The 142,175-nt window shown below is 50.1% G+C and overlaps 3 protein-coding genes across 12 annotated transcripts; 1 reads left to right on the top strand and 2 right to left on the bottom strand.

The window, feature by feature from the left end:
• Positions 1-18,152: 18,152 nt before the first annotated feature.
• Positions 18,153-22,108, bottom strand: LOC100599044 (PNMA family member 3). The gene is made up of 2 exons (XM_003271875.3): positions 21,885-22,108; positions 18,153-21,657 (listed from the first exon to the last, which is right to left on the bottom strand). Exon 2 carries the CDS (start codon positions 21,549-21,551, stop codon positions 20,160-20,162), a length of 1,392 nt encoding a protein of 463 aa, XP_003271923.1. The 5' UTR covers positions 21,552-21,657; positions 21,885-22,108; the 3' UTR covers positions 18,153-20,159.
• Positions 22,109-62,076: 39,968 nt separating this feature from the next.
• Positions 62,077-65,436, top strand: LOC100598491 (PNMA family member 5). 2 transcript variants are annotated; one of them, XM_030806777.1, is made up of 2 exons: positions 62,077-62,392; positions 62,573-65,436. In XM_030806777.1, the coding sequence occupies exon 2, from the start codon at positions 62,695-62,697 to the stop codon at positions 64,039-64,041; it is 1,347 nt and encodes a 448-aa protein (XP_030662637.1). In that variant the 5' UTR covers positions 62,077-62,392; positions 62,573-62,694; the 3' UTR covers positions 64,042-65,436. The 2 variants fall into 2 exon arrangements, with proteins under 2 accessions (XP_030662637.1, XP_003271921.1); XM_003271873.2 differs by having other exon boundaries at positions 62,080-62,378.
• A 14,203-nt stretch (positions 65,437-79,639) lies between these two features.
• Positions 79,640-141,343, bottom strand: ZNF185 (zinc finger protein 185 with LIM domain). Of its 9 annotated transcripts, XM_003271868.3 has the most exons (24): positions 141,262-141,343; positions 140,952-141,075; positions 140,582-140,647; positions 138,619-138,657; positions 138,427-138,504; positions 137,640-137,729; positions 136,718-136,810; positions 135,366-135,449; positions 135,029-135,067; positions 133,570-133,653; positions 133,035-133,124; positions 127,253-127,339; positions 124,148-124,252; positions 123,013-123,111; positions 119,491-119,586; positions 117,871-117,960; positions 110,481-110,678; positions 93,218-93,415; positions 89,181-89,291; positions 87,603-87,683; positions 85,893-85,964; positions 83,645-83,747; positions 82,590-82,688; positions 79,640-81,865 (listed from the first exon to the last, which is right to left on the bottom strand). In XM_003271868.3, exons 1-23 carry the CDS (start codon positions 141,293-141,295, stop codon positions 82,590-82,592), a joined length of 2,160 nt encoding a protein of 719 aa, XP_003271916.2. In that variant the 5' UTR covers positions 141,296-141,343; the 3' UTR covers positions 79,640-81,865. The 9 variants fall into 9 exon arrangements, with proteins under 9 accessions (XP_003271916.2, XP_003271917.2, XP_012354583.2 ...); XM_003271869.3 differs by lacking the exon at positions 119,491-119,586 and having other exon boundaries at positions 135,029-135,070; XM_012499129.2 differs by lacking the exon at positions 119,491-119,586.
• Positions 141,344-142,175: the final 832 nt, after the last annotated feature.

Here is a 142,175-nt window from a genome sequence, read left to right as displayed (position 1 = left end):
AACTAATTTTTTAATAATTAAAAAGGACAGGGCAGGCGCAGTGCCTCACGCCTGTAATTGCAGCACTTTGGAAGGCCGAGGCAGGTGGATCACCTGAGGTCAGGAGTTCAAGATCAGCCTGGCCAACATGGTGAAACTCTGTCTCTACTAAAAATACATAGATTAGCCAGGCATAATGATGGGTGCCTGTAATCCCAGCTACTTGGGAGGCTGAGGCAGGAGAGTCATTGCTTGAACCCAGGAGGCGGAGGTTGCAGTGAGCCGAGATTGCGCCATTGCACTACAGCCTGGGCAAGTGAAACTCCATCTCAAAAAAAAGGAAAAAAAGAAAGAAAAAGGATAACAAGCACAACAAGCAATGACATACCAAATGAGAGCAAGGACTTAAGTAAAGAGTCCACTTTCAGGAAAAGTATTCAAGTGAAAGAACAAAGTAGATTGGATTGACCACAGACACCCTCACAGAAGAGAAGAGTCGTGAGTAAGCAGTGGGATTCAGAGGCAGGGGACAGGGGGTCTTAGCTAGCAGATGGCCTGAACCACGTCACAAAGGATGGAATGAGTGGCTGGCAGACAGACAATCAAGACTGCTGCCTATAAAAAGTGAATCAAGGCCCAGAACAGGCTGGCCCTAGGAGTATAGGCAAATGCATGGAAGTCAGACATCTCCTAGACAAGAGATGATCTGATCATACTTGGTATCTGGAATTGCCACCTGTGTGGTTGGTACCTGAGAATACACCTCAGGTGCTAGAGCCTTGGAGCTTCTAAAGGAGCTCACCTTTTCAGAGCTGCACTCTGGAGTCCCAGTCATTTCTACAGGAGCAGACAAGTAGTCCCGAGTTCAGCAGCGCCGTTCCCAACAAGCAAACAGAGGAGGTCTCAGTCCCTGTGTCCCCAAAGGCCAATAAGTAAAAGTGAACAAACCAGTCCCCAAGAAGAAGGACTAAAGCTAGTGCTGTGAGGCTAATATTGGTCAACATGTTTACACTACACAGCTGAATTTTCTCATGGTATTATAAAAGCAATTGAAAACACAATTTTATACATGGGGATATTAAAAACTAAGGAGGCGTATCCTCTCTAGTCCATAAAATGCAACTTAACTCCATTTGTTCTAATGTCTGTGAAAGAACTGATTCCTTTACGCTACATCTCTCTCAATTTCTGTGTTTCGGGTGTGTAAGTCATGCTTAACAAATGAGCATCAATGATGTAAACCAATAATCTGTCTTATTCAGATGTCAGGGCCTCTTAAGTCCTTGCACCAGTTCATACCTCCAAACACAAGCAATGAAGATGAAGGAAACCTGAAACCTACTCATTTATTTTCTGTTCTAAATCCACTTACCTGGTTTTGAAAAACATCTCCTTACAGTGACATTATTAGGTTTGTAGATCTTATATACAATATGATATTTTTAAGTTTGCTACTTTGAAAATTTACCTGAATTTCTTCATTTGAAAACTTACCTAAAATCTCTGGAACTAAATGCTTTCTTTATTGTGACTAATACAACAGTAAAAGATGAAAATCTCTCCTGCCTGTTTTCCTGATATTTGGTGAAAACAAGTAGCTGGCACCACAGAGTAACCAACCGTTTCCTTGGGGTCTCTGTACAGGCCTGAGCAGGCTGCAGCCCATTACTGGACTACAGAAAACCCTCCGGGAATCCAGGAGTAACTACCTGCGCTAACTGACCAGAAAAAAGTGGGGGCTTTTTGTCTTTTTTCTTTTACATATTGGCATGGTTCAGGTAATTCAATCTTTGAAACCTTTCCAATATGCTAAATAATGGATTATTGGAGGGCTTTCTAAGGCCCATTAATGGTTTCTCACTTAAGTCACATGGGGACTATCATTCTGCTAGCCTTCCAAGTAAAAACAAAACATCAGGTCACTTTAGATCTTCCCTCCTCCACACACCCTATAGTCTTACCCTAAATTACCATCTGCAAATTTTCCCCACTTCTCAATGCCTACACTATTGTCCAGTGATACTGGTAGCCAAGGGTGTGGACACCAACTTTGAGGACATTGTACTCAGGACAAATAGTGTAGGATTCCACTCACAGGAGGTCCCTAGAGTGGTCAAATCCACAGAGACAGAGAGTAGACTTGTGGGTGCCAGAGGATGGGGGAGAGGTTGGGGAGTTGGTGTTGAATGGGGACAGTGTCTCCGTTTGGGGAGATGAACAAGTTCTATGGCTGGATGGTGGTGATGGCTGCACAACACTGTGAATGTGCTGATGTTATTGGACTGTACACTTAAAAAGAGTTAAGATGGTACATTTTATGTTATGTGTATTTTACCAAAATACAAACATTTTTTCAAAGGGTATAGACAGCACCTAGGTTCACTCTGTGCATGAAACCTGGACCTTTGCCCCAACACACCTTTGACCCTAGCCTGTCTTCTCACTAGTCCCTGAAAAGGCTGTGCTCATTTCTGTCCCTAAGCCTTTGCTCTCCTCTAGCCTGGAATGCCACTGCCTCTCACTTCCAAGTCTCCAAATGCAGCATGAATTTCTCCTTCTTTTGTCCCTGATATCACTTCGTGTTTAAACTTCTGATATGGGCAGTTAATTTTGCAGTTTCTTCTCATTTCATCATTTTATGCTCATGGCTTTTCCCACACCCCCTGCCTGGAAACACCCTAAGTTCCCTGATGGCCCAGGCTGGGTCTCACACTTCGCATAATAGAAAACTTTGAAGCACAGAGCAGCTCTCAAAGGTGTGATGAATGATCAAATGGCAGGTGGAAAGGAGAAAATTTCAGCCAGATGTTCTATTGTGCCCACCTTCCTCTGAGATGGGCAGTTGATGGAAGTGAGGGACTTGAGGCTTAAGCTCCTGGGGAGAAACTATAATAGCTCAGCAGACACTCCAGGGCAGGGGAGGACAGTGCATCCCCTAAGAGTTGAAGGAGTCCTTCAGGAGGAAAACCAAACCCCAGCTCAGCCCCGAACAGACTGTCAGCCCATCAGCCTTCCCTCTTCTGGGGAATGGTGGAATCCTTTTGGGGAATGCTGGGACACTGGGAAGGCAGTGCTGGAAGAGGAGGAAGAAACCATGAGCGATGAGTTATTGCAGAAAAAGAAGGTAAACTATCGAATCGGTAACTGTTTATACTGATCAGTCATTGAAATGATAACACTTTTGGATATGTCGAGTTAAATAAAACACATCGTTAAAATTAATTTCGCCAGTTGCTTTTAAATAAGGCAAAATTCTTCTAAATAAAGCTACTAAAAGATTTTGAAAACACATAACTATCTCGCACAATGTTTCTACTGGACAGTGCAGCCCCTGAGCGGACACTGCCCAGTACAACACAGTGTGGCAGCCTGACATCCCCAAAGCAACCAACGCCTTCTTCTCCCCAACACACACTCCTCCAGAGGGACTTCAGTGAGTTGAAGACTGTGCCACAGGCAACCAGCTGTGTCAAGGACCAACGGAGAACAAGCTCACACTTATTCAGCCCAGCAGGACCCTGAGTCTGGGAAGCATGGAGTGCCACATCAGGTTGTCCCTCAGAAAAACTCTGCTAGCTGGGAAGGAGCCACCTGCACCTGTGAGGCTGCAGAGGGCAGGCTAGGGGCAGGGCAGGTTGTACGTATGCGTGCATGCGTGCGTGTGTGCGTGCGTGCGTGTGTGTGTTTTGGTGTGTGGGGGGTGGGGCACAGCCAGACAGAAGCTGAGGAAGTACTGCTCCCCTCGCCCCAGGTAGGGGCAGCCAGCCAGGGAATGGCAGGGTCATATGGCAGGAGGCAGGTGCTAGCCTGGCGGCCCAAGGGCCTGTCGTGGGCTCTGGGCAGGGCAGAGAGCCGTCAGGAGCAGAATCAAAGAGGGCACTGGAGGAAGAAGCTTCTGAGCAGTCAGAGCAGGCCGAGGCCGGTGGGAGCTGGCCCGAAGCCACAGATTGGGAAGCTTTGGCCCTGCCTGAGGTAGGACGGTAGGGAGGAGCCCCAGGCTCTCCCCGGAGGACACAAGAGGCCCCCGTTGGCCGTGCAGAGCCTGGGCCCTCGGACATTGTGGTGCACAGCAAAGAAGCCCTTCCTGGTTCAAGAGCAGACAATGCTCCCACTCAACCTGTGGAGGTTGTAAGGGACTCGTCCGAGGTCAGCCAGCTGGGAGGCAACCAGGTGGGGAGAAACACACACGGAGACCTCCTCTGCGTCCAGGCCTGTTTTGGAGGCACTCAGCAAGGCTAGCTGTCCTTGGGACTTGTTTCTCAAGAGCCAGTACTACAGCAGGTGCTCTACGGAGGCGTCTGGTCACCAAGCAACTCAGAGCCTTCTGTGAATCTTGATTGCAGCATCTCCAGTCAAGTGCCACCTCACAGTACAGTGCTTCTGTGTTTATCCCTTCAGGTGTCCAACATCTGCTGGGCACGCTGGCTCTGTGCAGTGCCTTCTGCTGGCAATCAGGGGGACCAAGCCAAAAAGATGGTATCAAATGTGGCCATCTGGGTCACCAGGAAGGTGTCACCAGGAAGGTGGTGGTGGGCAGGGCCCCTTGGGGAGAAGTGGGGGGCCCCTGATCCCGATGTGGGATCCAGAGCGCTGCTGCCTGAGAGGAAGAGAGGTGGCCCCGGGGCCCTCGGAGCCTATTTGCCTGGGAAGGACTCGCGCTGGGTTGCCTCCCCAGCCCCAACCTAGTTATCACATTCCTCCAGGACCGGCTTGAGCCCCTCCTGGAGGAGCTCCTCAGCCTTCTGGCCTCCTGCCTGGAGGAGGCCCTCCGGCTCCCGGCCAGGACCTCCTGGGACCGCCTCTACTTTAGTGCTGGCTCTGGCAACAGCCTGGGCACCAGCCCGGGCACCGGTCCCTTCCTGTGTCTGGGCTCTCACGCTCCTGGTTAGACTGGCCTCCCATGCCTCAGACTCCCGAACGAGCCCCAGCATCTCCAGGAAACTTGGAGACCTCCTGGCCATTCTCAGCTTCCTCAGTGCTTCATCCAGAGGCTCAGTAAAGGTGGGCCCTGGTGAGCATCTGCCTCAGGCGCACGCGGTCCGCGGATGCTCTGGCTAGGGCCTCCTTCTCCATGGCCTTCTGCAGCAGCACTTCCAGCCGCAACACGAAAGCTGAGAGATGCTCACCTGACTGCTGCTGAGCGGTCAAACACTTCACCCGGATGGTCGCCTGGGACTCGTTGTCTCCAAACACCTGGACCAGGGCCGCAGACAGTCCTGTGCCGTCCTGGCGGGGTTCTCCGCCAGGAGCGCGTGCACGAGCTGCAGGGCGGTCCCACGCAAGCCTTCCAGCAGCCTCCTCCTCCTCTCCCTTTCCAAGACCCCCTGCCACACATGCAGCATGTCGGTGGTGTGGTCTAGCCAGACCTCAAAGAACTCCTCCCCTGGGGCTGGCTGGTCCCTCCCGGAAAACACGCCCACGCTCTGGTATTTCACGGTCTCCACCCAGGGCTGGACCGCCTGACCGATGGATCGGAGCCAGCACACCCGGCGCAGCCCCACGCCCAGGGCGCCGGCCACGCTCTCCACCATCTGCCCCTCTTGCTCCGGGAAGTGGAACACACGACCGAGACCGAGAAACTCCTCACCTGAGCAACGGGGCACAAAGACCACGTTCCATGGGCCCCCAGTGCCGGGGATTTCCCTGGGGACCAAAGCATAGTTGACTTCCCGGTCAAGCTCGACCAAGGCCACGGTGGCATGATTCTCCTCTTGAAACACTTGCCTAGCACTGTAAAGTGTCCCATAGGCCACAGGGCAGCCTCGAGGGACTCTTGGAATTCGGCATCATCACAGTCCTCCGGGATGCCCAGGATGAGCAGGGCCCTGCGAGCGTTGACCCCCGTCCACCTGCACCAGTCCTGCAGCATCGTCACCGCCATGCCCGCAATTCTGGCCAGTGCCGGGCTGACACGACGGGCAGGATAGAGTTCCCAGCGCGGACCAGGGTGGCACGGGGCGGCGGGGGTGTGGGGGGATGAATTGGGGTAGCAGCCCAGGTCTCCACAGCCTGTGAATGCGAGCGCGCGAGAGCAAGGTTAATGCCCGCCCCCTCCCCACGCCCACGTCCACGTCCAGTCCTACCCCCAGCCGCCCTCCTCCCCTGGCCGCGCCTCTGCAGCCAGGCCCCGCCCCTGTCTCGCCCCGCCCCCCCCGGGGGGTGGTGGTCCCTGCGGGTCTTGGCCTCATCCCCGCGCCGCCCCCGGACCCCGGACCCCGGACCCCTGCCCCGCAGGCTGCTTCAGTTCTGTTAGGGCGGACAGGCGAGGGGCGGCAGAGTCCCCCTCCCCGGGTGGGTCTGATACCTTTTCCCGGGGCAGGGTCCCTCCTGGTCGGGGTCCCCACAGGGCGCGTCGGCGGCGGGGTCGGGCGCCCTTGGCTCCCCGCGCGGGCGTTCCCTCTGACTGTGCCTCTCCCTCGCTCGCTCGGCGCTTGGGCCAGTGCGCCGGCGCCTGCTCGCAGCCGCTCTTTGCAGTGCTGACACGCGGCGGCGGTGCAGCGCGGACCCCTCCGCGTCGCCTGCCCGGGAGAGCGCAGGGCCGTTGCCGCGAGCGGGTCACGTGGCCTGGCTCTCGCCGCCTTTCGGAGCGCCCCAGGACCCCGGGTGACGTCACCTGCTCCTATCCCCTAGCCCCACCCCCATTCCCCTCGCGCCAGCGCCACAGGTCCCGGGAACACAGGCGCCAGCCCACCCCCACCCCCACCGGGGTGACCAAAGTTCTGTGGGCCGCAGGTCCCCGCGCCTTTGGCTCTCACCACAGCGGTTCCTGGTCCAGGCCTCTGCCCCTCCCGCACGTGCCCCGGAGGCGCCAGCGGGGCGAGGGGTCTGCACCCCTGCGTGCCCACCAGAGCGCCAGGGAGTGGTCTGAGGTGCACCCGGCAGCTCTGCGTTCTGGCCAGGGTCAGGGAACCGGGTACTGGGGCCTGTTCACCTGCTCTTGTCCTCCCCCTCCCCGTCCAGGACTGGTCCTCTGGCTGGCAAGGCCAGGCGAGGCCAGGGGCACCTGGTGCGGGTGCCATTCGGTGGAGGAGATGCCCCAGGCGCTCACGCAGCTCACGCACACCATCCTACGGAGGGTCTGCCATCTCCCCGCTGCCCATCCCGCTCCAGGGACCCGCAGCCCTCCTGCCGAAGCACTTTGCTGCCCTGGTGCCAGGAGCCAGCACCGAGGAGGGTGACCCAGCACCCAAGTATGCCCGGGCCTTGTCCGTTTTGCAGCCGCAAGTCCGGAGTCTGGGTCTCTGCCTGAGTGTGTGCCTGGAAAGGTAGTCCGCGGGGAGTGGGCTACTCCATTTGTCCCCTGCCCCCTGTGCCCTCACCAGCCTGATGGGCTCTGGGACATTGCTCTCTTGGCCCTGAGGGCAGCATGGGTGTTGTACCTCCCTGGAGACTCCGTCTGTCAGGGCCTGAGTCAGCCTTCCATAGGTCCTTCCCCAGTCCTCTGCTGCCGGGGCTAGACACTGCACCAAGGCAGAGCAGCCTCCGCTCAAAACAGAGATTCTGCGCCTGTGGATCTGACCACCCTGCACCTGACCCATCACGGGAGGCTGAGGCCATGTGAACAGCATCTCCACCAGGCAGGTGGCAAACAGGTTCCCACGGGGTCACACCTCTGGGTGTCGTTCCCTCATCCCCTTCTCTTTCCTTGTCTGACCTCCTGTTTGGCAACTTGCTGGCCAAGGTTTCCCCCAAGCGTCCAGCTTGCCCAAGCTCCTTGCTGAATCACAGCCGCAGAGTATTTGTCTATGACCCTGTGGATGGACATTCCGGTCCTTCCCACTGTTTGGCTGTTGCAGACACTGCTGCCAGTGGCATCCTGCATGCCTATCTGAACCACCACCGTCAGCCAGAAAGAGTGGGGTGCACAGCAGGCAGTGGCTCTGCTGGGACTTGAGCTGTGCCCATCAACGCCACAACCGAGCATTGCTCATCTGTGACCTCCGGTGCGTGGCTGAACCCATGTTCCCTCGCACTGGCAGCGTGGGAGTGGTCCTGGGTTCCTACAGCCCGAGCAGCCTTTGGTCTTGTCCAGCCTCGCCCGCTTGCCCATCTCACGGGGAGAGACACCACCTCATCGCTGTGTGCCTTGCGTTTCCCCGATCGGTGGCGAGGTCGTGCATCCTCTCACTGGCCGTTCTTGGTTCCTCTTCTGTGAATCTCCTTTGCTCCTTTCCTCCTCATCTCACAGATGACAGGCGTCATCGGCCCGTTTCCAGGAGAAAGTTCCTAGCGTCAAGATTGAAGGCTTTCTCCTTTTGTGATATAAGCCATGGCCAGTCTATCACGTTGCCCAGAAGCAGGTCGCATTGGAGTGGGCCTCACGATTACACTTTGGCTTGCCCGTATGGTAGTGAAAGGTTTCAGAATCAAGATGGAGTCACTTGTTGTTCAAGCAAACAAAAATCCAAAAACCTGACAAATAGAGCTGTGGAGGGCCACCTAGGCAGGGTTCCCATGCATGAATGCCTGATAACAAAAGCTATCACAGAAGACTGCAAAACCCACAAATTCACACAAAGGCTGTTGCAACCTGACACAAATAATACTTCTGCGAGGACACCTGCCCAGCAACTTCCTGTCCAAGCCCCTGACCAATGCTACCCTTGTTACTCATCCTTGTAGCCAAAGACCATGATCTCAAAACAATCATGTAATCCTCTTCACTTTTCCTGAAAAACCTTTGTCTGCCTTCCCCTGCCTGAATATGCACATAGTTCACTAGGGCGCACGCGTCCCCACTGCAATGCCTATTTCTGAATAGATACCATTTTCTTATAGGGAGCCTCCCTCTCTGTGTGGTAGTTACGTTGGCATGGTCTTGCTCCCCAGGCTTTTCTACCTCCCAGGTAGTAAACGTGGGGTCAGTGAAGAAACGCATGTCTTCTGTCACAAACCAGCCTCCCCGGTTGGCCTCGTGTCTCCAGTCCTCCCCGCCCCCCGCCCCCCACCGCTTCTCCCCCTTGAAGGCCAAGACTTGTCACGGCTTATACCACATATTGTTCTCTCTCTTGTTTTCAGCCGTGATTTTTCTGGAGTCCTTCTTCAGAAAGGGCACCGACACCCCCTCCCCCCGCCCCGCCTCAGCCGCCCCCGACCCTGGGAACATCTGTGGGTCTGGTGTCTCCAACTGGCCCAGTCGGCCCACAGGCCGGCTCGCAACTAATTTCCTCTGTTTTCGGCCTTGTCTCTTCCCACTCTCCTTCCTCCTGCACCTGCTGACTCCAAGTCCAGGACGCTCCAGGACGCCCATTGCCCCCCCGCCAACCCTGGCCAAGGCTGGGCTGTGACACCTCAACTGTCTTTCTTTTGTCAGTCCTCTGTCCCCATTGTCTCCACCTCTCAACACAGTTGACTCTCCTTCCTTCTCAAAACCATTTCCTTTCTCAGCTTCTTCGTCTCCCCCACCCCACTTTTGGGCTGACCTCCTCTCTCTCTACCTGCCTCTCTGCCCTTGGACCTTCCTCCCCCTCCTCCTACTTTGCTGGATCTAAGCGTGGTGGGGGCGGGCTCCCAGCCTCAACCTTGGGACATACGGCACCTCCAATGAATGCTCTGTCTCTGGACCAGACCTCTCTTCCAAGCTCCGCATGTACCCATTCATCTGCCCACGTGGATGCCCCGCAGACATTTCAGAGCTAAGATGTTCAAACCGGAGGGCTTTGTCCCCTTCACCATGCCTACACTGTCCCCAGGCTTTCCCCTCTGTGCAAAAGGCTCTGCCTTCTACCTGGTGACTCAAACAAAGCAGCCAGGATTCTCTCCCCTCTCCTTTGTTCTTCACTCCCAAATCTAACCCATCATTGGATTTTGTTGACTCTGGTCCAAGACTGCTACCCTTCTCATCTCCGTGGTCCTTGGCCCGCCCTGTCTCCTGTTCTTCCTGCCTCCACTCCACTTCCTCCCTGCTCCACCAACATCCCCTCAGCAGCCAGGGTGATCTTTTTGCAACACCACCAGACCCTGCTCCTCCCTGTGGCACCCCATCTCCTTAGGGTAATCTCAAAGTCCCCATCCTGGTCAAGAGCACCCCCACGCCGCTCCTGGGGATCTGGCTTCCTCTGATGCTCTCCTTCCCTCCCCGAAAACCACCCCATGTTGCCATGCCCCCAGCTCCTCTCACCACACTCCTGCCGATCTGGCCTGTTCAGCTGGCCCCGCAGCACAGGGCTTGTTCCCACCTTCGGCCTTTGCCATCCCTCCTTCCTCTGTGTGAGCCATCCAGGCCCAAGAACCTTCTGTGGCAGCAGCTTCTTCCTGCTCTTCCTCTCCCTCCTCCTCCTCCTCCTCCTCTTATTCCTCCTCCGCCTCCTCCGCCTCCTCCTCCTTCATGTCTCAGCTGAACTGTCGTCCCCTCCTCCCATAGGCCCCCTCTGCTGGGACACACAAATCACATGCCCTCCATTTATATTCTTATTGGCAGCATCAGTACATGTGTCAGCACCTGAGAAATGCTGGTCTGAGTCTTTGCTTTTGGGTATCAGGGGCTCCGTCCCCAGATGGCAAGCTAGAGCCCCAGAAGGTGGGGTGGACTTGCCTGTGTGTCTAGCCCATTTGCACTGCTATAGCAAGATACCTGAGACTGGGTAACTTGCAAAGAACAGAAATGTATTGCTCCCAATTCTGGGGCCTGGGAAGCTCAAAGTCAAGGTACTGGAGACTGGGAAACTTACAAAAGAACGGAAATTTCTTGTTCCCAATTCTGGAGGCTGGGAAGCCCAAGATCAAGGCACCAGTAGGTTCAGCATCTGGTGGGGGCTCAGTCTCTCCTTCCAAGATGGTGTCTTATGCCTGCGTCCTCACATGGTCCTGGGGAGGGAAGGGCAAAAAGGGGGCTTACCTAGTGCTTTCCAGCCTTTTACAAGAGACTCCTCTCATCCCCGACGGCTCTGCCCCCATGGTCTCATTGCCTCCTAAAGGTCTCACCCCTTAACACTGCTGTGTTAGGGACTAACTTTCAACATGAATTTTGGCAGGGACACAACGTTCAAACCGTAGTACAGCATTTCCTACCCTGAGATCCCCAGCACTTAGAACAGAGTGAGGCCCAGAGGAGGCTCTCGGTGCCTTCTTTCCAGCAAGTGCCTGAATCTGTCAGCCTGCTCCAGCCTGCCAGGGTACCGGGACCTTACCCTGAGGGCTGTGGGGAGCCCCGATGGGTTTGAAGCCAGGAAGTGGTGATGCTGAGACCGGCCGGCCAGCCGTGTGGGGGAACTAATCAGCAGGAAGGGAAGCCTGGAGCAGCGAGGGGGCTGCAGCCCAAGTCCAGGCCCCCCCCACCCCCCGGGGCTGGGCAAGGAGGGTCTAAGGGAAAGCAGAAGATACAGGCTCTAGAGAGGCAGAAGGCCCAGGGAGGGCTCAGGCAGGGTCCCGGGTTCCTTGTTGTGTGTGGACCGGGTGGAAGGCAGGACCCTTGTCTGACATGGGGATCACGCTGGCAGTTGTCTTTCCTCTTGCCTTTTGTGGAAAGAGGGGTGACAGGCATGGGGATGAGTTCCTGTGGCCGTGGTCACATTCGAGTGGCCTGTGTGACACCCAGGTAGACATTCGCTCTGCCCTCTTCCTCCCTCCTGCCAGCCTGCCACTCTCCATCTTCCCATCCCTCCCAACCCTGCCCCGCAGCCCCTAGCCCTGCCCTGTGGGCAGGCAGACTCCCTGGTAAAGGTAAAGGAATTGTATAGGTGGCCCCTGCTTGGTTTGGCTCCCAGAGGCTTCCATCTTTTTGGCTTGGTCCCCCTGATTGCCAGCAGAAGGCACTGCACAGAGCCAGCGTGCCCAGCAGATGTTGGACACCTGAAGGGATAAACACAGAAGCACTGTACTGTGAGGTGGCACTTGACTGGAGATGCTGCAATCAAGATTCACAGAAGGCTCTGAGTTGCTTGGTGACCAGACGCCTCCGTAGAGCACCTGCTGTAGTACTGGCTCTTGAGAAACAAGTCCCAAGGACAGCTAGCCTTGCTGAGTGCCTCCAAAACAGGCCTGGACGCAGAGGAGGTCTCCGTGTGTGTTTCTCCCCACCTGGTTGCCTCCCAGCTGGCTGACCTCGGACGAGTCCCTTACAACCTCCACAGGTTGAGTGGGAGCATTGTCTGCTCTTGAACCAGGAAGGGCTTCTTTGCTGTGCACCACAATGTCCGAGGGCCCAGGCTCTGCACGGCCAACGGGGGCCTCTTGTGTCCTCCGGGGAGAGCCTGGGGCTCCTCCCTACCGTCCTACCTCAGGCAGGGCCAAAGCTTCCCAATCTGTGGCTTCGGGCCAGCTCCCCACCGGCCTCGGCCTGCTCTGACTGCTCAGAAGCTTCTTCCTCCAGTGCCCTCTTTGATTCTGCTCCTGACGGCTCTCTGCCCTGCCCAGAGCCCACGACAGGCCCTTGGGCCGCCAGGCTAGCACCTGCCTCCTGCCATATGACCCTGCCATTCCCTGGCTGGCTGCCCCTACCTGGGGCGAGGGGAGCAGTACTTCCTCAGCTTCTGTCTGGCTGTGCCCCACCCCCCCACACACCAAAACACACACACGCACGCACGCACACACACGCACGCATGCACGCATACGTACAACCTGCCCTGCCCCTAGCCTGCCCTCTGCAGCCTCACAGGTGCAGGTGGCTCCTTCCCAGCTAGCAGAGTTTTTCTGAGGGACAACCTGATGTGGCACTCCATGCTTCCCAGACTCAGGGTCCTGCTGGGCTGAATAAGTGTGAGCTTGTTCTCCGTTGGTCCTTGACACAGCTGGTTGCCTGTGGCACAGTCTTCAACTCACTGAAGTCAAGTCCCTCTGGAGGAGCGTCGGTGGGGCGTTGGTTGTGGAGGCCAGTGGCAGTGGGCTGGGTGGTGCCATGGGGCTCAGGGCACGACTGCATTGGTGGTCAGTCCTCTCTGCCTTGGTTCGGGATTGAAATGGCCTTCATAGCAAGCTCAGCCCCGTGCTTGCTCCCAGTGAACTTGCCTGCAGCTAGATGCCATCAGCATCTTTCCTCCCACAGCTGCCTTCCAGCTCCCTTCCTTCCCGTGTGTGCCACTGGCTCTCCCAACCCATGGGGCACACTCACTCTCCTCCTGAGGAGACAGTGTCATCTGGGCATGGCTGGCCCTTTCTGCCAGGAGTCCAGGGATTCCTGTCAGAGGCCCCTGCTCCCGCTCTTTCTGCCCTGGAGCCTGCCGGGCCTCCTCACTTTGACTTTGGAGTTTGGATGGTGACTCAGCAGTCAACCAGCATTCAGGGGCAGGGCCACGGTTTCCGGGAGAGAAGCCCGCAGATGGCTGCAACCTGGTCCCAGGGAGTTGTGTCCCTGTCCTCTCCTGGAGGACTCTGGGGTCCTGGCTTCCCAGGTGCTATGTGTGTTGAACGGTGTCTCATATCACATATCAGAGTGAATTTTGGGACCATGGTTGCCAAGGAAATATCATGGTTTGGCTGGAGTTGGCCCCGTAAGTGTTCTGTGCTGTGTTTTTCTGTTGCCTGCCTCAAAATTGCTCTGTGAAGTTCAGGCCATTCGTCTATGTCCTTTTGGTTGGTTCCGTGGAAGATAGTTTCCTCGTTGGTCTAGTTAGCCACAATAAAAAGATGCCCATGGTTTTCTCAAATCATGAGTTTGTGAGCACTGGGCAGTGATCAAGTTCCCTGGGGGATGCCACAATAAATTTTCCCTGTAGGCAAGACTTTAGGAGCAAACCAATAGGATAGCTCACAGTCATAGCTCACAGCAAGCAAGTTGCCTGCTTGAAGGATGGGCCTATGCTGTGAAAGTCTGTTGGAGCTGAGCATATCAGGGTTCTCTAAAGGGATAGAACTAATGGGATATATATATATGAGTTTATTAAGTATATACATATATATATGTATATATGTGGGAGTTTATTAAGTATTAACTTACACGATCACAAGATCCCACAATAGGCTGTCTGTAAGCTTGAGGAGCAAGGAGAGCCTGAGTCTCAAAACTGAAGAACTTAAGAGTCCGATGTTTAAGGGCAGGAAGCATCCAGCATGGGAGAAAGATGCAGGCTGGAAGGCTAGGCCAGTGTCTCTTTTCACATTTTTCTGCCTGCTTTATATTCTAACTTCGATGGCAGCTGATTAGATTGTGCCCACCCAGTTTTAAGGGTGAGTCTGCCTTTCCCAGCCCACTGACTCAAATGTGAATCTCCTTTGGCAACACCCTCACAGACACACCCAGGAACCATACTTTGTATCCTTCAATCCAATCAAGTTGACAGTATTAACCATCACACTGAGCTGGGCTGAACTGTGCCTCCTTGAGGACATACCACACTTTCTGGTAGAAATAAGGCTTTTAAGGGGTGTCAGCTCAGAGGAGAGAAGGTAGCCAGCAGCACATGGCCTCCAGAAGATCCCAGGCCCTCCCTCTTGTGACATAATGTGACCCCGTGGCCTGGAGTTTTGGATGGGGGGGGACGGGAAGAAGGTGAGTAGTGCTAGCTGACAAGAGCTACCTCTAGGGACTTTTTGATGATCAGTCAAAACTCTAGTTTCCCATGGGGAAGTGTGGCTCAAGACTGGAAAGAGACCCTGTCCATCAGAAATCTCTTTGTCTCCTGGCTCTGGTGTCTCTCCAACCTCAGCAGATGAGAGCACTCAGTAGTCCCCGGATTTAGCCAACAGCTCGACCTCTGTAGCCACCTCTGGTGTATACAAATGCCCCCTCCAAGCTATCTCTACCACTGCTTCCTCACTGACTTTTCTAGTTCACAGACATGAGCAGGTCATTCCTATCCTTCACAAATCTCAGGGCAGTGGTCATTCCCTGAAGACCCAGGTGCCTTGCTGCACTTCTAGGGCAGAAGTCCAAAGTCGTTAGCAAAGTACTTAGCATTACAGACCCTTCGTGGCCCAGTCTGACCTCCCTATGGAGCTACTATCTTCTCCTTGCCTCTCTGTCCATCACCCTGGGACCCAGCCACACTAACTTTCACTACAGCCTCCAAATATCTACAGATCATTCAACCCCATTCATCAAAGAGTGAGTGCCTTGGCTGTGGAGAGCTCACCAGGACTGCAAGTTTTGAGAGAAGGGAAACCAGTGATGTAGGGCCAAAGATCAGCCCAGATATTGCCTTAGAAGCACTTATAGTCTATGGCAAAGCAAAGGAAGAATGCAAACAGCATGTGGCACTTTCACTGAGTTGTGGGATTGAATGCCACTGAGGTTTCTAGAATTTGCAGTCACTATACAGAAGAGAAGGGAAATGAGCAAAGAAAGAGCTCCAGAGCACCTCACAAAGTTCCCACTGAGTCTTTGGCTGCATGCTAAGCTCTGCTCAGATACAGACACCACAAGGTTGAGCACAGAACACCTCCAAAGCTGTGAGCTGGACAACTGTCAAAGCTCACACAGTGTTCAGAGATGTTCAACTTCCCACCAGCCACAGTGGAGAGACCACATTGAAATAGCTGGGCATTCAGTACAGAGCCTAGAAATGCCACACCTCAGGAGCAAGTCTAAGGTAGAATGAGAACCCACATTAACAAAGTTTAAAAACAAGGCTTCAAAGGCTTATGCTGGTCTGTAAGTAAACAAACTGCCTGCTGGAACAACTCAACACAGAATTAATGGAAACAAGAAGAACAAGATATTTTACATCCTAACCTAAAATATCCAGCTTTTACACAAAAACTTCTAGACATGGGAAGGAGAAAAATGTGACCCACACCAAGGAGAAAATGTTTCAATAGGCCCAGAAATGGCAAGGACAATGGGATTAGCAGATGAGAACTTAAAGACAGTTATTAGAAGTAAATGTATTGTTCCAGAATTGAAAGAGAAACATGAAAATGATGAAGAAATTATTAAGGAAGGATCTCAACAGAAAAACGACACCTATAATGGAGAATCAAATGGAAGCTTTAGAAGTGAAACATGTAGAAGAGAGGAGCCCTGTGATAGACCCACAGGTACAAAGTCAAACATTTTTTGACCAACACTCTAAATAAAATCAATGTCAAAAGGAAAGTCTTTTCAAATGCATCTTGACCCCACACCAAAAACTAATTTAGGTACTTTTTTTTTTGAGACAGGAGCTGACTCTGTCGCCCAGGCTAGAGCACAGGCTCAATCTCCTGGGCTCAAGAGATCCGCTCACCTCAGCCTCCCAAGTAGCTGGGATAATAGGCATGCACCACCACACCCAGCTAATTTTTGAGGTTGTTTGTTTGTTTGTTTGTTTAGGCTAAGGCTGGTCTCAAACTCCTGGGTTCAGGCAATCCTCCCACCTTGGCCTCCCAAAGTGCTGGGATTACAGGTGTGAGCCACAGCATCCAGCCAATATAGGTATATTCTAAGACCTAAATGCAAAAGCTGCAACTACAGAGGTTCTAGAAGAAAACATAGATCAATATGTTTGCAAATGTGGGCCAATGAAAGAGATCTTAGGCAGGACCCAGGCAGTGGTCATTGTAAAAAGAAACAAATGATGCAATGGACTTCATTACAATTAAACCCATCTGCTTATGAACAGACACCATTAAGAATATGCATAAGAAAGACACAACTGGTAAAAAGTGTTCCCAGCACATATATCAAAGTACTTGTATCCAGAGTATTTTAACAACTTGCACAACTCTAATAAAAAATAAAAAATTTTAAGAACCCAGGTAAAAACCAGGCAAGGGACTTGAACAGGCACTTCACTAAGGAAGACAGATAGCTAATAAGCACACAAAAAAAAGTGCTCAATATTATTAGTCATCACAGAAATGCAAACTAATGCCACAGTGAGATACCACAATGAGTCACCCAACAGAATTGTTAAAAGTTTAAAGCTGGCAATACAAGATTTTTTGGAGTACCCTAAGAAACGGGCACTGCTCATTGGAGTATAAATTGTCACAATAGCTTTGGAAATCTGTGTGAAGTTTCTTATAAAGTTAAATATACCACTACACTGTGGCCCAGCCATTCCGTTCCTAGGTATTTACTCGGGAGAAAGGAAAACAAAAGTCCACAGAGATTCATACGAGGATGTTTCTATCAGCTTTAATCACACAATAACTGTAACACATATCTATTTTTAGATTAGGGACCTTAAAATAGATACTGCACTTGATCGTAGCCAAAAGGCCAAGAAGCCATGTGAACCTTAGAAATAGGAATGTGCCAGGGGTCAGAAATGGATGATTAGCTAGTAGGCCCAGCTCTAGGGCCATCAGCCTAGAGGCAACAAAAGTCTCACTGCTGTTTTGTGGCAAAGAAACTTCTACCTCTCTCTGCCTTCTTTCCAACTCTCTTGATCCCTTAAAGAAAAAAAAAAATCAATCACCCAACATTTGCACTCACACGAAAATTCACACACCCTCTCATAAACTGTCTCATACACACTAACACACATACTCACACATACACTCACCCTTTCCACACATTCACGCATATGCACACACACTCAAACTCATAAACATTAACACACTCTGAAACACATATTCACTCATGTACACACTCAACAACACAGTCACCCACACATTCACACACCGTCTCACTCTCACATATTCACATACTTTTACTAACACACATACACGTTAAACACATAAACATACATTTGAGCACTAACACACACTCACACACAAAAACTGATGCATACTTACACTCAAATACACACATTGACATATTCACACACCATCTCACACACTCACGTATTCACACATTCGCTGACACATGTCACACACAAACTCACTCTCCTACACTCACTCTCACAAAATCACTAGTACACATACTCACACATATTCACCATCTCACACACACTCACAGAGATGGGCCTGGTTTTGATGCTCCAGGTGTGGAAGTCCTGAGCCCCCAGTAGTGATACAAGGGATCCTGGGGCCACCGGTCCAGCCTGCTGTCCCTCACCCTTCCTTAAATGTGTTATTCATTTCTGAGAAGCTCAACCAGTGCCCTGAGGACCCAACCAGCCACTGCCTGGGCCTACCAGTATCCTGTCTACCGGGACTATCCAGCCTGCTCAGCTGGGTTTCTTTGCCTGGGTCTGTGGGCAGTGAACCCTAGCTCATGACCAACATGCGCAGATAGGGCATTCCACAATGCCTTGTAGACCGAGCCCCAAGTATACGCCAGTGTTAACAAAGCCACTGTGGCCCTCACTCCACCCCAACCCCATCCCCAGCCAACCTCATCCCCAGTTTCCCACAGCAGAGGCGAGGCCGGCTGGAACACTGAATGAAATTTATTGAAGAGAAACATGTACTGAAACCGTTGAAGAGAAGGGAATCACAACACAGAGAGAAACTGCAAAAGGCCACTACAGGACACAGGTCCCACACAGGTCCCGGGCCCCCTCCCCCTGAGGTTCCTGGCAAGACGCCTCATCTGCTCCTACTCCCGCTGCAGCCCCCGCTGCCACCTCCCTCCTTCCTGAGGGCCCCAGGGTCTGCCTCTTGCCAGGACGGTGGACTCTGGCAGTGTCCACTGGCTTTAGGGAGCCCCCTCCCAAGCCCATCTGCTAGGGCAGGGCCCTGCCCTATGGCCCTCACAGGACAGGCACAGGACACTGGAAAACACAGCAGGGAACACCCCAGCAGGTCAAGGAAACTGAGTCACGAGTAACAACAGGGGTGGAACACCAAAGCACAAAGCTCCTCGGGAGCCTCAGGCAGGGCAGCCCCACTCCGTCCTGGGCCCAGTTCTTCCTCCCACAGTCACGGTCACCATCGTGGTCACAGGGTGAGCATCCGCCTTGCCCTGGCACTTCCTTCCCGCCATCTCCTGGGACTGCGCTGGGGGCCTCCGGGGAGGAGCTGCTCAGAGAAGAACACACGCAGCTCCACAACAACAAGCAGCCACTGGCCTAGATCTACACGGGGAAAGCAGAGGTGGTGCCAGGATGCGGGACAGCAGCCAGCAGAGCCTGGGCTCACAGGAAGCTCACAGCATGTGCCCCGGGCCCAGGGGCGGCCACCTGGGTGGGTGCATAGCACACTACTTTGCGCGGGAACAACGGCAGTGGGTGGGCATCTGCTGGATGCGTGGGTCACTACAGGGGCCTACACAGGTGAGGATGAGCTTCCTGGAACAGGGGGCAGCCTGTCCCGGGAACCGTGAGTTGGGGGACCCCTCTTGGGAGACCCAGGCATCTGGCACCCTTGAGAGGGCCTCTTTCTCCCTGTCATCTCCCAGCTCAGGGCTGGGGGAGTTTGGGACAGACATCTTCAGGTGCCTCCACCCAGGCCACAGCTGGCTGCTTAGGGGATGCCTCCAGGCTGGATTCCCCAAGGTGGCAGGGTTGGGGCTGGCCTTGGCATCGGCATCTGTTGAGTTGCTTTGGCCATGGCAGCCCCAGGTTCTCCTTGCCTGATCTCTCCAGGAGTCTGGTGGCCCTGTACAGAAACAAGCAGAAGAAACAAAACCCCACCAAGTCCTCCCTTTTCCTCCTCCTCCTTTGCAACAAAGACTTCCCTTCACAGCCACCCTGGTCCAAGCCAACTGTGAGGGCACTGGCCTGCCGGGTACCCAGTACCCCTGCTGGGGGTCTCCTCATCAATCTTTGGTCTCCTTGCCTGCACAACCTCTGGCTGGCACTGGGCTCCCAGGGCCTTAGGGTCTCCTGTCCTCACTGGCACAGGGCCTCCAGGGTGCTGCCTTCCTGGGGCTCCCCTAGTGCAGTGTAGATGATCCTGAAGACGGGATGGACCCTGTGGCCTCCCCTGCAGGGCTTTACCTCTGCCCCCCAGCTCTTCCTCACCAGCCCTGGCACCTTCTGGCAAGGGCAGGCCCCAGGTAGGCTCCTCCAGGTCCCATGTGGCCTGGGGGCCAGTGGGCATGTTCAGCTCAAAGTCCACAGGGTGGGTATTTAGGGGTGGTTGGATGAGCAGGACAGAACCCCCGGCCCCACCTTCTTCAGCATCTGCTTCGTTGGGGTCCCCATCTGAGGCCCAGGCACCCCATGTGCTGGATGCAGTGGCTCCCTGCTTTCCTCTCCAGCACCTCTTTGGGGACCTGGACCTGACCCCCACTGAGCCTGTTGCCAGTTGGTCTTGGTTGCTGAAGTCCCTTCCAGCTGGCAGAGAGTGAGAAGGCTTGGCCTTGGTCTGGCTGCCCTGTCCCTCTGCCCCACTCAACTCATCTGCTGTTTGTCTAGGCTTCTCTTTCCCCTCCTCCCAATATCTCTTTTGTCTCCTTGGCCTGTAGTAGGAAATGTTGCCCTGTTCTCCCGAGCCTACTTGGCCTTGGACTTGGGATGGCTCTTGTCCCAAGCCCAGTTCCCGTTTCCCGACTCAATTGCAGCCTGTTTCTTCTGCTTTACCAAGAGCAGGTTGGAGGGGTTGATGCACTGTACCCTGATGTGGCCGTCTTCCCCACAGCTATAGCAGAATGTGTGGCGTTTCCGTTTTCTTGAGCCTCGAGAGCCAGCCCTTGCCACACCACCCCTTCGGTGTTGGCCTCTGCCCCTCCGGCGCCGGTAGCCCTGGGAAGGCCTCGCATCAAAACTGTTGCCAGAGGCAGGGAGAGGTACTGCCCCAACCTCAGTGATCCTGGCAGGTGGCCTCGGGGCTACTTCCAGCCCCTCCAGGCTCTCCCTATCTGGACCTAAAGTGGCCTCCCATTCCTCCTCCTCACGCAGGAGCTTCACCAGGGCCAGGAAACCAGGAGGCTTCCTTCGCTGTTTCATCAGCTTAAGCTTATCTCGGAGTTTGTCAGGAAGGGTGGCCCCACTTAAGACTCGTTTCAGGCGAGTCTGATTCACGTTTCTACGTGATACCACATTGTTTTCTACAGCTCTTTGGAGCAGGGGTTCCAAACGTAACACAAAGCTAGATACTTTCTCTCCTGCCTCCTGATAGGCCTTACACAACTTCACCTGGGCAATTTTATGGCTCTCCACAGGTCCGAACACCTGCTGCAAGGCAGCCAGGCACTCCTCCACAGTTATGGAAGCATTGCTGGCCCGGAGCCCACTGACCACCTGGAGAGCAGGGCCCCGTAAGCATTCCATCAGCCTCCGCCTCTTTTCCCCCTCAGGCACCTGCCACATCTGCAGCATCTCAGTGGTGTGCTCAAGCCAGGCATCAAAGGCCAGTGCACCTGGGATGGATATGGTGTTCCCAGAAAACACTCTGAGTTCTCGGTACAACATTTGTTCTAGCAGAGGCTGCACCGCTGCCCCCAGAGTCTGGGCCCAGGTCCAGAACTCTGGTGATATAGTCACTCTTGGAGCCGAACAATTGGTGTCCGACCCGAGGACTCGATTCATATCTGACACGGTCCGCCTCTCCTCCTCTAAGAAGCGGTTCAGTCTGTTGAGAAATTCCCCATCTGAGTTACGGGGTTTTACAATCACTTCCCAGGGCCCCCCCTTTCCTGGTATTTCCCTTGGGAGCAAAGCATAGTCGATATCTCGTGCCAGCTCCAGTAGAATCGCCTGGGCGTTCTCCTCCCTCCTAAACATCCTGCCAATCACCCTGTATCTGCCCAGGTGCCTGCAAGCCTCCTGGAGTGTCTCCTCAAACTCATCCTCGCCACAGTCCTCGGGGATCCCCAGGATGAGCATGCACCTCTGGGTGTTCAGGTGCTCCCCCCGACACCAGTCCTGTAACAAGGTCAACGGCATGTCCTCGAATCTCTGCAGATACTAATTTGGGGGCAGTGATCAGGGCGTGAGGCACATATCTGGATCAACTCCTAGGGTGATCGCAGAAGGCCCAGGTCTCCACAGCCTGTGAATGCGAGCAGGGCGACAGCGAGGTTAATGCCTACCTCTCCGCACCCCCACCCCCAGCCGCCCTCCTCCCCTGGGGGCGCCTCTGCAGCCAGGCCCCGCCCCTGCCCAGCCCCCCACCCCCACCCCCCGTGGGGTCTCTGCGGGCCTCAGCCCCCTCCGCGCGCCGCCCCAGGACCCTGGACCCCTGCGCCCAGCGTCTCCCTCCCCAGGTGGGTCTGTTACCTTCTCCTGGGGCAAGGTCCCTTCTGGTCGGGGTCCCCACAGGGCTCTCCGGGGGCTATGCGCGGCGGCGGCGGCGGCGGCGGACGGGGGTCGGGCGCCCCTGGCTCCCAGCGCGAACGTTCGCTCAGACTGTGGCTCTCCCTCGCTCGCGCAGCACGTGGGCCAGTGCGCCGGCGCCTGCTCGCCGCGGCTCTCTGCAGTGCGGACACGGGGCGGGGGCGCGGCGGCGCGGCGGCGGTGCAGCGCGGACCCCTCCGCGTCGTCCGGGAGACCGCAGGGCCATTGGCGCGGGCGGGTCACGAGGCCGGGCTCTCGCCGCCGCCCCTGGGGGCCCCAGGTCCCCGGGTGACGTCACCTGCTCCTCTCCCCAGCCCCCCCGCCACGGGGGCCCCCGGGCCCCCAGGCACACAAGCGCCCGCCCACCCCCACCCCCACTGCGGTGTCCAAAGGTCTGTGGCGGCCAGTCCCCGTGCCTTTGGCTCTCACCACAGCGGTTCCTGGTCCCGGCTCCTGCCCCTCCCGCACGTGCCACAGAGGTGCCAGCGGGGCGAGGGGTCTGCACCCCAGCGTGCCCACCATAGGGCCAGGGGGTGGTCTGAGGCGCGCCAGGCAGCTCTGCAGTATGGCCAGGGTCAGGGAGCCGGGTTCTGGGGCCTGTTCACCTGCTCTTGTCCTCCCGCTCCCCGTCCAGGACTGGTCCTCTGGCTGGCGAGGCCAGGCGAGGCCGGGGCACCTGGTGCGGGTGCCATTCCGTGCAGGAGATGCCCCAGGCACTCATGCAGGTCACGCACACCACCCCAAGGAGGGTCCGCCATCTTCCCGCTGTCCCTCCCGCTGCTGGGACCTGCAGCCCTCCGGCCAAAGCGCTTCGCTGCCCAGGTACCAGCGGACAGGTTTACCGGGACCTTTCCGGTTTTGCGCGCTGCAAATCTAGTGACTCGGGAAACCACTTCCAGGACTTGGAGCCCAATCCCTTGGGCCTGCCCTTCCTTGGCAGCCGTGCACCGTGGGTTCTATTGTATCCGTTTGATCCCAGGGCAGCAGCCAAATGAAGAAGGGAGTGACTGCCCCTCAGGCAATGGGCCCAGGTGTTCTGTGGGTCCTGCCTGCTCTGCCAGCCGCATGCTCAACTCTTATTCACACAGCTTCAGCTCCTCTCCAAACACACGAAGAGGGGCTTGTGGTTGATTTTCAGGCCAGGTTCACCCATCCAGCCAAGTCTGGGAGGCCACCTTGCTGTGAGTGGGGCACAAAACTGTCCACTGACTTCCTGCCCCACCCTGAGTTGGTCAATGTTCTGCTCGTCAGCCTGGCACTTGTCAGGGACCAAGAAGAAATGGCCCCAAGGGCTTTTTCCTGGTCAGACAGAATTCCTAAAACATCTTTACAGGAGTTATTTCATTTGCTCCTCATCAGAACTCTGAGGCAGGTATTAACATTATCCTGATTTGACTCATGAGGCTCAGAGAGACTAAGAGACATTTTCAAGGTCACACACCGTATTGAAGGTAGAATTGAGACTGGATTCTAAATTAGTGCCCATCGGTCTTTGGGTAGAATTGGGACTATTTCTCCTCTGGTTGCTTTATGCCTATTAGAATTGATTTCTCTCATTTTTGTCCATTCACAGTCCCTTGCTTTGTCACTCCAAGGGCTCAACCAGCTTCAGACTGAACCTTCATCTGCCCAACTTGCAGGGGTGGAAACAGAGGTTCAGAGAAGGGACACTACTGGCCCAAGGTCACACAGTGAGTAAATGACAAAGCTTGAGATGTCAAGGGGAGATGCCAAGTATTAGTGCCAAGGCAGAGGGGCATGTCTGGAATGTCTCCGGAAAGAAGCCTGTGAAGTTCCCAGACAGATGCAGTGATCTGTGGATGTTCTGGGCATTGGGAAAAAAGGATTTGGAAACACTGGTATCAAGACAATAGATGTGAATATGTCCAATTTGAAAAGTTTTAGAACTCCTTTATATTGGAGTTAACCTTTGCCCTTGAAACCAGTGGAAATGTCTTAATTACTTTTGCTTCCCCATCTCCTTGCATGGTAGATAACACAGCAGCACCAAAGTTGGGGAACTGATGGATAACCATTATTACTTGTAAAGTGAAAAACGTAATAGAGCATGAAGGAAGCAACCTCCACCGGGGTGGCCTTGCCCTGGCTTAGACCAGTAGTGACTATCAGGGTCACAAAAGGGGCAGATTCATGGGCCCCACCTCTGCAATCTGATCTGCTGAGTCTGAAACAGGCCTGGGAATTTTTTAAAGAGTTTCTGGTAATTAAATACTCTATAAAATACATTCTGCAATATTTAACATACAAAACGTACTTAAAAAGTACATCCAGTACTCCTGAAGGTAGTAACTGGATGAAGACATAAAACACTGCCAGTGAGGGTAAGCGCCTGCAGATTCCTTCCCTGTTGTCTCCCACTCTTGTCCTCCATGTGCATTTCTTTGTGCTTTTTCTGCAAATGACTATATCCCTAAAAAATCGTCTTTGTCTCTTTTACACTTGGTAGAAATGATATCATACTATTCATATTCATCACTGTATTAACTACTTATTGTTTGTGAGAATCACCATTTTGATATAAGCAAATTTTATTCCTCAATTTTCACTTCTGTATAGTATTCCATTGTGTGTGTGTGTACCAAAATTTATCAATCCCATTGACAGATATTTAAGTTGTTTCCCATTTTTACTATCAGAAACAATGCTGCTTTAAATATGATTGGAGAGTTCCTCTAAGTTGTGTACCTAGCCATGGCATTGCTGAGTCAAAGACTATCTTTAGTATTCAGAGACATTGCCAAATTGTCTTCTGGGTTGCTGTACAAATTTATGTTTACATCAAGCTCTATATCATCACTATCATTTCATATTGTGTGACTTAAATGTTGTTAATCCTAAAGAATGTCAATTGTTGTTGTGCTTTTATGTAGAATTTCTGTGATTATGAATTAGATTTAATACCTTGGTTGGGGGGGCATTTTTTATTCCTCTTACTTGAAATTCCTATTTTTGTCTCAATTCTCAACTGGGGTGCTTCTCTTTTTTCATTCTTTCATAGGAGTTATTTATTTACTTTGGACATTTCTTCCCATTAAGTTACTATTCCTGCACAACCAGTTACCCAAAACATACTGGCTTAAAACAACCATTTTATTCTGCTCACAATTTTGTAAGTGAGAAATTGAGAGAAGGTTTAGCTGGGCAGTTCACTCATGGGATCTCTCATGTGGTTGCAGTGAGATATGAGTTGAGAATCAAGTCTAAAGACTCAACAGGGCTGGGCACCCAAGATGGTTCATTCGTATGGCTGGCATTGAGTCACACTTTTGGTACTTGCAGCCCAACGCATGCTAATTTTTATAGAAGCTCAGATAACAGTAGCTCCTCTGAATCATCATTATTGGATCAATTAAGTTTTTTATTTGGACTTTAAGAAATTTCTCTGGGAAAATACACAAATGGACAGAAATTACTCCTCTTAATTTAAGACTGTTAGGGATTGAATTATGTCTCCCCACACCTCAATTCATATGGTGAAGTCCTAATCCTTAGTACCTCAGAATGTGACCTTATTTGAAAATAGGGTCATTGTAGATGTACTTAGTTAACATGAAATCATGCTGGAGTAGTGTGGGCCCCTAATCCAATGTGACAAGTGTCCTTATAGCAAGGAAATTTGAACACAGAAACATGAAGATGCTCAGGGAGAACACCATGTGAAGATGAAGGCAGAGATTGGGGTGATGCTTCCACAAACCAGTGAATGCCAAAGATTGGCAGTAAAGCCCCAGAAGCTAGGAGAAAGGTCCCTGAGCAGATTCTCCCTCACCACTCTCAGAAGGAACCAACACTGACAATGCTTTGATGGTCTTCTGGCCTCTAGAAATGTGAGACATTCCGTTTCTATTGCTTTAGCCACCTAGTGTGGTACTTTGGTACAGTAACCCTAGAAAACTAATAAAAAGATTAAACTGCAAATCTTCTAATGGTGAAAAATGCTGAAAGGTTTCTGAAATGGAATCTGGAATAGATGGCGTGACTATTTAATAATGAGGATACATGAGAGCCAGAGGAGAGCAAAGGAATGACTTATAAGATTTAAAAAAAAAAAAAAAGAATCTGGAAATAAAGAGACAAGAACGACTCCTGGGAGTGGCCAAAGCCCGTTCACCACTGCATCCCACCCCCAGAGCCTATGTCCCACCACTATCGCCACCGTCCCCAAGAGAAAGGCTGAAGAGGATGCTAAAGGAGATAAATCCAACATGAAAGACAAACCACAGAAAAGATCCAAGAGGTTGTCTGCTAAACCTGCCTCTCCAAAGCCAGAGTCTAAGCCTAAAGAGGCCCCTGCAAAAAAGTGAGTGAAGGTACCCATAGGGAAAAGGGTAAATGCTGATGCTGGCAAGGAGGGGAATAACCCTGCAGAAAATGGAGATGACAAAACAGAACAGGCACAGAAAGCTGAAGGTCCTGGAGATGCCACGTGAAGTGTCTGCATTTTTGATAACTGTGTACTTCTGGTGACTGAAGAATTTGAAATACTGTTTTTTATCGAGTTTTATAAAAATTCAGAATTTTGTTTTACCTTTTTTAAGCTATGTTGTTAGCACACAGAGCACTTCATTGTTGTTTGGGGGGAAAGGGGCATAGGTCACTAATAGAATGTCTATGAAGCTGGATTGATGTGGGGAAAACACATTTCCCTTCTAGGTTTGAGAGACTTCCTTTTGGTTCCCAAGAGGAGGGATTCCCTGACTTTGACACACATGGCCACCTTGGCACAAAAGCCTTGGTATGGAAAAACAAATTGTTTTTATGTCCTTTTCTCCCTTTCCACCTTTCATCATAGACTTAACTCACTTAAACCCAGACACCTGTTGGGACCTGAACCCAAATAATTGGTTACCAGTGTGTCAGGCAATCTGGACTTTCCAGTGATGCCACTGAGATGGTGCCCCTCAAAAGAGCAGCGGTTCTGTTTCTAGATTGTGGATCATCAGATAAATTCTGCCATTTTCATTTCACTTCCTGAAAGTCAGGGTCAACTCATGAAAGGTTGTTAAACAACATGCTAAATGAGAAATGTCAAACTTCACTCTAAACTTTCCCTGTTCAGAGCATCAGATGAAGTCTTCATTGGGTTTTATAGTGGCTTTCTGATTTTTGGTAGTCCACTGAAGTAGGGAATTTGAAATGTTTTATACTGTGAATGATTGTCTGCCCATGTCCTGCCTGAAATACCATGATTGTTTCTGGAAAGTATCTTTAATAAAGCTGGATACAGTTTGGCTTGGGGAAAAAAAAAAAGAATCTTTCTTTTACAGGTTAGATTTAAGTAACAGTCGGTCACTATCTGTTCCCTTTTCATTTGCCTCATTGTGCTTTAAATAAGAACTTTTACATTGTTCTTGACCAACAGAAGGCCAGGGCCCCCACAAGAACAGGCCGTCCTTGATCGTAGGATGATGTAAAGTTACAATTACCAATTCTTTTTAATCATAAAATTCCCACACAGATAGTGATTATGGGTCAAAGTTTTATTTAACTCATTAGTGAGGGAGGAGCAGAATGAAGAGCTGGTTCGAAAAGATTTGAAGGACTTATAGTTTTGGGGGAAAGAAATGATGAGGTAAATTGATGAAGTAAATTGCTAAGTTAAAACTGATTTACGCCTTGAGACAATAAGGCCATGGCACTTATTTCCCATTCAGGAAAAAAAAATCACACCTTTGTTACTTTACAGAATTGTAAAACATTTGGGCTAAAATGAATTTTAGTCAATCAAAGTTAAATTTCTGGGAACAATCAAGTGAGTCCAGAATTAGAAAATTATCTAGCCCAATATTAAAAAGTCAGAGTCATCATTTTGCAGCATTTTAAATTTAAAAACTTTAGAGCTGTTTTAGGTTACCAGCAACACTGAATAGAAGGTAGAGAGTTCCCATGTACCTCCTCTACACTGCTAACACACAACCCCTGCCACTACTGACGTCCTGCACCAGAGTGGTACATTTGTTACAACTGATGAAAATACATGGACAAAGCATTGTCACTCACAGTCCATAGTTTAATTAGGATTCTGCATTAGTCCGTTCTCACACTTCTATGAAGAAATACCTGAGACTGGGTAATTTATAAAAAAAAGAGGCTTAACTGACTCACAGTTTTGTATGGCTAGGGAGGACTCAGGAAAGTTACAATCATGGTGGAAGGGGAAGCAAACACATCCTTCTTCACACAGTGGCAGGAGACAGAATGAGAGAAGGGGGAAGCCCCTTACAAAACCATCAGATCTCATGAGAACTTACTATCACAAGAACAGTATGGGGGAAATTGCCCCCATAATTCAGTTATCTCCACCTAGTCCCACCCTTGACACGTGGGGATTATTACAATTCAAGGTGAAATTTGAGTGAAGACACAGAACCAAACCATATTATTCCACCCCTAGTACCTCCCAAATGTTATGTCCTCACATTTCAAAACACAATCATGCCCTTCCAACAGTCCCCCAAAGTCTTAACTCATTCCAGCATTAACCCAAAAGTCCAAGTTCAAAGTCTCATCTGAGACAAGGCAAGTCTCTTTCACCTATGAGCCTATAAAATCAAAAGTAATTTAGTTACTTCCTAGATACAATGGGGATATAGGCATTAGGAAAACACACCTGCTCAAAATGGGAGAAATTGGCCAAAGCAAAGGGTCTACAGGCCCCATGGAAGTCCAGAAATCTAATAGAGCAGTCATTAAACCTTAAAGTTACAAAATGATCTCCTTTGCCTCCATGTCTCACATCCAAGTCACACTGATGCAAGAGGTGGGCTCCCATGGTCTTGGGCAGCTCTGCCCCTGCAGCTTTGCAGGGTATAGCCCCCTTCCCAGCTGCTTTCATGGGCTGGTGTCGAGTATCTGTGGCTTTTCCTGGTGCCATGGTGAAAGCTGTCACTGGATCTACCATTCTGTGGTCTGGAGGATGGTGGCCTTCTTCTCACAGCTCCACTAGGCAGTGCCCCAGTGGGAACTCTGTGTTGGGGCTCCCACCCAACCCCACATTCCCCTTCTGCACTGCCTGAGCAGAGGTTCTCCATGAGGGCCCCACCCCTGCAGAAAACTCCTCCCTGGACATCCAGGAGTTTCCATACATCTTCTGAAATCTAGGTGAAGTTTCCCAAACCTCAATTCTTGACTCTCTGCACCCGCAGGTGCAACACCATGTGTAAGCCTCCAAGGCTTGGGGCTTGCACCCTCTGAAGCAATGGCCTGAGCTCTACATTGGCCCCTTTTAGCCATGGCTGTGATTCAGGGCACCAAATCCCGAGACTGCACAAAACAGCAATGGTTCCTTGGGCCTGGCCCACAAAACCATTTTTTTCCTCCTAGGCCTCTGGGCCTGTGATGGGAGAGGCTGCCATGAAGACCTCTGACATGCCCTGGAGACAATGAGGAGGAGCACATAACCTGTAATATTCCAGTGCTGGTAACTGGAGCCTGGAACGGAATGGTGCTTTGAATGGGGATACTATTGAAAATTATAAACAGTCACAAGGAGAAATAAGTGGAAGATAATAGTGAGCAATGGAACTTGCTTGCTTCTAAGTAGGAAGAAAGTGGGCAATAGTTTCATGGAAGAGAAACATGGCAGAAGAGGACATGGCTTTATTTATTAGATATTTAGGCCCTCTTGAAAATCACAAACTAGAAATGTTGTATAATATTCATGTTCCATTGCATTTCAATTTGTAGGGTTACCTTTTTATATGGTAAGCTTTTGGACATTGGAGCCCCCTTGGTGTTTGTCCTGGGGGAAGATGAGCTTTTCCTCATTTCTGGCTGACGCATTTACTTGACTTGCCCAGTCGGGGTCACCATAATGCCACTGTAGACTACATGATAATAGGAGGGTCTCCATGAATGAGGTTGAATTTGACACTTCTGGGGAAGACACAGGAGACACAGACATGGTGTAGGCTTCAGAGTGTTGTCTAGCTTGCTTTTAGGATGGCAAAGAGGATTGGTCTGTGGAGGCAAAATGTCAGATGCTGCCCCCTTGAAATCAATAACGTTAGGCCTGGATTATGACCAGCTGGGTTATCTTCATATTGGCCATCAGTTTATATAGGTAATCACTATATTGGAAACCCCAGTCAACTCATGGAGACATGAGGTTCTGTCCATGCCTACACGGTATTGTCATGAGTCCCAGCCCTATGCAATGATCTTATGTATGTGTGCATGTGGGCAGGGTGGGCAGGGTGGTGGCGATGTGTTAGTAGCTGGTACCTGACTTTTTGTTTTTAGTTCTCTGGTGTAGTACTCCTGGAAATTTCAGAAATACCAGGTTTCTTACCAGTCACTAAGGAAGGCCTTCCATTTCACACTTTATAGATGTCAGGTGTCAAAGAGTGCAAATTCACGGACCAGTATAGTTTTCTCACCAAATGTCCTTTGGGAGCTTAGCATCTCCATTCTAAACCTTCCTGTCTTTCACTTTTTTTTTTTTTTTTGAGACATGGTTTTGCTGTGTTGCCCAGGCTGGAGTACAGTGGTGTGATCATGGCTCACTGTAGCCTTGTCCTCCTGAGCTCAGGCAATCCTCCCACCTCAGCCTCCTGAGTAGCTAGGACTGCAGGTGTGTGCCACCATGCCCAGCTAATTTTTTTGTATTTTTTATAGAGATGGGGTTTCACCATGTTGCCCAGGCTCGTCTCAAATTCCTGGGCTCAAGCAATCTAACTGCCTTGGCCTCCCGAAGTGCTGGGATTACAGGCATGAGCCACCATGCCTGGCCCTGTCTTTCACGTCTAATATCAACAGTGGTTGTTAGCAACTAAGGGGGCTGGAGAAAGAAACACACCCAGGGAGATTGGTCATCCCAGCATACAACCTCTTGATTGCCCCAGCACAATTTTCAGTATACAAGGTTTCCTTACTCCTATAAAGGAATGATTCACAAAACCTAAACTCCATACTTCAGTGCTAGCTTAAAATTACCAATTTGTGCCTAGTGTTCCATTATTGGAATGCTAAGCATGTGGAAGTTATTTATATCCTACTGCTCAAGGTCATCACCAAGGTCTGATTGCAAAAATTCAAAAAATTGCAACCTCAGGCATAAATGGGTTAAATCAATATCCCATAAAGAAAATGAAAATAACTTTTGTAACCAATAGTCCATAACAGGAATCTAAAGCATCCTTCCCCTAATAATTTACAATAATTATATCTAAAACCTCAGTCCCAGTGACATGAGGGTGGAGCTAAGGGATGATTGGAAGCATAAGGGGCATTTTTCTGGGTGACTGAATGGTGGTTCAGGAATTCACCAGGGTGTGGGTATGGGTGGCCTTTGCCAAAACTACAATATTTCCTGAAATGCAGGGTTTGGAAATGTGAGGAATCTAGTTGACCTCCAAAAGACTATACTTTCAGCATTTTTTATAGTAATTTTGCAATTTATGTGCCAGGATTCTATGGCCACATATACTTGGGTCCACGAAGCCACTAGGGAACCAGGCAGAGAGCTTCTGGTTCCTGGGTGGAATAGTTAAAGAGCTGAAATATTAAATGCAACAGCACCATTAGCTGCCAATCCTCTGCAGTGGCAGCTTCAGTGCCTTATCCCTACATGGGATCGAATGTCAAATCACAGAGTCTCTTCTAGGTAGACAGCAAACCAATGATCAGATCAGAGAGCCTTTTGGGTGTAGTATCTTTGTTAAACCCTTACAACAGACTAGGGTTAGATCTACTTACGTAAACCTGTAAAATACTAGAAGCTGGTTTCAAAATTAAGTAATGGGAATTCTTGAAATTCTTAAACTGCATTGCCCAAAATAAGAAAAAGTTCAATAGTAGGGCTGATGACAGTTGACTAAATCACAGATCTGAAAGTTAAAGATCAAGGAACTCTCCCAGAAAATGCAAAAAGACAAGGAAGTGGAAATGAACATAAGGAAAAGAGCACTAACAGAATTTCCCAAAAGAGATTACAGAGGAAAAAGGAAGCCACTTTTCCCCCTTCCCATTAGGGGGCCCCAGGGACAGCACCCTTCCTCCACACATTCCCAGCCACACACTGCTTTAGTGGACCACACAGCCTTGTTTCTACTTCTTTGTCTTCCTTCTGTGTTCTCCAGCAGGTAAAAACTTATTGCAGAATGTTGTAACTTGGCTGAACCCCCTTAAACTCTGATTAGGACATCAGGATGGGCTGTGATCTGATCATAGTTGGACTGTATATGTACCATGCACACATACTCCTGGCATAAATCTAGGAATCCCTTTCTGTTTCTTAGCATTCTCTGGGGAGAGCAGTTCCTGAACCATCCAGGCTTGGGGGCTGCAAAAAGAACAGCAGCATGCCCAACACCTCTGAACCCTCCTCCCCATACCCCCCTCCACCAACTGCAAGTCTAGCTGCTCAGCTATCTTGAGGACCATCCACTGCTGGTGGGAAATCCTAGCATGGGCACATGCCTTGGGGTCTAGGCCCAGGCCACTGTGAGCCTGACAGGTTAAACCTCCCCTCTGCTGCCACCTGTGAGATCACCACCACACCTGAGATGCCACCTTGGTCTGCTTCTGAAGGTGTTTGAAACACTAAAGAGTGTCTCATATGATAGGCAGGTAATTTTCATTAAATGTTTGGAAGTGTTTGGCTGATAAGGCCAACATTTGAAGGTCTGTGGGAAGTTGATGTGGGCAAATCTCCAAAGGGGCTCAGCCTAGGAGGGTTCTTGGCTTCATGCATGAACAAATTCAAAAGAAAGCTGACAGAGTAAAGTGAAAGCAAAACAAGTTTATCAGAGCAACAGAGTACAGGAAAATGGTTGCTCCATAGAGCAGGGCTACCCCATAAGCACAGTAGCCCTCGTGGATTGCTGGCTAGCTATATTTATAGCTACTCCTTAATTATATTCTAAATAAGGCATAAGTGATTCATGAATTTTCTAGAAAAGGGGTGGAATCAAGAGTTCCTCCCCTTTTAAACCATATAAGGTAACTTCCAGGCATTGTCATGGCATTTGTAAACTGCCATGGCACTGGTGGGAGTGTCTTTTAGCATGCAAATATATGACAATTAGCCTGTAATGAGCAGTGGGGGCAACCAGAGGTCCCTTTCATCCCCATCTTGGTTTTAGCTGTTATGACCAGTTTCTTTACTATAACATATTTTGACCAGATCTTGTTTTTATCAGTGGGGTCATGACCAGTGCTCAGAAAACAAGTCCTGCTGATCTCCTACCTCAAAATTACTTTGTTAAATGCATAGAATATGCATTCAGATGAATCTTGGCAATTTGTCTTCTATTATTATTGTTATTAATTGGCTGCTTTCAAATTTATGAGATTAATGATAAACAAAAATTAAACAAAGTACAAATAGCAACTGATACTTCTCTGCCCACCTTCTCCCCTTCCCCTGAGCCATACATATAGCCCCAGGCGGCCTCCAGGGTGATCTAGGATGTCTTGCTCCCCAGCCAGTCTCTGCCTCCATTTATCCAGCATCTTTCCATACACAGCCACCCCACCTCCCCTGAATTTCTCTTGCACTACTGTGAAGGCAGATGCACTCCAACTCTAAGATTCAGCTAGAGTGCCATTAATTAAGAGTTTCTTAATATTGTTCCTGGGATCATGGACCTCTGGCTGAGCTTTCCCCCTAGAGTGCTCCCTAAAACGTGAGGGCCATGTAAACTGTATTCTCTGTTGCCCCCTTTTTGCTTAGCTCACAAACCACTCACAGGGGGAGTAAACATTGATCCAGGCACTCAGCTTCCTCCTCATGTTCTCTTTCCATTCCTCAGTAACAGGAAGACTCCCCAACGTCAAAATCTCCATGCTTCCATCCACAGGCTATGGGAGGAAGGAGCTGGGGGAACTACGTGTATGCGGTTAACACCTGAAGAGTTCGATTAGGTCCTGTATGAGTTTCCTGTGGATGCTTTAACAAATTATTACACACTGGGTGGCTTAAAACAAGAGAATTTTATTCTCTCACAGTTGTGGAGGTTGGAAGTCTAAGATCAGTATCACTGGGCTGAAACAAGATGTCAGCAGGGCCCCACTTTCTCTGGAGGCTCCAGGGGAGGATCCATTCCTAGCTCTTTCAATATCTGGTGGCTGCCTGCATTCCTTGGTCTTAAGGCCAGCATTTTCAAACCTCTCTCTCTTGCCTCATCATATCACCTCCTCCTGTATGTGGGTGTGTGTGCAGACAATCTGCCTTTACCTCCTTATAGGACAAGTGTGATTGGATTTAGAACCCACCAAGATAATCCAGGATAATCTCCCCACCTCAAGATCTTTAGCTTAATCACACTGTAAAGACCCTTTTCCCAAATAAGGTAATATATACAGATTCCAGGAATTTGGACCTGCTATCCTTGGGGGCCATTATTCAACCTACCACAGGTCCCAATTTGTGCCCTGGCCCTGGTCCAACCCACGATGCCCACCCCCACCCATAGGGTAGCAGTGGACCCTATCAGCTTACAGAGTCCTTTCCACAGCCTCCCTTCCCCTGATCCCTTCCTTTGGAAAGTTCCTGCAGATACTTATCTAAGAAACTCTCACAATAAAACACAGTCTTGGCTTTCTGGTTGAAAAATTCTTTTTGACCCTTATATGTCTCTCCAACCTAAGAACTGATAGTTCCTGGCTCCAGCCTGGATGAAAAGGTTGGATTTTACAGCTGTCTGTTGCTAACAGCCCTCCATAGGAATAGGCTCAGATTTTCACATGCCTCATAGTGGCACACTTGAAAGACAAACAAGCTTCTCTCTTATTAATATAGATCATGTCACATGATATAAGTTCACTGTTACAGCATGACATTCTTGATACAAGTTATGCAGGGGTGAGAACAGAGACGAAAAGAGGACATGAAGGAAATACAGAGACCACCCTGCCATCTTCACCTCTTTATGTAATATTGTGTCTAATTAGATAGATGTACACCAAACTTATCAAAGTACTCACTGGCCAGGCATTGTGGCTTATGCCAGTAATCTCAGCAATTTGGGAGGCTTAGATAGGAGGAGGGCTTGAGCCCAGGAGTTCAAGACCAGCCTGGGCAAAATGGAAAGATCCCATCTCTTCAAGAAATAAAAAATTAGCTGGGTGTGGTGGCACGTGCCTGTGCCCCCAGCTACTTGGGAGATTGAAGTGGGAGGATCACTTAAGCCTGGGAGTTCGAGGCTGCAGTAAGCTGTGACCACACCACTGCACTCCAGCCTTGGCAACAGAGTGAGACTCTGTCTCAAAAAAATAATATATTTTTTTAAACCACTTACTGCTGAGAAGGAGAGTGAGGTTTAGGAAGTGATCAAAGAGAACTTTTTATTTTTACTTGATTTAATTTTGTAAACATTGAATGAATGTTTTGTTTGTCCAACTGAAAAAACAAGATAAATATGTATGAACTAACACAGAATGATTTCCGTGAGTTACCATTTGAGACAAAAAAACAAGACACTAGACAGCACTTACAGGATAATCTCATTTAAGTAAAATAAAACCAAATTATATATGCATATATTTACATGTATGAGTGTTAAAGGAATAGGCAGAGTTCTGGAAGGATGCTGACTGAGGAACTCACAGTGTTCACCTCTGGGGAAGGAAAGGGATGGGGTGGAAATGTGACTTTCAGTATTTCTTCTATATATCTCCCTGTTGTTTGAATTCTTTACCATGAAAATATAGTGAGGAAGTATGATGGCTGTTTTTATGTGTCAACATGGCTAGGCTATAGTTCCCAGTTGCTTGGTCAAACTATCTAGATGTGGCTGTGATGCTATTTTTTAAGATATTATTAACATTTAAATCAACAGACTTTGAGTAAAGCAGATTGCCCTCTTCCACAATGTGGATGGGTCTCATCCAGTCAGTTGAAGGCCTTAAGAGAAAAGACCGAGGTCCCTTGAAGAGAAAGGAATTCTGTGTTCAGACAGCCTTTGGACTCAAGCTGCAACATTAACTCTTCCCAGGGTCTCCAGCCTGCTGCCCTACCCTACAGATTTCAGACTTGCCAGCCCCCAACTCACAATCATGTGAGCCAGTTCCTTAATGTCTCTCTCTCTCTCTCTCTCTCTCTGTCTCTCTCTGCCTCAACAGGAGATACATCTATCTCTCCTATTGATTCTGTTTCTCTGGACAGCCCTAACTGATACCAAGATGAGAACATAGAAAAGGAGTCATTTTTCCATTTCAGGACTCTGCTTCAAAGACATGCTCTTGAGCTGAAGAGACCTGGCTTGAAACTCTGCCTTTAGTGACCCTATCTGTGTCCTTGACCGATTAAGTTGAACTTGATGAATGTCTGCTTACTTCTCTGTATTAACGAGAGGAGTCACAGGAAAGACCATTTGCATTACTGATGCACATTGAGCATGACCACAGTTCAGCAAGTACCATTTACTGTTATTAATAATATTTATTTTTCATTTTATGCTAAGAAAACTATCGAAAACAATTTAAGGGTTTTGAGCAGTGAAGTGATATAATCTTATCTGTTTTTTAAAAAAGAATTCTTACTGCTATATGGGGAATGCCTAAGTGGGAGGCCAGAGTGGATGCAAGGAGAGCAATGAAGGAGGTCGTTGCACTAACACAGAGGAGTGATTTGGACTAGGATGGTGGTGGAAGAGATAAAGAGAAGTGGAAGTGTTTGAGAACATTTAAGGAGTAAGAATTTTATTGATTTGACTTCTGCTTAGGGGTATGAAAGAGTAGCTTTTGGCAGACAAACTCTCCTATAGAGAACAACAAGAAAAGCCCGATGAAACATGACAAAATGATCAGTTTAAGGGCACTGGAGACCTATTAAAATGATGAATACTTGAGGGGCCAACATGCAGGAAAGAAGAGAACCATGAGAGGGTGAGGTGGCACTGCAGACACTTCCAGGTGCAGGGAAGGAGGCTGAGAATTGAGGCTTTACCTAGACGGCCACGGCTAGGGGTCAAACACCCAGCAGAGATTTCCACGGTCTCACAGGGCTGGAAAGACAAACTTCGTGACCTAAGGAGCCGAGATTCCAATGAGAAGTGAGAGATGGAAGACTGTGTCTGTCACACTGTTGGCTTGCCACGCAAGACCAATATTGAATTATGAAGCTGTATGTAGTAAGAAGCTAAGGAGCCAAGAAGAAAGCCTTTTGAAAATAGGACAAGCAAAATAAATAAAAGCATTCATATCAGAAAGGAAGAAGTACAACTGTCTTTATTTGCAGGTAACATTTTCTGTGTAGGAAATCTGATAGAATCTACCCAAAAGATCTATTAGAACTAAGGGAGTTTAGAGTTTAGCAAGGCTGTAGGATACAGGGATAGGAGAGATTACAAAGGGGAATTAGGAACTTTCTGAGAGTGATGAATACACTCGCTAATCTTGACTGTGGTGATGGGTTCACAGGTGTATGCCTATACCAACATCTATCAAATGTTACGCTTTAAATATATGTGTGTGAATTGTGTCTGAGTAAAGCTCTTCAAACAACAAGAAACTAGGAGGGAAAGAAGAGGGCTGGTAGGTTGGAAGAAACAGAGGAGTCAACATCTGAAGGCCCCAAAGAGGTTGAAAAAGGATCACAGAAAAAGGTCAGAAAGTGGCATACTTGAGTCATTGATTCTCAAGATGGGACAATTTTAGGAGATGACAAAGCCTAGGGTGTGACTGACTGGGAGGAGGTAGCTCAGGTAGAGGAAGCTTCAAGGCCCGCTGCATATTCTGTCTCTGTTGCCTGAGCATGGTTCCACCCCCACCTCTACTCTTTGCCTGGCTAAATCCTACTTATCCTCCATGTCCCAGCATTCATGTCCCTTCATCAAGGATGCTTCCTCTGGCACCCGCACCCTCTTCTGAGGTCACTCTTTAACACATTCTTATAGCACTCTTGTACTACTTGCCTTCCTTAGCACTTAACCCAGTGATCACATATGCATTTGTGCAATTCTTTCAACACTTCAAAGCTCTGTGACAGCAGGAACCCTAGACCATTTTGTCCCTAGCATCTGCCACAAGGCACAGCAGGGCATAGTTGCTGAGTATTGAATGTATAACAGGATGGCAAATGAAATGTTGCCTATTTTCACAGAACTTTAGCCCAAGTCTGAGGACAAGAGGTGCTAAGTCCCTGTACGATCTACATTCTCAATGGAAACATCACACATTGTTTGTTATATAAATGAACCAAAGATGGCCTCTGTGTATTGGCCCCTATGTTGTTTATTTCTTCACTGCAGGCTGAGACCTGTTAGCTGAAAAGCTCACTGGTGCCCAACTCATATAATTACACGTCTGATTATTATGATTATTATTTGAGACGAAGTCTCACTCTGTCGCCCAAGCTGGAGTGCAGTGGCACGGTCTCAGCTCACTTCAACCTCCGCCTCCTGGGCTCAAGCGATTCTACTGCCTCATTCTCCCAAGTAGCTGGGATTACAGGCACACACCACCATGCCCAGCTTATTTTTTGTATTTTAGTAGAGACGGGGTTTCTCCATGTTGCCCGGGGTGGTCTTGAACTCCTGAGCTCAGGCAATCCGCCGGCCTCGGCCTCCCAGAATACTGGGATTACAGGCATGAGCCACCGCACCCAGCCTGATTATTTTTAAAACATCCCAAATAAGCAGTTTTTTTAGCCATTTAAAGCCTGCTTGCTTTGCATATGCAGAGACTCTCCAACGTGGTACCGATTGACCTCACCCAGACACATAAGCTCCCTCTTTGCTCCTCCTCTGCCCTGTGAGTCCCTTTGCCTTCCTTCCCTTCCAGGTGGTGGCCTCTTAGCCCATCCATAAACCTCTGGATAGTCTTGTGCTGTGAGGACTTTCCCTCTTAAGCAACCCTGTCCAAGTGCCACCGAATAAAGCTTGTTGTGTTACTGCCCCTTGCGGTCATATCTTTTTCCTTGATCAGCCCTCAAATTCCTTCAACAAACTCCCTGAATTTACTAAATGATGGCAAAGCCCATTCGGCAAACACCATTCCATCAAGGCTATTGAAGAGATTAAACATGTCAGAGTTATTTTTAAAGGAAATTTTTAGGAGCAAAGAGTGCTTTGGCTTTTCTCCTACCCTCCCCAGGAGGGAGGATAAGGAGGCGCTGTCTCTAAAACCAAATCAAATGCATCAGTTCAGGTCCTCCAGGAAGTCAAGATGGAGTTAAAAGTGCAAAAAAATTATCACAGAATATAAAGGGGAGAGGACACAGAAAGAGGCAGGAAGAACCTTCAGACCACAGGCAGGTCTAACACAAGTGGAAAGAGAGGGAGAAGGAAGGATTGGAAGGAAGAGTCTCAGACAGTGGTGCAGCTTTCAAAAAGTCTTGGCCAGCCCAACGGGGAGCTCTGATGCAAAGATGGCCCTTAGAGGAGTCCCACACTGAGCAAAAATGACCCTAGTACCCTGCTGTGCTAAGCCTCTGATAGGGAGCTGCCTGGAACTAGCATGGTCTCACCTCAAATGCTGCCTTGGACCCTGAAGACATTCCACCTGAATGCTGTCAACTAATTGCACTCCTCATAACAGGCCCTCTCTTAAAGTGACATCCAAGCAGTGCACTTCCATAGCTGCCACAGGCCATCCTTTGTGCTACACAGATCCACTACTCCATAGCTGCTTGGCAAGCAGTTCCTCCTTGGCTCCTGTGGGCCACTCTTTCTGAAGGTAAACTTGGAAGTTGGGGGTCGGATGCGGTGGCTCACGCCTGTAATCCCAGCACTTTGGGAGGCCGAGGTGGGCAGATCACGAGGTCAGGAGATCAAGACCATCCTGGCTAACATGGTGAAATCCCATCTCTACTAAAAATACAAAAAAAAAAAAAAATTTAGCTGGGCGTGGTGGCGGGCCTGTAGTCCCAGCTACTCGGGAGGCTGAGGCAGGAGAATGGCGTGAACCTGAGAGGCAGAGCTTGCAGTGAGCAGAGATCGCACCACTGCACTCCAGCCTGGGTGACAGAGCGAGACTCTGTCTCAAAAAAGAAAAAAAAAAAGAAGAAGAGGAAGAGAGAAGTTGGCGGGACAAAGTACAAGCCCCATCAGTGCAGTTCGTCCTGCAACTGCAACAGGTATTTATGATTACCCTCTTCCACTATCCATTCTAGGTTTCCCTCACCCTCAACTATAACCTCTGCAGTTTTGGCAGCTTCCTTCATCCCTGAATGGTCTGAATCCCTTGTATCTATACCCTTCTTAGGCCACTCACACTGTACTTGATCACTTACAGCCAATGAGGCAAAGGAGTACCAAAAGTCACTAGAAAAGATCATCTGAGTCCCAAGCATATTCCTCTCTGCCTCTGTTACATAATAACAGCAGTCTTACCTCTTCCTTGATAATTCTCTATTACTCCCACCACCATGATGATTCTTCCTGCTTGCTGGTGTCTGGAATCAAGGAACCCCAAAATACCAGGCAGCAGTGGTGGCTGTAAGTACAACTGGAACCCAGGCTGTATTTCCTGATAAGAGTGCAAAGAACCAGAACCTCTACCCTGCAGAGCCTAGAATTGAGGAGATGGGAAGCACAGTGCTGGTCCCTGAGTAGGTCACTGGGAAAGATGGAAAGTGAGGCCACTTTGGCCTCCACACTATGGCTTCCAGACCCATGTATTCTTCCTACTGGAGACACAGTGCCACATGGACATCTCTGAGACAGTGCATATACTGCATCCTGGAGGATGGTGCCTCATCCTTGTAGGGTATTGCCTCTAAGCCTGTGCTCCAGCTACACCTCCAGAAGGCCATTCCAACACTCTGTCAAGCTAGCAGCTTCTGGGTGGCACAGTGTGATACCAGACTATCCCACGCTCATGGGCTCATGCACATACCTCCTTCACTCTGAACTGTGTCCCTTGGTAGGATACCTTCTTGTGTGGGATTCCAGGTCTGCAGGTCATGCACTCTGAAAGCCCCTGGATAGTGATGTTAGCTGCAGTTCTGCCAGGAGGAAAGGAAAACCCATACTCAGAATAGGTTTCTGTCCTTGTAAGAAAGAATGGATGTCTCTTCTAAGAGATAACGGACCCAACATGGAGAAATGGTACCATATTGGGGTCTCAGCATTGGTCTCTTTCGCTGGAAGACTGGACCTTCAGAGCTAGTAGCAGCAATAAAGGCCTTGTTAAGTAGGATTCCATGCTTCTGGGCCCATGAGCAATCTCCATTTCTCACACTGTGGCCCATTTGTTTATGTGCCCATTGTGTCAGTTCTGGACTGGCTGATGGTGAAGGGTGGCTAATATCCAACTTGCTGAGTCATTTTGTGCACTTGACAGTTCAGCTCCTCTTCCACTGTTGATGCTTTCTGGTGGGCACTTGTATGTGATGTGAACTTTTCCTTCATGCTCACTCCCATGTTTATCCATATGCCTCTACCCCAGACCTCCTTGTCTCCAGTTTTCCAGTCCTTTCCTTTTTAGACCTTTGGCTAGCCCATTGGCCACTGCTCAGAAATCTGTGCATATTCCCACCCTGGGCCACTTCTTCCACACAAAGTGGATGACAAGGTGCATACCTTAAAGCTCCACCCATCAGGAAGATCTTCCCTCCCCACTGTCTTTCAGGGCCGTCCCTAGGTGGGTGTGGCTGGAATATAGCTGCTGTCCATTTCAGAGACTGAGCCAAACCATTCATAAGCAATATTCAGACCCTTTCCTCCTCCTTCATCTAGCCACATGAGATTGCACAGCCATAGGTGTGAGCTAAGGGAGGGGCACTGGTGTAACTGTGATGGGTCACACAAGTGTCTTGGCTGCTACTTCTATAGCTCACTCACACTTCTGTTCCTGACTAGATGAACTATTTCTATCGTGCAGTGGATTGCTGGAGGGTCATCTGACTTTCACTTTGTGGTCTGAACAGACCCAGCTTATAAGGGGAAATTCCAACTTATAAGTGACACACAGTCACTTGGTGTCCCACGGTCAAGCGTTGTCTCTTCCAGGGCCCAGAAGCACACCAGAAGCTATTTTCTAAAAAGGTGTATGATTCTCTGATGTGGGTGGCATGGCCCTGCTCCAGAACCCTAGGAGCCTGTGTGGCGATCCTCCCATGGGGACTGGCCTTAAACCCTACCCTGCCTCCATTCTTACCACTGACACCTCTGACACTGCAGGGTCTGTCAGAAGTGATGGTTCAAGAGTTGCTTGCACTGCAGCCTGGACCTGCTGCAGATCCCTTTCCTGCTCCCAGCCTCTCTCAAATCTCCCAGCCTTCTGTGTCAACCAGTGTGTGAACCGCAGAAGTTATCTTATGGGTGGAATGTTTTCTCCCCAAAACCCAAAGAGGTCCACCAGGTGCACTACTTTCTTTGTGGTGGAGGATTCAAGAGGCAGTAATTTGTCTTTTCCTTTGGAGGGGACATCCTGGCATGCCTCTGAACACTGGACCCCTAAAAATTTCATTGATGTAGCAGATCTCTGAATCCCCATAGGGCTTATTGCCCACCCTCTGGAGTGCATGTGTCTTACCAAGGCCTCCCAGTGTGTAGGCTGCCTCTTACTTGTCCTGTCCAATCAGAATGATGATGTCAGTGTAACAGATCCACGTGCCATTCTATGCACTGTCTAAATGATCCACATCTCTTTAGACTATATTATGCCAGAGGATAGGTATGACACAGGGCAGAAGAGTTAACATGGTCCTGAGACAAATTGTAAATAAATATTTTTGTTTGTCCACGTGATCATGAAATGCTTCCTTGTCAGGCCATTTTCCATTGCTTATAATCAAACACCTGAAACTGGGTAATTATAAAGAAAAAAACAGGTCTTACAGTTATGGAGGCTGAGGAGTCCAAGGTAAAGGGGCAGCATCTGGTGAGGGCCTTCTTGATGGTGGGGACTCTCTGAAGAGTCCTGAGGTGCCACAACACATCACATGGTGAGATGGCTGCGTGTGCTCTCTGTCTCTCTTCTTCTTCCTATAAAGCCACCAGTATCACTCCCACGATAACCCATTAATCCATTAACCCATTAATCAATGATTGGATTAATCTACTCATGAGGGCCTTGCCAATGAGTAAGAGAGTAAGGTAAGGGATTTAGTGGCCCAATACCAGAAAGGAGCAGTGTGTTTTTAGAAGGCATTCTCCCAAATCCTGCCTTGCTGAGAAAGGGAAGACTTGGCATTTTGGGGACAATTCAAAAGTAGAATGAATACTTTTTGTTAGTTTTAAAACAAGTAAAAAAAAAGCCGATGACTAAGGAACTTCATCTGCTTCCCTTACACTTGAAAAGTGTAAGGCTTAAAGCCACACCTCTCAATACTGTCACACTGGGGATTAAATTTCAACATAGTGAGGCAGAAATTTAAAAACAAATATGCATTCATTCACTCCAAAAAAAAGTAACAGGCAAGGCAAGGGTTAAAAAGAAAAAAACAAGTTTTCCTCTGCCTAGCAAGCTCACTTCAAGCACAGTTATAAGATAACGCTGTTTAAGAAGCCAAGGCCAAAGGAATGGGCTCCAGACACCCCTCCCCTCCAAAATAAGGTTAAAGGAGAAAAAAAGAGAGAAACACACATTCCTTTACTGTTACTCCTTTCCCTGGCTTCTTAAGCATAACTATGTTTTACAAATATCTGTATTTAGCCAGTTCTTATTTTTCTTTCAACGCAGCTACAAGGCCACTGGCTATGCAAGGCCACAAGTTATGCTATGCTATAAATTATATAACCTATCATATAATTAGCTACTTTTATTTTACTTCTGTAAATCCACTTATAAAAACCCCGCTCTGTCTTTGTTTAATGCTCAGCTTCTTGAATACAAATCCACTAAGCTGGTGTGTACCTAAAATAAACAATCCTCCTGTTCTCCATATTGGTCTCTCTGATCCTCAATTTCCCACAACAATAGGTTTAGGAGAGGACAAACATTCAAACCACAGCAGCTTCTTATCCTCTTTCCTTGACTGGCTGAAATGGAAAGGAGTGCCTTCATCAAACCAATGGCCACATACTATGCACCTGAGGCCTTATAAATCTATTTGAGCAATGATACTGTGTCTGGTACACAGCATCTGCAACTGGGATTACTACTTGATAAAGCATGAGGTAGTGTACACTCATTCTCCAGAATTCATCCAATTTCTACAGGGGACAGAACTGGTGGATGAAATGGAGATATGATGGGGACCACCACACCTGTTAATACATCCTAGAGGTCTTTAAAGTGGCTCTAATCTCCATTATGCCTCCTGCAAAATTGTTTTTAAGGTCACCTTCAGAGGCAGATAGATCCCCACTCAAAAATCGGCTAGGATGTTAAGACTGATGACACCACATACACACCAAGAGGACAAGAAAAGTTTCACTACTTATGTAATTGAGGGTTTTCAGGAGAGGGGAGCAGTCATCTCCAGCAATTCCAAAATGGCTTCTGGAAGCGAAGGAAGGAGAGTGGCCTAGGTTTTCACTGAGGTTAGAAGTGGGAGGCCAAGATGAGAATTCCCACATGGAGACAGGAACTTGCATGGTTTGAATTTCCTTCATGCAGCAAATAAGGGAGCAGGCAGGCTTTTTTGCCAGCTTGCTCAGAGGTAGGTTACAATGGGAAAAGGAAAGGTCAGTTTCTAGGGAGAATAAAGACTGAGGCAGGTGCTTCTCCAAGCACTGCTGCTGCTCTGGGAAAGGGAGGATCTTAGTTACTTGGAAGTTAAACCGTAAAGTGGCCTGTGCTCTGCCTGGCCTTCAGTCAGGAAGGGGTTATATGCTAGAAGGAATATAAAGTACGGCCAAAAGACAAAACCACTGTGAAAAGAGATGACATTGGGCTTTCTCAGGTGCTTGGAAGCCAGCACAGAAATTGCTTGACTCAGTATAAGCAGACCAGGAAGATACTGTGGACATAGACCATACTGGGCAACAGAGCAAGACTGTGTCAAAAAAAAAAAAAAATGACAATGGGAAAGTCACGACTGTGCTGTCACTCCCTGTGTAATAATTAAGTTTTCGTTGAATGATACTGAGGGCCTGTCCATGCAGGAGTAAGAATGTTAGATTTCCAAATATACTGTTTGGGGTGCCATCACAAGCATCAAGGAGGCAGGAGATGGTATACCATACTGGACAGTTTAGGAGACATTTTGAGTATCAAAATGCATCAGCCCCCCCATCCTTCACCTTTGGACTCACTGCCAGAGCAACAGAGCTAGCAGGCTTGCTAACTGTTGACAGAAGGAGCACATCACAAACTGGAAGCGGTAGAGTGTAATGAAAGCCGCACAGGTCCCAGAATTAAGAAGTCTGGTTCTACAATTTTGTAATCAGAGCAATTCCCACCAATCTCTTGTCCTTGGTTTCTACCTTTAAACAAAGAGAGGCTTCATGATCTCTGGGGCTAGGGAAAGTAAGGCTCCACTGTCCTGCAGGATGTCAGGATGACGCCACCCCCATGGCGCTCCCTCATCAGACTCCTAGGGAACGAAGCCCCTCCTCACTGAGCCCCACAGACCAGCCCCGGTCAGCCCGAGGGCCCAGCATGGTTGGAGGGTCCAGCTGCCCTCCCTGTCTGCACGTCCACACCCCCTTCCCCTGGGCAGCCCTGACGACCCGTGTCTGGTGTCCCAGAGGCCATGGCCGCCAGGGCTCCTTGCGAAACAAGCTCAGGCCACAGGAGCCCCGTTCGGCCCCCGCGGGACCGCGCTCCCTCCCGCCGGCGACGGTCCACGCGCGGTCACCCCAAGGCCACTCTGGCCACGGCTGCAGACCTTGAGCGTGGGAAGGGGCAGCCAGCTCCTCGGGCCCATTCGTGATCCTCGGGCGTCCTCTGGCGGCCAGAGTGGGCGTGGCCTCAGGAGAATCCCCGCCGAGGCCGAACTCGCCCCGGAAGGCCGTTTCGTTTTGTGGACGGTCGCATTTTCCCAGCGGGCACTGCGACCGACTGTGACTGTGGTTCCGGGTATGGTGGTGCACGCCTGTGGTCCCAGCTACTCGGGAGGCTGAGGCGGGAGAATCGCTTGAGCCCAGGAGGTCTAGATTGCAGTGAGCTATGATAGCGCCACTACACTCCACCCTGGGCAACAGAGCGATACCATTTCTCAAAAAGAATAAAATGACAACCGGAAACATACGACCGTGCTGTCGCGGCTGCAGGAAATGGCGGCGTGCCCAGGCGCACTCATGACGGCTGCGCGCTCGCCAAGGTGCACAGGCGCGCACGCGTCGCGTAATTGGTGAAGGTTGCGCATTTGGACAGGCGACACGTCCTGCGCCCGCTACCCAGACCCTGGGGAAGGCAAGGGGTGCCGCTCTGTTCTGCTCCTTTTCCTTATCCGTCTCTTCTGTCTTTCCAAAGAGATGGTGAAAGCTCTAGCACTGTAGTCCACACACAGGATAAAGATGAGAAACTGAGGAACAACTAAAAAGATGTCTACGCTAGAGCTTCAACCCAGGCCTCCGCCCCAGCCTGCTGTCCCCTGCCTGCCCTTCCACGTCTGGGAGCCTCCATGCATGCCCTGGGGAGCAAGCCACACATTGCCCTCGCACGGCAGTGTTCCGTCAACTGGCACCATCCAGCATGTTCAGCTTGGTTTCTTTCCTCATCCCCATAAGCCGCTGACTCTGGGTTGGAACCACCATCGCAGTTAGGTCATTCTCTACAATCGCTGGCCTACTATGCCCTGACCGTATCCCAGTGACCACAATAGGGTCAGAATTCCAGGCCACTGTTGTCCCCCAACTTCCATTTTATCCCAAAGAGACCTTTCCCACTAGTTTCCCACAGCAGAGGCGAGACCGGCTGGAACATGGAATGAAATTTATTGAAGAGAAACATGTACTGAAATCATTGAAGAGAAGGGAACCACACACAGAGAGAAACTGCAAAGAGCCACTACAGGACACAGGTCCTGGGATCCCTCCTCCTGGGGTTCCTGGCAAGGCACCTCGTCTACCCCCCTACTGCTGCCGACCCCGCTGCCACCTCCCTCCTTCCCGAGGGCCCCGGGGCCTGCCTCTTGCCAGGACGGTGGACTCTGGCAGTGTCCACTGGCTTCAGGGAGCCCCCTCCTGAGCCCATCTGCCGGGGCAGGGCCCTGCCCTATGGCCATCACAGACAGTCACAGGACACCAGTAAACACAGCAGGGAACAGCCCACCAGGTCGAGGAAACAGTCACAAGTAACAACAGGGGTGGAACGCCAAAGCATAAAGCTCTTCCGGGAGCCTCAGGCAGGGCAGCCCCACTCCGTCCCGGGTCCGGCTCTTCCTCCCACAGTCATGGTCACCATCGTGGTCACAGGGTGAGCATCTGCCGTGCCCTGGTGCCTCGTTCCCACCATCTCCTGGGTCTGTGCTGGGAGCCTCCGGGGAGGAGCTGCTCAGAGAAGAACACATAGGTCCAAGAGAACAAGCAGCCACTGGCCTGGATCTACGCCAGGAAAGCAGAGGTGGTGTTTAGGATGCAGGACAGACAGCAGTGAGCAGAACCTGGGCTCGCAGGAAGCTCACAGCACATGCCCCGGGCCTAGAGGCGGCCGCCCAGGTGGGTGCACAACACACAACTTTGCACAGGAACAACAGCTAGCAGTGGTTGGGCGTCTGCTGGGCGCGTGGGTCACTACGGGGCCTACACAGGTGAGGGTGGGCTTTCCAGAACAGGGGGCAGCCTGCCCTGGGGATGGCAAGTGGGGCGACCCTCTTGGGAGACCCAGGCAGCTGGCACACTTGAGAGGACCTCTTTTCCCCTGTCTCTCCCAACCCAGGACAAGGGGTGGGGGACAGACATCTTCAGGTGCCCCCACCCAGGTCGCAGCTGGCCCACTCAGGGCTCCCTCCAGGCCAGCCCCCCAGAGACAGCAGGGTTTGGGGCTGGGGCTGGGTGCGGCACTGGGTGCAAAGCAGGGGCACCTCCCCAACCCCATTTGGTATCAACGTGGTCATCTGGGTCACTGGGAAGGGCTGATGGTGGTGGCCAGGGCCCTTTGGAGGGAGGTGGGGGGCCCCGATCATGATGTGGGATGAGGGACCAGCCCTGGCCTGGCCTCCCCACTGCCTCCAGGATGCTCCTGGGGCCCTCCGAGCCTATTTGCCTGGGGAGGGTTTGGGCTGGCCCACCTTCCTGGCCCCATCCTCATTTTCCAACTCCTCCAGGATGAACATAAGCCCTCCTTGGGGGGGTGGGGGGGGTCTCCTCAGCCTCCTGGCCTCCTGCCTGGACAAGACTGTCTGGCTCCTTCGAGGCCTGCAGGGGCATTTTCACCTTCCCTAGTGGCTGGGGTGCCCCTGGCGGCCTCTTTGGGGGCAGGAGCAGTCTCAGCAGCATCTTCCATGCCAGGATCAGCCTGGCTGGCGTCTCCCTGGGCTGAGGAGGCCTGAGCAGCATCTCCACAGGCAGGAGCTGCCTGGGCCGCAACTGGATCTTCACTTTCCACTGCGGCCACTGGCCAGGCCACAACTTGCTGGCTCCTCACTGGGGAGGTCGCCCACGCCTCCATCTCCTGGATGAGCTGGAGCGCCCCAGGAAGTAGGGCGGCCTCCTCTCCAGTGCATCCCCCTCAGGGTATTCTGGAGTGCCTCGCTAGGGCAGGCCTGAGGCAGCACCTACCGCAGTCGCAGGTGGTTGGCCAGGGCCAGGCAGACGGCCCCCTTCTCCAGGGCCATCTGCAGCAGGCCTTCCAGGCATACCAGGAAGGCAAAGGGCCCCTGCATTCAGGTCAGGAACTTCAGCCTGGAAGTCATTCAAGTGTCCCGGTTCCTAAACACCTGCCCCAGCACCGCCGCCCAGCAGTCCAGCACCGCCCAGCAGTCCAGCACCGCCCAGCAGTCCAGCACCGCCCAGCAGTCCAGCACCGCCCAGCAGTCCAGCACCGCCCAGCACCCGCCCAGCAGCCAGCACCGCCCAGCAGTCCAGCACCGCCCAGCAGCCCCAGCACCGCCCCAGCCAGTCCCAGCAGTCCAGCACCGCCCAGCAGCCCAGCACCGCCCCAGCAGCCCCAGCAGTCCAGCACCGCCCAGCAGTCCAGCACCGCCCCAGCAGTCCAGCAGCACCGCCCCAGCCAGCAGTCCAGTGCTGCCAAGTTGGGATCTTCCTCCAGGAGGCCGCTCACGACGTCCAGGGCTGGGCCACCCAAGCTCTCCAGCAGCCACCTCTTCCTCTCCCTTTCCGACGCATGGTACCACAGCTGCAGCATATCCTTGGCATGCTCCATCCAGCTCTCAAAGGACTCTTCATCGAAGCCTGGCTGCTCCCTCCCGGAAAAGGGTCTCAGTTTCCGGTAGGCCCTGTTTTCCAGCACAGCCTGCAGGGTGCAGCGCCAATGCTGGACCCAGGCTCTTGTTACATTTGTCCCTCCTGCCTCACCCACAGCTCCTGCCTCACCTGCAGCTCCTGCCTCACCTGCAGGTCCTGTATCACCTGCAGGTCCTGTATCACCTGCGGCTCCCTCATCTGACTCTCTTGCCTCTTCTGCAACTCTCCTCTCCAGCTCCTCCCTCACCTGCACCTCCTGCCTCACCCGCTGCCCCTCCCTCACCTGCACCTCCTCCTTCACCTGTGGCTTCTGCCTCACCTGCACCTCCTCCCTCACCTGTGGCTCTGCCTCACCCTTACCCACAGCTCCTGCCTCACCTATGGCTCCTGCTGCACCTGCAGCTCCTCCATCACCTGCCTCTTCTTCCTCACCTGCAGCTCCTGCCTCACCTGCACCTTTGGCCACTGCTTGCCCCTGGGGCTGTGCAGGGAAACTGGGTATATCCTGAAATCAGCATCAGGGGCCTGGGGCAGGGAGATCACGTTCCAGTGTCCTTCTTTGCCTGGTATTCGGCAGGGAATCAAGCTTCGGTTTAAACCCTCAGCGAACTCCACCAAGGCTGCCCTGGCCCCGAGCTCCTTTCTGAAGACCTTGATGAGCACTCGGTACCTGCCCAGGGGCGACAGGGCAGCCCGCACAGCCTCCTAGGACTCATGTTCCTCACAGTCATCAGGGATACCCAGGATGAGCAGAGAGCGCTCTGCATTCACACTCATCTTCCTGCACCAGTCCTGAAGCATCGCCAGAGCCATCGCAGAGGACTTGAGGGAGGGAGCCTGATCAGACAGGAAGGTGTGCTGACTGCTGCAGTCTCTGACGCAGGCTGTGAGTGCAAAAGGGAGAAAGGAATGTTGATGCCAGTCAGCCCACCCCCACCGCACAGCCAGAGACCAGCCACTCCCAAATGCAGGGCCTGAAGCATCTCCCCTGCCCAGTGTCACAGCCCATGCTCCCCCACCCCTACTGCTGCAGCTCAGAGCCCTTCACTGCACCCCCCACCTCCACAGCAGGAAGCGCCTCTTTCACCTTGGTGAACAGCCCCTGATCACAAAACTTACAGCTGGAGCCCCTCCAACCATCATGTGCAACCCTGCAGCTGGATGTGCCCACCTCCTCTTTTTCCCAGCACTTGACCACTTGACCAGGAGCCCTCTCCCTAATCCCATCCTTCCTGTAACCTGGCAACCCCCTCCCACACCTCCCACATCAGCAGCAGGAGTCCCCTTCCCCCACAGCCAAAGCCCCTCTCTCTCTCATCATCCCCTTCTGTAGCCAGAGGTGCCCTGAAGCCAGGAGCTCACCCCATCCAGACTTCCTCTCAGGCTCTCCTCAGGCTCCGGACCAGGACCCGCTCTCGCACCTACTGCCTGGGGGGACAGCGATCTGGCTCCTGCCCAGTGGGACCTCAGCCACACTGGGGTCCCGCTGGTGCCTGCTCACTGTGTGCAGACACTGTAACCACCCACGGGGAAATGCCACCTTCAGGCTGTGGAGCCCACTCTGGAGGCCGCCTTGAGGCCCTGGAACAGGAAGGTGGAAGATCGCGCCTCAGCAGCCCAGCTGGGACTGCACAGGGCAGGGATATCTCAGGCCGGCTGTACTAAGGGCACGTGGGCTTCCAACTTCTCCCAGAAGCCTCAGATAGATGAGGGAGAAAAATCTCAGAGTCTCTGTGGGAGGCAAATAGCTAGACAGGGGGAGGCATCCGTGTTGCCCTGGGATCGGGATCTGCATGGTAAGGGCTTGATGTGCCAAGGCTTTGAGCCTCCGGGGGCAACAGGCCCAACCATTGACCCTCTACCATCAAAATGGCCTAGTGGAAGTGTTGAGAGAGAAAGGGGATTGGAAACTGGCAGAAAGGAAGCTCATGCTTAGGGGCAGGGTCTGGAAGCTGGGAGTTGGCGGACAGCCAGGTACTAGGACTCCAGACTAGGTCCCCCAAATCACTACATTCACAGGCCTACCTCCTCATTCCAGGAACCTCCACAACAGGAAGAGGCTAGCTGTTCCTGACTCAAGAGCCTCATCACAGTTCTTAGGGTACAAAGCCAGCCTTCACCACCTAGGAAGCCATTGCACTGGAAAGAGTGTGTATGGCCTTTGGAAGCAGGCAAAGCTGGCTTCACCTAGCATCTGGGTGGCTTTGCACAAACCACTGAACATCTCTGTTTCTCATCTGTAAATGAGCAATAAGAACATTTTTCTTGCAGGGGAGTCATGGAGCTTTACCTTCTATTAGACATACAGTAAGCCTTCATTAAATAACCACAAGGGCACAGGAATGAAAAACGGTGGTGTGGCCAAGAATGGTGTGGGTATTGGAGGCTGGTTGTTGCAGCCAGCCCAGTGGTCCCAGGTCTGAGCTCTGAGAAAAAGCAGCATGTGAGTGGCAACATTGGAACCATTTTCCTGAGGAATGCAAGGATTGGCCAATGTGAAAATATGACTTTCTGTTTCTGCAGGCCTTGGTCAAGAGAGGCATTTGGGAAACTCAGCCAGTCTCTGCCATGTCTAGGACTGGCCACCCATCTGGCCAGCAGCTTTGGGAGTTTCCTGAGAGTGAACCCTTGGTGCATCCTTGAGCACTGCTGCACAGGCACCACTGCCCTCACCTCACTTCCCTAGCCACCAACGGGAGCAACAGGAACAGTAAGGGTAGGAGGGGCAGAAGCAGACCACATCTGACATTCCATGCAAAGTGTAGGTGAGGGACTTGCCTGTGAACTCGTGTAGTATATACATATATATATATATATAGAGAGAGAGAGAGAGAGAGGGAGAGAGAGAGAGAGAGAGAGAGGGAGAGGGGGAGAGAGAGAGAAAGAGAGAGAGAGAGAGAGAGATGGAGTCTCGCTCTGTCACCCAGGCTGGAGTGCAGTGGCATAATCTCGGCTCACTGAAACCTCTGCCTCCTGGGTTCAAGCGATTCTCCTGCCTCAGCCTCCCGAGTAGCTGGGACTACAGGTGCGTGCCACCAAGCCTAGCTAATTTTTTGTATTTTTAGTAGAGACAGGGTTTCACCGTGTTAGTCAGGATGGTCTCGATCTCCTGACCTCGTGATTGGCCTGCCTCGACCTCCCAAAGTGTTGGGATTGATTTTTTAATGTCCCTGGTTCTCCATTTGTAATATGACTTCAAAACTCCTTCTATCACAAGTTAGAGTCAGTTTCCCTACCTCTGGAATCTAGGCTGGCCTAGAGACTTGCTTTGGAAAATAGAACATGAGAGAAGTGATGAGATGCCAATTACTGTTGATCATGGGTCACATTTCCCTGTTACTTCACATGTTCTGGATTTTTAAAAGTTGTATGTCAGGCATTGTGCTTCAAAGAACCATAGGGATTAGAGTACACTCTTTCCTTGGTTAGGTACTATAGTTTCCCTGAGGTATATAACTTCAATCCAATCAGAATTCGAGCTATACCATGGCTTGCATACATCTTTAGTTACTATTAGTATTCGATTTCAAACACCCTGAAGGTAGGATTTGTGTTAAAGGCTGCTTCCTCCAGTTGCTAGAGTCAAGCAGAACTTTGGGGCCTAAATACAAGATTGATTCTCTCTCTGTCTCACCCCAGCCTGCCATATGACTTCTGTCACCATGCACTCAGAAAAAAAAAAGACTCATTAGGAGAATCCATTGATGGGGAGAACTAGCTATACATTTGGGGCTCCTACAGATTCCAATCTGTCTACCCAGGACACACAGTATGACAGGAGTTGACACTGCCAGGAGGCTTCAAAAATTGTCTCTAAAAACTTTCAGATGAGTTTTCATTTGGCTTCTGCCATATTTCCTGAAATTTATTAAAGCTACACTACTTTGAGACCCCTTTCCTCAGGACTGTTAAAATTCAATCTCTTTAATGCTCGCAATGAGCTTGACTCTCATGATTTGGATCCTATCAGGATCTTGCACATGCCAGAATGCCCAATCCCTTTGTTGGGACAGGATGTGTTAACTAAGTTAATTGCCACAGTAACCTTTGCTCTGGGAAAGTTGGAAATTGAGGTGCCACCAGAATAAGCAATGTGCGCTCCAAGATGCCCTCTTTGACCACAGAGCAGAAAAACACACCACCAATATTATTGAGAACATCTTAAAGCCCAGACACTTGGGCCAATGGGAGGCTGGGAGGAGCTAAGACTGCTTGTGTTAGGCTATAGCCTCAACAGTAGCTGCCCAGACCAGATTGCTGGCAGTCTCAGTATGTTACTGGTCAGCTTCTTCTCTAGCTTTTTCTGAAACTATTCTCCACTCTTTGGAGGTAAGTAGTGCATTTTGTAAATATTGCACATTCTCCCAGTTAGGATTATGAGTAGTGTAAATGGAGAACACATTTTCCATCCTCCTTGGGTCATCCCAGTAGGTAAGCATGTTATCCTTCCAATGGTATAGGTCAGAGATTGAGAATGGCATGTGTACCCACACAGGTCCTGCTGGCTGACCCTGGGCATTGATTCTGCCAATGGGTACTTGCCTAATGGAATTGCCCTACCTCAACCAGAGTGGCTCCCTGACCATATTGAGTGCCCTGTCAGGTGTGTGAAGGAGAGAGCACTCCTGGCCTGTTTACATCACTATTATTCCCCGGTCCAGCCAGGGTAATAGGGGTTCCCATTCCTGCCTGAGCAGGGGGGCGGGGCCATTGTTCTGGCTTCCATATCTCACCCCCCATAAGGTGGAGAGATAGGATTGGTGCATTCATTTGTTGAAGTAGTAAGTCATCTTCTGATTTTTGAGAACCGGGTAAAACCTTTACCTCTTTCACCTTAGAGGCATTTCTTTCAACCATGATTCTACGCAAATTACACCTTCTTTGAATTAGCTCACTTTGGTACAAACGCATAAAAGCTTGTACATTCAGAATTTCATCCCATTTACCTTCTTGTTCACAAAACAATTCTAATTGAAAAATTGTATTCTGGCTACCATTCCCTGGATCCCAGGGGATACTGTGGTCAGGCAGAATTTCAACATTAAAAACATTTTTCTTTTTCATGGGCTCAAAGCTAAAAATGGCCCGATTCTGCAGAATGCACCATAATGGGCTACAAGGAGGAACATAATTTGTAGTTCCCATTTTAGATGACAAGGCCTTAGGTGAAAAACCCTTAATGCCTCAGCTGGGCTTTAGGCAGATTTTCAAGCAAGCAAATCAAAATCAAAATGTGATTTCTCAAAGTCTCCATCCCTTCAGTTGTTTATGGAGTATTCCCTACTAAATGCACTATGATGAAGCAGAGTCCTGTAAATTGCCAAAGCAAGGCCAGATGTCCTGCCAATGCAGAAAGTAGTATTTGAAGAAAATATACCTTGGGGCTATCGGCCACAAATTTGTCACCTGCCAAAAAAATGTCTTCCCAGCCAAGTGTCTCATTTCTAATGCTGCAAAAGTAAAAGCAACACAAGCCAGTGATGCCTTGGTGGCAGCCAAATACACAGATCCATCCCTGAATAAAATAATTCAGGCAGCTACTGGACGGGGTCCAAGGGTGCCCATAGCCAGGAGCTGATATGCTATTGGCAAGACACCCACTCAGGGCTTTTGAGTTGTGGCCAAATGTTATTGAACTGAACTGGAGTTCTCTGGCCCATCACAGTAAGATCAGATATCCACACTGAGGTTTGCAGTGGTAGAAAGGAAGACATTTATTTGCAGGGCACTAAGCAAGGAGGATCAGGCAGCTAACGCTCAAATCCAGAGCTCCCTGATGGCTTGCAGGTAAGGGCTTTTAAAGGCAGGAGTAAATTTCAGGAAAGCAGAAGTTACAGGCTAATTCATAAATCATTACACAGAAGTTACACATTGGTTTTGGCCTAAAAGGGTGGGATATCTTGAAGTGAGGGCTTACAGGCCATAAGTAGGTTCAAAGGTTTTTTGGTTTGCAGTTGGTTAAGCAAGAGAAGCTTTGTTTAAAATTTTTGGGTCAGCAGAAAGGAATATTACTCTGACAGATGGATGTGATTTCCTCCAGGCCCCTCATGAAGAAGTTTGGAACAAAGAGTGGTGGCCAGAGTTCGGTCCTCAACTCCCCCTTTTCTGGGGTCTGCATGCCAGCAGATCAGTTTGGTGGGGATCCAAGTTTCTGAAAAACAACTCAGAGATATATGTTAACATGTTATCTTTAGTTTCTATAGGGAAAGAAAACATCCTGTGATTGTAGCTTCCTTGGCTATTGTTTTAAGCTATTACCTTCTTGCTTATCAAGTTGCTTATTTACTTCTCAGGGCTAGCTAGGCGCCTGGCATTTCCCCTGAAAGAACTCAAGATTTTCCTTTATTTATATGCTTAAGGGGGCCTGCAGGCCCCTGAGACGGGGTCCCTGCTCCATCTCACTTTCCTCATTGTGTATTCTTGGCAGCTTTGTTGAAAATTAGTTGTCCACATATGCTACTGTATGATCCAGCAATTCTACTATGGGTATATATCCTAAGCAAATAAAATCACTATCTCTAAGTGGTATCTGGACTCTCTTGTCCATTTCAGCATTATTCATAATAGCTAAGATAAGAAAACAACCTAAGTGCCCACTGACAGATGAATGGATAAAGAAAATGTTTTATATATATATAATATATATTATACATATTATATATAAATATTATATGTAATTTTCTTTATTATATATGCATATTATATATGCATATATAATATGAATATATGCATATTGTATATTATATATTCATAATATATATAACATATATATGTTATATATATAATATGAATATATGTATAACATATATATGTTATATATATAATATGAATATATATGTTTATATATATATATTCATATATATATATATATATATTCACAAGCAGCCTTAAAAAAAGAAGGAAATGCTGCCCTTGGCAATAACATGAATGAACCTTGAGGATATTATGCTAAGTGAAATAAGCCAGACAGAGGAAGCCAAACACTGCATGCTCTTGTATGTGAAATCTTTGTTTGGTTTTGAGACAGGGTCTCGTTCTGTTGGCCAGGCTGGAGTGCAGTCACAGCTCAGCGTAGCCTCAACCTCCCAAGCTCAAGCGATCCTCCTCCCTCAGCCTCAGAAGTAGCTGGGACCACAGACATGTGCCATCACACCCAGCCACTTTTAAAATTTTTTTTTGTAGAGACAGGGGTCTCCTTATGTTGCCCAGGCTGGTCTCGAACTCCTAGGCCCAAGGCATCCTCTTGTATCAGCCTCCAAAAGTGCTGGGATTACAGATGTGAACCACTGCAGCCAGCCATATGTGAAATCTTTAAAAAGTGAAAGTCAGGCCAGGCGTGGTGGCTCACACCTGTAATCCCAGCACTTTGGGAGGCCGAGGCGGGCAGATCATGAGGTCAGGATTCGAGACCAATCTGGCCAACATAGTGAAACCCCATCTCTACTAAAAATACAAAATATTAACCCGGTGTGGTAGTGTATGTGTGCCTGTAATTCCAGCTACTCAGGAGGCTGAGGCAGGAGAATCGCATGAACCCACGAGTCAGAGGTTGCATTGAGCCGAGATCGCACCATTGCACTCCAGCCCGGGCAACAGTGGGAGATTCCATCAAAAAAAAAATGAAAAATGAAAAAGAAAGTGAAACTCACAGTAACAGAGCAGAGAGTATAATGGCAGTTATCAAGGGCTAGGGTGTGAAGAAAAGGGGAGATATTAGTCAAAGGGTACATACCTTCAGCTATAAGATGAATAAGTGTTGGAAACCTAATGTATAGCATGGCGAGTCTAGTTAATAATACTGTATTGTGTACTTGAAGTTTGGTAAGAAGGCAGATCTTCAGTGTCTCGTCACACATGCAAAAAAAGTAACTGAAATGGTGGATATGTTAGCTCATTGTGGTAATCATTTCACAATGCATACATATATTCAAACATCACATTGTATGCCCTAAGTATGTACATTTTTATTTGTCAATCATACCTTAATAAAGTTTGGGAGGAAAAGAATCACAGGACTTAATGAGAGATAATTTATTTGAAAGGCTTCTTGCAACTGGGGGAGGAGATGTTTCAATTGGGTGTCCAACTGTCAGTTCCACAAGCAACTCAAGGGTTAGGCAAAAAGGGGCTTTAAAAAAAAAAAAAAAGTTCGAGGGGAGGAGCAAACAAGCCTAGAAAGAACTTGGTGTGAGGATGTGGAATGCCCAGATATTAGATCAGAGAATGTTTTACCTGGGACCAGCCTATGAGAAGGGACTGTTAAGGTTATCTGCTGGCTCAGACTAAAGGTGGGCCAAATTTCGGGAGTCTGGAGAAAGAAGAGAAGCTACCTAAACTTTGGCTAACCAGCATTTTTTTTTTTAATCTCGCTCTGTCACCAAGGTGGAGTGCAGTGGCACCATCTCAGCTCAGTGCAACCTCCACTCCCAGGTTCAAGCGATTCTCCTGCCTCAGCCCCCCAAGTAGCTGGGACTATAGGCACGTGCCACCATGCCCAGGTAATTTTTGTATTTTTAGTAGAGACAGGGTTTCACCATGTTGGCCAGGATGGTCTCAATCTCTTGACCTCGTGATCCACCTGCCTTGGCCTCCCAAAGTGCTGGGATTACAGGTGTGAACCACCGCACCCAGCCACAAGAGAACGAGCAGTTCAGTTTATCATTTATTAAGTAAAGAATGGGAATTTGGAGGGTCTCGTGTCTGGCATTGTCATACATAAACACGGGTGACATCCCCTAAGTCTTATCTAAGTCATATGGAAAGGAGGGTTCTTTGCAGGAAGCTGTTTTCTGGAACACAAAGGGCTGAGGGGTTTCTTAACCTTCACTGTTTTCCAGGATCACAGGGCTCAGGAAAAATTCAACATTGTCACTATCCGTCAATAACTTTTTTTAAAGAAAAGTGCTATGGTTTGAATGTGTCCCCCAGAGTTCATGTGTTGGAAACTTAATCCCCAGTACAACTGTTGAGAAGGGGGACCTTTAAGAGGTGATTAGGTGAGGAGGACTCTGCCAGTGTGAATGGATGAATGCTGTTATCTCGGGAGTGGATTTGTTATTGTGGGAGTGGGTTCCTGATTTTTTTTAAAAAATGAGTTTAGGCCCCTTTCCTCTCTTTCTCTTGCTCACTCTTACACATGCTTTCACGTCTTGATGCCTTCATGCCAGGCCCTCAGCAGATGCAGCCCCTTGATCTTGGAGTTCTCAGCCTTCAGAAACATGAGCTAAATAAATTTCTGTTCATTATATGTTACCCAGTCTCAGGTATTTGATTATAGAAGCATAAAACAGACTGAGACAGAAAAAAAAAGAGAGAGGAAGCTAGTCTTCTAGTGAGAAATAGAATGAATTGAAGTATATGTCTGGCCAGGGGAGCACCCAGTAGCCCAGAGGTGACTGAGGCAGAACCTCTTTCCAAGGCATCACCTTCTGTGATGTTGTGATACCAGGCAGCTAAGCAATGGCTTTCAGCACTATTTTCTCCTTGTCACATGAAGGAGATTGATTTAACAGGCTCTGAATGGTCTATTTTTTTTTTTTTTTTTTTTTTTTTTTAGACTGGATCTCGGCCGGGCGCGGTGGCTCACACCTCTAATCCCAGCACTTTGGGAGGCCGAGGTGGGTGGATCACGAGGTCAGGAGATCGAGACCATCCTGGCTAACACAGTGAAACCCCGTCTCTACTAAAAAATACAAAAAATTAGCCGGGCATGGTGGCGGGCGCCTCTAGTCCCAGCTACTCCGGAGGCTGAGGCAGGAGAATGGCGTGAACCCAGGAGGCGGAGCTTGCAGTGAGCCAAGATTGCACCACTGCACTCCAGCCTGGGCGGCAGAGTGAGACTCCTTCTCAAAAAAAAAAAAAAAAAAAAAAAAAAAAAAAAAAAAAAAAGACAGGATCTCACTTTGTTGCCCAAGCTGGAGCGCAGTGGTGCGATCTGGGTTCACTGCCACCTCTGCTTCCCAGGTACAAGCGATTCTCGTGCCTCAGCCTCCTGAGTAGCTGGGATTACAGCTACTCTGCTACTCAGATGACACACCCAGCTAATTTTTGGACTTTTAGTAGAGACGGGGTTTCGCCATGTTGGCCAGGCTGATCTCAAGTGATCTGCCCACCTTGGCCTCCCAAAGTGCTGGGATTACAGGTGTGAGCCACCACACCTGGCTGAAGAAGGTGATATCTGCAAATATCTTTCTCAGTGACCATCAATTTAAAATGTTGTCCGCTTTTAACATATTTATTAAAACACTACCAGAAAAGCCTTTTTTTCTTTTCATCACAAAGAAAGAAAAACAAATATATTCTGTCACTAAAGGTCCACAACTTCTGGCCCTGAAATGTAATCATAGGTTTCAGACCCTTGCTCCACACAGCCTGGGCAGGGATATGCAGCAAGTAACCTAGCTTTCAGTGGAACCAGCCCTGCCTCAGATCTCCTCACGCATTTTTTTAAGATTACCAGGGGATTTGTGTGCACCTTGAAGTATGCTACCTGTGCCGCACCCACACCCTTTTCTGGAACAGCACTTTCGGGCCGCTGCAGGCCCCAGGATCTTCCCTCTGTGGAAGAAACCTGCTTTGGGAAACGACAGGAAGCAGTTGGGTACTAGGTGCGTAATGTTTGGTCGTGAAATCAGGAGAATAATGGGAGAACGGAATATTTTCAGTCATCTGGTTCTCAGTGAGCAGTGAAAAAAAACTAATGCCCTGTGAAATGCAGGCAATAGCTGTATTTTTTGCCGTCCTCCCCTAGAACACAGTCCAATAAAAAATAAATGGGGGCTATGACTTTCAGGTAGTAGTAAGCACACTCACGTGGCCTATTGCACCCGGCCCTTCACCCATGGGCTTGGGACGCCACAGCTCCCCTCCAATGAGAAAGAGCCGCAGTGGCTGCTGGGCCAAATGGCACGTGGCGAGCCTGGCTGCCACCGTCGTCCGCACGGGGGTGGGTGGGGTGAGGAACCACCTTGCAGGAAGTAGGAGGGTTTATGTCACCAGTGCGCAACCGTGAGCGGGCCGTGTGCAGTTCCGCTCGTGGGGGGCGGGGGGCGGTCGTCACCAGACAACCTCTTCCCGCCACAGCCTCGTGGCGCAGTCAGCCCAGAGGCGGCAGCCGCCATAGACGTGTGGTGGTCGCGCTGCGCGGAACTCCGGCTCGGAGGCACCTCCAGCAGGTACGGAGCTAGACCCCGGGCTCGGACAGCAACGCAGATTACGGGGGATACCCCCAGTAACTCTTGCTATTTTCAACGGGGTCTAGGGGCTGGTGGCCATAGGTTTCCCTGGAGGCGGGATCCCACTAGATCACACGCAGCACCCCGAGGAATCCCTGCCATTTCTAGGCAGAACTTCAGGGAGACCTGGCCGGGCGCGGTGGCTCACACCTGTAATCCCAGCACTTTGGGAGGCCGAGGCGGGTGGGTCACCTGAGGTCAGGAGTTGGAAACCAGCCTGGCCAACATGGAGAAACCCCGTTTCTACTAAAAATACAAAAAGTAACCGGGCGTGGTGGCGTACGCCTATAATCCCAGCTACTCAGGAGGCTGAGGCCGGAGAATCACTTGAACCCAGGTGGCGGAGGTTGCAGTGAGCTGAGATACGCTACTGCACTCCGGCCTGGGTGACAAAGCGAGACTCCGTTTCAAAAAAAAAAAAAAAAAAAGAGGAAAAAACAAACTTCAGCGAGACCTACTCCACCCTTGACCTGCCCGGAGACACTGCAGTCAGGACAGTAGCTCTCGGCCCTTCCCTTGAGGGAAAGTGGCTTCGAACCTTCCCCTCCTAGATTCTGCCTGCTTCCACTGGTGCCGGTGGTGTGGGTGTATGTAGATAACCAGGTGGGGACTTGGGGGAACAGGGGAATGGAGGTAGGGGGTTTGGGGACATCAGTTAGACTTGCGTCGGGGTAGGAGTTGGACTTGGTGAGGGGGCAGGGCTTGAGGCACGAGTTAGACTTGGGTGGTGGAAGGGGTTGGACTTGGTGGGGGGCTAGGCTTGGGGTAGAGGTGCAACTTAGTTGTATGCAGAGTTTGGCAGCAGGGGTGCAGGTTTTGAGGTGGGGCTTAGGAAGGGGTGCAACATGGCTGAAGGGGTGGAGCTTGGGAGGGAGTGGAGTTTGCAGTGGGGGTAGGGCAGCAACCTTACCTTAGGATCCCTTCTGCCCTAGCAGCAGGCCCCCTGCTCCCACCCCCCACCTCCCTCCTCACCTCCCACCCCTCTCGCCATTCCTCCCCCCACTCCTCCACCCCCCTCCCCGCTCCCTCTGCCAATTGAGCAGTTTCTTCCATCCCTGCACCAGGGTCCTAGTGAACACCTATGCAGAATCTGAATTGGCATGGTCTGGGCAGGGACATATGTGTGGGACAGAATCACAGCAAAATACCTCTGCTTTGCCTTGGACAGATCCAGTGAAGCAGGACCCATCACGCCTGAGTCAGGAACTGCCTAACTGGATAGAGTTGAAGAGCAGAACGAGTCTGAAGTGGCTGTGTTATTGCAGCATCCGCGCTGCCAGCAGGGCCAACCCAGCAAGGTGAGCAGCTGTGAGGTGGGCCCTGTTGGGAGGGGCTCTGGAACCCTGGCAAAGAGTGGGGAGAGGGGACTGCCTGCCAGGGTTCACAGACTCGGCAGGATAGGGCCATCTCTAGGGCAAGAGTTATTGGTTTCCTGCAGTCCGGCAGTGGGGACCTTATCTGGGTCCCTTTTCTGCCTGATTTCAGTTTCCACACAATTGAAACCATGAGCTCCTGTCCTTTCATCACTCACTCCTCATGTCCATCTCGCCTTCCCTCTCCCACCCTCCTTTTTGCTAGTACACTTTATTGGTTGCAGGCCAATGACATCACCTGTTGCTTCTCAAGGACCTTGGCCTTACCACATGACACTCCCCTGCAATAGCAACCCATGGTCCATGGTATTCTCTGTATCCATGGCAACACTGCAGCTTGTCACACAATCTCCACACCCACCACTCTCATTGCATTGCGCAGAGCTCAGCCATCTTTCTCATCTGTCAGGCATTCCTGAGAAAGAGGGCCACTCTACCTCTCCTGCTGCCAGCCTTCACTCCAGCAAGAAGGGTGCTGGGTGACCTGGGCCCACATAGCCCTGAGTGGGCAGTGAGGCTGTCTCCTGCCCTCTTCTGCCTGGAGGGCTTGTCAGTGTCCCCAGGTGTCAGGCCCTGCCTCCTGACATTGGCCTTTTCACTACAGGCACCTGAAGCACACACAGCAGAGTCCTCTGGACTTCGAGGAGGAACCCACAGCAGGAGGAGGTCAGCAGGGAGTGGTGAGATGGGGAGATCTTTGCCTGGGGAGAACCTCCACACTCTACCCTCCCCAAAATGACTTGGGGAACCCTGGGAAGGAAGGACTCCATCCCTGCTTGGGGGTGGGGGCAGAGGAGGGGTGCTTGGGGGTGTAGGTTGGGGTGGGCATTGACAATGCTCTCATCCCATTTGCTTTGCAGGCTGTGGAAACCTGGGACCACTTCTGCCTTCCTACGTGGCAGTGGCTCAGAGTTATTTGAGTGCTGTCAAACTGAGCTGATTGCTGCCCTAGTATTAGATCAGTCCATAGAAAGTGGGGGCAATGGCACTGACACTGCTAGAGGACTGGTGCAAGGGGATGGACATGGACCCCAGAAAGGCCCTGCTGATTGTAGGCATCCCCGTGGAGTGTAGTGAGGTGGAAATTCAGGACACCGTGAAGGCAGGCTTACAGCCCCTGTGCGCATACAGGGTGCTAGGGAGAATGTTCAGGAGGGAAGACAATGCCAAGGCGGTTTTCATCGAATTGGCTGACACTGTTGATTACGCTACTCTGCCCAGTCACATACTAGGAAAGGGGGGCTCCTGGGAAGTGGTGGTAAAACCCCGTAACCCAGATGACGAGTTTCTCAATAGACTGAACTACTTCCTGAAAGATGAGGGCCGAAGTATGACAGATGTGGCCAGAGTCCTGGGATGTTGCAGCCTCCCTGCCGAGAGCCTGGATGCAGAGGTCATGCCCCAAGTTAGATCCCCACCTTTAGAGCCTCTGAAAGAAAGTATGTGGTACCGGAAACTGAAAGTGTTTTCGGGAACTGCTTCCCCTAGCCCAGGCGAAGAGACCTTTGAAGACTGGCTAGAGCAGGTCACTGAAATAATGCCCATATGGCAAGTGTCTGAGATGGAGAAGAGGCGGCGTTTGCTGGAGAGCTTACGCGGGCCTGCTCTGTCAATCATGCGGGTGCTCCAGGCCAATAATGACTCCATAACCGTGGAGCAGTGCCTTGACGCCCTCAAGCAGATCTTTGGGGACAAAGAGGACTTTAGAGCCTCTCAGTTTAGGTTTCTGCAGACCTTTCCGAAGATTGGAGAGAAAGTCTCCACTTTCCTGCTGCGCTTAGAGCCCCTGCTGCAGAAAGCCGTGCACAAGAGCCCCTTGTCAGTGCGCAGCACAGACATGATTCGTCTGAAACATCTCTTAGCTGGGGTCTCCATGCCCCGCGCCCTCAGGGGCAAGCTGGAGCTCTTGGATCAGCGAGGGTGTCCTCCCAATTTTCTGGAGTTAATGAAGCTCATTCGAGATGAAGAAGAGTGGGAGAACACTGAGGCAGTGACGAAGAAGAAGGAGAAGCCGTCAGGGAGAGGCCGGGGGGCCTCCGGTAGACAGGCAAAAGCAGAAGCCAGGGTCTCTGCACCTCAGGCCACCGTGCAGGCAAGGTCTTTAAGCGACAGCAGCACCCAGACCATACAGGGAGGCTTACCCCCATCAGTGAAACGCAGGCGGCTCTCATGCAGTGAAAGCACTAGGGAAGCAGAGCACGGCCAGGCCATGTATCCCGAGGCTGAAAACCAGACTCCAGGCAGGGAGGGGCCACAGGCTGCAGGAGAGGAGTTGGGAAACGAGGCAGGGGCTGGGGCCATGAGCCATCCCAAGCCCTGGGAAACATAGGCTCAGAAGACCCAAGCACTCCTTCCCCTGGCAGGCAGCAGGGACATTTGAACAAGGGGAAGGGGCAGCTTACACTAACAGGGAGCTTGATTGGGGCAGAGGGACAGGGAAGCCAGGTCGAGATCAAGCCCCCTTACTTTCCACCAGCTGGAAGGGAATTCAGCAACCAAGACCAAATAGCATCTGGTTCAGTGGGGACTGGGCCCATAGCCCATAACAGGTACAGGAAACACAAGCGGGGAACCACTACACTCAGCACACGGGGTGCCTGGGCTTCAGATGGGGACCCCAACAAAGCGGGGGCTGAAGGTGTGGCTGGGGGCTCTGGCCTGGTTATCTGGACACCCCCAAATATCCACCCTGTGGACTTTGAGCTGAGCATGCCCACTGGCACCCAGGCCATGTGGGACCTGGAGGAGCCTGCCTGGGGCCTGCCTCTGCCAGAAGGAGCCAGGGCTGCTGAGGAAGAGCTGTGGGGCAGAAGTGAAGCCCCACAGGGGAGGCCGCAGGGTCCAGCCCATCTTTAGGATCATCTACACTGCATGAGGGGAGCCCCAGGAAGGCAGCATTCATAAGCCCCTGCACCAGTGAGGAAGAGAGAGGAGGAGAATTAAGAAGAGGATGATCGGGAGGAGGAAGAGGGGAATGAGGAGCAGGAGGAAAAGGAGGAGGAAGAGGGGAAGGAGGAGGAAGAACTGTGAGGAGAGAAGAGAGGATGTGTTGGGGGTGGGTAGTTGTTTTTGGTTTGCGTCATCATCAGGCCCAGTCTCTGCTCACTGCTGTTCCGTGTCAGGAACTCCCCCTCTGCTTTGCCGGTGGAGATCTCGGCCAGTGGCTGCTTGTTCTCTTGGGGATGTGTGTGTTTTCGTCTGAGCAGCTCCTTTCCAGAGTACCCCAGCGCAGTTCCAGGAGATGGTGGGAAGGAGGCATGGCAGACGCTCACCCTGTGACCGTGACCTCGACTGCAGGAGGACCAACCAGACACGGGAGGGAGCAGGGCTGCCTGAGGCTCCCCAGGAAGCTTTGTGCTTTGGCGTTCCACCCCTGCTGTTACTCGTGACTCAGTTTCCTCAACTTGGTGGGGTTTTCCCTGCTATGTTTTCCAGCATCCTGTGACTATCCTGTGCAGTCTATAGGGCAGGGCCCTGCCCCAGCAGCTGGGCTCAGGAGGGGGTTACCTGAAGCGAGTACACATTGCCAGAGCCCACCATCCTGGCAAGATGGGGATCCTGGGGCCCTATGGAAGGAGGGATGTGGTAGGGGGGCCACACTGAGGGAGGGGCCGGGGACTTGTGACCTGTAGTGGCTGTTTTCAGTTTCTCTCTGTGTTAGATTCCCTTCTTTTCAGCGGTTTCAGTTCATGTTTCTCTTCAATAAATTTTGTTCAGTGTTCCAGCCGTGTCTTGCCTCTGCTGTGTGAAACTGGGGTGGGAGGCGGTCTGCTGGGGATGGGGCCACAGTGGCCACACTGACATTGAGGTGTGTGTGGCGCAGGGTCTGTGAGGGCCTGTGGGGTGTTTGGGGACAGTGTGTGTGTAATGGCCAAGGGACAGAGTGTGGGCCAGAAAGGGATCCCAAGTGCTCATGTCTTGGGGAGGGGGACAGGAAGGGCAGGCGGAGCTGCACTTCATCCTGGGTCCTGTCCTTCTCCCTTCCCAGTGTGCTGGGAGGCGCTCTACTCCTGTGTCCTGGGAGCGGGCAGTGGGCCATGAGCAGGAAGCCCATATGGCCCTGGGGAGTGACCCCTTTCTGTCCTGCATCCCCGAGGCCCTCTGAGCCCTGGATACTGCCTGAGGAGGGCTCCCTCAGGGTGGACGGCGCTGCTAATCCGGACACCCCTCCTTGAGCACTGTGGCCGGAGGAGCAGTCTTCAATGGGGGCCTGAGGATCCCAGAACCCACCCTCCTGAGCCCTCCTGGGACTGGCTCTCTCTCCCAACAGGCCAGGGAGCTCACCACAAATGGAGGGTAGTCCTCGATCAGTCATTTAACTAACCCAGAGTCTGTGGGCGACGGAACTGGGACAAGTGACAGGCCCCTCCCTGCACATGTGTGGGGAGGGGACGGGATCATTGACTTGGACGTGGCGAGGGTCTCCCGGGGCTCACTCGGTCTGTGCCCCCACACTTCCTCCGGCTGTTCTGGAGCACAGAGCCTCCGGCCATCCCCATGGCTCAGATGATAGCCAGGGTCCCCCACAGCAGCCTCGGAGCCGGTGCTGGGAATGGGTGGCTGCCCGCCTGGGCTGAGGAATCCTGGATCTAGGCGACCTGTCTGCTTGAGCAGAGCTGCAGTCAGCAGGTCTGCAGGGTGGCAGGGGCCCTGGGAGACACCAGGCATACACAGGCGACTGCAGGCATGGGAGGGGTCGTTTTGCGGGGCTGTCGGGGAGGGGCAGGGGGCGGCAGGCCCCTGGGGCTGGGCCTGCAGCCTCCTCGGCCTGAAGGTGCTTAACCAGTGTCTCGGGGACCCTTGTAGTGTGTCCCATCGGGGTGCCCTGCAGGCACGCCTGGGGCCCCCACTGTGCTCTGTTCTCCCTGCCTTCTTCAGGCTGGGCACAACCCCAGCATGTCCGTCCCTTGTGTCTCAGCAGGGCCACGTCAACTGCTCACTTTCCAAGGGCCCCTCCAGATTTCGGGGACGGGACAAGAGGAGAGGGCACAGAGCTTGGCTGACCTTGCCAGGGCCTGTCAGGGCTCCTTGGTTTTCCCTGTTCAGAGTGGACCTGTGTGTGCCATGATTCCCGAGCAGGTGTGAGTGTGAGTGTCTGAGCGGGTGTGTTTGAGCGTGTGCATGTGTGTGTCAGTGTGAGCATGTGCATGAGTTTCCGAGAATGTGAATGTGTGTGCGAATCCAAGTGACAGCATGTGACTGCATCACTGAGCGTGTGTGAGTGGGAGGGTGTGGAGGAATGAGGCTGTGCCATTGAAGGTGAGCATGCATGTCGCTGAATGTGTGTGACACTGTGAGTGTGTCAATGTGTGTCAGTGTGTGTGTTTGTGAGTCATTGTGTGTGCGTGTGCTGACTGCAAATGTGAGTGTGTCAATGAGCAGGCATGAATGTGTCACTCAATGTGTGTTTGTCACTCAATGTGTGTGCGCATGTGAGTGTGTCTGGAACATGAGTGTGTGTGAATGTGTGTGTGACTGTGTCAGTGGGCGTGTGAGCACACATGCTGGACAGTTGGGTTGTGAAACCTGGAAGGGATCTAGCCAGGGAGCCTGGAAGGAGGTACCGGGAGAAACCAGTTGCTTTCCCACCAGCCCAGAGCAAGGAGACTTTGTTGGGCCTGAAGGACGGCCCCCCCCGTGGGGCCCCCTGTCCCCTTTATCCCGGCCAGGCCCTTGGCACGTGCCGGCTTGCAGAGCTCCTACCATGCATTGTGTTTCGCTGCACAGTCCTCACCAAGTGCCCCTGAGGAGGGGGACATGTGTGGCCTGGGGATAGAAAGGTCCATCAAGGTGCCTTCCTGGGTGCCCAGGGGCTGACCAAACCCATCCAATAAGCAGCAGCCTCCTGGGCTCACAGAGGGCTTGAGCAGTGGATGAGGGAGCCCGATCAGAGCCCAATCACGGGGGGTGAGGCTGAGCAGAGAGGACTCAGAGAAGTCCCGTCCTCAGGACTGTCCCGGAATAGACAAGACTGAGAGGGGTCCCATCCTAAGGCCTGTCCCCTCAGCAGGGAGGACTGAGAGAGGTCCCGTCACCAGGCCTGTGCCTGATCAAAGTGGTCTGAGAGAGGTCTTGTCCTCAGGTCTGTCCCCCGAGCAGAGAGGAGTGAGAGAGGTCCTGTCTACAGGTATACCTCCGAGAAAATGAACTGAGACGGCTGCCATCCTAAGACCTGTTCCTTAGCGAGAGAGGACTGAGTTGGGTCTCCTGAGCAGACAGGCCTCTCTCCGAACCCTGAGCGGTGGGAACTGTGAAAGGTGCTGTCCTCAGCTCTGTCCCTGATCATAGAGAAATGGCAGAGGTATCATTTTCAGGCCTGTTCCATGAGCAAAGAGGACTGAAAGAGGTCTTATACTCAGGTGTCCCCTGTGCAGAACAACAGAGAGGTCCTATCATCAGCCCTGTCCATGAGCAGAAATGTCTGCCAGAGTACAATCTGTAGGTCTCTTTCTGAGCAGAGAGGACTGAGAGAGGTCCTGTCCCAGAAGATGGACTGACAGGGGTCACATCTTCAGGCCTGTCCCCTGAGCTGAGGGGACTGAGAGAGTTCCTGTCCTCACATCTATCCCCTTAGAATATGAACCTACAGGGGTTCCATCCTCAGGCCTGTCCCCTGAGCTGGGGGACCGAGAGAGGTCCTGCCCTCATCTCTATCCTCTTAGAAGATGGGCCGACAGGGGTCCCATGCTCAGGCCTGTCCCCTGGGCTGAGGGGACCTAGAGAGGTCCTGTCCTCATCTCTATCCTCTTAGAAGATGAGCCGAGGTGGGTCCCAGCCTCAGGCCTGTCCCCTGAGTTGACGGGACTGAGAGAGGTCCTGTTCTCTTATCTATCCCCTTAGAAGATGGCCCAACAGGGGTCCCATCCTCAGGCCTGTCCCGAGCTGAGAGGACCAAGAGAGTTCCTGTTCTCCTGTTTGCTGAGTGACATGTATGTGGAGAGGTGTCCCTTTATGAATTGCTCCTGAATAGAGAGTACTGAGTGAGGTCATGTCCTAAGGTCTGTCCCCTGAGCAGAGAGGACTGAGAAAACTCCTGCTCCGTCATTGGCTTTGATCAGAGAAGACTGGGAGAGTCATGGCCTTAGCTCTTTCCCTTAGCAGTGGGGACTGAGTTAGGTCCTGTCTTCAGGTCTGTTTCCTCAGCACAGTGGATTGAGAGAAGTGCCATCCTCAGGCCTTTCACCTGAGCAGAATGAACTAACAGGGGTCCCATCCTCAGGTCTGCCCCTGAACAGAGAGGACTGACAGGGGTGCCGTCCTCAGGCCTGTGCCCTGTCCTTCTATGGATAGCACCCCGGGGTCTGTGGAGGGCCAGCATGTTTTGTACTTAATTTTAGGCTCATCTGAGAACCTGTCGATTCACTGCCTTGTAAGGTAAGTCTATGTCCCATTGCAGTTGGTTGGGAATGACAAGGCCAACCTAGGGGCATGGCCGGGACCCCCTGCTGCTTCTCCCACAGGATCCAGCACCCTCTGTGGCCTTTCTGGACTCCCGACCTCCACCTGTTCCTGGCCTGGGATCACCTCTTCTTGGTGAGCCGTGTGGCAGCTTCATTTTTCTGAAGATGAAGATGCCACAGAGCAGACACTTTCCCAGTCACTCCCATGGCAGGGTGCCAGGAGGAAGGTCACGCCCTGGGCAGTCTGGCTGTAGATGGGCTCTGGGAATGGGCCCTCTGGCTGCCAGACACAGGAACAGGTCCTGGCACAGAAGAGTGAGACCCCTGGGGGCTGCCTTTTTCCCAGCTCTCAGTCTGTGGCAGGTCAGGTATCACTAACACAGGCCTCCACAACAACTGCTTCAGTACTGACCGAGTGGTAAAGTTAAATATTAAAAGCTGAAAGAGCCAGAACCCTTATACAAAGGCTTGATTGTAATAAAAGCCCACCAAGAGTTTTGCCTAGACCTTTCCTGGGCCTTGAAACATGACAAAATAATGAAGGAATTTTTCACAGGACCCGTTTAGGATTAAACCCGTTTTATTGAAGGTCTGAAGAAACTCACCAGGCCTCCACAAACAAGCTTTATTGGAGATTAAAGGAACTCCCCAGACCTCCATGATTTAGCAGGAGACAAGATAAGGGTCATCACCCCAGCACCTGGACCCATTTAGATTAAGTCAATTTACTGAGGCTCCAGAGGGAGGTCTTCAGGACTCAGATCTTAGTTATAGATTAAAAGAAGTTAATCACTTATGTCTTTTTAGATGAATGCACACTTACATGTAGACATACAGCTTAGAAGGGATATAAGCTCTGGAAAACTTTGTAATTTTGAGTTGGTCTGGTGATATTTTCCAGGTTTTCTCTCTGTAACCAGTTACAGAAATAAAAACTGTCTTCCTCCCCAGTTCATCTGCATCTCATTATCGGGCCACAAGAAATAGCAGCCCGACTCTCAGTTTGGTGAGGGAACAAGTCCTCTCCCACTGGGCAAGATAATTTGGAAAGAGCCAAATGTGACCTTTTCTCTCTCCCCTTTCTCTTTGCCTGTTCAAATGGGACCACCACTCAGGCCCCGACTCCTTTACCCACAGTGGGTTGTGCAAAGACCAAAACAGAGGCACCTGCTGGCTGCTTACCTGGGCCTGCAGGGCAGACCCTGGTCCCCTGCTGCTGTGGTCCCCTGAGCCATGGGCCGCTGGGGCTCAGCTGGCTCTGGGCCTGGGCTTACACTCTGCCCTCTGAGCTTTTCCCCATCCAAAGACACCCAGCATTTGAGGGCAGCCTCTCTCAAGGCTACTATCTTCCTCCAGACCCTATCCCCTCCTCATGGAGCCCAAAGTGGGGCCTGCCTCCCAGGCCTGCAGTCCCTGCACACAGTAGTCAGTCCTCTGAGCACTTTGGCCTCCAGCACCTCTGGCTGCCCTGCTCCTGGCACCAGGTGCCTGCTGACAATGTTGAACTTTACTCAAGCCCTGTGATCCTTGAAAACAGCAATGGTTACAAAATCCCCCCATCCTTTAGTGTTCCAGAAAATGACTTATTGCAAACAAAAAAAAAAAAAACAAACAAAACAACAAAAACACTGTTATGAGTGGGCTGAATTTTATTTCCCCCAAAATCCATATGTTGAAGTCCTAACTCCAGTACCTCAGAATATGGCCTTATTTAGAGATAGAGTCTTTAAAAAGGTAATTAAAGTTAAATGAAGGCATTATGGTGGGCCCCATTCCAATATGACAGGTGTCCCTATAGGAAGAAGAAATCTGGACACACAGACAAGGAAGATAATGTGAAGTGAAACAGGAAGAAAATGGCCATCTACAAGCAAAAAAAGATTCTTCCCCCACAGCCCTCAGAAGGAACCAAGCCTGCTGACACCTTGGATGCATCCAAAACTGTGAGAGAATAAGTTTCTGTTGTTTAAGACTTTCGGTTTGTAGTACTCTGTTATGACAGGCCTGGGAAACTAACACGATACCCCTTCCCCATAAGAGTTAGTTAGGACTCAGGAATGCTCTCCTTGTTTACCTATGACACGGACAGACACAAACCCTCCAAATTCCCATTTGCATTAATCAGAGTACACTAGAAAAGCAAAACCAGTAGGAGATGATAGATATATTATTTTGGTAATTGGCACACATGATTATGGAGGCCAACAAATTCTATGATATGCCATCTGCAAGCTGTAGAATAGAGAAAGATGGTGGTATAATTCAGTCCAAGTTCAAAGGCCTGAGATCCAGGGGAGTTTATGGTGTTACTTCTAATCCAAAGCTGAAGGAGTGGGGAGCGGGGCCCATTGGTGTACATCTTGGAGTCTGAAAGCCTCAGATCCAGGAGCTCTGATGTCTGAGGACAGGAGAAGATAGATGTTTCAGCTCAAGAAGAGAGAGAAAGAACAAGCGAGCGAGAGACAGAGAGAAATAATTTGCTCTTCCTCCATCTTTTTGTTCTATTTGGCCCCTCAAACAATTGGATGATGCCTTCCTACATTGGTGAGGGTGATCTTTATTCATTGTACTGATAGAAATGCTAACCTCTCCTGGAAACACCCTCACAGACACACCCAGAAATAATGTTTTTACCAGCTATCTGAGCATCCCTTATCCTAGTCAAGTTGACACATACAATTAACGAGCACATCCCTCTACCTCTCACCCTGTTCTTCTGTTCCACTTCATGGCAAAGCTCCTCTGAAGACTTGTCTATGCCTACCACCCACACTTTCTCAGCTCCCATGCTCTCCTTAATTCTCTGTAACACTGGTTTCACCCATTCTATTACTGAAAGGACTCTTAACAAAGTGACCAAACAACCTGAATCTTGATGAATCCAAAGGTCAATTCTCTGTCCTCATCTTACTTACACCAACATCTCAGTAGAATTTGACCCAGGTGACTATTCTTCCTTCATGAAACACTTTTTCCCCTTGGCTCCTGGGATACCACATGCTTCGGGTTTCCTCCTACTTCACTGGCCTCTCCTGGTAGAGTTTTCTGGTTCCTCCTTCTCTGCTTGATTCTCTCCAGGACTCAGTGCCCTGGGTCCTCTTCTCTTTACTATCTACATTCACTTCCTTGGTGATCTCAGCCTGTCCATACTTTCATTATCATTGGCAGGCTGTTTCTAAGCCCAGTTCCCTCTTAAGCTCTAGACTTATATGTCAAAGTGCCTAACCCACATCTCCACCTGGGCAACAGAACATCTCAATACCAATTTTCCCAACACAAAACTCTGGCTCCCAAGCCACACCATTCAATCAGCGCCAAACTGCTCATAAGTTCACCAAAGATACTGGCATCAGCATCTACCCAACTGCTCTGATTCCAAAACTAGACTCAGTTTGTCTTCTTCTCTTTCCCTCATAGATTCGTATTCCATTATCAGCAAGTACTGCAGTTCTACTTCCAAATACATGTAAACTCCATCCACTTCTATCTCTACCACCGCCATCATTGTCCAGGCCACCGTCACTGATACTTGCAGTGCAATAGCATCTTCTCTCTCTCTCCTCTTGCTCCTCTATAGTCCATTCTCCAAATATAACTCACAGTGATTTTTAAAAATCAGAAATCAAATGACATCATTTCTTTGCTCAGAAGCCATGGATGGCTTCCCATTATCACTTAGACTAAAACTCAAATTCCTAACCATGGCCTACAAACCCTACATGATCTGTCCCCCACTCTGCTGTGTGTTTACCACCCTCTAGCCCCACTGGCTAGTCCCTCAAATACACCTGGCTCTTAATCTTATCTCAGGGCCTCTGCCCTTACTGGCCCCTCTACCTGGAAAACTTGTGGGAATGGGAATATTCTAGGCCTGTGCTGCCAAATAGGGTAGTCTCTAGCCATGTGTGGTTACTAGGCACTTGAAATGGAGCTAGTGTGACTGAGAAACTGGATTTTTAAAATGTATTTTAGTTGATTTCTATTTAAACACAAGTAGCCTAATGTGGGATGTGGAGACCATATTTAGCATGTGGAGACCAGAGCTCTAGCTCGTTCTGCTTTATCATTTTACAGAACTTGTCTGAAATCATCTATTTTATGCATTCATTTAGTCAACATTTACTGAGCACCTACTATGTGCAGAGCACTATTATAGGCACTGGGAATTCAGCAGTGGAGCAAAAGGACGAAAATCTCTCATGGAGATTTCATTTAAGTAAGGAAATACAAACAATAAAATAAGAAGAAAACATATAGTATGTTAGATTGTGATAAGTGCTACAGAGAAAAAGCAAGGAAGCAGGTATAAGGAGTGTTAGGGGTGTGCACAGAATTTTAAATTGGATGGTCCATGAAGGTATCAGGGAGAAGGTAGCATCTGAGCAGAGATGTGAAGGACGCAAGGGAGATGGCCACGTGGGCATCTGGGAGATGAGCATTCCAGGCAGAAGAGACAACCAGCACACAGCTCAAGGCCAGAGAATGCCTGGAATAGTGTGAGTAAGAAGGAAAGGTGGTGGGGGCTGGAGAAAGCAGCGCCTGCTTGGCCAGCCACCTTGAGGGCTCTGGCTTTTAGTCCAAGTAAAACGAGGCCTGGGGAAGGTATGGAGCAGAAGAGGGACGTGATCGGATTGAAATTTCAAACTCTTCACTCTTGCAGCCACGCTGGAGTACACTTCAGGGTGGGAAGGAAGGAAAGATGATTGCTTAGGTTATTGCAATCATCCACATGGGGGATTAGGGAACAATATGTTAATGGTGAAGGTGGGGAGAAATGGTTTGCCTCTGGAGCCCTTTGGCAGGGAGAGTTAACAGGCTAGGCTGATGGGCTGGAAGTGCAGTGGGAGATCAGCAGGTGATGTGTAGGTTTTGGTCTATGCAAGCTGAAGAATGGGACTGCCATTTACGAAGCTGTGGATGGCACGGCATACAGCATGGCTTCCGTGGCTGAGTATGAAATGACAATTAGACTCCCCAGGTGGAAATGAGCTGTGGGAAGTTGAAACACAAGTCTGAAGTTCAGGAAGATGGCATGGGCTGGAGCAGCTGCAATTCCAGAAGGAAGCAGTGTATACTATATCTGTTGAAGCCTGGACCCCAGTGATACAACGCAGTGAGTGCAGATAGAAAAGCGAAGGGGTCCAAGAACAAAGTCCTAGAGTACTCCAAAGTTGAAAGAATGGGGTGATGAGAAAGAACCAGTAATGGAGATAGAAAAGGAGTGACCAGTGAGGTGGAAGGAAAGGCAGAATGGGCCTAGAGGCCTAGCAAAGGGAATGGACCTGATGTGGTTTGGCTCTGTGTCCCCATCCAAATCTAATCCCCACACATCAAGGGAGGGACCCATAATTCCCACATGTTGAGGGAGGGAGGTGACTGGATAATGGGGGCAGTTCCCCCCATGCTGTTCCTGTGATAGTGACTTCTCAGAGATGTGATGGCTTTATAAGCATTGGCATTTCCCCTGCTTGCACTTCTCTCTCCTGCAGCCTTGTGAAGAAGGTGCCTGCATCCCCATCGCCTTCTGCCATGATTGTAAGTTTCCTGAGGCCTCCCAGCCATGTGGAACTGTGAGTCAATTAAACCTCTTTCCTTTATAAATTACCCAGTCTCAGGTATTTCTTTATAGCAGTGTGAGAACAAACTAATACATGCCCACTGAACCAAATGCTGCTGCTCAGTCGATGAGGCCTGAGAAGTGTGCATGTGGTCTAGCAATGTGGAGGTCATTGGGGACCTTAGCACTAGCATTTTTAGTACCATGGTGGAGGTGAGAGCCTCAAGGAAGTGGGTTCAAAAGAAAATGAAAAGAGAGTGAAGACTTTCATGTTTATTTAGCACCTGCTTCCCATCATTGACCAGAAGGACAGGGTCTTTGTCTGATTTGTCACTGGTGTGTCCTCAGTGCCTACTATAGTGTGTTGCCCACAGTGGGTGCTCAGGAAATATTTAAATTATTAAATGAATGAATGAATGATTCTTCCTCATCCTTCAGGTTTCAGTTCAGAGGTCACCTCCCCCAGAATACCATCCTTAGCCCCAGAAATCCAGGTGACACACCTCTGTGCTCCTTTAGCTATTGCTACTGAAATAGGATTGTTGCCTTGTCTTTCTCCCCACGAGATGGTCACTCCACAAATTCACAGATTGTCTGTCTTGCTCATTGATGTATCCCCAGTGCCTCACAGAAGGCTTGATGCACTGTACAAGGAAAGTGAGTAGCCTTGAGGGGTGGAGCTGAGTGTAGGGGAACATTAAAGAGGGGCTGGAAGATAGCCTCCTTTTGTATAGCAAACTCATACTAAAGCCAAATATCATGTCCTTGTGAAAAGCCTCTCTGTTAGATGTGGTGGTATGTGCATCTGTAGTCTCAGCAACTCAGGTGGCTGAGCCTGGATAACTGCTTGAGCCCAGGAGTTTGAGGTTGCAGTGAGCTACGATCATGCCACTGCTCTCCAGCCTGGGTGAAAGAGTAAGAATCTGTCTCTAAAAACAAAAAATGTAAAAAAAGCTTCCCTGACCAAGTGTTGTGGGAAGTCAGGGACCCCAAATGGAGGGACCGGCTGGAGCCACGGCAGAGGAACACAAATTGTGAAGATTTCATTTTAATATGGACATTTATCAGTTCCCAAAATTAATACTTTTATAATTTCTTATGCCTGTCTTTAATCTCTTAATCCTGTTATGTTCAAAAAGAAAGGGAGAGATGTTGCGGGAAGTCAGAGACCCTGAACAGAGGGACCGGCTGGAGCCACAGCAGAGGACCATAAATTGTGAAGATTTCATTTTAGTATGGACATTTATCAGCTCCCAAAATTAATGCTTTTATAATTTCTTATGCCTGTCTTTACTTTAATCTCTTAATCCTGTTATCTTTGTAAGCTGAGAATATACATCAGGTCCACTCAGGACCACTATTGTGTTAACTGTACAAATTGATTGTAAAACATGTGTGTTTGAACAATATGAAATCAGTGCACCTTGAAAAAGAACAGAGTAACAACGATTTTTAGGGAACAAGGGAAGACATCCATAAGGTCTGACTGCCTGCGGGGTCAGGCAGAATAGAGCCATTTTTTCGACTTGCAGAGAGCCTATAAACGGACGTGCAAGTAGGGAAGATATTGCTAAATTATCTTCCTAGCAAGGAATATTAGTAATTAAGACCCTGAGAAAGGAATGCATTCCTGGGGGGAGGTCTATAAACTGCAGCTCTGGGAGTGTCTGTCTTATGAGGTTGAGATAAGGACTGAAATACGCCCTGGTCTCCTGCAGTACCCTCAGGCTTACTAGGATTGGGAAACCCCACCCTGGTAAATTTGAGGTCAGACTGGTTCTCTGCTCTTGAACCCTGTTTTCTGTTAAGATGTTTATCAAGACAATACGTGCACAGCTGAAGATAGACCCTTATCAGTTCTGATTTTGTCCTTGCTCCGTTTCCTCAGAAGCATGTGATCTTTGCTCTGCCTTTTGCCCCTTAAAGCACGTGACCTACTCCCCATTTGTACACCCCCTCCCCTTTTGAAATCCTTAATAAAAACTTACTCGTTTTGCAGCTCAGGTGGGCATCATGGTCCTACCGATATGTGATGTCACCCCCGGAGGCCCAGCTATAAAATTCCTCTCTTTGTATTCTTTCTCTTTATTTCTCAGCTGGTTGACACTTATGGAAAATAGAAAGAACTTATGTTGAAATATTGGGGGCGGGCTCCCCCGATAACCAATCAGCCCAGAGTAGGTCACTATATTATAGCATATAGGTCAAGGCTACAGTGAGTGCCTTGACCCTGTCTCCAAAACATACCCTGTATGTTTTGTTCAGAGCACTTATCACAACAGTATTTTGTTGTGGGATGTTTGGTTTACTCCTCTCCTCTTACCCTGTGAGCTCCACAGAAATACAAACTGTGTATACTTTTCTGGGGCCCCCACGTCTGGCACATGGGTAGATATCCAATCAATGCTTGTTGAGTGATTAAATGACCAACTGGAACATCTAGGTGCTGATCAAAAGAAGGTATCAATAGGCAGAAGACATTTGTGGGAGGAGATACTGAAGCAGGGGGATCTGCCAAGGGCACTGCAGGCAGAGGACATGATAAGGAGGTGATCTGGCAGCCAAGCATTATGCATGCCACATTGCACCAAGCTCACAACCGGACAGCTTGCACAATGTGGAGCACAGTGTATGGTGGGCCTCAGAAATGAAGAGCAATGTGCAGCAGGCTTTCAGAGAGAGGGAGAGGCAGTTCTCAAGCAGGGTGCATTATTCAGAGAGGCTGTGAAGGCAGAGGGCAGAGTGGAGAGTGGTCACAGGCAGTGACCGCAGCTGTGCAGGGAGAACCCCATGAAGAACACATTCACAGCAAAGCACAGGGCTATAAAACAAGCCTGCACAAATTTTAAAATGTGGAAGTTATGCAAAGTGTGTTAACCTACCATAATGGAATGAAATTAGAAACTGATAACTGAAGGAAATTTGGGGAACCCACATTAAACAACAACTCCAAAATAACCAGTGGATCAAATAAGAAGTGATAAGGGGAATTAGAAAACCTTTGAGATGAATGAAAAGGAAAACACAACATGCAGCTAGAGAAGTGCTCAGAGAACAATTTCCAGCTGTACATGCATACATTCAAGAAGAAAGGTATTGGCTGAGCATGGTGGCTCACACTTGTAATCCTAGCACTTTGGGAGGTCAAGGTGGGAAGACTGCTTGAGCCCAGGAGTTCTAGACCAGCCTGGGCAACATGGCCAAACCCCACCTCTACAAAAAAATTCAAAGGAAAAAATTAGCCAGGCATGGTGGCACATGCCTGTAGTTCCAGCTACTCAGGAGGCTTAAGTGACAGGATTGCCTGTGCCCAGGAGGTCAAGGCTACAGTGAGCCATGATTGTGCCACTGCACACCAGCCTGGGAACAGGGCAAGACCCTGTCTCCAAAAAAAAAAAATGAAAGAAGGATCTCCAATCAATAACCTAACTTTACAACTTAAAGGAACTAGAAAAAGAAGAGCAAAGTAAATCCAAAGCAAGTAGAAGGGAAGAAATGACGACAAAGATTAAAGGCAACATTAATGAAACAGAGAGTAGAAAATAATAGAAAAAAATCAATAAAATGATTTTTTCTTAAAAGTCAATGATGTGGTTCTTTAGCAACAAGAAAATCAATAGACCTTAAGTAAGACTAACTAAGCAAAGCACACTATGGCAAGGGCAATTACAGGCAGAAGCCCTCGTGCAGATAGGCCTCATTGGCTGGGCCCTAGGTGATGAACGAACTCAGCAGCAGAGATCAGACAGCAGAAGGCATCTGCAGGTAGAAGGGACTATGCAAGGAGCCAGGAGCAAAAGGCATTAGGAGGCAGAGGACAGTGGGAAGAAGGCATTCAGAAGCAGGCTTGGGACCTTCACAGGCAGAGGATACTGTACAGAGAAGTTTCACAAGAGGAATATGTTCTGGGGAGGAAAATCCACAGGCCGAACACAATCATAAGCAAGGAGCAGTCCCCAGAGGACATAGAGATGCATGGGTAGGGGACCGTCACAGATACAAACCTGGGATAGGAAGGAGAAGTCATGGTAATGGAGGAGGCCCAACACTAGGATCGACTTGCTGTTTCAAAATGACACTCCCCTATTTTTCCTTTAGGTCTTTGTGTCACACTGTCACCAATTAAGAGTCCTACAAATACCTAGTTAGGAGCTACTGTTGCAGTCCTTGTCTTTTGAATTAGTAAAAGCTCTTCCTTCCTTCCCATTGTAACAAGATGAAGGCCAAAGTTGGGGTCAGAAAATAGCTAGAGGGACACTAGTCCAATGGCCCTGAGGCCCCTACTCAGTGGTAGAAGGAGTTCTCGGAGTATTATATCTATCTTTGGACTTCCTGATCACCCTTTCCCATCCCTGGGTTGAATCAAGACTTGGATCGCATGCAGATTACATTGGTACACATCTAGAGGAATGAGTTGGAGTATGTGTTGGGGTCACCTTTGAGGAGGGCCTTTGAGAGATGTGTATTCAGAATTACTGTCAAGGAAGAGTTAGAGGGACCAGGGGTGTTTAAATGTGAGAAGAGTTGACGAAGACAGAATCTGAGAAGTATTTTCATCTATTTTAAGGGCTGGCATCTAGCAGAGGAATTAAAGACCACCAGTGGGTGACATACAGAAATGGACTTTAACTCAACTGAAGAATGCATCTTCTAAAACCACAGACAGCAGGGGCTTGTAAGGAACTGAGCTCCTGGTCACTGGAAGTGGGCACTAATGACTAGGTGGCTGTCTGTCTGCAGTGGTAATGATGAGGAAGATGGACCCCCCCCCATTGCCGCCACAATACAATATTCTTCATTAAGATTTGATGTGTCTAGAATTCCACAGTTCCTGTGCATGCCTAGTGTCTACAGCTTGCTATTAAGTACTTGTTTACTTTTGTACAGAGAATGGCTTCAGGCAATAGGAATAAAGAAATCACACAGCTGAATACACCAAGTTACTACACTTCAAAAGAAAACTTTAACACTGACACATGTAATATCTTACCATTTATTATAATTGTGCACATTAATGTGGATTAAGTATGATTAGAAACACTAAGCAATTAAAAAGAAACAAAAAGGTAATGCATCCCTCTTCCTCAGATCTGCAAAATTCTGTGCCTTTTTAGACATGAGAGAGGCTGTTTTGGATCTAAGTCAATAATGGCTCTTGCAAGATTTTTTTCAATATCTTGCATGTTGGTTCTAAAACTCCCTTAAAGGCAGACTATACCTTGAACGGGGGAAGCCAGCCTATCTTGGGCCTCTTTACCTTGCCTTTCATCCACTGGGCCTGCACTGAGACTCAGGGATAGCACCTCTCACCAACGGGGTGACTTTTATTTCCTTCACTCATTCATTGAGTACCTGTGTGTTAGTGTCCACCATGTGCCAAGTCTGATACTGGGGACTACAGTTGAGGAAGGGCAGTTGGTATTTGGTGTGGGTACATGCCCTCCAGAGGAAATCCAATACAAATAAATGGAATGTTCCTCTCTGATCATTTGGCAGGAAGAACAAGTCCACAAGCCAATGTGCATAGGGCTCAGAAACTGGAGAAAGACGTAGACATTTTATAATTAAATCAAGAGAAGAGGCCCTCATTTTGTATCAGAAATACTCTAAGGTTGTTCTTCCTTTCAAGGAACTTACAGAGTGATGCTGGGCCCACAGATGGCAGAGTCCAGCTGAACCTGAGCAGAGGGTCGGCTGACTGCATGAACAGGCTTGCATCTGCCCAGCCATCCAACGAGTTTCCATGTCCCAAGTACCTGGGGCCCCAGCAGTTGCCACTAGCTTGAGGCAGAGTCTAGACAGGAAAATGGGTCACTGAAAGCTCTCTGCTCAGATCAGCTAGCCCCCTGGAGCTTTTCCTGGATTCACAAGCTCCTCTTTGGTAATGTCTGTGAGTCAAATCTGTTCTCAGCTGAAAGCATCTCAGCTTGGAGGCATTTTCATGGGGGGAGGGGAGGGAAAGGGGAAGCTTGGCCCTTGAAGTACTTCATGGGGGTTGGGGATAATTCAGGGATCCAAGATGCCCAGAGGAAGAGTGTGATTTCACACCTTCTGCTCTTTGCAAGCCTATGCCTTTGGGAGGCCTGAAGGGAGGGTGTTAACCTGGCAGGAACTATGTACCCTCTGCACAGTGCTTGGCACACACTGATCACAAAATCAATGCTTGCTTTTGTGGGTGCTGCTCCGGGAAGAGCATGGGCTCTGTAGAGTTCTGCATGGGCTCTGTAGAGTTCTGCGCAATGCAATAGCCACCTCTCTGAGTTCCAATATCCTCATGTCTAAGATGGGATGAGAATATCACCTTCACAGGATTATTATGGGGATTAATGCCATCACTTTGTGACAGTGCCTGCTATGTGGTAGAGCCTCAAGAAATGTTAGCTGCGTTTCCACCTCCTTAGTCCTGCTGGGATCCGTACACCCTAAAACCCACTTGGGAAGATTTATGTGTAAAGTTCAGGGAGCAGAATTGAGGGCAAATTAATCAGCTATCAAGATTCCAACAGACACATATATCACTTTGATCAGTAGCATCCTAAAATCACATCCTACTGAATTTAAACCTAATTGTGTAAATTTTCCAACACATGCCAACATACCTGTAAGGGAACACTCAAATATAGTGAAAGGTGAGTGGAAGACAAAATGAAAAACTGCTATATAACTCAATCAAAAGCAACTAACTACTTTTACAAGTGTATGGAAATTTAAAAAAATAGATATGGCAAATAGACAAGCTAAACACTAGCCTATGCCAATCCCTAGCATTCGATGTCTGCAATTTACCCACCAGGGATCATCAACAGTCTTCAACTTGGCCCATCATAAGCCTCAAGGGAGTCAGGACACACTGAACCCTACACTTCTACCCACTTAAACTCATTAGAAAGCCAATCTGTCTTAGGGAAGCCAAGATGGAATTCTTGTTTGATCCTCTTTGGTTGAGCCTGAAATGAGATCATGGACATAAAGCGCTTACTAAGCTATAAGAAGCTACACACACAAGCAATTATCCTAGCATCATTAAGATACGATATTGGATGTATGCAACTTCAACTTGAGAAGGGCAAAAGCATGAAGAAATCAAACAGGGAGGGAGGAGGTGAGAGAAGGGGAGACAGCAACTTGGGGCAAAACTGGGGACAGCCAAATTTGTCCACGAGTCATCAGCTTCTGATCAGCCTGGCCGGGGGGCGCTAAAAGAAAACAGAAGTAGCCATGAGACTGGAAACACATCAGCTAGAGGCCCTCAGGGTGGGTGACTGCTCCAGTCATCAGGAGTTACCGCCTAGCTCAAGGTGTCTTCTGGAGAGAAGACCATCAGCATGGAGCTAGTGGAAAGCCTGGTTGCTATTGATCCCGATTGCCTTCAAGGAATATATTCTGCTCTGTGCTCAGACACTGTGATAAATTCCTCTGGCTATAAGCATGCAAACACACATCTTCAGGCAGTTCTCATAATGTGGCCCAGAGGCTTGTCTCACTGAGCACCATGGCTATGCAGTCCTGATCTGAAGCTATGCGAGCGACAGTGAACAGAGAGCCCTGGACAAGAATCCAAAGACCTGGGGTGAGGTCCTGATTCTACCCCCTCTCTTTCTATATCTTTATTTCCTTGTTGCAAAACGGGGCTAACAACAGTGGCCCAGCGAGTATCCCAGGGTAGCTAGAGGGCTCGGCTCAGGTGCTGGATGGAAGGTGTGATTTGGAAGTGTCCTCGTAGAGGGCCTTTGTCCATGCTACCTAAGATCTCAAAGTATCACAAGGCATAGGGACATGAGGACATAAGGCCCCCTGAATATAAGGAAGAGCCAAGAAAGATAGCTGTGTCTGGGGCTGAGACTCCAGGAGAGACCAGGGCGCATCTCTACTCCTTAATGAGTCTCTTGGCCACTTGTCCTTTGCAGTGCCAGCACCCACCTAGAAGAGCTTCTCATAGCATTTCTCACAGTGAATGGTGTCACGGTGAATGAAGATCTGATCCAGGAGATCGCCCATCGGTTTACTGCAAATCCCACACTGAAAGAAAAAGCAAGCTGGAGGTCAACACACAAAGCAAAGCAAGAGGAATGAGTGGAGTGGGAAGGGGATGCCTGAACAAGGTGGGCGAGCAGATGCTGTGAGCCCGTGGCACATCCTGGACCTCAGGACTTGCAAACATCACAAAATAATACAAAAACATCACAAAATAATACAAAAAAAGCCTTTTTTTTTTTCTTGGTAGGGAGTAGTAAGTAGAGCTAGCAGCTCAGCTACTTTCAAGGGCCAGTGGGCAAGCAAAGGGGAACCTGTTTGGCATGACCAGAAATGTGTTTCCCCGTGGTCAGCCGATTCTCAGGATAAGCTGCTAAGTGGGGCATGTCCTGCATTTCAGCACTTACTTAACCAGGAGCAAGCAAAGTTCAGGCCCTGTGGGGAGGAGAGAAGCCTGCCTAACATTCTGTCAAGGCAAAGGAGAGGGTTGTTTTTCTCAGTGCACCCAGAGGTGACACCCTAAATGGATTGGAACCAACAACCTGGGGTTACAAAGTGCCACACACTGTGGAGAATGGGGACCCCAATGGCACTTAGAATAAAATCCAAACTCTGTGCCCGCCAAGGCCTACATGATCTAGCCCACCCTGTCACTCATGCCATTCTCCCATGCAAGCTAGAACACTCTAGGGCTTCTGCCCCAGGGCCTTTGCACTTGCTGGCCCTCTGCCAGGAATAGTCTTTCCTGAAAAGACCTCTTTTGTCTCCCCTACAGTACTAAGCATGCAGAACCACCAACACTCATCTACTCTCTTAGACTTGGAAGCTCATTCACCTCCCAGTTGTGCAAAGCCTCTGCGACTATGTGCAATTGTATATGGAGATCAAGCCTTCTCCACAGTCTCTGAACCCGTAAGACTCCTGCACTCTACAAAACGTTCTTAGCAGCACGTGATCAGGAGTTACCGCCTAGCTCAAGCTGTCTTCCACCTCTTTCTTACCTTAAAGCAATATTCATGGCAGCAGATACCAAGATGTTCTAGGGTAATCTTTGGACAGTCTCGGATCTCATGGTTGCAGTAAGTACAGATCCCTCCAGTTGTCCTGTGAGATGAAGAACAATAACCCAGTGGTCAGGCTGGTGTACAGACCTCTGATGTGACACAGCCAGACCTTCCGGTTTGGTGCAGCCAGGTCCAGGTTTGCTGTCAGGATCCCCAGGCTGCCATCGTTTTCTGTGGTGTGCAGCACAGCCCTGGGCCAGATCAGTTCTCAGCCTGCTGTAGACCTCTGCATTATTTCCAAAAACTAGTCATGCATCTTTTTCCAGCTCACAATGACATGTCTCCTGTAGGTGTCCTGATGTGATACTTATTCCAGACAGTTTGCCTCCCCCTGACCTTCGGCTTAGATTATCCGCTGTGGCCTGCTACCCTCTAGAGCAGGAAGACCAATGCCTTCTCCTACAGGAGACATGTCACTGTGTGCCCTGCCTGGCCCCCTGTCTTGATGGCCCTTCTCCTCATGCCTGGGCCAACTGAGCCCTGCCCCTGCCTATACTCCTGGACCCACCCTCCATGCTCTGTCTGTAGAGCCTACTCAGATCTGACACTGAAGTTCTAGATACTGACTCCTGGGTTGAGCATCTTTCCAGATCCAGGATGCCTGTTTCTGAGAGTCACCTCTGCTTTTCTTCCTCAGACTGGACTTCCTGAAAGTGACTGCTTGATCTGATCCTACAAGCCAAAATTCAGGGTACTTTCTTCCAGAGATTTGGGTCTGCTTCTGACAGGAGCCCAAGGGGTGGGGGGACATTACCAGTCTAGATCCACGTTAGCTCTGTGGGAGGACCCAGAAGTGCCACGGGCAGCTTGGGTGTGGCCCACCATCCTGCTGCTGGCCCAGGGTTCACTCTGGACAGCAGTGCTGCTGGCAACCCTTGCCCTCAGCACAGCCCTGCTCCTCCTGCTTCTTTCACCACCAGCAGCACCAGCTCACAGCTGTTCTTTGTGCATGTGCATGTGTGTCTGTGCATATGCATGTGTGCAAGTGACTGAGATTGTCCCTAGAGAGTCCCCTTCCTTCCTCCAAGCCTAGCAATGGATCAGTAATGACTGATTCTGGATTTAGTAGTTGTGCAATGGAAAGGGGGGTCCCTAGAGTATCTGGTTTGTCACTCCACTAGAATTGGAGGCCTCATTCTATCTGCTCCTATGTAGGTGGTTAACTCTCAGGTTTCTGACCAACCTGCCCTTCTCTGCTAAGACTTCATCTGCTTATGTGCTTCACCAAGTAATCTGTAGTTACTCAGAACCACCTGCTTCTTCAGCTATAGTGGAGGAGATTCCCTGGCCCCATATGCTTGCCTGCTCCTATATGTTTGCCCTCGGGGCCCGGTAGGATTCTCTTTATCTTAACCCTCTTACTTCCTTCCTTTTCCTCCCCAATGTAGCTTTGGTCTCTGAATGTCATCCACATGAATTTAGATCTGCCCATCAATGAGAAGCCAGATGGCAGAGTGGAAACATCCTTAACTTGGGAGTAGTCAGGGCCCTGGGGTTTAGTCCAGGGTCTGCCATATTCGCTTACTGTGGACTGAAGGCTACTTATTCTATTTTCTTCACAGAAGCCTGAGTGAACTCAATCTCTGAGACTCTCTTCTCCCCATTCCAAGAATTTTAACATAAGATTTCTTTGTCATTAAGACTGTCTAGTGACTGTACCATCATCTAATGACAGCTTTCAAAACTGCTGAACAAGGTGTTCTCTGCCCCTGCTTTCAATTTGGTGGCTCCACAGCACTAGGCATTCTTACCTCTGTGTGCCTTTCTGGCTTCTTGATGCCAGCAGCCCATTTTTCTTCATTCTCTGCCCACTCCTCTCTTTTGTAGTCATTTTATTTTTACTTCTGGTCAGATTTGCAAGTTAATTAAGTGATTGATTAGGTTCTAATCTGAAGGGCCCCTCCTGCTAACATGAGTCCTCTGGGCTGTCAGACACCACCACTTCCCTTCTCAGTCACCGTTGGTATCTACCCTCTAGTCTTAGCTCAATTCAAAGGCTTTAGTTGTCACAAGTGTGATATCCCAACAACGGAAGCACCACCCTACGGTAGTGTCCTTCACCTTTCTGCAAATGGATTGGAGGCTGCAAAGCAGAAGACAAAAGCAAACAGACTCAGCAGGAACTCTCCCTTCCCTGTTTCTCCTCTGTAGAAGTGCAAGCTCTGTGCTAAGAAAGTCAACATACCTCTCAGAGTATGGAGTGCTACCACATGGAGGCTTCTTCTCCATGGCGAATGAGTCCTCAATGCTGCTGACGCTGCAGGGAGTTTGATAGGGGAGAGGAGGGCAGAGATGAGAGCCAAATCACTATCATAGTTAATTTTCTAATTAACCTTTGGCCACAAGCTGAAACATAACTACGATGCCAGTCGTCATCCATGACTTGGTGCCACAGGGCCCTTCTATGGGGGGGCAAAGGAGACCTTTCACAATGAGGGAGATGATCGGGGCTGGGTGGCTAGGATTCCTGAGGTTGTATATGCCAAGGGGACCCCACTGACCAGTGGGAAAAGAGCAGAGCTTTCCTCCCCACCTATGATATAATGTGACAGTCACCAGGAGCCCACTCAGCAGAAATCAGATACTGGGAATGAGAAGAAAGAAGGGATCATTCTGGTATAATACCTGTGCTTGAGTTATGGGTTAGAATTAGGGGGTACAGACGGGTTTGGAGTTTCTTTTTGGAGTGACAAAGGTGTTCCAGAATTGGATAGTGATGTTTGCATAACTCTGTGAATGTACCAAAACCTCGGGACTGTACACGTTAAAGGGTGAATGATAACTCAATAAGCTGTTGAGAAAAACCACCCTAAGGGCCTACAGATGGTGAAAGCAAAGCTCAGAGAGGTTGAACATGTTGTCTGAAGTGATCCTAACGGGGGGCCTGAGCTGGGGCTTAAACTTGACCCCCACAGCCATACTCATCATTCCACAGCACCAATGAAAGCCAGTCCAGAAGCCCCAGAGGCCCAATCCTGAAATAAGGCCAGGATGCTCCTCTCTGTTACTAAAATCCTCCAGTGAGATGACATGTCATAAGAAACATTCTAAGGGACCTCATCTCAGTGTGGTAGGTGGCAATACACTGAGGTGACATGAAGTACCCCTCTACATGACATCACAAAGCAAGAAAATGAAGAGATGATCAATGAAAAGGGGAGGCCAAGGCAGGTGGATTGCTTGCGGTCAGGAATTCGAGACCAGCCTGGCCAACATGGTGAAACTTCATCTCTACTAAAATACAAAAATTAGCTGGGCATGGTGGTGGGCGCCTGTAATCCCAGCTACTAGGGAAGCTAAGGCAGGGGAATTGCTTGAACCCAGGAGGCAGAGGTTGGGGTAAGCTGAGAAGGCGCCACTGCAGTCCAGCCTGGGCAACAGAGCAAGACTCCATCTCAAAAAAAAATTAATTAATTAAAATTAATTAATTAATTAAAATAAAAAAGCAAAGCCACACATGTATCAGGAACTGCAGTCACATGTGTGTTCAAATGAGGCAGCCTGGCGTGACAGAAAAGAACATGAGGGCAGAAGAGAAGAGCTCTGTGATCTGAAAGGAAATAGGATGAGCTAGTTGGTCCCTAGGGCTCTGCCAGCTCTATCAAGAGTGGTGCTCTCAGCATTTTACAAAATAAAATAACAAAGACAAGCTGAACAGAATGGCAGTGAAAATGGTGTGCAGGATGAATTCACCGGAAGACAGAACCCAAAGGTGCCCAGTTCAGTAGAAAATGCATCAATCCCATCAGAGGGCAACTACATCACTCATCCACTTGACAATTACCCCGAAGCTACTCTGAGCCAAGCCCTGGACAAGGAACTGGAAATGCAGGGATGAGGATATGGGAGCCGGCAGGAGAAGGCCGACATGGAAGGGTTTGGGACCCGCTCTTACTTGCTATAGCGTGCAGATACTGGCTTCCCAGAAGACGCTTCACTAGCATTCACGTACTCCTTCACGAAGAGAATCCCTTTGCTGTAGAAGGAGCACAGAAGAAATCAGAAGTACACCAGAAGATTCCAGGGAACCAGGCCTGGCCCACAGGAGTGATTCAGGGCTGGGGAGACCCAGCCTGGTTTGAAGGAAGTGAAACAGCTCATGGGAAGGCCCAGGATAAAGGCACTGGCACTGCTGTGGACTCAGGCTACAATCCCAGGCCATGAGCGTCTCTTGCTGTGTTTGGACTGAGGGCCCTAGAAAGAGGCTTCCTGCAACCAGTGACAATGTGCTGTCCTCCTCCATGCAGACCTCGGTGACCCCATCTTCTCCCCAGGCTTCTATACTTCTACACTTCAGTCCTGTGGGCTTTCCACCCCTACTTTAGGGCTGCGTCGTCTTTCCCCTCTACCCACAGCCAAGATATCCTCCAAGCCTTAATCCTACACTGTCAGTCTTTACCACTCAGCACCTCCCAGAAGGTACTCAGCTACTGTGCAGTTTCCACCTCACGTCTAACCTCTCCATTCTCCCTCCTATAGTCCAGAGGCCTAGAGGTGGCCTCATGCTGGACTGGCCTCTGCAGGGCTGGAAACAAGGTCTGCATCATGCTGGGCTCGGGATGGCCCCAAATTTGCCCCCATTTCCATGCTGCACACTCCAGCCTGCTGACCTGATGTCTGCAGAGGCCCCCTTGGATATGCCCCCCTCCCGCCCCCAACACACACACCTCACTGAGCAGCCTTCCTCCAGTGACATCCCTTCCTGCACCCTGACAGGTGGCCAGGAATGCAGGTGAAGCAGTGGGCATGTGAGAGAGACAGACAAACCTCATGCTGAAATGTGATTCCCAGTGTTGGAGGTGGGGCTTGGAGGGAGGTGACGGGATCATGGGGGGGATCCCTCATGAACAGCTAGCACCATCCCCTTAGTGAAAAGTGAGTTCTCATTCAGTTAGTTCACACAAGATCTGGTTGTTTCAAAGTCCGGGCCCTCCCCTTCTTCACTCTTGTTCCTGCTCGTGCCATGTGATGGTCCTGCTCCCACTTCAGCTTCCACCATGATTATAAGCTTCTTGAGGCCTTTGCCAAAAGCCAAGCAGCTGTTGGTGCCACGCTTGTGCAGCCTGCCAAACTGTGAGCCAATTAAACCTCTTTCCTTTATAAATGTCCCAGCCTCAGGTATTCCTTTACAGCAACACAGGAATGCCCTCACACGCCCGGCCTTCATGGACTTGAGCTGGCTTTCCAGGCATGGACCCATGAATGGCAGAGCCACATCCACTAGCGCACTAGGAAGCACCACTGCAGCCTCTTACAGAGATAGGAAAAAGGAGGTGTGGGAACGTCTAGGCCCGTAGATGGGAGTTTGTATTAGGGGACTAACACTGTCCTGTGTGGCCCCTTGGCTAATGACCTGCTAGAAATTGGGGAAGGCACTGAATGGGAAGCAACATGGAACAAAAGCCAAGTCCTTTACTGCCAAGGAGGAAGTGGCAGAGGAACATCTCCCAGGTTGCCAGATAGCCCTTCTTACGTGGTAGAGCTGGAGTCCAATTCACTTGCGGGGGCTGGAATATAAATGTGAGGCTGCTCAGAAGTGGCAGTGACAGTAACGGTGACCATGCAGCTCGAGGGGCTCCTCACCCTGAAAGAAATAAAGGGAGGGGTAGGTGTGTCAACCTGGGAGCTGACACCTTCCAGGGTCAAACAGGCTTTTCTGAGCCTAACCCTTGACCACTGCTCTTGAAGGTTCCTCTAAGACCAACAAATGGAACTTCTCACTTTACAGATAAGCAAACCCAGGCGAGGTGAGTTGAGACATGTCCTAGGTCACATCATGAATCGGTAGCAAGACCCCAATCTTCCAGTGTCCACTCAGTACTCCTGACTGCAGCCAAGGGCCTTGGCCTCTGTGACTCACTCAATTAGAGTGGAACCATGGGGCTCCCGGGGATGTGACAGTCAGGAGGGTGCAGAAGGGGAAGACACAGCCCAGCTCACCTCCTCACTGGATGGGACGGTCCCTTACTAGGATCAGCTCCTTCTGCCACCCTACAGGGAACTCTCTAGAGAACACAAGGCCAAGGGGCAGAGGACCAAATGAAATTAGGCCTCATTGAGGAGGAAAGTCAGATGCACCTCATTCCCAGCAGAGGCGAGAAACTGACCGGCGTCGAAGTTTTTCTGAACCTCCACACTTCAGCTGCCAGATACGGCCCTTGGCCTGGAATCCAACCTCCTCGGCAGCCCAAAAGGGCTTTTCTCTGGCCAAGCCCATGTTGGCTCTCACTCTGCCTGCCCCCAGGCTATGAGCCTCATTACCAAAGCTGCTGTAGCTGTCTGCTGCAGTTCAGAGCACGATGTTGGGCAGCACCACTGACCACTTGTTTGCACCTTCCAACTTCAGTCTGCCCACCCTCCAATGGCCTGAGGCCAGCACTATGGGTACACACTGCCCTGGGCTGATTCTGGCTTTTCTCCAACATGGTGCGGCTCAGATCATGCTCCAGATATGGCTGCCTCCATCTGGCCCAGGCTACTGGGTATTGTCCCCTTGCCAGAGAATCCAATGCCTAAGATTACAACTAGTTGAAGAGTGGGGAAAGGGAAGAACAATCATGATCTAGCATCTGCCTAGCTCTCTTGCTTCATAGTCTCAAACTATATCACGTGCCACTCAAGCTCAAGCCATACAGACCAGGCTGCAGTTCCCCTGGACTTGCCAAGCTCTCACATGCCTTTGCAGACAACATCACCTCCTCCTCTGGGAAGCCCTTCCTGAAGGCCCGCCCTCCTACCTCACCTCAGTGTACCCAATCATCCTGTGCCTGTTCCTGCTTCACCCTATGACAAAGAAAATATACCATAGAGACTGGAGGAGGTGGACTGGATGGGAGAGGACGCCCCACAAAAATCTGAAAAGACACGTGGGGGATAAAATACAGAGCCAACGAGTGAGAAAAGGACTGATTCTAAGAGGAAGGAAGGAAGACCTTCTACTGACTGAACAACTGCCAGGTGTCTGGTATCCCGTGATCCGTGTCAGCAGAATACCGCAGGGGCAAGGTAAAACAGAAATTCCCTGGAGCTACTTGGGAAGCTGAGGCAGGAAGATCACTTGAGGCCAGGAGTTCAAAAACCACCTGGGTAACACAGTGAAACACCGCCTCTTAAAAAAATAAAATCCCCTGGGCATCCCCCCAGGACTGCAATGTGAGCAATAGGAGCCCTCCCAACAGCCTCCTCTCCCTCACCTACAAGACCCTACAGGGCCCACCCTGCACCCTCCAAGCACAGGGCTCAGTGTTCAGGCCCTCCTCCCTATCTTCTTTGGCCACAGTGCCTCTCCCCAGGTTCCTTGGAAGGCAGGCTCCTCCACATGTTTCAGGTCTCAGCTGAACTGTCTCCTCCTCGATAGCAAAGCTTTCCCTAACCATCCTTGCTACCACACTCTGCCCTAACCCCTCTCCATCAGAGCACCTGGTTTCTCTCCTTCCTGGGCTTATCACAAACGGAGGGGCAGTATGGATGCCACAGCGATGAACAGTACAGGCTCTGAACTCTGTCTGGATTCTAATCTCGGTTAGGCCACTTCCTGGCTGCAAAACTGCTGGCAAATTACTTAACCTCCATCTGCCTCAGTTTCTCCATAATAAAAGCACCTCCTTCCTAGAGCTGGTGTGAGAATTAAATGAGTGAGTCCACATAAGGCATGGAGAACAGTGCGTGCACATTCTCAGCACACAGCAGGTGCTAACGGTTATTACGATCATGCTTATTCCTTAGTGGACTGTGTGCTCTTTGAGGGCGGCTGGACGGGGCCTTAGCCATCATGTTCACTGTGTACACGGCTGCTCACGGGAGGCTCTTAGTATGCAGCATCTCCAGCCAGCGGCCCATGGCTCCTGGTTATTCTCAAACTCATGGCCACTTTGGGAAAAAAAAAAAACTCTGGGGAACAAAGGGAGCTCTCAAAAGACACGTACACCTTCTTTCACCATCATCAACTGCAGCTCCAGGCAGTGATAAAGGAAGGACCTCTGGCCTCACACAGAAAAGGACCAGAGGGAAACTGAGGCTGGCTGCTGGCATGCATCCCATGTGTTAGGTTTGAGAGACCAGAGCCAGGCTGAGGAATGCAAGAGGTCAGCAAAAATTTTCTTTGCTGGGTTCCTTGGCAAGATAAAGCTAGCACAGCCCTCTCCTCACTCTGTTCCTGAAGCCACCCTGTGAAAGCAATGGATCATGGCAGGAGAGTGAAGGCAGAGCCAGAATACTTCATTGGCAGGGACAAGATGAGGAAAGACTGGAAGCTGGTCAAGGGAATGACCTGGAACTGACAGACAGAGAGAGCACAGAGGTCACAGCAAGGCAATGGGTCAAAATCAGTTGAGTGGACAGGACAATAGCCACAAAACACCAGAAATAAGGACATCTTGAGAATGCAGCCAGTCCTGCCTCAGACTGCAAGCCTCTACCACATGTACTGCCAGTGCAAGAGCCAATAGGGGGGTTCCCAGTGACAAAAGCTGGATGTGAGAGCCAGAAAATTCTGTCATAGAGAGGGAGATGAAGTTCACCTGGCAGGAATGGGTAAAATGTCATCAAATCATGGTATTCTCTCCTGCCCTCTAGGCCCTGCCCATGTTGCAATGGCTGTGAAGCCCTTCCTGAGACCACACTGTTTCCAGTCCAACAACTCCAGCTTTCCATGGATTTTTGGAAATGAGAATTGACAGAATGTTTCAGGATGATATAAAATCTGATACTAGATTGCCTGTAAAAACATTTTCAAAACTCATTTATTTTCAAATGTGAAAAAATATGCTACAAGTCACCTAGGATTTCAAAATTGGGAAAGTTCTTACAGCTACCACAAACATCATAATTTGGTGTGGATCCACACTGATCTACAAAGGCCAGAAGCCACGAAACTACCACTTTGGGAGACCTGAGCTGCTCACAGAAAAGCACAAGCGTCTGGTGCTGTCTGTTCCCTAGTACCTGGTTGTTCCTTGGTTCTTGGTCTCTCTCAGAAAATTCAGAGCCCCTGTTTCCCCAGGCTACTGCTTCCAACTTCTTGCAACCAATGAGCAACCCTGAGTCAGCACTGTGGAGCTACATTACTGCCCAAATCCATGGCCATCCCACTGCTGATGGCAGCGGAAGAGCTCATCCAACTGGTACAGTTGTTATTTCTGGCAGTGAATCCCATCCACACCATGGCACACCTTGCTCAGAGAGCTTCCATCTCCATTAATGGAAAAAGCAACCTATATCCCTCCCCTGATCCAGGTTTCCAGGTTCGAACTGGCTGCCAGACAACCTGATTCTCTGTGCATCCTTTCTGTGCCAGACTTAGTCTAACAGATTTGATGCTATGGCTCCAAGCTGAAACCTATGAATATCTACCCCGAGATGCTGGTTTCTCTCCTTGCCTCTGGCTCCTAACCACACTCACCTGCAGAGGGTAACAGGCATGCCTAGTATGTAGGGGTCTGTCCTGGGTTGCTGCCCTGGACAAAAACACTGGCTCTAGCAGGTAAGGTCCCAGTGCAGTTCGGCTCTTACCTGTTGGTGCAGCTCTCTCGTCTGACGAATTGCTCAGATCCGCTGGGGCTGTTCTGCTGTTCTGGGGTGCTGGTATCTGCAGGTTGCTGAGTGGGTACAGCTGGGTCTCCTTGGCCACCTCTTGGGGCTCCAGGCCTGTCCTGCCAGGCCTCTCCGACCTTGGTGGCCACATTCTTCCCCTCAAAATCAGCCAACACGCTGAGGAAGAATAAGACCCTTATGAAGTGAGTGCCCTGAGACTAGACTTTGTTCTCCCATGGCAGGTAGGCTGGCTGTCATGTCTCGTGGACTTGGAGGGACTCATCTCCCCGAGGGTGGCGCACACAGGAAGGAGGCACAACCGCCACCACAAGGAGCAGGTAGTCTCCTCCTCAGTAGGACCCCAGCAGTGCTGCTCCTTTCTGACAAGGGCAAAGTCACCTGACGACTTCAATGAGGTATTAAAAGACATAGTCTTCTGGCTGGAAACACACTGGTATTCTTGTCCCTGTCCTCCCACTGCCATCTCTCCTTTCTCCAGTTCTTTCCCGCCTCCGGCCTCTCTAGGAAGACCTAAGCCATTCAGCCTTCTTCCCTGACCACGGTGCTCAAGACCTGTGCGCTGGCCAGGCTCATCAAAAACCCGGCAAGCTAGGGAGGAGCTTCTCCCCCAAGTTACCCTGGAGGGCTCGGTAGGGGCAAGAGTAGGGGAGTGGGCACGTGTTGGTCGCCAGATTCCCAAATCCGCTGTTGACCCCACAAAGGGGGGAAGGGCCAGGAGAATCCAAAATTTATCAGGCGGAGCCATGATGAGAACCCTAGGCCCATTTGTGATCCTCGAGCGCCATCTGGCGGCAGAAACCGGGACTGCTGCAGAAAAAGCCTCTCCACGGTCGATCTCGCCCAAAACCACCATTTTCTTTGTTGAGCGCCTCATTTCCCGGCAGGCACCGCGGGCCGAGTCTGCGGCTGCAGGAAATGGCGGCACGCGCAGGCGTACTCACGCTGGCCGCACCCCGCCCTGTGCACGCACGATCTCAGCGCGCGTGCGTGTACCCATCCACTTATTGTGACAGCGCAGTTTTCACATGTGGAACCTTCTGGTCTTTTTTATTGGAAGTAGTCATAGCTATTCCTGGAAAGCAATAGCATTTTCATCCCCCCCCCCCTTTTTTTTTTTTGAGACGGAGTTTCAGTCTGTCGCCCAGGCTGGAGTGCAGTGGTGTGATCTCGGCTCACTGCAACCTCCGCCTCCCGGGTTCCGGAGATTCTGGGACTACAGGCGCCCGCTGCTACGCGCGGCTAATTCTTTGTATTTTAGTAGAGACGGGGCTTCACCTTGTTGGCCAGGCTGGTTCAGGCAATCCGCCTGCCTCGGCCTCTCAAAGTGCTAGGATTACAGGCGTGAGCCACCATGCCTGGCCATCCCTTTTTTTTACAGATGAAAAAGTTGACGTAAGGGTCCAATTGCAACGAATAGTAGTCAAAATGGAACTTCGTTGTTCCTGCTGCAGCTCAACCTGATCACGTGACCCCTGCTACACTTTTAGCGTCTCTAAACTTAGTTCCTCCCACCTAACTCCAGCTGCTTCTCTTCCCCTTCCAGCAGCCAAACTCCTTAGAAAGAGCTGCCTACACTCACTCTTGTCACCTTTTCCTTCCTTTCTTACCATCAACATTCCATGGAACCTATTAATTGCTTCTCAGACTATCTGCACTGAATGACCTCCCTTTCCTATCTGTCTGGGACTGACATGCGGTCTTAAGGTGCAGCCCCCCACACCATGGGACTCACCACAACACCTGAACTGGTCGCTACCCTGTTCAACCAGAAAGTCTACTGATCACAAGCTTACATGTCCTAGCAATGTCAAAGTGCTACAAAAGTATAAATATTCTCAATTTCTATACTTGTCTAAGGTGGTAACAAATTGGTGGGGGGGGGGGGATTAGGATGCTTTAATCCAGGATCACTGTGCAGATCACACTACTCTAGACATTCTTGCAGCTAAGTCCAGTTAACTGACACAGTTGGTGACTCTCCCTTTTACGTTTTTCTTCCACAGCAGCACACTGGTTGGTTTCCTACCTCACTGGCCACTGCTCACTCATCTCTTTCACAAGCTCCTCCTGTTCTATCTTACTTCTTAATATGGGGTGCTCCTCCTGTATGTCTTCTCTTCTCACTTTATGCACGCCCCCACAACAATATTACCCATCCCCCTGGCTTCAGTTGCACTGATATACAGAAGACTCTCAAATACCTATTTTCAGTCCAGACCTCACCCCAAAGTTCCAGTCCCATTTGTCCATTGTTAAAGCAAACTAAATATGACCTGAGAAGGACTCCGTACTTCTATATTTTGAGTCCCTGTGGATGAACAGTAACCTAGCTTAATAGGGAGATAAAATTGAAAACCTAATTTAGTAGTATGCACCTGTAACAATAGCTAAGTCTTGGCCAATCCCAGCGGCCATACTTCAAGCATTCATACACTGCTGAGTGTTCAAACTGTTCAAATAAGGCATACGCCAAGCTGTAACCAATCCAGCTCTTCTGTACCTCACTTCCAACTTCTGTACGTCGTTTCCCTTTTTTTGTTTATATATCTTCTACCACATGGCTGTGCTGGAGGCTCTGTGAATCTGCTGTGATTCTGGGGGCTGCCCGATTCTCAAATCACTCATTGCTCAATTAAAGTCCTTTAAATGTAATTCAGCTGAAGTTTTTCTTTTATCAAATGGTGTCAGAAGCAGGATCCAAAGTGGAGCTTCTAGCAACGTCCCCCCCCCCCCCCAAGAGTGCTGAGTGAACACGCAAGGTACCTGCAGGACCCACTTGTGTCCACTGATCTCTTACAGTGGCTGGGGATAGTGGGTAAGCTCCCTCTCAGATTTCAGAGCTCCATGGATTTGTGTTTTCAGCAAACTCTCCGAGTTTCTTTGAGCACATTTCTGATCCAAACTGGGTTTGGAAGTTGTGACAGAAACTGGGCTGGGTCCAGGAATGGATTTGATCTGGGAATTAACTGGCTTGGATCCAGTTAGAGGTCGCTCACATCTGACTGGATCAGAAAGGAACTGGTAGTAAACAGTAATATTGCAAGGGTTATACAATTTGGCTTTTAAAAATTCACAGAGATTTTTGTGTTCTACTCCTTACTTTCATTTTTCTTGCATGCCTTGGTCGGAAAAATCATTGGCTAAGTTAATGAAGAGAACTTGAGAGTAAAGCCAATATTTTAGGTAAAAATGGGATCCTTAATTTCTGGAAAACTGAGTTCCTTCTGGCTTACATATTACGCCCGGGAGGCAGCAAATTCTTACAGAAATGGTGACATCTTACAAAAGATAACTTATGGTGGAATGTTCCAAATGAACAACACCACACTGAAGTGCATTTAAAAAAAAATTCCTTTGTGTTGTGGCTTGGCTCCCAGGGCAATGGTGCAGAGAACCAGATCACCAGGGCCACTCAGGGAAAGGGAGCCCAGAAGCCTGGCATGCCAGCAAAAGGGTAAATATTTCTTACCAGTCAGATTTCAGGCTTCTCTCTCTCTGTGCAAACTGATTGTAAAATCACTGTTTATCTCCTCTGTAAAATTTTAATTAATGCAAAAAGGAATTCTGAGGCTAGTCTTAAGCTGTAGTCAATCTGGTATATTTTGCGCTATAAAGTCGTTTTTCTGTGTCGAGGGGTACCTTAGGATAAAACATGGGCTTGGGCCCCCATAAGCTTGCTGCTCAAGATGGCCCAGCAAGCTGGTCAGTGACAAACTTTGCTGCAGGTCCCTGAAACAAACAAAAAACTGGACAAGGTCGCCATCCTGTTTTATGTCCTTGGGAGCTTGACCTTGTAAGCATGTGGCAGTACTTTCTCCTTGTCTCTACCTTCCAGGGAACAGGAATTTTAGGGTTCATATCATAGTTAGTTCTAAAAATTATCTTGAGTAGTTAAAAGCCTTTGCAAGCTCAAAATTAACTACTCTAGACTCCTTCTGGGCTCAGTAGTTAAGGTTTTGCCCTTTCACAGTGGCAGTCTGGGTTCGATTCCTGGCTTAGGAAATAAGTCCTTTCTGGTTTAATATCTGCATGACCTTGTCTATTCCCTTCTCCTCCATGGACTGTCTTAAATTTTCCTTTGAGCACCTGGGAGTTACATTTAGTAAAGTTCAAAAGCCAGAAATATTGGCCATGTTGCCTGGCTAAAGTTGGGTAATAAAAAATTTTAAAATGAATTTATAAAGAGTGCTATGGTTAAAAGTCAGCTTAATTAAGAGCAGATATACAAGCTCTAACAGCCTGGACTCCTCAGAAGAACAGGAGGCACTGATGACCCTTTCCTGGCCCTGTTCTTCCAAGGACTCCATCCTAAAGCCAATTAAGAAACTTAAAAACTGGCAAATGAAAAATCTTACAACTACTGTAGTAATCTTCTGTCTGTGTAGTTATATATGTGTTGTGTGTAATAGTTATACAAAGGAGCTCTAATTAATTGGTTTAAACAAAAATAAGCATTTAAATCAAATATTTTAAAAGAAAAATAAAAACTCTAGTGCCTTTTACTTCATGTAACTTTAGTAATCTTTGGGAAATAAAAACAGCTTTAAAATTATTGGCAAAATAAAAATATTTGTTTTAAATTATGCAGGTCAGATATTAGGTTTGCTAAATGCTTTAAGGTCATAAACTGCTTTGACTTTTGAAAATTGCCCAATTTATTTTGGAGCATTAGATTCTAGATAAGGCCTGGGGACATGTGGAATTAGCCATGCTCCCTAGTTATGCAAAGAAGCTTATAAAGAAAAGAAACTTTATATAAGAAAGGATCTTGTATGGTAAATTCTTGTCCTAAAGTAAAATGACTGGTTGTTTAAAAAGAGGGTTGTTTAGGGCAAGTCAGAAAGTCCAAGAATGTCTTAGTCTGTATAAGTTGTGAAAGAATTTATGAAACGGAATTTATGCAAAAAATGTTGTATAATTTAAAGATGTTTAGGACTCCTAAATGCTTCATAAAATGCCACTGTAACTCTTAACTGTACAACTTGTCTGCTTTACAGTTAGGAAAGGCCTGAGACACATGGAGTGAGAAGCTGGAAAGGGTCAGAGCTTATCTGCATTTCTGTCTGGGTCCTAGGCTCCACACTTAGTACATAATTAAAATTCTGAAATTACGAAGGGTTTTACCAAAAGGAAAAGTCCCTAAAAGTTAACACTGTAACATGTAATTGAGACTACTGAAGAAACAGTTTTACCTGCAAGGCTGGCAAGAAAAGTGAAATGTGTTTTTGATAAAAGATTATAAGAAGGTATGGGAATGTGGATTTGTTCTGCCTAGATTAAAGGGTTAAAGGATTGTTTTAAATTAAATAAAGCTAAAGGTTTAAACAAATTGTGGAAGGTTTATAAAAATTAACCTTGTAGGACAGGCGCAGTGGCTCATGCCTGTAATCCCAGCACTTTGGGAGGCTGAGGCAGGTGGATCACCTGAGGTCAGGAGTTCGAGACCAGCCTGGCCAACATGATGAAACCCCCTCTCTACTAACATACAAAAAAAAAAAATAGCCAGGTATGGTGGCACACGCCTGTAGTCCCAGCTGCTCCAGAGGCTGAGGCAGGAGAACTGCTTGAACTGGGGAGACAGAGGTTGCAGTGAGCCGAGATCATGCCACTGCACTCCAGCCTAGGTGACAGAGCAAGGCTCTGTCTCAAAAAAAAAAAAAAAAAAAAAAAAAATTAACCTTGTAAAAAATTATATGTATGAAAATAGTGACTAAATTTAAAAGGGTATTATTCGGTTTTTCCATAACTTGAACACGGAAATAAAAGCACAACAGGTTTTCTTAGAGCACTAATCTGCTCTTTAACAAAAATTGTAAAGGGTTATAAAAGGTTTATAAAATTCTTACCTTATGTTCAAACTGATTAAGATTGAATACATTTGTCTATAAGGTTTTATTTAAGAATTAGGCTTGACATCAATAATGCATTAATGGAACAGTGACATTTGGCTTATTTGGTATAAAAATCATGGCACGCATTATCAAAATAAAAATACTGTTTTGTTTTGTTTTGTTTTGAGACTGAGTTTCGCCCTCGTTGCCCAGGCTGGAGTGCAATGGCATGATCTCCGCTCACTGCAACCTCCACCTCCTGGGTTCAGGCGATTCTCCAGTCTTAGCCTCCCGAGTAGCTGGGATTACAGGTGCATGCCACTATGCCTGGCTAATTTTTGTATTTTTAGTGGAGACAGGGTTTCATCATGTTGGCCAGGCTGCTCTCGAACTCCTGACCTCAGGTGATCCGCCCGCCTCAGCCTCCCAAAGTGCTGGGGTTACAGGCATAAGCCACCGCGCTTGGCCAATAAAAATAATGTTTAATCTTCAGGTTATATTTTTAGTGAATGATATTAATATATATTCCAAAATTATATGGGGTTTCTAAAATTCTAATATGTATATCAAGTGCAGATTATAAAAATTCAGTCATAGGGGATTAATGAAAAGATCACTTAGTGAAGCGAGTAGACTCTTCATCTAGCTCGTTCTTTATTTTATTTGATTTAGGTGGTTTGTTTTATGGAGATCTCGGGTAAACAGCATACTCCAAACTCTGGGTATTATCATACCGATAGTCACAATAGTCTCCCCAGTGCACTGTATTCTCTCAAAGGTTTTAAATGTTTGCATGCAGCCATCTCTGAAATGTCAAATGGTCTCTCTTCAACTGGAATAACAAAACTGAAAGAAATGTGTGATTATGAGGACATCATAACCTATGAATGACATGCTGAGACTGGAAAACCTAAAATGATGGTAACTAAAAGTGGTGCTAAGGCCCTAAGTTTTGGTCACACTCTCACCTAAGTGAGAACCTGGCCAATAAGGGGAAATTTTTGTTTGTTTGTTTGTTTTTTAGATGGAGTCTCACTCTGTCACCAGGCTGGAGTGCAGGGGCGTGATCTTGGCTCACTGCAACCTCTGACTCCCAGGTTCAAGTGATTCTCTTGCCTCAGCCTCCCGAGTAGCTGGGATTACAGGCGCGTGCCACTACGCCCGGCTAATTTTTGTATTTTTAGTAGAGACGGGGTTTCACCATGTTGGCCATGATGGTCTTGATCTCCTGACCTCATGATCCGCCCGCCTCAGCCTCCCTAAGTGCTGGGATTATAGGCATGAGCCACCACGCCCGGCCAGGGGGAATTTTTTAAACAAAATTATAGCAAGCCATTGTTTTGGACTGAGCTCATGCACTAGGCCCCAACAGACCAAACCAAACAAAATGGAGTCGCTCATGCTAAATGTAACATAATCAAACTAAGACTTTAAGGAAACAAATAGTTCTTAAAACAGACCAGGTTTTGTTTTTGTCCTGTAAACAGAACATTCTAGCATAAAGAGGTACCTTCTACTCAGTCCTTATTCTCTCCTTACAAAACCCACTGTCCTCCTGTTTCCCAGTGCGTTTCAAGACCATATAAGTACATTTACAATGGTAATAGTGATATCAATAACTAAGGTTTTTGTCAATCTCTCAAAGTTGAGAAAATGACCAAAAAGGGGGAATTGTTAAAGCAAATTAAATACGGCCTGAGAAGGACTCCATAGTTCTATATTTGAGTCTTTGTGGATAAACTGTAACCTACAGGCAGACAAAATTGAAAACCTAACTTAGGAGTGTGTATCTGTAACAATAGCTAATTGTCTTGGCCAATCCCAGCGGCCATACTTCAACCATTCATACACTGGTGAGTGTTCAAACTGTTCAAATAAGGCATACGCCTAACCTGTAACCAATCCAGCCGTTCTGTACCTCACTTCCAATTTCTGTACGTCATTTCCCCCCTACCTTTTTTTAAATCTATAAATCTTCCACCATGTAGCTGCGCTGGAGTCTCTGTGAATCTGCGGTGATTCTGGGGGCTGCCCGATTCACAAATAGTTCATTGCTCAATGAAACTGCTTTAAATTTAATTCGGCTGAGGTTTTTCTTTTATCACCATGTACCTGCGTCCTGCACCTCACCTCTTACATGTCTCATAGGTGTTACATTTAACATGCCCCCAAACATTTCTTCTACCTCCCTGGTTGAGAGCCTGAGTCAATGAGGTGATAACAGTTTTTTGAGATGAGCAACACAGGGGGAGATGCAAAATTAGTACATTAGTTAATTTGTTTTATTTGGTTGTTTTTGGTGAGAAGCTGTGTTGGTAAAGATGGTTTGGGACGTGCTGAGTTTTGGAAGGCGGCAGAAGTCCCTAAGGCTACCTCATGGAACTACGTATAGGTGAGCCTGCTGCTCCTACCAGCTATGTTTCCCCTTGCTTCTCAAGAGTCTTAAGCCAGAAACCCAGAATGGATTATTGCCTGGAGGATGATCAAGTGTTCACAGCTGTCTGCTTTCTACCCTCTCCTTTGCCTTGACAGAATGTTAGGCAGGCTTCTCTCCTCCCCACAGGGCCTGAACTTTGCTTGCTCCTGGTTAAGTAAGTGCTGAAATGCAGGACATGCCCCACTTAGTAGCTTATCCTGAGAATCGGCTGACCACAGGGAAACACATTTCTGGTCATGCCAAACAGGTTCCCCTTTGCTTGCCCACTGGCCCTTGAAAGTAGCTGAGCTGCTAGCTCTACTTACTACTCCCTACCAAAAAAAAAAAAAAAAGGCTTTTTTTGTATTATTTTGTGATGTTTTTGTATGATTTTATGATGTTTGCAAGTCCTGAGGTTGCAGCATCGTCCCTATTGCAATGGTCTTTTTAAATAAAGTATTGGCCAGGCATGGTGGCTCACACCTGTAATCCCAGCACTTTGGGAGGCCAAGGCAGGTGAATCACTTGGGGTCAGGAGTTCAAGACCAGCCTGGCCGACATGGCGAAACCCCATCTCTATTAAAAATTCAAAAATTAGCTGGGCATGGCGGCGCACGCCTGTAATTCCAGCTACTCAGGAGGCTGAGGCAGGAGAATTGCTTGAGCCCGGGAGGTGGTGCTTGCAGTGAGCTGAGATGGCACCTACACTCCAGCCTAGGTGACAGAGGAAGGCTCTGTCTCAAAAATAATAAAATAAAATAAAAGTCTCTCTTTATCTAAATCCATATTTGTTTTTTGTTTTTGAGACAGGGTCTCACTCTGTCACCCAAGCTGGAGTGCAGTGGTGCAATAATAGTTCACTGCAGCCTCAAACTCCTGAACTCAAGCAATCCTCCACCACTTCAGCCCCCCAGGTAGCCGGGACTATAGGCACACAGCACCACGCCTGGCTAATTTTTAAAATTGTTACAGATATAGGAGTCTCGCTATGTTACCCAGGCTGGTCTCGAACTCTTGGGCTCAAGTGATCTTCCTCCCTCAGCTTCTTAAGTGCTGGGATTACAGGTGTGAGCCATTGCACCCTGCCCGGAGACGGTATTTGCTTTTATTGGACACTTTTTATGGTTCTGTGATTCAGTTACTTTGATTCTGTTAAATGAGCTCTTCCCAGTTATTTTCTGTTTGAGCAAGAATCTTCGCAGACAGAAGTCTTCCTAGCTCTTTTTGAGTGGGGATTTAACCCCTGACTCTGTTGAGCAGGACTCTTCCTGGTTCTTTTCAATTTTAGCCAGAATCGTCCTGGATAGAAGTTTTCTTGGTTCCTTTTGAGTGGAGATTTACTCCAAATTCCTGGCTCTTTTCTGAGGCCTCATTGTTTCCCTTGACACCTTGTCTAGAGATTGCACAAGGAAAGCCCTTCAGCTCTTCAATGAGGACTGAAGAGAAACTTTGGCTCCCAGATGATGACTGCGTGCAGAACTTTCTAATGAGACTGTTCAGCCTGGCTCCTTTCTCTATTTGATCTACCTCTTCCCACAGGTAACTCTCAATCTACTGGGTGCCCTTCCTCCTCCTCCTCCTCCTCCTCCTCCTCCCTTGCTGACTACATGCTCTGCCCCTGTGGCACTCATTCTGTCCAGTATTTCCAAAACTGGCAAAAAAAGGTAATCACGAAGGGTAATTTGGAACTTCAGTGACCTTATTAGGGAACCTGGGGTCTCCCCAAACCTGCTCATCTAAGATTCTCCCTTCCCATCTTCCTACCGCATCTCTCTTCCCTTCTTTTCACCACCTTGGACCTTCCCTTCAGCTCCCTGAATCTTTTCATCTGTCCCCTTCAACGCCTCTACCTCCTACATACCCCTACCTATTCTTCACCAGGCTTTCCCCTTCCCACTCAGGCCTCTCAACTACCTATAGCCAGTAGAGCTTCAGGCCCCCTGCCCCCATTGAGGGCTCGCCATTAGATCTCTATTTGTGTCTGTCTGTACGTTTAGTATACATGTATGTTGTATATGTGTAATATTTCAGTACCTCCAGATGGCATTACCAAATTAATTTACAAAATCCCTTATCCTCTATTTTAATTGACTTAGAGATAAATAAGTACTTATATAAATTAAATAATTATAAAGCTCTCATAAATTAAGGAAACAACTTCTAATACTTTCAATGTAAACAACAAAAGTATTCTTATAAAAACTAACCCAAATACTTTTAAAATTCAAGTTCACAGAATTTACGTAAACTTTTGGCAAACAAAACTAGTTTAATATTGTTAGTTTACTAGACACCTATGTGTCTGAGTTATCAGCATTACATATAATACAACAGAATACAAGCATACATTTTTACTCTACTTGGGTATATTCCTCTTAAACAGGTTTACATGTTGAATAAGCTAGTATTATATCTACTACATGTTTAAGATTATAAAAATTTAAATTTGCTTTTAACCAAACTGAGTCATTATTCTGGCAAACTTTATTTCAACAGTAATTATGTTTTATAAGATGTAAGCTTAAAGGCAGTTTCTAAAATCTTTTTGGTAACTTAAAACCTTAGACTTATGCTGAATTAAGTTAACTAAATTCATTAAATATCATTTATAAAGAAGATAAAATAGTCACTAGACCTAATTTTGAGTTTATATACTTTTTGCTTCTTTTTTTATGGTACAGTGTGACTATATTTGGATCTGTTAAATGTGTTCATTTGTCCACAATGCAAAATGGTACTATAAAAAGTATATAACTATAAAAAGTTATGAGATGTATATTCATAAGCTTTACTAGTCTGCTACAAAATGCTGGTATATGATATTTCAAAATTACCTACCTCCTGTTTTCTCTGTAAAAGACAAGTTATTAATGGTTAAAATTATAATAAGTAAATAAGTATATATATATATATATATATAAATGAAACTACTAAAAGTAATAATGGCAAAAATGGCAAAGGGAAACAACTTTGCACGCAAGGTATGCAAATATGCTTTTCCTAAGGAAAAAGAGAATAGCTTTGTCCCGAATTAAAATGACAAATAATTTAAAAATGTGTGAGACAAAATGTAAACAAATATCTTTAAAATTAGAAAACGTTCACAGAAAAGGAATTTTATTTGTCATGGTTAAAACTAGTATTTATTCAGTGTATTTATAAGATTTTCAAAAAAGAACTAATATCAAATATTATAATTGTATAAAATTAAAATGTTGGTTTCTCTGTTAACATAACAAAATTTTCTTAGGCTAGGTGCAGTGGCCCACGCCTGTCATCCTGGCACTTTAGGAGGCTGAGGTGGGCAGTTCACTGAGGTCAGGAGTTCGAGACCAGCCTGGCCAACATGGTGATCGCGCCACTGCACTCCAGCCTGGGCAACAGAGCAAGACTCCGTCTCAAAAAAAAAAAAAAAATCTTGATCATTAGTCTGTCCCTAATAAAAAGTTATAAATGGTCTGTTTTTCTTCTGAGTAATCTGCCTAAGAGGCAAAGATTTTATGTCTTATCAAAATACTCTAATGACCTATCTGTATGTCCACTTTATTATGTCCTTAGTTATTTTTTAAAAGTCTTTTCAATTTTAAAGGAAGGGAAGATTCTTTACAATCATGTTATCTCATATGTTTACTTTAAAATTTTTATAACTCTGATTCACTAGCTAACCAAGTAGTATTTCTCACTAACCCATAATGCTATTCAATCAAATGTTCAAGAACTCCTGACAACTCTTAACATTTGCCTCCCCACAATCAAACCTTAAATATATTTTATACCTAAAACTGGCTTTGGGATTTGCCAGGGACCTTCTGGAAAATCTCAAAGGATTAGTTCTTTCACCTTGTAACAAGAAAGGTGCAAAAATTAATTAGTCTTATTTAATATTGTATAAATTGCATTGGAAGCATTGTCAAATAAAAAAAAATGCAGAAACTTCCCTAAATTAGTCTATAATGGGTAAAATGTCCTTAATATAAATATTTTAGAAATTCCATAGAATTTCTAGCAGGTTTTCAGTGTCCTCAGTGCACATGAGATATTGCTCTTTATCAAAGCCCCAGTGCTGCTTTGCCTTATATTAGATAAGAACAATACAAGGTTATCAATCATCATTTCAATTATGGGAAATTCACATTGCTCACTGATGGAATATTGTTAATATACAGATGTTTAGGACCTTTCCTTAACTGCCAATTTGATTTTATTCTGCACCCAAATCTCACGGTTATAAATATGTTCTTACTAGTTTATTTATGTTTTTCTCACTGGCTTGAAGCTTTCCCTTATATAAAAGGATCATTGCCACTAATGTCATTAAGCTTTTGTTAGAACAAGTATTCCCCACATGTGGAATTCTACCGCTTCTTTCACATGACTAAGGAATCCATTTCCCCAGTAAAGTCATTCAAGAAATAAAATGAGTTCTTCCTTTATCCCCCAAATTACATTGTCCTTATCATCCCCAGTCATCTGAAATGATGGAAACAGTAGAGTATTAAAGTGAAAACTTGCAAACTGATGAAAAACTCAATCTCCCAGGGCTAAGGTTTTACCCTTAGCACTGACTGCCCTCTGGTCCTCTTGTGCTGGGTCATATCTACTCTCCCTCCATATGATATAGTAACTGGCCCACCCATGAGAACTCCCTAGTGTCTAGACTCTCAAAGATTCCAATCTGGTCAATTCGGACATTTAAAAATAATGACAAGGATTTTTTTTCGATTTTTCCATCCACTCTCCCTCGAAGTTCCGCTACTGTTGTTGCCTACGTCTCTGGAGGCTCTCACTCTGCCCGTCTCTTCCCTTCTTGGAACCCCAGGCTAGTTATCCACTAGGAGAGCGCATCTAGTGGCTTTCTTCCTGGCGTGTGCCCAGACTAGGGCTGAGGGAATGCTTGCTACTTAGAACTATTAGCAGTAAGCAGCCCTTAAGCCCCTGGCCCACAGACTCTAAATGCTGCCCATCAGGTGCCATGACATAGTCTACCCTTCCTGATGAACCTAGCCTACTGAGATGCCATGCCAGTGACCAGACCCAGAGACTGCAAATAGAGAACCCCAGGTGGCCCGGAAAGAGGATTTGTCTACAGTCGCACCCCAGCATGCTACAGGATTTAGACCACTAAGAGGAACAGGAGAGGAGCACTTGCAGAGTGCTGCTGTCTGCCTCAGCAAAACAGCACAGTGTGCCCGGGCAATCCAGCCAGGCCAGCCTAGGCAGGGCCTCCACCTGAAAGCCAGAGGCTTGCCTCAGGTGCCCTTGTCAGCTTGGGATCTCCATGGACCAGGAATTTTTCAGTCAGTGGCAGGCAGTATAGAGGCAGGTTAGAGATACTTTGGCCACCACCTAAGCCAGGAGGGGTCACATACTCCACTCCGTCACTCGACCAGAAATGTGGCTTTCTAAATTGTCACTTCCCTCTCCCTCACTGCTCTACGACGTCTTACCTGTCATCCAATTTGGGATCTCTTCTACTCATTTTACAGTCCTGTCTCCATCTCCACAGCTAGTCCCCTAGTCCAGGCCCCATCATTTCTTCCATGGAGGATTCTCTTCTCCCTGCTCCACTCTGCCCACTTCAGTCCACTCTTCTGACTCCACTGGAGACCCCATCGCAAAGCAATACCCTTGCCGCATCATTCCCCTGCTTCAAACCTTCCTGGCTCCTCTCTGCCCTCGAAAGAAAATCTAAAGTCCTTGTTATGGCATAAAGTTCTGATCCTGCCCATCTGTGTCAGGGGTCCCCAAGAGCATCCCTGGATTTGGTGATTCACAAGAAGAACTCACAGGACACAGCACATCATCACACTCAAGGCTATGGTTTATTATAATGAAAAGATACGAAGCAAAATCAGCAAAGGGAAAAGCACACAGGGCAAATTTCTGAGGAAACCCGGGCATAAGCTTCCAGAGTCCTCTCCCAGTGGGTCACACAGGATTCACTCAGTTCCCCTCAGCAGTGAGTTGTGACAACAAGTGTGAAATGCTGTTGACCAGGGCAATTCATTAGAGACTCAGAGTCCAAGGATTTTATCGGGGACTGGTCACGTAGGCACCCTCTGCCCAGCCTTTACCTAACATAGACACGTTGCTTTCACCTATAGGAAACCTTCCCCATTATCTTGTAGCTGTAATTATCTGCTCACCCCTCCCACATCCATCACGTCACAGCCAGTTTCAGAGTGTGTACCCCATCAACAGCACCTGCTTATCTTCCGCTCCCTCCTCAATCCATTATAATCCAACTACAGCCTTTCCCACTGCCCCAACCTACTTCCCTCAAGGCAGTCATTGAGTTCTACACAGCCAAATCTGATGGGCCTATTTCAGGATCTACAGAGCACTGGAAAGTTAGCTCAGCGTGGCTTGTTTTCCATGACAGTAGTCTTTCCTGATTCTTCCATTTATCCAAAATTTTCCTTCTCAATACCTCTCTGTAGCTCCTCTTCCTCCTCAAGACCTTTTGGAATTATTTTCCAAAATTATGGTCCATCTGCCTTTGCTTCTCTCATATTTTTACTTCTTTTCATTTTATATATTCAGCTAGGGTTTTAGGGGATCAATAATTAATATCCCCTCTTTTTTTTCTTTTTGAGACAAAAGAAGAGCAGAAAATGGAGATAAATGTAAGCTGATGAAGCAGGTGGCTTTAGATGTACATCCCAAAAGGAAGGCTCCCTCAGCACCCCTGAACCACATGGACTTACCCACCCAGCCAAGGGCCTGGCTGGACAAGTGGCCCTGGAAGCTTGCAGAGAAAAGCCGAGAATACATGCTTTGTACACACTGCCTTCCAAAGGCATTCTCCAGGCAACCTCATCCATTCTCTTTAGTGACTTCCTATGAGCTGACAACTCCCAGCTCTCTAGCCCCAGGTCAGATCTTTGCTCAACTCCAGATTTGTTTACTCAGTAGCCTACTGGACATCACTGGCTGGAGCCCCTACAGGCACTTCTCATTCGGCATGGCCCAATGACCTTAGCATCTCTGTGCATCTCTCAGCAGGCCTGCCCCCAAACTCCTTACCCTCAGCTAGTTCCTGTCACCACCCATCCAACTGCCTAGCCCTGAAATCTGGGGAGCAACCTTGGCTACCACTTTTCCCTCACTGTTATCTGTATTTTTTTAATTTTTATTTTGGAGACAGGATCTTGTTTTGTTACCCAGGCTGGAGTGCAGTGGCAGGAACATGGGTCCCTGTATCCTCCACATGCAAGGCTCAAACAATCCTCCCACCTCAGCCTCCCAAGTAGCTGGTACTACAGGCATGTGCCACCACACCTGGCTAATGTTTTTTAAATTTTTTGTAGAAATGGGGTCTCGCTATGTTCCCCAGGATAGTCTCAAACTCCTGGGCTCAAACAATACTGCCACCTTGGCCTCCCAAAGTGCTGGGATTATAGGTGTGAGCCACCAAGCCAAGCCCATTTTTACCTTTAATAAGTCAAAAATACTTGCAGCCTTATCACCTCGCCCCTGGTGTAAGCAAACAGTCTCCAATATGGCCTCCTGCCTTGTCTTGTCGTAAACTCCCCTGGCCTGGTCCTCCACAGGGCAATGGAGGGATCTTCTTTGGACTCAAGTCTGGCTGTGGCACTCTCCTGCAGGAAAACCATCAGTGGCTCCCAGGGCCCTCAGGATGTGGGTCACACTCCTCAGCCTAGGAGCAGGTGCCTGCGCAGCCCCTACTCAGTGCTTCCTGCCAAGCCAGGCTGGATTAACCCTCCTTTGTGATGTTCCCTATACACTTTGTGAGCCTCTACTCGGAATGCCTTCCCAAGCACATCCATCTGGCAAAATCTCCCTCAGCTCCAAAGCCAGCTCCAACATCACTCTCCGTGTAAAGAAAGCCTTTCCTGACACTCCCCCTGCAAAACGAAAACAAAACCCAGAACCACTCACCTCCTCCTTCATCCACAAGCCTCACTTTTTATACCCCTTCTGCATGGAACACTGACTAGTTCTAGAAGCCACACAATGTGACAGAAAGTCACAAGATGGGCTAGATATTCTTAGAAGGTAAAACTTGTTATCTAACAGTTGAGCCAGGCCCTAAAAATAACCTCCTATCTAACTATTAATAATTATGGAACCTCTGTGGTACAAGAAGCCCCAGAGCAAAGAAGGCAGATGACTGTGTTTCTTTCATCCCCGCAAAAGGAGCCCCAGGCTCCACCTGCTCCCCACAGCAGATGCCCTGCTGGATTCCACCAGCTCCTCTCTCGGGGCTATATGAGTCTTAGCTCTGTCCTTCTGCATTTCTGTCTTGTGTAAGAAACTGTTTGCTTTGCACCCCTGGAATCACTGGCCTGTTGACGTGTCCAGAGCTGCATGGACATGCAGTGTTTGCGCTGACAGGCAAGATGCCTTCAAGAGAGCCTGACTTGAAACTCTCACACCAATGCCACATGGTCAGCTCCAGTAACAGGCACGTTTGTCCTCTTGCTCATGCACACTGGCACACACCAACACTTGGCCAGTCACATCCTGTGTCACTCTCTCATGCCTGCTCACACATGCTCCCTTTCTCTCCCTCTGGCCTCTATCTCTCTGCTTCACTCTGTCACTTTTGCACTTTTACCCTCTTTTTTATTTGCTCTTTCACTCTGTCCTTCTCTGACAATGGCATTTTACCCACACAAATAGCCCTCACTCTGCCCAGGACCCCCACCTGTAGAGCACCTGTACTCTGAGAGACAGCCTTCCTTCCTGCCCCATGCATCGGGAATTAGCCAGGGCTTCTCACACCTGCGGACAGACACATCCTCCTATCACAGTCCCCTCCCAGCTCCTTGAGCCACAAGAAGCCTGATGGCACTGAATCCCCACCATGACCCACTCACAGAACAGGAGCCTGGGTGTGCGATGTGTCGGGTATTGGCACGGGGTGTGGGGAAGTGGTTCCTATGTGGGTCGCAGACCCCAACAAAAACACTGGCTCTAGAGGCAGAGCCCACTGCAGCTCAGCCCTTACCTGCTGCCACAACTCTCTTGTCCAACAAGTTGCTCAGATCCGCTGGGGCTGCTCTGCTGCTCTGGGGTGCTGGGATCTGCAGGTTGCTGAGTGGGTACAGCTGGGTCTCCTTGGCCACCTCTTGGGGCTCCAGGCCTCGCCTGCCAGGCCTCTCCGACCTTGGTGGCCACACTCTTCCCCTCATAATCAGCCAAGGCCCTGAAGAAGAATAAGCACCCTTATGAAAACAGTGCTCTGAAACTAATCCTGCCTCAGCCCCAGGATGCAAGCTGGCTGTCACCTCCTGTGGACTTGGAGGGACTCATATCCCTGAAAGCAGGGCAGAAAGGAGCCAGGCACAGCCCCAATTCCAGGGAGCAGATAGTCTCCTCCTTGGTAGGAGCCCAGCATCGCTGCTCCCTTCTCACTGAACAGGCCTCCATGTGTAACAGAGGAAGCCTCCGATGTTGTTGTTGTTGTTTGGAGGCAGGGTCTCACTCTGTCGCCCAGGCTGGAGTGCAGTGGCACCATCTCGGCTCACTGCAACCTCTGCCTCTCGGGCTCAAGCCATCCTCCTGTCTCAGCCTTCCGAGTAACAGAGACTACAGGTCCACACTACCACACCCAGCTAATGTTTGTATTTTTTTTTTTCCTGTATAGACAAGGTTTCACCATGTTGCCCAGGCTGGTCTCAAGCGATCCTCCTGCCTTGGCCTCCCAAAGTGCAGGGATTACAGGCATGTGCCATTGCACCTGGCCCTCCAGTTTTTGTCTTTTGCCACCCCTGAATCCAGCAAGAAGGACGGGGCTTCCCCCCGATGTCTCAGGCATCGAGCTCTTCAGGGGTCTTCCCTGGCCTCACCCCATGATTGCGCTGCACCCTCCAATCTGGGTACCGTGGGAAAGAGGCTGCTAGCTGATCCTCCACTTCCACACCCCTGCCATCACCAGCCCCACACCGAGGTGCAAGGTACTGCTTCCAGAGTCTACTAGGCCAGGGGCAAACACCAAGTTGGGCTACTAAGAGAGTGAGGCCAGCATTTCAGAATGAAAATCTAGTTCGCCATCACCTCGATCCTAGCTCACTCTGAATATAACCTTCCCAACATCACCAGCCTGCCTTCAATAGCTGGTGGGGGCTAACCCGAGACAAGAACACGCTACAAACTACCCTGGGACTCTTTGTATATAGGAGCTAACTTTGTCTAGGCAGGCTTCCTGCCTTCAAGCTGGAATAACAAGGCCAACAGAGGCCACACTTTTTGGAAAGTATGCCCTGAAAGCAATATGATTCTTCAGCCTCAGGTGGAGGTCGAGGGGACTACAATTCTCCAGCAGGTACAACAAGCTAATTGCCACCTCCAGCTGCACCAGGCAGAACTGCAGGCAAGTGAGTGTGACGCCACACAGTAACTGTGGGGAACCATCCCATTGGGCCTGTGCTTCTCTGTGCTGCTTCCACCCTTAGGGTCTGCTGCAGCCCATGCAAATCCAAAAGTGCTCTGCACAGGTAACACCAGTCCCAGGGTTGCCAGCAGGGTGCCCTGACACACCCACTCAATCTCTGTCAGTGACATGCTTGCTTGAGCCAAAGACAAACATACAAGGCCTGAAGAGCTTGTCTCCCTACTGTGGTAGCCCTGAGTTAGCTTTACTATGGATTTAATCAAGAGTCCCGTCCTGTCCCACGTCCTCTGTAGAAATACACTAGTAGAGGTTGCCCTCACCAAGTTTGTGGATAGAGCCAGGATTCTCCCCAAAGAGAAATTTGGGCTCCACTGTGACACAGGGACAAATGGATGAACAAGGCTTCTTCGTTCCTAGGCCTGTGGCAGGGCCACTGTGATTTTGGGAGATATGACCTATGTGCGTCATAAAAAGGAAATCTTAGGCAAACACTCACAGGAAGCTTTGCTGGACAATGTAACATCCAGGGGAATTACTTCCCAGCTATCCTGTCCGAGCCCCTCATGAACTTCCTGGAAGTCAAGTGGTTAGAGATAGGCAAGGTAACACAGGGGATGGTGACCAACGGGACTTTGGATTTGGGATTAATTTCTCTGAAGCTTTTCCTTCTGAATGTAATTGGACCAAAGATCCAGTAGCCTAGTACAGCCACTGTCAACTCCTAACACAACCATAATCTACACACTGCCATTCTTTAAAAAAAAAAAAAAAAAAAAAAAAAAAATTGGAGTCCCGGCGTACTGGTTCACGCCTGTAATTTCAGTACTTTGGGAGGCAGAAGTGGGTGGATCAGGTGAGGTCAGGAGTTTGAGACCAGCCTGCGCAACATGGCAAAAACCCATCCCTACAAAAATATACAAAAATAAGCCAGGTGCAGTGGTGTGTGCCTGTAGTCCCAGCTACCTGGGAGGTTAAGGCAGGAGAATCACTGGAGCCCAGGAGGCAGAGGTTGCAGTAAGCCGAGATCACCCCTATTGCACTCCAGTCTGGGGCGACAGAACTGAAACATTGTTTCAAACACATATATATATATATGAGAGACATCATATATATGATAGACATCATATATATACGACGTCGTATATATATGATAGACATCATATATATGATATACAAGAGTAGAAGTGTCAGCTGGGTGCAGGTGGCTCATTCACCACATCTCACTATGTTGCCCACGCTGATCTCAATCCCCGGAACTCAAGTGGTCTTCCCACCTCGGCCTCTCGAAGTATAGGATTACAGGTGGGAATGAGCCACCTGCACCCAGCTGACACTTCCACTCTTGTACTGCCTCCACTAGACTCCTCCACTGGCCAACAACGGTTGCCAGTGGTGAGGAAATGTGGTGCCTAAACTTCACCTGATCCTCATGCAGAAAAAATAGAAACTTGAGAAGCCCATGCTTGCAACATCATGAGGAAAACAGCATGTTCCAGATGTAAAATTTGATGACAAAAGTTTAGTAGGAAGGAGATGAGATATCGTGTCATGTCAAATGAAATCAAACCAATAAAGCTGGTAAAGTTAGCTTTCCAGGTGTCCCTGAACACCTCTGAGAGGAGGAGATATTCGTCTGGTGCTGCTTCACTTAGCTGGCAGATTTAAATGTCCCACATGCTTTGCATATACAAACCGATTTGGCCATTTCAACAACCCTATATGGTAGGAGGCATGATTACCACTATTCTACACGTGAGGAACCTGAGGCACAGAGAAGATGAGTAACATGCCCAAGGTCACGTTGCTTGTAAGTGACAGAGCTTGCACTGGAACCCAAAGCACCAGAGTCCAGGCTCTCAACTACTATACTATACCGCCTCTCCCTTCAGTGTGATGGAGCGGCCCAAGGTGGAATAGGGCAGAGTCCCCACAGTTTGGGACAGTTAAAACTGTGTTGTAACCTAGGGAAAGTAAGGCTCCACTGTCCTGCAAGATTTCAGGATGACGCCACCCCCATGGCACTCCCTCATCAAACTCCTAGGGAACGAAGTCCCTCCTCACTGAGCCCCACAGACCAGCCCCGGTCAGCCCGAGGGCCCAGCGTGGTTGGAGGGTCCAGCTGCCCTCCCTGTCTGCACGTCCACACCCCCTCCCCCTGGGCAGCCCTGACGACCCGTGTCCGGTGTCCCAGAGGCCATGGCCTCCAGGGCTCCCTGCGAAACAAGCTCAAGCCGCAGGAGCCCCGTTCGGCCCCTCGCGGGACCGCGCTTCCTCCCGCCGGCGACGGTCCCCGCGCGGTCACCCCAAGGCCACTCCGGCCGCGGCTTCAGACCTTACGCGCGGGGGAAGGGGCAGCCAGCTCCTCGGGCCCATTCGTGATCCTCGGGCGACCTCTGGCGGCCGGCACGGGCATGGCCTCAGGAGAATCCCCGCCGAGGCCGAGCTCGTCCCGGTCGGCCATTTCACTTTGTGGACAGTCGCATTTTCCCGGCGGGCACTGCGACCGAGTTCGGGGCTTCAAGAAATGGCGGCCTGCGCAGGCGTACTCACTACGGGCGCGTGCTCGCCGAGGTGCACAGGCGCGCACGCGTCGCGTACGCTGGTGGCGAGCGCGCATTCGCGCAGGCGCACACGTCCTGCACCCGCTATCCAGACTCCGGGGAAGGCGACGGGTGTGGTTCTGTGCCATCCCTTTTTCTTTATCGTCCCTTCTATCTCCCCAAATAGATCGTCAAAGCTCTAGAGCAGGGTTTGTCAACCTTAGCACTATTACCATTTTGAACCCCATAATTCTATGGTGCGTGTTGGGGGATGTGGGGCAGGTGCTATCCTGTTCACTGTAGGAGATTTAGTAGCATCCCAGATCTCTGCATATAAGAAGCCAGTAGTGTCTCCCACTCCCAGTTTTGACAACCAAAAATGGCTCCAGACATTGTATCGTAGCAGGCTGGAGGGTTTGGGAGATGCCCCTGGTTCAGAACCACTACCTGAGAACAATGGTTCTCAACATAGCCTGGAAGGAAAATAAACTGGAGAGCTTTGAAAAAGACACACGTGATGGAGACCCACCCCAGAAAAATAAAATCCAAATCTCTACCTGGGACTTCGGAAAGTTTTTGTTGTGTTGTAAACCAAAAATAAAATTATAAGCTCCCCAGCTGAATGAATGGACACTTCTCTCAGCCAAGGGGACACAACGTGAAAAACTAGTTCAGGTCATGATGAGAAAGGGGAAGGTCAGACATGCCTTAATATATTCTCCTCCCTTTGGAATTCATGCCCAACTGACCAGTATTAACATTGAGAGAGATATTCAGACTGACAAAACAGACTCCTTGAAGCAATAATATGCCAAATTCCAACCTGACTCTAGTATAGCATCACATGACAGAGAGCAGGTAATGAAAGAAATTGAAGTATTTTACACCAAAATATATTTTTTGACATATTTTGAAATGACCCTGCAAAGCTGTCTCTCCTGGGGGAAATTTACATTCTGTAGAGAATCTCCTTCCCTTTCCAGGACTTTTACTGATCTGACGAGTTTAGCTGAAAGTCTAGCACCTTTTAAAGGTCTGAATAAGAAACATTGGCCATCTATTGCTTCTAAGGGCGGCCACTTACGAGACTTCATCTATATAAGAACCCTGGTCTCCACAACCCCTTATCTTAATCCAGGCACTCCTTTCTGTTGATTCCAGGTCTTTAGAGAATAACAACTCTTTCAACCAATTGCCAATCAGAAAATCTCTGAATCCACCTATGACCTGGAACCCCACCCCCACCACACCCCCAGCTTTGAGGTGTCCAGTCTTTCTGGACCTAACTAATGTATACCTCACATGTATTGATTGATGTCTTATGTCTCCCTAGAACATAAAAAACCAAGCTGTAACTGAACCACCCTGGGCACATGCTCTCAGGACCTCCTGAGGCTGTGTCATGGGTCATAGTCCTAACATTTGGCTCAGAATTTCTTCAAATATTTTACAGAGTATGGCCTTTTTCATCAACAGTGTATTTCAGTACTTCCTAGGTGATTCTCAAGTACAGCCCCAGAGTTGTGAAACACTGTAATCAAGAAAGTTTGTATTGCCCAGGCACAGTGGCTCACACCTCTAATCCCAGCAATTTGGGAGGCCAAGATGGGTGGATCACTTGATATCAGGAGTTTGAGACCAGCCTGGCCAACGTAGTGAAACCCCATCCCTAGTAAAAATATAAAAATTAGCTGGGCGTGGTGGCACATGCCTGTAATCCCAGCTACTTCGGAGGCTGAGGCAGGAGAATCGTTTGAACCCGGGAGGCAGAGGTTGCAGTGAGTTGAGATCACGCCACTGCACCCCAGCTGGGGCGACAGAGTGAAACTCCATCTCAAAAAAAAAGAAAAACACCTCTGATTTTGCAGACATTTAAACATCAGAGGAAAGTAGTGTGAGCCTGGCTCTAGAGTTGGCTGGATCTGGGCTCTGTTCCTAAGTGTGTTCATCACAGGAGTGAGTCCCTCAATTTTCTCCTCTGTCAAGTTGCATAATAAGAAGCCTTATCCTTTTCCACGTTTGGGGAGAATTAAGGTGAGATCAGACAGCATGTTAACCATGTTAACCAGCTGTAAGTTAGTGATTCTGGGTCTTGAGACTAGGCTCCAAAGACAAGATTTCATAAACTAGTTTTTCGTAGTTTCTCCTGAGGATTTTCTTAGAGCCTCTTCCCTTGGAACTCAGCTCTGCCACTTGTAAGGCCTTGGCTAAGTCACTTAATCTTTCTGTGCTTCAGTTTCCCACCTTACCCATCTCACAAGGTTGCTGGGAAGGCTGTAAGGCACCTAGCACAGCACAGTATTGGTGTCAGCTATTGTTTTCACTGATTGTTAATTGTCAGTGCAATTTGAATGAGAAAAGAAATACAATAAGGCCTCATACCTTAGATATCCATTGCCCACCCCAGCCCCCAGCATCTTGGTTTAAGTAAAAAAGCAACAGCAATGTGGTATGAAAATGCAAACATGCATTCACCTTTTAAACACCTAAATCACATCAGACTCCCCTTTGGCTTAAAACTTGAAATAAGATCCAATCTCTTAATCATGGCTTACCAAGGCCCTGCTCCATCTATGGCTCTCCTCACTGGCCAAGCTCCAGCCACTCTGTCCTTTGGAACATGCTAAGCATGTTCCCACCTCAGGGTTAGTTGGTTTGTGGTTCCTTATCTACAGCTCTCTCCACCGTGTTCTTTCTAGAGTTGGCTCCTTCTCCTCTTTAGAGGAGCTCGCCTGAGTTGCCTTTTCCACCCAGCTAAGTAGTACCCTCCTCACCGCCGTCACTCTATCTCAGCTGCGGCTGTTTTCTTCAGAGCACTGTCCTTCCCAGGAGGCACAGAGACCTAGGCTCCAGGCTTTTGGGTTTTGTTGTAATTAGGCATAAACCTTTGAGAGACTGTGAGGAGAACCATATGAGACACTGTGAGTAGAGGGCTGTGCACGCAGTAGGCTCCAATATCACAGTACAAGAGGCCAATCAAGCCCTACCTAGTTCACTGAGCCTCCTCTTCCAGCACTCCCCGACAAGGACACTCATCGCTGACCACACCCAGCTACATACAGTCCCCATGAAGCCCCCTTCCCCTGCTCTAGCCCTGATGTATTGCTCTAATCTGGACCAGCCTTTGCCCACCCCCGCCTGAGAGTTCCTGGAGGGCAGCGGTGTTTCTGATTTGTCTGCGTGCTCCAGCCTCCAGCAAAAGGCAGTTGCTGTCAGAGTGGTTGCTGACTGAAAGACCCTTTCTGACTATGATGTACTTCCTGGCCAAGGCAACAGAGTTTAGTGGAAAGCTCCTCGGCCCCAGAAGCCAGAGGGTTCCGGTTGGGGCTTCTGCCCTTGCTTTGTGCCTCAGGCCAGCTCACAAACCTTGCTGGCCTCACCTTCCCAGCCAAAGGCCAATGGACACACAGCCCAAGCTGCCTCTCTGCACCCCAGAAGTCCAGCACTGTCTGCTCATGCCTTACCCCTTTGGGTCTGCCTTTGCATCCTCCTGGGCTGCTGTGCTGTCGCTCTTCCTATCAGCAGGGACAGCAGAGACTGAAGTGGCACTGGAGCTGAGGAAGGAAACACAGGCCCGCTGAGATCTCAGACCAAAGAAGGCTGGGGCCCAGGTCTTCCCCCTCCAGGCTGCCTTCTCACCAGAAAGGGGGGAACTGTGTCTTCCAATAAAGGCTGGTGTCTCAGTCCTGGCATTAGTGTGGCACCGATGCCACTGTGTGTGACAACTTCATGTCAGCTTTGGACATGGCCTTAGCACCTGAGTTCAAGAGCAAACACTGCCCCTGACCAACTTGGGTTCCCTGGGGAAGTCTCCTGGTTTTGGGTTCTAGTATCCTGTAAGGTACCTGGATGTGCTTTGGTCAAGGAATAGGCAGAGGGGGATATCCAGGCCTGCATGACTCAATGAGTCTGGTGCACAGGTGCACACCTCCACTTCTTATAAAACCTGTTTGTGTAAGTTCATACTTGGCTGTAAACCACTATTGTCTGTAAAAGGTATAACTGCCCTGTTGACGCTGTGTATGGGGGACATGTCTCTTTGGGCTTGGCTCAGCTCAACACAGCTTGACATGGCGGGTGCACGGGAACCTAGAGAAATAGAGAGAGCAAGACCTGTCTGTCTTTGCAGATGGACAGAGGGGAGCCAGGACAGAGGGGAGCCAGGACACAGCTTGGCTTGCCCGTGCCCAGGGAGAGAAAGAATTAAGCTGCTGACCCTGAAGGCAAGGGAGAGCTGGCCACACAGCTGTGCGTAGGGGCCACCGGACTAAGCAGCCAACTCAGGGCAGACGGTGTGAGAGTCAGCTGCTAATGAGAAAGCTAGTTTGAGAAAGCTGTGTAAGAGAGCTGCTGCTGAGTAAAGCCATGTCTCATTTACCTGCTATCTCTCGAGTGTTCTTCCAGCTCCCTGCCCCACGTCCACCCATTCCCCTCAGCCCTCAGCTGTGGCTGGAACCTGACCCTGAGCATGACATAACCTTACCTGACCTACACCTTCTTAGGGTTTATGGGAGTCAAGAAAGATTGTTCCCTACTAGGACTTGCCAAATGCTCCACACACCCACAGCAAAGTGGCCATGCCCACTGGTGGATTGGTGAGTGAAACAGGGCAGACGCTTACAGCATGGGAATGCACAGCTTCTTCCCATTGTACCTTTGTGCCCCAGGAGCCATTTGCCCATCCCAGCCACCGGTCATGTGGCTGCCCCTAGGCATCTTCTCCCTGACTCCTGCTTGCTAACCCTGGCTGTAGTCCCTACAGCAGAGGTTCTCTGAGACCTCCTAGCAGGATCTCTTCCCAGGCTCTGCCTTCCGATGCCCTCCTCTCTGCCACCTCAGCTTGGGTCCATGTAGGTTGGTGCTGGGCTCTCTGGGTGAGCAGACATATCACCCGTCCCTCTTCTTCCACTGCCCCTGGTCAGGGCTCCCCCTGGAGTTCCCTGTCTTGCTGTGATCACCTGATGTGAAAGTGGCATGGAGCTGAGAAGTTCGAGGGGGATCCTGGGGCGCTGCAGCTGAGGCTGGGCCCCAAAGGCTGTGTCCGGCAATGGGATAGGGCACTAGGGCAGTGGCCGTAATCTTACCTGATGGCTGCTGGTCTAGGCTTGCAGGACTGAGAGTTGGCACTGTGCCCATCCTGGTCTTCCAGGAAAGAGGCAAAGCTAGCAGCTGCACACAGCCTGTGAAAGGAGGCCAAACCTGGTCCAGGTTCAGGACTTTGTGTCTGTATGTCTACCCTCTCCCAAGAGAGTGGATCCTGCCCCCCACAGATGATGAGGACCAAGAAGCTGCTCAAATGGATGCTTGGGGAACAAAATTTATATCTCAAGGCAGCCTGACACCTGGGGCTCTGTGGCATAGTGGTTGCCCTCTGGCATTGCAAATCATGGCTTTGCTGTCTTCCAGCTGTGTGACATTGGGCATGTTACCTGACCTTTCTTTCTGGGCCTCAGTTTTACCATCAATGAAATAGGGATGCTAATCATGTCTGTCTCGTAAGTATTCTGAGAAAAGTAAATGAGTTCATAGATGCCAAGTACTTTGAATAATGCCTGGGCCATAACATGTGCTAATGTGTTCCTGTTACTACTGGGCGCAGTGGCTGTTTATAGAAGCAGTGCCCCTTCCCAGTCCACCTGTATTCACCCACTCAAGACGGATTTAGTGGGGAATGTCTTACCCAACCTTCTCAGGGTTGAGTCACATTCTCTGTGTCTCTGTAAACCAGGCAGACTGATGCTCACGGCATGCTGAGCAATCACTGCCTGTACAAGCCTGTGCCCTCCACTAAGAGGCGCTCTTGTTCGGTCCCAGACCTCTTTATGCCAGTTGTATTTGCACAAGAAGGGGACAGCAGACCCTGGCCTCTGAAACCAATGTCTCTGAGCAGATCCAAGGAAAGGCCCCTGGGGCAGCAACTCAGTTCTTTGAGCTGCCACTAATGGGGAAGAATCACTAAGTTCAATGATTAAGTAAATCCATGAAAATGAATGGAAAAGGAGAGTGGTGGTTCCATAAGAAACAACCTTTCCTTTGGAAAAACAAGGCCGGGCGCGGTGGCTCACGCCTATAATCCCAGCACTTTGGGAGGCTGAGGCGGGTGGATCACAAGGTCAGGAGATTGAGACCATCCTGGCTAACACGGTGAAACCCCGTCTCTACTAAAAAATACAAAAAATTAGCCGGGCGTGGTGGCGGGCGCCTGTCGTCCCGGCTACTTGGGAGGCTGAGGCAGGAGAATGGCGTGAACTCAGGAGGCAGAGCTTGCAGTGAGCCGAGATCATGCCAGTGCACTCCAGCCTGGGGGACAGAGCGAGAGTCTGTCTCAAAAAAAAAAAAAAAAAGGAAAAACAATAAAGGAGTTTGTTGAAAATTATAGTCAAACTAAGTGTGGTCAGTCCTCTATGTTGTGGGTTCCACATCTGTGGATTCAACCAACTTCAGATTGAAAATATTTGGGACCAGGTACAGTGGCTCATGCCTGTAATCCCAGCACTTTGGGAGGCTGAGGTCGGTGGACTGCTTGAGCCCAGGAGTTCCAAACCAGCCTGGGCAACATGGTAAAACCTCGTCTCTACCAAAAATACAAAAGTTAGCCAGGCGTGGTGGTACATGCCTGTAGTCCCCGCTACTTGGGAGGCTGATGTGGGAGGATCCCTTGAGCCGCAGAGGTTGAGGCTGCTGTGAGCTGTGATCACAGCACTGCACTCCAGCCCTGGTGACAGAGCAAGGCCTTGTCTGAAAAAGGAGGAGAGGAGAGGAGAGGAGAGGAGAGGAGAGGAGAGGAGAGGAGAGGAGAGGAGAGGAGAGGGAAAACTAATTAAAATAGGATGGTTGCATCTGTACTGACCATGTACAGGCTTTTTTCTGTCATCATTCCCTAAACAATACAGTACAACAACTATTTACATACCACTTACATTGTATGAGGTATTATAATAATCTAGAGATGCTTTAAAGGGTACAGGAGGATGTGAACAGATTACATGCAAATGCTACACCATTTTACATCAGGGACTTGAACGTGCATGGATTTTGGTATATGAATGAGGTTCTGGAACCAATCCCCCACAGATACCTAGGGACAACTATATAGGTAAGACAACTGTAAAAGATGGGTTAAAATTCATGAAAATCTAGAAGATTCTTCAGATGACTTTACAAGTAACTTTGAGGCTTGGTTTCATTTTAAGGAAACAGTGGACAGCACAGGCTTCATGTTATGAGGGTGTATAAGCAGGCGGGGCGACATGGAGGAGACAACAGCCACCCAATCACAGTAGACCAGAAGTCTCTTCCGCAACAGCCGTCAGCAGAGCCAGTCAAGCTGCACCACTGTGGGGAGAGTAGCAGGAGCCCCGACTGGATAGAAGGTCAAAAATTCTGCCATGCAGGACCCAGTGGGCCATGGGAAAGGGTTTGGACTTCATTCTGAGGAAAATGGAGAGCCACTAGAAGGTTTTAGCAGGGGAGAAATGTGATCTAGATTGTTTTTTAAAAGATCCCTCCAATGCCTCTGCAGATGGCAAAAAGATGCAGGCTGCATGGACAGGGCTCTAGCGGAGTCCTCCCCATTAGTGGCAGCTCAGAGTCTCTGGTGGCCTCTCCTTGGACCTGCTCAGAGACAGTGGTTTCAGAGGCCAGGACCTGCTGTCCCCTTCCTGTGTTGACTTGCGGGCCTGGATTTAGAGATCGGGCTCTGGTTCCATGGCATGAATTGTCAACTACTGAAGTTAGTGAGGGAAAGGGACCCTGGGTGTGCTGAGGGAAGTAGGAAAGCATCAGCGGGGCCTTCCCCGCAGGATTCCCTCATTGGCCAGACTGCAGTAGGATGCAGGAGGCAGATGATATCTTGTGGTTGCCACTCTTCCCTAGCCATCTGCTCTGAACCAGAAGGACTCTAGCATAGTTTGGAGCTAAACTATTTATGCCAACATCTGCATACCTAGCCTTTGCCCCAAGGATGATTCAGGCTTGGTTTGGAACCACTTAGGGACAAGAGGGACCTTGCCACTCTGCAAATCATCTGAGAATGTGGCTCCTGACTCGCTCCAGGTCCAAGAAGCCAGAGCCCAGCTGGACATGCTGGTCTCTCCAGGGCTACTGCTTTTCCTCTCCCTGAACCTCAGAGCAGAGCTGGCTGGGGTAGGGATGGGGCAGGAAAACGAGAGAAGGGAGAAAGCAGGAGCAAAGGGCCTCCTAGCTGGTTCTCAGAGCTTAACCGAGAAGTAGGAAGGTGCCGACTCCTCCATCATTCAGTTATTCACTCATTAATTTGTCCCTTCATGTATTCTCTACACGTTCATTTGACCAGTCTAAGACCAGCACCATGTGAAGGCTGGGCCTCCAGCTGTGAGTGGGCCTAGTGCCTACTCTGGAGGAGCTTGAGGGCCAGTGGCAGGGGTCAGAAAAAATGAACAAGATTCCAAGAAGTGGAAAGCCCAAGGACACAGGATGTGGTGGAAGGTGGGAGTGTGGGAGAAGCAGTAGACAGGAGCCATAGGAAGTGACCAGTGCCCCACCCACAGCAGCCCAAGCAGCCTGGCAGCTTGACCCTGGTCTGTCACCAGGGGCATGAGAGAACCTGCCTCCCCTGGGCAGCTCACCTTCCTCTCTCGGAGCCGATGTCTACTGCAGCCAAGCCTTCAGGCCGGGAGCCCGTGGCTCCAGATCCCATATTGCCATCACTCAACTGTGCACTTGAGCTGTTATGAGAAGTGGAGTATTTGCTGACTCTGGTTGCGCTTTCATCTCATCTAACCCAGAGGCCATGAGAGCTGAGCCAAGCCCAAGTTGACTCTAACAGGAAGTATTTCTGTATTTTTTCCAAACCTGATGGGTTGGTTGGGAGCAAGGTGGAAAGTCAGGAGGAGGTCAGTTCGTTTGGGGGGCGGGGGGCTGATTGCCAACAGAGCAAGGGGCAAGACATGTGGGGCTGGTAATAAGCCATAGAGGGATTCCTTTCCTCATTCCCAGGGCTCAGGGTCCCAGCTAGGGGCTCCAGGGATCCACACTGAGAAGATGGGTGTGTGGGTTCTTAGCTGTAACTGGCTACCAGGTTCTCACTGAAGAAATGCCCAGCCTGCAGCCACTGCTCACGAGACACATTTGGCACTGGTCTGGCTTGGAGGACAGGTCAGTGGGCTGGCTGTACAGCAACTGGGGACAATCATCCCATCTGGACTCATCATCCACCGCTATGGCTCCAACTTCCCATCCTGGGTCCCTCACCCCTTGCCACAATGTCTCCCTTAGTCCACAGGTCATCCTGAAAGTCTCTGCTACATGCTCTATGGGGGCCCACATACTTTGGTCACTGACTCTCCCAGACTGCCAGCTTGGTGGCCTTGCTTTGCCCTGGCCATTGGCAGGGTTGCTTTGTCCTGCAGTAAAAGCATAGTGAGTGTGGAAGCTTCAGGGGAATGGAAGGAAACCAGCACAGGCCGGGAGCTGGGGATAGCCTGCCCTGGAGTTTGGTTCTGCTCTCAAACTGGCTCCCTGAGGAATCATGGCAGAGGCCTATGCCCCTCCAGGCCTCATTCATTCATTCTTTCTTTCTTTCAACAGATGTTCATTAAAGACCCGCACTACCCCAGGTACTCGGGGAACAGTGGGAACAGGACCTTCCTGGCCCCAGCTGCATCCATTGACATTGCACCAGAGGCCATGGAAGTCCTTCAGCTGGGTGTATGTGGGCTCCATGTTCTGGGAATGAACTGTCTGCTTCCTGCACTGAGTTACCTTGCAGCATCTGTGTTGGGGCCCCTGAAAGCCTCCTCACCAGCCAAGTCCCTCTGGAGCTCTCTGGAGCAAGGGGCCTCCTTGTCTTTGTTGCCTGGGGAAGACCTATGGAGGAAAGAAATGGAAGTTAACCATGAAGCAGCCATTCACACTCAGGCGTGGGCTGTTACCTCATCCTCAAATGCCAGCTGTCTCCACGGAGCTTAAAACCTGCTACCGGGCCGGGAGCAGTGGCTCACGCCTATAACCCAGCATTTTGAGAGGCCGAGGCAAGAGGATCACTTGAGCCCAGGAGTTCAAGACCAGCCTGAGAAACATAGCTAGACTCCATCTCCACACAAATATTTTTGAAAGTTAGTCAGGAGTGGTGGTGTGTGCCTGTGGTCCCAGCTACTTGGGAGGTTGAACCTGGAAGGTTGAGGCTGCAGTGAGCTGTGATGGCACCACTGCACTTGAGCCTGGGGACACACAGCAAGATGCTGTCTTATAAAACAACACCAAAAACAAACAAACGCTGCTGATTGACAGATTGGCCAGTTCTCAAAACTTCATTACTAATAGCTACTGCTTTTTTGTTTTTTGTTGTTGTTTTATAGCTACTGTGCTGGGATTACAGGCGTGAGCCACTGCACCTGGCAATAGCTACTGTTGATTGAGCATTTGAGCCTGTTCTCGTGACTTTATATGCATTAACTCTGCAAATCAACCCCAGGATATGGGCACTGTTATCACCCATGCCCATCTTTCAGATGAACAAACGGAGGCACACAAAGCCCCTGTGATTTGCCCCAAATTTCACAGGTAATAAGAGGAGTAGCTGGGATTTCAATCCAGGCAGTCTGACTTCAGAGTTCTGGACTATATCCCTGTATAGTGTAAGACTGATCCTAATCTCCTAATTTAAGCTCCCTTCTGTTCTCCTTTAGGTCCTCAGGGAGCCCCATGTTGCCAAATCCAGGAGAGACACTCCCGTCATTATTTCAAACCACCATTCAGTACTGCTGACCCACTCCAGCCTTCTCGCCACCCCTCCTCCCTTGATCCTGTCAACACCACCTGCCTACCTCCCTGGCCACACACCTTCCTGGTCTCCGCCTTTTTCTCCTCCCCTTCGCATGCTCCACCACCTGCTGGGCTGTCTCTTCCCCTCCCAAGGCGTCAACTGCCACCCTTGAAGCAATGATCTCCACTTGTTCCCGCCTCTCCTCTATACTGGTCTGCACACCCACTACCGCCCAACTGGCCCTCAGGAGGCTCACTCTCAACGTGGCGAGAAGAGACTGCCTTCACCCAGCTGTCCCCAGGAGGGCTGGCCAGGTGGCTGCCACCTGCATACTGAGGTCGGTGCCCAGCTTCCATTGGCTCACCATGAGCCCCATGTAAAGCTAGTTTATGCTCATGATTTCAGCTCTATTCTGTCTGCATATAACGTGGAAATCGCTTGAGCCCTAATCACTCTCTCAAACCTCAATCACAAATCTTAAAATACCTCCCTCCTGGAAATTTTGACTTCAATGCCTACGAATAAACTCGTCAAATGAGTTCACTCAGCAAATGCCAAGTCTTTCCATCACCCCTCTCTGTCCCCCTGCTCCCTGCCCCAACTAGTACAATGAGCTATGGTGCAGAAGGTGGAAGGTGGGGGTAGGGCAGGCTGAGCGGATCTGCCTGCTCTGGACCATGTGACCTTGAGCAAGTTACTTCACCATTCAGGGTCTCAGTTTCTTAATCTGTAAAATGGGCATAGTGATTGTATCTACATCCATGCAGAATTAACAAGGCCTCAGATGCTGCCTGGGGAAGAAACTCAGGAGAAGGAGATGACCCAGAAGAGAGGACATTTGAGGTGGAACAGAAAAATGAAGAGGGGAAAGGGCATCTCAGGCAGAGCCTCCAGCCTGCACAGAGAAAGGCCCAGGGAGGGAGGAGCCTGCAGGTGGGGCCAGGTACTGAGTTCAGGCTGCAGAGCACAGTGGGAGGGGCTTTGCAGGGCTTTCTGCAGGGGGCTGGCATAACTACTTCTGCCCTTTGGAAACATCACCCAGGTGGATGTGGATAGCAGGAAACGGTCGCAGACAACTGGGTGAGTGGCAGTGGAGGCCTGGGCCAGGGGCAGAGCAATAGGGATGGAAACATCTCTAAAATAAAATGGACAGGACTTGGTGCCTTCGGGGCAGAATTAAAGTGGGAGGAGCCAAGGAGGAGAGTAAAGGGACCTAGAGATCGCTCAGGACTCGTCTTGGATGTCACTTCCTCCAGGAAGCCCTCCCCAAACACTCCCACCCACCACACTGTTGAGAGGCCTCTGCTCGAAGTTCCTGCCACCCCAGGGATTCAGGGATGACCTTCAGTGTACACTCCCGCTTCTCTCCCCAGTCTCTGGCCTTCACAAGGTAGGGGCCCAGTCTCCTTGCTCGGATCTCTCCTAGCCTCCACCCCAGCCCCCGAATCCTGCCTGCATGTCACCTGGCTGTCTGACCCCTACCCCAGGGCAGAGGCTGAGCCCCTCGTGCTCCCTGCTGGTTGTGGCCTCCTTGACCCATCCCTCCCCAGCACAGAGCCTAGTGGCATGGAGAGCTGTGGACTCTGACCCAGTGACCCCACTCTATTCCCAGTGGCCCTCTCACACAGGCAGGGCAATGGCCTCAGTGGCCTTCACGGGCTCCTTAGACCCAAGCCTCCTCCCACCCCCACCAACATCCCCAGCACGGCTGGCTGGTCCCATCTTCAGGGATTGGCAGGGTTGAGCTGTCACTTCCCAGGGGCTCCGGGCACACAGCATCTCTGGCTGACCTCATTCATGCTCATGTCGGCGTCTGCCTCCCCCACCAGGCAGATGGCAATTCCAGCCAGGGGGTCCTGTTCACTACTGTGTCCCAGGGTCGGGCCTGTGCCCTTACACAGACTAAGCGCTTGCTCCATAATGGTTTTCTGAGTGAAAGAATGAGATGGGGCAGACAACCCAGGTCGACCATGCCTCCCATCAACCTGTTGGCCCTACAGTGGCAGAGCCGGCCCTAGGCCTCATCATTTGCAACCTGAGGCTGCTGCTTCCCTCTCTAGAATGGTGTCCAGGGAGCCAGGACAGCAGCAGGACCCCCATACCTCATGCCTTCCAGGTCTGGGGCCACCAGGCGGAGTCCTGCCCTGGGTGTCAGGATCTGCAAGCGGACAATTTCCTCACCTCTTGAGCTGCGGGCCAAAGGAGAGACCCAGTGGGTTGCAAGTGAGAAAAGTCTCCCCGCTTCTTGGGCTGGTGAGTGCAGTGGGCCGTCCAGACGGCTCGTGCTGCAGCCGAGCTTGAGAAAACTGACCTGTAGGCCCCTTCCCCAGTCTCCCACCCCTGACCTGAGCCCAGCCCTCCCTCAGACACAGCAAGGGCCCTTCTAGGTAGAAATGAAACCTCCCAACCCGTGTTTCTACCAACCATTTGCAGGGGCAACCCCAGCCTGTGGCCCCACCAGGGTATGCAAAGTGGCCATTTGTGAGGCCAGGGGTAATTCTGCATTCAGGGACTGGTGGGGACTGAGGGGTATGAGAGACTGAGAAAACCCACAGAGCAAATTTGGAATGAAAACCAGTGGGAGGGGATGTCGCAGACTCGGGGGTGAGGACAAAGAGCCCCTTTGAGCTTTCCTCTTGCCAGCCACGCTCAGAGCCCTCCCCCAGGTGACCACAGGCCACCCCGGACACACATCCCTCCAAGTCTCATGCATTCTCTGCACGACGCCCAGCAGGTTTGGCCATGGTGTGGCCAGGGCCAGAGAGAATATAGAGCTCCCAGGCTTTGTGGGGGTGGACCCTTCACCCCAAACCAGACCTCCTTAGGTCCACGGAGCAAAGCCTAATTCCAAGCCACATTGCAGTCACTCCTGCCTTTGATTGTCCCTGGGCACTGGAAGTGCAGACAAGCGTGAGCCCCAGGCCTGCCCTGGTGAAGCTCTGGGCCCAGCAAGGTCAGGCAGGGGCAGAGAGGCATGGAAACTGACCTTGCTGTGTTGCAGGGCCGAGAGCAGGTTTAGCCATGGGAGCAGTGGACAAGCTTCAGGGAGGCATAGCCTGACCCCGGCCAGCTGAAGGGAGACCGGGGGAGGAGGAGGAGGTAGAGGCTGGCAGGGGTCCTGAATGTACAGACTAGATCTGGTATGGCAAAGGGAAGATGCAGGATGGGCTTGAAGTGGAGGTGGGGGGTTTATAGGTTCAGATTGGCACTTTAAAGAGGCCACTCAGGGGTCCCAGGAGGGGTAGGGGTTGGAGTGGCCAAGGTGAAAGCAAGGAATGAGCCATGGAGGGCTGGGTCAGCGGGCTGCTCATCTCTGTGCCTCCACTTCCACCCTGGCCAGGGCCTGGAGCGCTCAAAGTGACCAGAGGGAAATGGAAGGGCTACCAAGGACAAGGCCTCTCCCATCATGAAAGCCAGGAGGGGCCCCAGACACACAGACAGCTGTGACTTCTCCCCATCTCCTCTCGTGATAACGATGATGACATCGTTGTTGAGGATGACGTCATTTATGATGACAGTATAAAACCCCTGGCTGCCTCATTTAAATCAGGTGGTGCCAGGGAACAGGGATGTCACAGGCAAGCACAACATATTTTCTCACTGGCGTTTCTGGCTCTGTCACAGAGGCAATGGGAACAAAGTGTCACCCCAGCCTGCTCCAGTGACTGGTGTCAGACTAGGGCAATGTGGGCAGACACAGAGGGAAGACGGTTGTGCGAAGACAGAGGCCGAGATGGGAGTGAGGCGGGCGCAAGCCGGGAAACACCAAGGATTGCGGGCAACAAAAGGTAAGAGAAAGGCATGGAACAGATTTTCCCCCGAGCCTTTGGAGGGAGCAGGGCCCTTCCAACACCTTGATCTCAGACTTCCAGCCTCCAGAACTGTGAGAGGATAAATGCGTGTGGTTTTAAGCCACTCAGTCTCTGGTACCTTGTTACAGCAGCTCCAGTAAACTAATTCAAGGGTCTCTCCTCCCCTGCAACCCGCTACCCCACCATCTCCCCAGACTCTCAACCGCAGACAGCTCTAGTCCAAGCTGAAGTCCAGGACCACACTGGAAGGCTGCACACCCTTGGAAGGCACTCAAGGAAGAGAGGCAGGATCTGCTGAAGCCTGAGGCCCAAAACTGATCACAGCCACCTGTGGGAATGCGAGCAACTGTGGCCTGTGCCAAACAGTGTGTGACTCATCCTGCCAAAGAGCGAGGAGGCGGGGATGTGGGGCGAGGGGATGCCTCCTTCTCACTGCCTTTGGCCGCATTTCCCTCAAATGCCAGCAGGTGGAGATATTGATCTCTTCCTGTATTTGAATAAGGGCTCTGCGGCTCAGCACGCCTATGACTGGGAGCCCCCGAGGATACCAGCACCTGGGCACTGTGGTAAGCACTTCAGGTGCATTATCTCACTTAGTATTCGGGACAGCCTTGGGAAGTAGCTATTGCTGCTCTCCCTATTTTACCCACGGGGAAACCGATGCATGGAGAGATGAAGAGACTTGCTCAAGATCACAGTCAGTCCGATGCAAAGCCAGGGTTTTGTCCTGCGCCAGAAGCTGTGCTCCTACTCTCTGCTCCCCAGACGCTCTGCCAGGCAGCATGCTGGGCAGAGCCTAGGACCAGGACCCAGGAGGCCATGCCCTGGCCAGGTGAGGCAAGCTTGCCCAGCGCTGCAGGTAAAGCAGCCAGGCCTGGGGGTGTCGAGAAGGGGTGCTCGTGCAGAACCAGTTTCTCCAAGAGAGGGTCCCTAAACTGGGTTCAGGTTGCAAGGGGGGCAAGAGTTATGAGGAGCTGACTTTTGCACTGTAGCTAAGGGAGACAGGGCAGGGCAGAGGGTGGGGAGAGGGTAGCCTCGATGGGTCTGTGCCTGGGGACAAGGCTGTGACATTCTCCTCTTCCACTCTGCCACAAACCAGCCTTTTCTGAAGTGCTGCAGGACCCTGAGTTTGGTTGAGTCATTGCTCCTCACGGGCTGGGCTTCTCAGACACCAGGCAGATAGGAGCTGGGCCTGCGAAAACTGATGGTGGCTGCTTGGTCCAGTGCAGCACCTAACATGGTAGGGTCAGAGAAGACGGCCCTCCAGGGTCAGGATCAGCCAGCAGCTTTCCTGGAAGCTGCCTGGGTGAGCTCCAAATATTGAGTGATCAGAATTGGAGGAAAGAACTGTCAGAAGCATCAAGCTGAGCCTCCTGCTGGGAGCTTGCCCCGGACCCCGAATCTCTAGCCTTTATTTGTTATGGCAGCCTGAGCAAACTTAAAAAGCCACCTTGCAGTGACAGCCATATGATGGGGATTAAACATCCAAAGGAATTTTTTGGAATAAATGTCAAAGTGCCTCTTAAATCTATAATACAGCACAATCTAATTCTCCTCCATTATCTCTCTCTTTTTTTTCTTGTTTTAGAGACAGGGTCTTGCTCTGTCACCCAGGCTAGAGTGTAAGGGTGCAGTCATAGCTCACTGCAGCCTCAAACTCCTGGGCTCAGGCAGTCCTCCCACCTCAGCCTCCCAAGTAGCTGGGACTACAGGTGTACATCAATGCTCCCAACTAATTTTTAATTTTAATTTTAATTTTTTTGTAGAGATTGGGGTCTTGCTATGTTACCTAGGTTGGTCTCAAACTCCTGGCTTCAAGCCATCCTCCTGCCTTGGCCTCCCAAAGTGCTGGGATTACAGGCATGAGCCACCATGCCCAGCCTCCTGTATTATCTTCTAAAAGGTACCTGAGGCCAAGCGCGGTGACTCACGCCTGTAATCCCAGCACTTTGGGAGGCCGAGGTGGGCAGATCACAAGGTCAGGAGTTTGAGACCAGCCTGGCCAATATGGTGAAACCCGTCTCTACTAAAAATACAAAAATTAGCCGGGTGTGGTGGCGTGCACCTGTAATCGCAGCTACTCGGGAGGCTGAGGCAGAAGAATCGCTTGAACCTGGGAGGCGGAGGTTGCAGTGAGCCGAGATCGCACCACTGTACTCGAGCCTGGGTGACAGAGCGAGACTCCATCTCAAAAACAAACAAAACAAACAAACAAACAAAAAGGCACCTGAAACCATTTATTGCCTTTCTTTAAAAGAGAAATAAGGAGAAATGAGAACTGTATACTGTTATGGGCTGACTCGTGCCACCCAAAATTCATATGTTGAGGTCTTAACCCCCAGGACCTCAGAATGTTACTGCATTTGGAGAAGGGGCCTTTAAAGAAGTGACTAAATTAAAATAACAGTTGTTAGGGTGGGCTCTAATCCAGTTGGACCAATGTCCTTATAAGAAGTGATTAGGGTCTGGGCACAGTGGCTCATGCCTGCAATCCCAGCAGTTTGGGAGGTTAAGGCAGGAGGATCATTTGAGTCCTAGAGTTCCAGACCAGCCTGGGCAACATGGTGAAACCCTGACTGTACAAAAATTTTTTAAAAAACTAGCTGGGTATGGTGGCATGTGACCGTAGCCCCAGCTACTCAGGAGGCTAAGGTTGGAGGCTCTCTTGAGCCTGGGAGGTCGAGGCTGCAGTGAGTGGTGACTGTGCCACTGCACTCCAGCCTGGGCGACAGAGTAAGACTCTGTCTCAGAAAAAGAGAAGTGATTAGGACGCAGGCATACGCAGACAGGGATGAGCATATAAGGGCCCAGGGAGAAGATGGAGTCTACCAGCCAAGGAGAGAGACTCCAGAGGAACCAACCTTGCCGTCACCTTGATCTCACACTTCCAGCCTCCAGAAGTGGGAGATGATACATTTCTGTGGTTTAAGCCCCCCAGGGTGTGGTATAATACTTTGTTGTGGCAGCCTTTGCCCCCATATCCCTCAATTGCCAAGTCCCCTAGATCAGGGGTCCCCAACCCCAGCCTGAGGATCAGTACCAGTCCGTGGTCTGCTAGGAATCAGGCTGCACAGTAGGAGGTAAGCTAGAGATCATTACCGCCTCAGCTCCGCCTCCTGTCAGATCAGCAGATGCTCATAAGAGCGCGAACCGTATTGTGAACTGCACGTGTGAGAGATCTAGATTGTGCGTTCCTTGTGAGAATCCAGTGCTTGATGATCTAAGGTGGAACAGTTTCATCCCGAAACCATCCCCTGCTCCGTCCCGTGGAAAAAGTGTCTTTCACGAAACCAATCCCTGGTGCCAAAAAGATTGGGGAGCTCTGCCCTAGATATTGCCTTGTAAAGAATTCTCAAATCCTCCTTTCCACATCTTCTCTGGACCAAAGTTCTTATGGGGAGAGTCAGACAACCAGAGAAGATCAAGACAGGGAGAGAGTGAAAAGGAGGAGCACCCTGGCAGTCTGCTGCCTGGGGCCATGGAGGGAGCTGGCCTCATGCTCCTGGCTCCCTCTGCCAGCGTTTCTGTCTCCCTCCCAGACTGAGGAAGTAACCCTGAGGACAGTGGTCACCTGTCTATAAATGGCTGTGGATCTCAAATTGGGGGATTGCTATGGTATTAGGAGAGCCTGAACAGCCCTTGGGGGCCTGGGAAGTGACCGGGAGGGACAGGCCCTCTCCCCTTCTGGATGCAGGGGTCTTCCAAGGGTGCTACAGAGATGCAGCTCTTAGGAGACCTAGATTTGAGCAAAGGTCTCAATCCAGGCAGGCACTTTAAACAGCAGCAACAACAGGGTGGTGGCTCTCCCTGCAGGACTTAGCACCATTCTGCACAAAGTACAAGAAGGTATTAGTTGTCCACAGACAAGAGAGCACCATTATCTGCCCAGATTCTCAGGGATCAGAAATCAGGACAAATCACGGCCCTTCCTGGAGTGAGATCACCAGTGCTCAGCCTGTCTTTGCCCCATCGCCCCACTGCCAGACCCTCCCCAGCTGGCAGAACCAGCCAGCCAGGCTGGCGGGAAGCCATCACACCCACTCACAAGCCAGAGTCAGCTCTCGGCACCCACCTGAGCTCCTGGCTCCCAGCGGGGCTAGGCATACTCGGCAGGCACTCGATCCAAATTGCCCGAGATGCTTTGGTCCTGCCTCCATCCGCACTGGCAAAGAAGGTGGCTGTGAGAGGCTCTGGAGATGTCATGCTGAATGTGGCTGACTTATTGGAGTGCAAGGAGCAAGTCTGACAATGGCAGGCTACTGCCATGGCGGCTGGTCCTCTCAAACCCCAAGGATGGTACTTTTTCTTGTGGTGTTCAAGTTGCCACCAGGCTCAGTGGTGCAAGGGTTAAGGTGACACAGATACGTACTCAACAGACCAGAGCCAGGTGCTCTCTCCCGGGAGGCTGGACTGTTTTGCTCCTTTCAGCCCTGTGACATCCAGCCAGATGGGCCCTTACTGATTTCTTTGTCCCGTCTTGTCACTGGGCACATGGGGACACTGATCTCAAAGCCCAGCATGGAGGTGCCCTGACCGAGGTTCCTCAGTGACTGAGTGGCAGGTATGGCAGCCACCAGCCCCAGGCAGAGATGAGCGCAGTGGGTTACCTGTTTGAGCCAGGAGTGGATCTTGCCAGAGCAGGTGGGTCCCGGCTCTTCTCAGAAGGCCCGTCCTCTTCCACCACCTCCACCCTTTGAGCAAGAAGAGAAACGGCGCTCATGGTCTTCTTGGCTGCCCTGGAGCTTGCAGGCCTCAAAGAACATGCTTCCGGTGGCGTCTAACTGACCCAACCCTTCAGGATCACGGCCAAGAGGTGGCCCAGGCTGGGGGTTCAGTGACTCCAGCTCAGGATAAGGACAGCATACTGGGTTGAACAGTGTCCCCCCAAAATTCATGTCCCCTGGAACCTGTGACTGTAACCTTATTTGGAAATAGGGTCTTTGCAGATGTAATCAGGTAAGATGAGGTCATACTGGAGTAGGATGGGTCCTAAATCCAATGACCGCTGCCCTTGTAAGAAGAGGGAAATCTGGACACAGACACACAGAGAAGAGAAGGCCATGTGAAGACAGAGGCACAGACTGGAGTGACGCAGGTACAAGCCGAGGAACGCCAAGGATCACCAACCACCAGCAGAAGCCAGGAGAGTGGCCTGGGACGGTTTCTCCCTCAAAGCCTCCAGAAGGAACCCACCCTGCTAACACCTTGATCTAGACTTCTGGCCTCCAGAACCCGGAGTGAATCCCTTTCTGATGTTTTAAGCCACTCAGTTTTTGGTACTGCGTTACAGAAACCACAAGAACCAAATGGAGCCAGGAAGACCACCCCCACCCCCCGTTCTCTGTCACTTCCTTTGTGCTGCCACCATCCCTGCTCTCTGTATTCCTGCCAACTTTCTGGTCTTCCAACACAGCAAGCTAGTCCCACCCCAGGCCTGTGCACTGGGGCCCTCTGCCTGGGGCAGTTGGCATGCTGTCTTCTCTTGGGTTTTCAGTCCCCAGCTAGCCACCTCAGCACAGAGAGAGGCCTTCCCTGTCCACTCAACTGGAAGTCCCTCAAATTCAAGTTTCCAGAAGTTTCTTTCCTGCTTTCCCCCGAATATTTTCCTCCTCCAGAAGGTGCCCTGTCTCAACTAATGGTGACGCCCCTCCCTCACTCAGCTGGAGTGTCCTGACATTCTGATCATTCCCTGTTAAGCCCTGTTCACCCTTTAGGGCCCATCACCAATGTCACAGTCACCTTCCAGGGGAAGTTCTCCTGATGGCCCAGGTTTTGATCCTGGATGAGAGCAGAAGGCCTTGGAAATGCTCCATCTTGGGTCAGGGGCCCAGCCCCATTAGCCATTGGCAAATGGAAGAGCTTGACCACATACGCTACCACAGCCCCCCAGGTGCTTGCCAGGCCTCCAGACAGAAGCCCCCAGCCCCTCCCAACTCCCCCTGCTCAGGGACAGTAGTCCCCCACATCCACATCCCCTCTCCACAGCTCCCACACTACACCCCTGCTGACGGAAGGCCTTCCTGTGGCCAGTAACAGGCCTCTGAGGTGTCCCTTGATGACACTTACCTCTTCGCGATAAACGGCGCCTGTGTCTCCTGGGTAGGACTGCTGGAAAGGAAGCAGAAAGGCAATGCTTTGGGCAGAGCCCCTGGGCAGGTGACATTAAGACCGCTCTACCCCAGAGGGTCCTGGGCCCTCTCCATTCCCGGCACTTCACCGTCCCTGGTGGTAGCCGCCAGACCTCTCCATTTTCTAGAAGGTATATCTGAGAATCTGAGAAGGCTCAGCTAGGAAGGCCCTTGGGGGTGATCTCTCCACCCACCCTTCCGTCAGCCAGAGAAGGCTGGAGCTCTGAGGAGAGGAGAGCTGTCCTAGAGCCTGGAGCCAGTTGGTGGCAACTCACCCAGTGCTCTTCTTGGCCGCTGACAGGACGTAGGAATGCTCCCGGGGAGCTGTCCTCCTCAGAACACTGCTTGCAGCCTCTGACCTGGGGTGACACGGGGTGGGGGAGCATCTGATGGGTGCCAAGCTGGACATGCTCTGCCAGCCTAGCCTGGGATGGACTCGGGATGACTTAGGGCCACCCCAGGGAGCAAAGGGGTGAGAGAAACCAGATTTGCACCTGCTCCAAGGACTATTCAAAGGAAATGTAGAAACCGAAGGAAGGGCAGCCCACGTTTATCGAGCATGTGGCATGTGCCCGGCTCTGCTCTGGATGCCAACATCCTCACATTGGCTTATTGCTCTTCTCAATCCAGCAAAGTAGGTGCTAGTATCCTCTGCGATTTACAGATGAGGAAACTGAGTCCAAGAAGCTTTCATTATTTGCCCAAGAGCACTCACCTAGCAGGTGGCAGAGCTGGCATTCAATGCTCGGCAACTCCTAGCTTCCGGCTCTTTTCTTTGCTCCACCCAGGCCTGGGGGCCCCTGCCACTGTGAACTATTCCCTGAGGATAGCCAATCTGCCAGGGCCTTTGGCAATGGGGCTTTGCTGTGATTCCTGCGCCACAGATGGGTCAGCAGATATGGAACTGGTGGCTGGCTGACCCCAGGGAGGGGAGGGCTTTATTTCCTCAGGGCCCAACTGCTGTACAGGCCCCAAGCCAAAGGCATACAAAAGGTGCTTAACAAACCCTTCCTGTCATAGTTCGCCAGCACTGGGTGGTGTGTGGTCAGTCCCCATGGATAGAGGACTGAGGAGGGGCCAAGGGTCCATGGAACTTTGCTGGCCTCTTTGTGTGGATGAGGGCAGCTTGGCGCAGAGACAGGGGTAGAATTTCAGCAGCATGGGGCACACTCCCACTGCTGTGCATGCCTGGGGCTCAGTTTGGGGTCCAGGGGCATTCAGAACTGCGGAGTCAACCCCTGCCCCCAAGGCATGCAGATCATGCAGATAGAGGGCACAGTGCAGGTGGCTTCCCCCTGAATAGTTTTGTCCGACCGTCTCAGGGCCCTTTTCTAACACACCCATTTACAGCCCTGAAGAGCCCCCACATGAGGCTTTTCCCTGGACCCACATTACCTAGGTTTTACCCCACAGAAGGTTCTCAAGGGCCCCTCAGCTGGCCCAACACTGAGTGGGCGGTTCTGGCACTCAGAGAATGACACCTATTGTCATGCTCCATGAGCTACCGCTGATGGCCTACGTGTTGTGCATTTTGTCACCCCAACCAGTACAATTCATTCCAGCAGTCTTCGAAGACTCAGGCTCCTGCCCTGCCCCCCGGGATGCCCAAAAGGCACCATTCCATTACCTCCATTTCTGTTCATCTGAGGAGAAAGGCACCACCTCCTCCTCCTCCTCGGTGTCCCCTGATGCAGAGCTGCGCCTGACATTGTAGGGTGCCCTAAGAGAGGGGAGACGCGCTTCCCTGTCATAGGCTGCCACCCTCAGCAGCTTGGCTTCCTGGCTTTCAACAACAGTGACAAGGCAAGTCAGTATCTCTGCCTTTGGGCCTTAATCCATGCCACTTGTTCCTCCTTGAGAGCCAGCTCTCCCCTCCCTCCCTGTTCGAGCCTCTCCCCTTCCCCAGAAAGGTTACCCAGCAGCTCCCCATCCCTGGATGATGGAGGCAAAGGACAAACAACAGAAAGATGTGGTCCCCTGGGAACTAGAGACACAATTCGCACCTCTGTCCAGAGAACCCTCCTCCCTGAGCATGCAGTGGGGGGTGGGGGGCTTTGAAAGGGACCCCAAGGGGAGCACTAAGGGGAAACCCAAAGGTTTCCATCCAAGAAGCAGCTCAGATTTAGGCACACAATGCTCAGACTGACAGCAGCACCCTGAGGATCCCCAGGCCCCCAGCCCAGTGCAGCCAGGCAGAGCACCTGAGGCTCGGCGGGGTGCAGGGCCAAGCCCTGGAAGCACAGCCAGCCAGCAGCAGCCTCACGACCCGTGACCCTTTCCCCAGATCCGTGGGGCCCCTCCTACAAGCTTCCTGCAGTCTCTGCTCTGCCTCAGATCAGACGTGCAATGTGCACAGCCATCCAGTTTTCTGGGGCTTGTTACCCTCTGGTGGGCTACAGGCCACAGCTGCAACTGGCAGGGAGTGTCAGGCAGGCGGGACTTCCCGGGCTGTGCTCGGAGGCAAGTAACCAGCTGCCTTCAGCGGACCCAGAGTTTGGACTTGTTCCTTGGAGGAGGGAACCACACTGAGCCTGGTGTTGCATACTCACAGCTTCTTGTAATCCTCGGTGGTCATCTTGTAGCCAGAGGAGGAGGGGCGGGGAGGAGCAGTGTTAGCTGTTCTCACCAGACTGGAAGCACTAGAGAGGAGAAGGCTCCATGGGTATACCCGCAGGCTCCCTCCTGCCTCCAGATTTGGCCACGTGACAGGTGGACCAGGAGCTGCCTGGGAGCCTCTCCTCTTTGCTTTTGGCCCTGACAGGCACCCAGAACTGCGCCGCTCAGAGCAGGGCAGCCCCTGCTGCATAGGCAAACCCCACCGAGCTTCAGGGAACAGCCCAGCGGGCTCTTGCCTTTGTCTTTGCTTCCTGTTTCTGGGTCCCCTTGGCCTTTCCAGTCTGACGGAGTCCCAGACAATGTCTGATGCCAATGTGCTTAAATGGCATGCAACTCCAGCCTTCTCAATGCCATCAGCAAGTCAAGTCAAGGGTGCCCACTGCAAGGCTAGGGGGACTCTACACCCAGCCCCTCCCAAACTCCTGCACCTCTCTGTCCCAGTACCCAGGCCTAGTCAGGACTGACCCCAGGACAAGGACACTGTTAGTGGCCCAGGACCTCCCAGAGACCCACACATCCACTTGGGACTGCCAGTGCCACCCCAACCCATCTCCTCTGGCCACCCCACCCTGCTCTCCAGGGTCCTGCCCTACACAGGATGAAAGCTGGCGCCTCCAAGACCCCACAATCCTTACAGGCTGAGCGCTGTCTCTGCCATGAGCCCAGGCCAGGCCCTCACACCTCCCCACTGGCCAACTGGCCAACACCCCACGGACATACCTTTTTGGAGTCCCATTGGCCTTGGGGAACTGCTGCTGGGGCTGGGAAGAGCTGTCTATGGGCTTGGTGAACACGCCCCTAAAAGAGAGCCCAGGAGATGCTGGTGAGCTCCCTGGAGGGACTGGAGGGGTAAGAAGTCGGGGTTGGTATGAGTGGGCACAGGAAGGCCGGCAGAGTCCTGCGGTCACTTACCGGATGATGTAGCCAGTGGGAGCCCTTGTGCCCGGAGGCCTGCCAAAGAGAAGGAGGGGTGGAGTGAAGCGAGGCTTGCTGGAGGGCTGAGGTCATCCTACTTTATCCTGCCCTTAACTACAGCAAATAAGGGTGGCTGGCAAGTGCTCCAGGTGTCCCAGTACAGCAGAAATGAGGGGTGCCAGCCCCCTGTGCCCCTAATCAGGTGCCCGCTATGCTCTGCCTATTTCCCTCATGCTCCCCCAGGAAAAGTGCCCAAGGTGACTCCTCATGGCAGGTGCCTAGGAAGGCAGGTTGATGGCCTCTCCAAAGTCCAGCTTCTCCTTGGCCAGCCAGGCCCCAGTGCTGTGCTGAGGGAGCCCTCCTCTCAGCTGACAGCCCTCCCATGCTCTGTGCTTGGGGCTGAACCAGTGCAAGCTGGAGGCTCCCCAGTCAGAGCCAGAGGCTTCCCCTCAGCCCGGGGTCTGACCTGATCTCCCTCAACAGCCTCCACCAGGAAGGTGCATGAGGGCTTGAAGGGGAGAGCCCACGCAGCAGCCAGCCAAAGCCAGCTGTCCCCCTTCCTGTCCCTCGGGGCCCTCTTTGCTCCAGCTCCTTGCAGGCCCACACCCCAAGTCTTGGTGGAAGTTTGAGACAAGAGGGCATGGCCAGGGCTTGTTCAGTGTCTGGGAAACATTAGGCTCCGGATGCTTGGGACCTCCTGCTTGGCAGCAACTGAGGGGGCTCAGATAATTCAGGGGGCAGCCAAGACGAGCAGGCAGGGAGCTGACAGCCAGGGGTGGTCGGCCTGTAAGTTGTGGCCTCAGGGCAAGAGTTAAGGGCCCCTGCAAAGAGTCCTCCTCAGAGTTAGGGGAGGAGTCAAGGGGTCAGGGTAGACCCTTCTGTCCTGCAATGGAGGGGATCTGGGCTGGAGCATCGGGGTTTGGGTCAAGGGCAACACAGAGCCCCGGTAGTCTCCAACCCCACAATCTCCATCCCTAACAGGGGACAGCCTCCCAGAGGTGGCCATGTTGCAGGCACACTTGGGGGTTCTCGCTTTTGTATTGAACTGTTTACTAGGGTCCTGCCTGAGTCCCCTGCTGGGATGTCAGACAGGGCCTTTGTCTTAACCACTACTGCCTCCTCTGTGCCCAGCATGGGACCTGGCAGGTAGTGGGCGCTGAGTCATCCAGGGGTGACAGAGAGACCGTAGTTACTAAAGGCAGCCCTGTGTGCCGGCTGTAAACTTGAGGCCCTCCCTTCCAGAGGCCGCCACTGCCTCTACCACCCCCTGAGAAGCCGCCTGACAGCTGTTTGGAGCAAGGAGCCAGCCTGAATTTCAGTTCCCTTTCTCTGTCAGGAGCAGTTCCTCCAGAGGCCAGCAGGGTGCGCCCACGCTTCAGAGCCTCCTAGACACTGTTACGGAAAAGTCCCCAAAAGAGGGAGAAGCCGGTTCTCCTTGGTCAGCTGACAAAATATGTCACGGTAAACCTGGGAGACAGTCAGAGTAAACTCGTGCCTCTCTACAGGCATGCTGAGTCCCAAGTACACTCAAGCAGTCAGGGTGACCTGCAGGAGTGAGTCACTGTGGCTCTGGAAGCTGCCCAAAGCATCTCAGAGGCAGTATCACTCCCTGCAGGGAATGGGTGGGAGGTCAGAATGATCGTCTTCTTCTTAAAGACAATTTCAATCCCAGTTAACAGCTGGAGCCACGGAGGCCCAGCAGGGAAGTCAGCTGCCCCACAGCCACACAGCAAGGCCAAGGGCCTGGACCAAGTGACTCCTACACTCCCCTTCCCAAAAGGAAGGTGCAGTGGAGAAGCCCCTCCTTCCTGCAGATTTCAAATTACTCATTGCAGACCCTTGGCTGGGGCTGCATCCCCGTCCCCTGTGGACTGCCCACCCCTCCCTGTTGAGGGCTGGCCCCAAGCTGCAGGAGAGTCCCTGGGGCTGACCCACCAGCCACCTGAGCACCACCTCTTACCTGGGCTTCAGAACCTCCCCAGCTGATGAAAAGGATGTGGCGCGACTCCGGCCTGAGGGCAGCTCTCTGGGGGAAAGAGGCATCCTGAAGAAGTGGCTCTGAGACTCCCTGCCACCTGCCACCCTGTGGCCTCCATCCTAGAGGCTGCCCAGCAAGTCCTGCCATTTCTGCCTCACATTCTCCTTCCCAGGCACCCAGGGGCTCTCCCACCCTGTGACATTGCTGGATAGCCTTTCCCATGCTCTGCCCTCTACATGGCCTGGCGGAGCTCTGAATGGTGGAAGCCCCTTCGCATCCGCAGGTATGGTCGGGCCCCCACGGATTGCACGCCCCCATGTGGCTGTGGTCCCTCCCGGCCTCCCTGCCTTACATGGTGCGACCCTCCGATTCATCCTGCTTGGTAATCCAGCTCTTGTCCCCCTTCAGCGTGGTTCGCACTTTCATCTGCTTGAGAACGTTATTGCGCTCCTCCTCGCCTGGTGGCAGAGGCTTCCCTGTGGTGGGAAAAGCCAACAGCCTCAGAAGAGGAATGCAGCCCCAGGACCCTCAGCCTCCTTTCCAGTTGTCCCAGTATGCTGCTCTCCCTTTGCTGCTGGCACAGTGCTTGCGGCCTGTAGGGGCAGGCTTGGAAGAAAACAGCCCCAAACAGAGCCTGGGACACCAGGGAGCCCAGGCCTCACCTTTGGTGCTGCCTCCAAGAGCTGAGATACTCATGGTGATTGCTCTGCAGGTCTCTTCTCAGTTGATTCAGCAGGGCTTCTGGGGATAAAGGTAAGCAAATGCTGTCACTTCCCGCATTTGTAGTGTCTTGCAGGTGACCATATGGGTCCTGGTACACCAAGATCATCGAGACTGTCCTCTACGCATCGGGGGTGGCAAGCGATGGTGGAGTGCTAAGCATGGGCAGAAGCCAGGGGGGCAAGCACTCACTGTACCTGCCGCTGCCCAGCTGCACACCCACCTGCCTGCCCAGGGCTGCTCACCTAGAGAATGTGGAGCTCAGGGGCTGCCAGGGACTGTCTGTTCAAAGCGATCACTGATAACAGGAGAACATGAGCCCTCCTACAGAGTGCTAACGGCCTGGCTCAGGCTGGTGAGTGTGGCGGAGACAGCTGGCACTGGTGGACTCAGAGGGTGGGACAGAGTGCATCTAAAGCCGAACAGCTTCAGGGCAGGCAGATGGCCTGTGGAGAGGGATGGGCTGGGGGACCAGCTGCTTTGGGGTTGGACCTTGCTTCTTACCCCTTAGGAGTTTTCTCACAGACCTTGGGCAGGTCAGCTAACCTCTCCGAGCTGCCTCAGTTTCATCATTTGTAAAATGATAGTTAAAAAAAATTCTACCTTTCAGGACTGCTGTGAGGATGGAATGCGCCGATGTTCCTCTAAGTACCCGGCACCACCTGAAAAGGAGCCAAGCAGCAGTAGCTCTTAAGTCATCTGCTAGGAGAGGCGCGGTGGTCCTCAAACAGTGCAAGAATGGTCTGGGGTGTGCAGCCCTGTTTCCCTCGGGGGTTGGCTCCACCTTCAGTGGGGAAAGCCCAGGGCCCCACTGCCAAATCCTAGTGGCCCTCAGGGACCAGGCGAGTGTGGCAAT

Source organism: Nomascus leucogenys, chromosome X (genome assembly GCF_006542625.1).
Source record: "Nomascus leucogenys isolate Asia chromosome X, Asia_NLE_v1, whole genome shotgun sequence".
Lineage (NCBI taxonomy): Eukaryota > Metazoa > Chordata > Mammalia > Primates > Hylobatidae > Nomascus > Nomascus leucogenys.
The sequence above is the reverse complement of the archived record's forward strand: the minus strand, read 5'-3'. Positions and strand labels throughout refer to the sequence as shown.

Excerpts from the sequence above, each read along its gene's own strand:
- LOC100598491 (XM_030806777.1), top strand. The coding sequence starts at position 62,695 with ATGGCACTGACACTGCTAGAGGACTGGTGCAAGGGGATGGACATGGAC.
- ZNF185 (XM_003271868.3), bottom strand. The coding sequence starts at position 141,295 with ATGAGTATCTCAGCTCTTGGAGGCAGCACCAAAG. Across the intron at positions 133,654-135,028 it reads GCGCCGTTTATCGCGAAGAG|GGTGGAGGTGGTGGAAGAGG; the intron begins GTAAGTGTCATC and ends TCTTGCTCAAAG. Across the intron at positions 85,965-87,602 it reads GTATCTGCACGCTATAGCAA|CGTCAGCAGCATTGAGGACT; the intron begins GTAAGAGCGGGT and ends AACTCCCTGCAG.
- LOC100599044 (XM_003271875.3), bottom strand. The coding sequence starts at position 21,551 with ATGCCGTTGACCTTGTTACAGGACTGGTGTCGGGGGGAGCACCTGAAC.